Below are 144,179 nucleotides of genomic sequence, written 5' to 3' on the forward strand. Positions count from 1 at the left end.
TGAGAGTCAGGAATCACAGTGGGTCAGTTTAGGATGAAGTCTTCCAGAAAACAGCCCAAATGGAGAAGGGCAGAGGTTTGGCTCAGGGGAATAAGGAATAACTCTCAACACACACTGCATCTGCTCATTCAGCAGATCCCTACTGTGTGCCAGGCACTGTGCTAGGTACTGGGGATACTGTGGTGAACAAAACCTGACTTGGTTCCTGCCCTCAGGAATCTATATATTAATATAGTGCAGGAGGATGACCCCAACCAAGAAATCATGATTAGTGCTCTATAGGAGGATAGGATGCTGTGAAACTGTTAACAGGGGTGTTTGACCCATACAAGGATGTCAAGCAGGCCCTCCATGAGGAAGAAGTTGGAGCTGAGGTTTGTAGTGTTAGCCAACCAGGGAGAGGTGGGACAAGCAAGTGCAAGCGCCCAGTGGCAGGGAGGATACAGTGAGCCCAGAGTGAGGGGCTGATGTGGGCTGAGGCTCGGGAGGTGACAGGGCCCCCTTGTGCAGGGCTGAGCACAAAGACAAGGTGCTCTGCCTTGGAGGAGATTCGAATCCATACAACCCGGCACTGTGTGATCCCAGCTACAGTGGACGAAGTGGCCAATGGAGGTGGCTGTAGAAATCCAGTTCAGGGTTGAATTCAAGCCTGGAGGTCCAGGGAGTTCTAATTAAGGTCTGGGTGTTTTAAGTGGGCTTTAGAGGAAAAACAGGACTTTGCCTGGTTGTATGAATGTGTGTTCATGGTGGAGGTCTTGGGAGATAGGATGTGTCAGGCGAAAGGCACAGTGAACACAAAGAGGAAAAGGGTAGGTCATTTGAGAAAGAGCAAGAAGCTGACTGGGGGCGGAATAAAGTGTGCAGGGATCTCTGGAAGCCCTGTCAGCCCTCCCTTCCTGGAGGAGTGATTTGTGTGTGCACACAGCTCATCTTCCCGCAGGGCATGACTTGGCCAGGGCTCTGGACAGCAGCTTCTAGATCCAGCTCTTACCTGCCTTGCCAAGAATGGACTAGGTGGTCAGGGAGGCCCGTGGGTGGAGGTGGGAGTGGGTGGGGGAGAGGCAAAGGGGCGGAGCAAACGGGAAGCCTCAGATGTTGCCTTTGTGAGATGCATCAGCAATAATTACAATCCACTGGGGCTTATTATGTGCCAGGCATTGTGCTTTTACCTCATTAGGATATCTCCCAGGGACGAACGCATCCTTGCCCCATTTCACGGATGGGGAGCTGGGGCCCAGAAAGGTTGAGCTGCTCGCCCCCAAGTCTCAGCACGCAGAGGACCACGTTGGGGGGGGGGCTCGGTCCTGTCGGGCAGATTGTGACCCTGCTCCCTGTCCCCCGCAGCCTGGCCACCATGGACAAGATCCTGGAGGCCGTGGTGACATCATCATACCCGGCGAGCGTGAAGCAAGGGCTCGTGCGGCGCGTGCTGGAGGCGGCGCGGCAGCCGCTGGAGCGCGAGCAGTGCCTGGCGCTGCTGGCGCTGGGTACGCGCCTCTACGTGAGCGGCGCCGACGAGCTGCCCCGCCGCGTGGGCTGCCAGCTGCTGCACGTGGCCGGCCGCCACCACCCGGAGGTCTTCGCCGAGTTTTTCAGCGCGCGCCGCGTGCTGCGCCTCCTCCAGGGAGGCGCCGGGCCGCCGAGCGCCCGCGCGCTGGCCTGCGTGCAGCTCTGCCTGCAACTGCTGCCCGAGGGGCCCGGAGCCGACGAGGTGTTTGCGCTGCTGCGGCGCGAGGTGCTGCGCACGGTGTGCGAGCGCCCGGGCCCCGCGGTCTGCGCTCAGGTGGCGCGGCTGCTGGCACGGCACCCGCGCTGCGTCCCCGACGGCCCTCACCGCCTGCTCTTCTGCCAGCAGCTTGTGCGCTGCCTCGGCCGCTTTCGCTGCCCGGCCGAGGGGGAGGAGGGCGCTGTGGAGTTCCTGGAGCAGGCCCAGCAGGTGAGCGGGCTCCTGGCGCAGCTGTGGCGCGCGCAGCCTGCCGCCATCATGCCCTGCCTCAAGGAGCTGTTCGCCGTTATCTCCTGCACAGGTGCGTGTGCCCTGGGGCCGCAGTGGGGCCCGTGCGTGCAGTCTTCTGCGTGGCGCGCCCCCTTGGTGGTGTGGTGTATGCACAGGGGTGTGTGGGGGGATGTGCCTTTACTTAGCAGGCCCCTCCTGAGCTCCTGCGGGTGGAGGTGGGGGCTCCGATCCTGTGGTCGGCTCCTCTGGCCAGGAGGAGTCGGGGGAGGGGGGTGAGTGAGTCAACAGGAAGCGGGGGATGGTCATCATGCTCTGTGGGTCAGGTGAGTTTCCAAGTGATGATTTTTGAGGCTGGCCTTGAGAGCTGGGCAGCGCCAGGCAGCAGGGGTAGGGTGCTCAGGGCAGGCAGAGCGATAGATCCAGAGACGTGATGGAGGCTGTACCTGTCAACTGTGAACTGTAAATCTTGGCTGTTGACAGCTGTGGAAATTGGACTGTAGGTTAAATGACTAAAATAAAATTTGTACCTTCCCTGATTATAGGGTTGTTCATGGGAAAGGAAGGGAATGCACCTGGCAGGAGGAGGAACCAAGGCTGGGTGTGTAAGGACCTAGGTCTTTCATACAATTGGGCAACACATTTTGATGACTAATTTTTTTTTTAATGTCTATTCGGTTCACCGGGAATGTCCTCCCTCCCCTCAAGTCACATTGCCCTCCTTCCTGTTCTTTCCAGCGCCACTGTTACTATCTAAGGGCCTGGCCTATATAGGCATAGTTAGGGGTTAGTACTTTTTTCTTTGCTCAGCTCAGGGCCAAAGCAGTGCCAGTGAAGGTCTGTTGAGTGAATGAGCTAAGATGAGATAGAGGCCAGGATGCTGTAGGAGGTGAGGAGGAGGCCCCAGTGTGCTCTTTGCAGAGGGCCCCTAGTTCCTTGGCAGCATGAAAGATATGGGGTGCTAGGGGAGGGGTGGGGCCCATCTGTCCTCCAAGCTCAGCCCCTGCCCCTGTTCCAGAGGAGGAGCCACCGTCTAGTGCCCTCGCCAGTGTGGTCCAGCACCTCCCACTGGAGCTCATGGATGGTGTCGTCCGGAACCTCAGCAATGATGACAGTGTGACGGACTCCCAGATGCTGACTGCCATCAGCAGGTGGGCTGAGAGACGAGTGGTGGTCAGGTCTCTCTCTGTGTCCCAGAAGCCCCTTCCACTGGGTGGGATTGCTGGGCTAGATTTAGTGTCAGAGGGCCCAGGCCCTCATGCTTGTTCAGTCCATCCATCGTTTGAGCCCTTCCTGTGCCAGGCCCAGGGCTGCAGGTGGGAGACACAGAGAGCTTTGCTCTAGTGATGCTCTCGGGCTGGATACCAACTCTGTGACCCTAGACTAGTCAGCGGACTCTCTGAGCTTCAGTTGTCCCATCTGTAATAGCAGAGGTAGTGTAAGAAGTTGTTAGGCCCCCATGGGGTCCATGATAGGAGATGAAAGCACTTTATGAAGTGCTTTCTGAGTTTGGCAAGTATGGTAAACAGAGTTTGGGTACTTTTCCGCTCACAGAGCTCTTGCACATCCCCCACCTCATGTGAACATCATCATACCTGTGATCTAGCCACACCTGCCTGGCCGGTGATCTCAGAATATGACATCTACCCTCCTGCCTGCAGGCCTTTGGCTCTGCAGACTCCATCCGCCTGGCATCCCGCCTCCCCCTACCATTCTTTCCATTCCTGTGTGCAGATCCACTGTCTCCTCCATTGGGCCTTCCCGGATTCCTTGTCTTTAGTAGGTGAGAGAGTGGGCTCTAGAAATGAACTGCCTGAGTTCAAGTCTTGGCTCTCCCACTTCTTGCCTGTGTGATTCTGGGCAAGTTACTCAACCCCTCTCTGCCTCAGCATCCTCATGTGTAATTTGTAGTATAATTGGACCCATCTTACAGGGTTGTTGTGAGGGTTGAATTAGGTAAAATGAGATGTTACATTGTGCCTAGAATAGTGCCATGGTAGCTGTTACTACCATATTTACTACTTCTTTGCTTTTCTTTGTAGTAGGAGCTTCCGAGTATAAAAATAATGATATTAGTGCTTTTTTTTTTCCCGAGTACCTACTGTGTGGCAGCTTCATGCTCCATGCATGCAGGTGTTATTTTGTGCAGAGGTCACATGGGTTAATACATGTAAGGCAGAGCAGTGCCTGTTGCAGAATGAATGAATGTCATCGGTTAGCCATTATCTCTTAATCCATACAACAGCCCTGTAAGGTAGGTATCGTCTCTATTTGACAGAGGAAGAAACTGAGGCTAAAGAGAGTAAGTGACTTGCTCCAGGTCACAAGCGAAGGTTTGCGGGAGCCACAGCTTCTGGCCTGGGGGCAGTACTTCTCCTGCCATTGGGTTGCACAGTCCAGGCAGAGGCAGCTGAAAGCCCTGCTCTGCCACTGCAGCGCAGTGTGTGTGGGGTGAGGTTTGGGACATTGAGAGGGCCTGGCTTCCCTCCTGCCGGGCTGGGAGCCCCAGTCTCTGCCGGATGCCTGTGCTTGGCTCGTTTGTAGTCCCCAGGGTGTCCTGTTCATCCTCCAGACCCCAGGGCCGCTCTGTGTAGGTGTGAGTCAGTGTTTGGGGGTCTCAGGTCAGTATGGCTGGTCCCTGGGCTGCCCGCTCCCAGGGGTTTGGGACTCCCCGGTCCTTGCATCACTGTCACTCCCCTCACCAGGATGATCGACTGGGTGTCCTGGCCCCTGGGGAAGAATATTGACAAGTGGATCATTGCACTGCTGAAGGGTCTGGCCGCTGTTAAGAAGTTCAGCATCTTGATCGAGGTTTCACTCGCCAAAATTGAGAAGGTTGGTGGGCCCCTGTCCTAGCCCTGGCCTCTGGCCTTTCCCGTTGGTCACTTGCCAGGGGCAGTGCAGGTCTGGGAGGCAGAGCACTGAGGCTCCCACCCATGCTCACTGTGACCTGGGACAATTCACTGCTTCCCCTGGGCCTCAGGTTTCCCCCGTTCACTCCTCTGACTCTTCATTCAAGTGTGTGCGTCTATCACTTTTGGTCCATCCATCCATCCGATATCTGACCGTCTTGCTGTGCATTTCACCGGCTGTCCATCCACCCGAGTCTGTGAGCACCTCTGGGTTCTTGCTCCCTCATGGATCTGCTGCTTCGACTGTGGAGTCTCTGGCCCCCTTTCAGGCCTGTGGCTACACTTGGCCCTGGGTGGCCCAGGTCTGTGAGACTCCTGACCAGGGTTTTTTTTTTCCAGGTTTTCTCCAAGCTTCTGTATCCCATTGTCCGGGGCGCTGCCTTGTCCGTCCTCAAGTACATGCTCCTGACCTTCCAGCACTCCCATGAGGCCTTCCACCTGGTAAGGGCCCCTGCATGTTGCCCCGAGGATGGGTGGGTGGCCCTGCATCCCCCACTGGTCTGGCTAGAGGCCAGACGTGTTGTCTCTGTTGGGGCTTAAGGGGTTGGGGCTTGAAGGCTAAGACCTCCAATACCTGGATGTTAGCACTGGAAGAGACTTGAGATCCAATTTTACAGATAGAAAACTGAGGCCAAAGAGTGCATGTGACACTCCCCCTGGGCCCTGAGTAGAGTGCCAGGCCTAGAATGAACGGCAGCGGTGTTTCTTGGGTGCAAGCTCTGTGGCAGACGTAGTGCTAAAGACATTACCCATGTTCATTCATTTTACTCCCAGAGTAGCCCCAAGACAGAGGTTTCTGTCATTTTCTCCATTTTTCAACTGAAGAATCTGCAGATTAGGGAGATTAGATTGCATGTTGCAGGCACACTGCTGGTGAGTGGTACAGGGAAGATTCCAGCTGAGTTGGTCTCACTGAGTTGGTCTGACCCAATATAGGTTAGGAGTCCATCAGGAGTCCCGTCTAAACTCTGCTGTCCATCAGCACCCAGGAGGCCTGGCCTCAGCTCCGGGCCCTCTCTGCTGCTTTCTGGGCCCTCCCTTGGGAAGAGCAGCCCGCAGCCCTGCAGAAGGGGCCCGGGATTCTTGTGGCCCTTGATCAGTGCTGAAACATGCTTCCTGACTTGCGCAGTGGGAAGAGCAGCGAACCAAGGATTGGGGTTGCATGGGGTTGAGTCTCAGCTCTGCCATTGATCAGATGTGGTGGCCTTGGGCCAGACACTTAGCTCTCAGCGTGGGTTGGGGGTAAACCCTTAGGCTGGTGGAACAGGGTTAGATGAGGTCACATTTGTCATAGCCTGTTAGATACAAGGGACTTGAGATATATATATATATATATTTGTTTTTTTTTTTTCTCCCCATCCTTCTCCTGGGCTCTCCTGCTTCCAGTTTCTGTAGCCTGACTCTTCCATCCCTGGTACATTATGGTGTGGCTTCCCTATAGGTTTGAAAGTTAACACTCTGTAGAACAGAGGAAAAAAAATGGGCTTTGGGTTCATACAGACCTGGCTCAGACAGCAACTTCTGCCATAACCCTTGGTGAAGTCCTTGGCAAATTACATAACCTGTCTCATTTAGTTTCTTCATCTATAAAATGGGGAGAGTAATCGCCACATGTCACTGTGAGGAGGAAGTGCCTCAGACGATAAACGTTTGCTGCCACTCATCTCTGGCAGGGCTGCCACCAGCTGACCACACTGTGGCCCCAGCATCGCTCCTGGGTGACAGAGTAACCCAGGTCACTCTGGCCTTCGGGCTCTTCAGGGAGATCCATTGGCTGATACTCAATAGCTGGGCCTCAGGCCTGCCCTTAGCTGTGAGCAGGGATCTATTTGTCCCATTAAACAGATGAAGAGAGTGAGGCAGAGTATCCAAGGTCGTGTGTTGTAAAGAGTCAGCTGCCTGCAGAGCGTAGAGCCCCATGCAGGTAAGGGGAACAGTGGTCAGGTGGGTACACCTCCCTGCTTTCAAGAATCTCTGGGTGCTTCCAGCATTGACTACTGCCCCACAACTCAGGCAGGGAAACTGGTGCTGACTAACCCTCCTCTGCTCTCACAGCTCCTCCCTCACATCCCCCCAATGGTGGCATCTCTGGTCAAGGAGGACTCCAACTCGGGGACCAGCTGCCTGGAGCAGCTGGCGGAGCTGGTCCACTGCATGGTGTTCCGGTTTCCCGGCTTCCCGGATCTGTATGAACCCGTCATGGAGGCCATCAAGGTGAGCGATGGTCCGCACTGTTCCCGTACCCCACTCGGGCAGAGGTGCCAGTTTGGGCTTTGCTCAAGACCACGCTGCAGATTGGTGGCAGCCGTCCATGCTTTAGCCCTTGACTGTCTCCCATCGTCTCCCCCGGCCCATCCTGTGCTTCAGGCACCCTGAGCCACCTGCCATTCCCCTAGATGGATCTTTCTGTCTTGATTGTTCTGAGCCTTTGTACGTGCCAATCACTCTAACTTAAACTCCTCTCTTGTTCTGCCTGGATAGCTCCTGCTCCTCCTCCTAAGCCTTCTTGAAGGCTCTGCCTAAGGGATACCTCCCTCAGGAAGCCTTCCCTGATGACTCTGAATGACCCCCCACCCCAGCCCTGCCCCTTGGCTGGATCATGGCCTCTTTGAGCTTCCACAGCCCTAGTCCATCCCTCTGCCACACATCGTCACTGTCTGTGTGTCGGTCTGCTCTTAGACTGAGCGCTCCAGGAGCAGACTTATGCCCCACTCTGTGCCAGGCCCAGGCTGGGAACTGGGGATGCAGGCATGAGGCAGATCAAATCTCCCTTTGAGAAGCTCACAGCCCAGTGGGTGACTGCCGTGTTTACTCATAAATCTGATCTAAGCAGGTTATGAAGTGCATGTGAGAATCAGCCCAAGAGCAGTGAGGAGGCAGAGGAGGGACAGATCTCCTCCAGTCAGAGGAGGAGGCTGCAAGGAAGAAAAGGGCTTCTGAACCCAGCTTCATCTGAACAGCTAGGAGAATAACCAGTGTTGATAGCTAGAGTCACACTTGCCAGTGTCTTCCAATACATTCTGTCTTCTCTTGCTCACTAGAAACCTATGAGGCAGGTACTGATGTTGTTGCAGTTTCATAGACGAGGAAAATGAGACTCTGAGAGATGTGGTATTTTATTCACAGTCATGGAAATAGTGAGAGATACAGCCAGGGCCCAGGGTTGCCGAGCCCTTTCCCACTGCGTGATGCAGAGGACAGGTTCAAATGTGGGTGACGGATGTCCAGGTACGTGATGATCCTTTGAGGACGTCTGATCTGACTTCCATTTCTGTAACATAGCAGAAAAGTAACCTGAGAAATGTCCCATTGCAAAACACCCAGAAATGCTTGTTAAAATATAACAAACATCTTTTTAAGTATATAGCTGAGCTTGCAAGAGAGTAAGTAAGGATCCACAGGGGCCAAAAAGGAAGAGAAAATCAAATTCCAGAGTGGTGAATGAGAAGTGATACTCTTTAGCCATGAGGTGGGGAGGCAAGTTGGGTGAGATGGCCAACCTCAGCCCCCACAGGGCATGAGCTGGTGGGGACAGGAGCTGAGGTTAGGGCCTGCCCCCAGGAGGGAGTTAATATCAAGGGCCCTCTGTAATTCGGGACCCAAGAAAGGCTTTACTATTAGCGAATGGTGTTCTAGGAAAAATACACATGGTCCCAAATAGACATCAAGGAAAGTTCTCTGGCTTGGATTGGGAAAAAAGACATTTGTCATCACTGGACTGCTCTCATGTGGTTTTAGGGGTTCAGGTTCTTATCTTTTTTTGCAGTTATGGGACCCCTTAAGCTCAGGTACTAACACTGAAAGTGGTCATAAACTTGTAATACCCAAGGGCTGCCTAATAAAAGCAGACAAGAAACCGCTTTCAAGCCACAAAGATAAAATTCTACTAAAGATGAGTTTATAATCCCCAGATTACAAAACACACAAGGGAACAATCCACCATGAATGAGAGTAGGTAAACACAACCTGTCATTTACTTGGATTTTCTCAGTTCTTCCAATTGAGCATGAGAAAGAGTTTTTTGTTTGTTTGTTTTTAAACAGTCAGAACTAACCAACAGTAGAAGCAGCTCCCTTATTAGATCATGAGCTCCTTGGCACTGGAGGTGGTTGAGCAGAGGAGACAGGACTCAAACTTGTTGAAAATGACTGTTCCTGTGAGCTTCTGATGGGCAGGGACCGTGTCGTTTTGATCTGTGTGTCTAATAAGTGAGTGAATGAACAGGACTGTGGTGTGACATATGGTATCATGGAGGTGTGAACAAAGAGGGAGCACGGCCCTGAACTGGGCACCAGGGGAAACTGACATGGAGGGAGATCAGGTTTTGCACACTGGAGGCTATGGCCTGATCCAGAGGGGCAAGGTGAGTCTGCAAATACATATGCAACTGGCTGTAGGAAGTTGAGCTCTTTAAGACAGGTGTAGATAGTGTGAGGGCCCCCACTTGAGAAGATTATGGAAAGTCTTCTGGAGAGGGTATATAGGAGTTAGACCTTGAGGGACAGGAACTGGGAGGAGGAGGCCAGGGGATAAGGTGTGGGAGCAAGAACGTGCATGTCCAGTTTGGTGGTCATGTGTGGTGGAAGAGAGGCGAGACGAGAAGATGGGCAGAAAATGAGGCTGAGTGACTGCTTGGTCCAGCAGATCTGGGCTTCTCAACGTCTCCTCCGAAGTACTTGACCCCAGAAGAGGGGAGTTACCCCAAGCAGCCTGACACAAGCTCAGTTTCTGTAAAATCTCAAGTCATATCAAAGATTCAAGTATATACTTCATAATTAGAAACATCTGTTTTAATAGAAACATATTTTTCTTCCTTGGATTTTAGCTAATATAGATCTAGGAAGATGTGTGATACTTGTTGTATGGCTTTGACTACCTTTTGGTATAAGCCAGGTTGAGAGGCAAGTCTGCAAAGTATTAATAGGATTTATTGTTTATAAAATTCTCCCACATTTTATTCATCCTTTGAATTGCTGTTTTTTAGTTGCTAAGTCATGTCAGACTCTCTGCAACCCCATTGACTGTGGCCTGCCAGTCTCCTCTGTCTGTGGGATTTTGCAGGCAAGGATACTGGCGTGGGTTGCTGTTTCCTCCTCCAGGGAGTCTTCCCGACCTCTGTATACAGGCACCTTTATAAATTCTGGAAAGTTCTCTCACTTAGGCAGTTGTGTTAAGTTATGGCAGTTTCTCTGGGGGCTGTGGTCCTTGCTGAGGGAGCTATGTTTTATGTAGATTTCTAGTAACAGGAGGAGCTTGAAAGTTATTTGAAAGTTTTTGTTTTATTCTCTTTATTCTCCTATGAGTACAAAGTTACTTTCTTTGGGGAAAATGACATTTGATTTTTTTTCTAGTGTGGATATTTTTGCATTTTGTGGTATTGGGGGAGCAGGGAGTGTTGGTTCTGTCTTTTTGTCCCTATTTGTTTATGTTTTGTGTGGGGTGGGGTTGGATTGGGGATAGTAGGAAGAAAAAAGAAGGGACTACAAAGTTACTGAGCCCTTAGCTTCTTTTCTTTGGGTTTTTCTGGTGGCTCAGCTGGTAAAGAATCTGCCTGCCAGTGCAGCAGATGTAAGAGTGGGTTCGATCCCTGGGTCAGGAAGATCCCCTGGAGGAGGAAATGGCAGCCCACTCCAGTATTCTTGCCTGGAAAATTCCATGAACAGAGGAGCCTGGCTGGCTACAGTCCATGTGGTCGTAAAGAGTTGGACATGACTAAGCACACATGCCTAGCTTCTTACCTCAGATACCTCCTGTATTTTTACTATCTGTGGGAGGTGACTGACTAATCTGATAAATTATCTGATAAATGATCATGGGAAATGAGTGAGAAAAATGTATTAAACCACTGCTTGAGCCCTACCTTTTGCATTGATGAGGGCTTTCAGTGCTAAGCTGGTTTGAAGCTCAGGAACCTTAGACAAATCTAGGATCTGTGGTAAGATCTGGAAATAAGAACGGGGCTAGAGGAACTGTCGTGAATACCACTTAAATCTAGTGAATAATATTGCATTATTATGCTAGGGCGTTTTTCTTTAGACTGTGTCATCCTTAGAGCCAGCGCTTTGGTTATACTCTCTTCAGTGCAGCTGTCCAGTGTGAAAAAGGGTAATGAATGGTCAAGTGTGCTAACCCTGCGCCTGTGACCAAGGACTTATACCTCAGACCCCCAGGATCCTCCCACCACCCTGAATGTGGGATCAGGTTCCCAGGGCTGTGTGTGTGTGTGCGTGTGCGTGTGCGTGCGTGTGTGCGTATGTGTGTGTGTTGGTGACTCATTTGAAAAAGCTGACTGTGCGAACTTGAACGTGAAGACGGTGTAAATAGGAGCAGGCCCCATGAAAGTATAGCGTGCTGAACTGACATACAGTAGGAGTGTCCTCATTTGACAGATGAGCAAACTGAGGTCCAGGGAGGTTAACTGGCTGAGTCAGGCTGGCTTACTGACCACAGCCAGAGAGCTGTGAGCACAGGTGTCAGGACCAGGGTTGAGAGCTCAGCACGGCTGGATTGGGCCAAGGGGCCGGTGCTGTCATTGCTTAAAGTGTGCCTCATCCTGGGCTCATCTTAACATGTAATAAAGTCTTCATTTATTGCCTCTTCAGAAAATCCTTTCTCTATCTGGGTCTTGGTTTTTTTCATCTACGTAGTGAAGATTTTACCCCTTTCTAAAGGCAGTTGTGGCATGAAAGATCATCTCGAAGGCCCACATGTCAAGATGAAAACCTAGAATATGTTTGAAAGCAGGGGACTGTTCACATACATCTCTGTGACATTTTTTGGGTGGTGTGCTTGACCCATGAGTGATGGGCTATACTCCAGGGTTTCCTGGAGGAGGTGGTATTCTTAGAGCTAACCCTGGTGCTCAGCGTCCCTCTGGCTTGTTCCTCACTCAGGACCTCCATGTTCCCAGTGAGGACCGAATCAAGCAGCTGCTGGGGCAGGATGCCTGGACCTCGCAGAAGAGTGAGTTGGCCGGCTTTTATCCCCGGCTCATGGCCAAGTCAGACACGGGCAAGATTGGTTTAATCAACCTGGGCAACACGTGCTACGTGAACAGCATCCTTCAGGCCTTGTTCATGGCTTCCGAGTAGGTGCTGCTTTTATCTTTCTTGTCTGCCTCTGCCTCTGTTTGCTGGGCTTCCTGGTGTGTGGGGGTAGGGCTGGGGGTTGGAGATGGGGGGCTCCTGCTGTGTATCATGGGCACAGTTCCCTGAGGTCTGTGGGTATGTGAAGGGCAGGTGAGAGCTCCCAGAGGGCTGCAGGCCATTGTCTAGGCAATAGGTCAAGACTTCATGGGAACTTGAGGTGGGGATTTGGGGGCCAGGCTGCAGCGGGAAGTGGGTTTGCTGTGTTGGTCGACATCACTCTCTTTTCTCCTAGAGTCTGAGAGGGTGGACAGTGTCTTCCACAGTAGAACTTCCACTTTCCTTGGCATTGCTGCTGCTGCTAAGTCACTTCAGTCGTGTCCGACTCTGTGTGACCCCAGAGACAGCAGCCCACCAGGCTCCCCCATCCCTGGGATTCTCCAGGCAAGAGCACTGGAGTGGGTTGCCATTGCCTTCTCCAATGCATGAAAGTGAAAAGTGAAAGTGAAGTCACTCAGTCGTGTCTGACTCCTAGCGACCTCATGGACTGCACCCCACCAGGCTCCTCCGTCCATGGGATTTTCCAGGCAAGAGTACTGTAGTGAAACAAAATTGTTGTTGTCAGTGGGTACCTATTCAACTGATGACTTGCTTAAAGATCAGTCAAGGTTTCAGCCACAGAAGCAGACATACTTTCCTCCCTATTTTCCTTTTTTAATTTATTTGTGGCTGTGCTGGGTCTTAGTTGCTTCTCGCCGGCTTCCCCTAGTTGGAATGAGCGGGAGCCACTCTGGTTGTGGTGCGCAGGCTTCTTGCTGCGCAGGTTTCTCTTGCTGCGGAGCACAGGCTCCAGGTGCTCGGGTTCAGTAGTTGTGGCACGTGGGCTTGGTTGTCCCGAGGCGTGTGGGTCTGAGTACCCAGACCAGAGATCGAACCCGTGTCCCCTGCCTTGGCAGGCAGATTCCCAGCCACTGGACCACGAGGGGAGGCACCTCAATTTTCCTTTTCTGTGTGTGTGTGTGTTTAAAAATGCACATAACAAAATTTACCGTGTTAACCGTTTTTAAGTATACAGTTCAGTGGTGTCAGATTGTGTTCACAATTGTTGTGCAGCCGTCACTACCATCCATCCCTTTAACTCTTTTCCTGTTGTAAATCTGAAGCTCTATGCCTATTAAGTAATAACTGCCCATATTCCCATTCTCCCTTCCCCTCTGGTAACCACCATTATACTTTCTGCCTCTGTGATTGTTGTCTCTGCGTTAAGTACCTCATATACAGTATTTGTCTTTTTGCCGTATTTCACTTAGTAAATATCTTTGAGATTCATCCATATAGAGCCAGCGCTTTGGTTATACTCTGCGTATCGCAGAATTTCTTTCCTTTTTAAAGGCTGGGCAATATTCCATTATGTGTATAAACCACATTTTGGTAATCTGTTCATTGGCAAAATGATGTGTTTTGCCTGTTATGAACATGGGAGCACAAGTATCTCTTAGAGACCCTGCTTATGATTCTTTCAGATACATACCCAGAAGTGGAATTACTGGATCATTTGGTAATTTTGTTTTTTAGACTTTTTGAGGAACCTCTGTCTTGTTCTTCACAGTGACAGCACCAGTTTACATTCCTACAAACAGTACATAAAGGTATAGATTTCTCTATATCTTTCCAACATTTCTGGTTTTTTTTGTTATTTGTTTTTTTAATAAGTCATCCGATATCAATAACCTCAGATATGCAGATGACACCACCCTTATGGCAGAAAGTGAAGAGGAACTCAAAAGCCTCTTGATGAAAGTGAAAGAGGAGAGCGAAAAAGTTGGCTTAAAGCTCAACATTCAGAAAATGAAGATCATGGCATCCGGTCCCATCACTTAATGGGAAATAGATGGGGAAACAGTGGAAACAGTGTCAGACTTTATTTTTTGGGGCTCCAAAATCACTGCAGATGATGACTGCAGCCATGAAATTAAAAGACGCTTACTCCTTGGAAGAAAAGTGATGACCAACCTAGATAGTATATTCAAAAGCAGAGACATTACTTTGCTGACTAAGGTCTGTCTAGTCAAGGCTATGGTTTTTCCAGTGGTCATGTATGGATGTGAGAGTTGGACTGTGAAGAAGGCTGAGCGCCGAAGATTTGATGCTTTTGAACTGTGGTATTGGAGAAGACTCTTGAGGGTCCTTTGGACTGCAAGGAGATCCAACCAGTCCATTTTGAAGGAGATCAGCCCTGGGATTTCTTTTGAAGGAATGATGCTAAAGTTGAAGCTCCAGTACTTTGGCCACCTCACGCGAAGAGTTGACTCATCTGAAAAGACTCTGATGCTGGGAGGGATTGGGGGCAGGAGGAGAAGGGGATGACTGAGGATGAGCTGGCTGGATGGCATCACAGACTCGATGGATGTGAGTCTGAGTGAACTCCTGGAGTTGGTGATGGACAGGGAGGCCTGGTGTGCTGTGATTCATGGGGTCGCAAAGAGTCGGACACGACTGAGCGACTGAACTAACTAACTAACTAATAGGTGTAAGGGTTTCCCTGGTAAAGGACCCACCTACCAATGCAGGAAATGCGAGTTTGATCCCTGGAGAAGGAAATGGCAACTCACTCCAGTATTCCTGCTTGGGAAATCCCATGGACAGAGGATCCTGACAGGCTATAGTCCATTGGGTCACAAAAGAGTCAGACATGACTTATTGATTAAACAACAACAGTAACAAATGGGTGTGAGGTGGCATGTCATTATGGTTTTTAATTTGCCATTTCTGTAATGATTAGTGATGTAGAGCATCTTTTTATGTGCTTATTGGCCATTTGTGTCTATTCTTTGGCAAAAAGTCAGTTTAAATCCATTGCCTATTTTTGAATCAGGTTGTTTTTGTTGAGGTTTAGGAGGTTTTTTTTTGTATGTTCTGAATATTAATCCCTTATCACATACATGATTGGCAAATATTTTTTTTTCCCAGAGCCTTCTAGGATTGTCTTTTTAGTCTGTGGATAATCCTTTTTTAAAAAAATATGTACTGCAATATAGTTGATTTACAATGTTCTGTTAGTTTCTGCTATATAGCAAAATGAATCAGTTATACATAGACATATATCCACTCTTCTTTAAATTCTATATAGGCCACTGCAGAATATTGAGTAGCGTTCCCAGTTCTATACAGTAGGTCCTTTTTAGTTATCTATTTTGTATATAGTAGTGTACCTATGTCAATCCCCATATCCCACTTTATCCCTCCTCCTCTCCTTTTCCCTCTGGTAACTGAAAACCATGACCAGTGTTGTTGTTGTTGTTTTTTTTACATCTGTGACTATTTCTACTTTGTAAATAAGTTCATTTGTACCATTTTTAAAGATTCTCTGTGGAGTGGATAGTCTTTTTTTGTTGTTGTTGTTGAAAGAGGTTGCTTTTTAAAAAAATTACTTTTATTGAGATATAATTGACATATAATGACATTAATTTCAAGTGTATTGTGTAGTGATGCAGTATACCATTAGTTGACCCTTGAACAATGTAGGTTTGAATTGCATGGGGCCACTTACATGTGGATTTTTTTCTCATGTTGGGAAAAGTTTTGGAGATTTTGTGACAATTTGAGAAAAAATTGAAGGCAAACCTTGTAGCCTAGAAGGTATGTCATGAATATATGAAATATCTGTTGATATATAAATAACATAAAAAGAATGTGTTAACTGCTATGTTATCCTTTAGGCTTCTAGTTGACAGTAGGCTATTAGCAGTTATGTTTTTGGGGAGTCAAAAGTTATGCATGGATTTTTGACAGCATGGGGGTTGGCATCCCTAATCTCTGCATTGTTCAAGGGTCAACCATATGTCTGTATTATGAAATGATCACCATAATAAGTCTACTTAACATCCATAACCACACATAGTTACAAATTTTTTTGTTCTGATAAGAAATTTAAGGATTTATTCTCTTAGCAACTTTCATATACATTACAGTTTTACTAACTATAGAAACTATGCTGTACCTTACATTCTCAGGACTTTTATTTATTTTGCAACTGAAACTTTGTTATCTCTTGACCACCTTCATCTATTTCACCCACACCCAATCCTCATCTCTGGCAACCATCGATCTGTATTCTATATCTATGAAATTGTCTTTTTAGATTCCACATATAATTGAGATCATACAGTTTGTTTTTGTCTGACTTATTTTACTCAGTGTAATGTCCTCAAGGTGTATCTAATTGTCATAAATGATAAGATTCCCTCATTTCTTGTGCCTGAATAATATTCCATTGCATGTATGTATACCACGTTTTCTTTATCTGTTCATGTGTCAATGGACACTGAAGGCTGTTTCCATGTCTTGGCTGTCGTGAATAGTGCTGCTTTGAGCATAGGGGTGCGTGTGTCTTTTTGGATTATAGTTTTGTCAGGTGTGTGCCCGGCTGTGAGATTGCTGGATCATACGGTAATTCTGTTTTTAGTTTTCTGAGAAGCCTTCAAGCTGTTTTCCTTCGTGGCTGCGCCAACTTACATTCCCACCAACAGTGTAGAAAGGTTTCCACTCCCTCCTCCAGCATTTGTTATTTGTAGACTTTTTAATGACTTTTCTGACTGGTGTGAGGTGATACCTCATTGTAGTTTTGACTTGCATTTCTCTGATAGTAATGTTGGGCATCTTCTCATGTGCCTGCTGGCCATCTGTATGTCTTCCTTGGAGAAATGTCTATTAAGGTCTTCTGCCGATTTTTCAATTGAGTTGTTTGTTTTTTTTGTTGAATCGTATGACCTATTTGTATAGTTTGGAGATTAAGCCTTCTTTCTTGTTTTTTAATATAAGCATTTTTAGTTATAAATTTCCTCCTTTAGGAGCACCACTTTTGCTGTGTCACATAAGCTTTGGTATGTTGTATTTTTGTCTTTGTTCATATCTAAGTGTTGGGATTGGGGGCAGGAGGAGAAGGGGACGACAGAGGATGAGATGGCTGGATGGCATCACTGACTCGCACATGAGTTTAAGTGAACTCCGGGAGTTGGGGATGGACAGGGAGGACTGGTGTGCTGCGATTCATGGGTTTGCAGAGTTGGACACGACTGAGCAACTGAACTGAAGTATTTTCTAACTGCCCCTTGTGATCTTTGATCCATTGGTTGTTTACAAGTGTGTTGTTTAGTTTCAACGATTTTGTGAGTTTTCCAGTTTTCTCTCTTACTGAATTCTAAGTTTATCTTGTGGTAGTCAGAGAAGATACTTTGTATGAGATCTATCTTTTAAATCTATTGAGACTTAATTTGTAGCCAAATTTATAGTCTTTTCTGGACAAAGGTCCCTGTGCACTTGAGAAAAATGTGTATGCTGTTGTTGCTGGGTGGAATGTTTTTTTAATATGTGTTAAGTTTCCCAGTTTCTCTGTTTATCTTCTGTCTGGTTGTTCTGTTTGTTATTGTGAGAGGGGTTGTGAGGTCCCCAACTATTAATGTAGAATTGTCTATTTCTCTTTTCAATTTTGTTAACTTTTGCATTATCTATTTTGATGGCCTGTAATTAGGTGTGTACATGTTTGTAATTGTTATGTCTTCTTGCTGTATTGAACCTTTTATTAATATATAATGTCCCTTTTTGTCTCTTACTAGTTTTCTTGACTTAAAGTCTGTTTTGTCTTACATTAGTACAGCCACTTCTGTTCTCTTTTGGTTATTATTTGTGTGGCATTTCTTTTTCCATCCTTTCACTTTCAACTTCTTTGTGTCTTTCTATCTCAAATGAGTCTTTTATAGACAGTATTATAATTGGATGTATTTTTATCCGTTCTGCCACTGCCAATCTCTTCGGGTGAGAGAGTTTAATACATTTGCTTTTATTAAAATCTTTTATAGAGTTTTTTAAATTTATTTTTTGATCCGAGGATAATTGCTTTACAGTGTTGTGTTTTTGCTGTACAGCAGTGTGAAGCAGCTGTATGTATACATATACCGCCTCTCTCTTGAGCCTGCCTCCCACATCCCTCCCTTCTAGGCCATCACAGAGCGCAGAGCTGAGCTCCCTGTGCCGCACAGCAGCTTTCCGCTGTGTTACACGTGGTGGTGTGTATGTCTCAATTCTGCTCCTTTGATGCGTCCCATCCTCTCCTTCCCCCACTGTGTCCACACGCTCATTCTCTACGTCTGTGTCTCTTTTCTTGTCCTGCAGATAGGTTTATCAGTACCATTTTTCTAGAAGGGAACTGACTTCTGCCATTGGGCTCTTTATTTTCTATATGCCCTCTAGCTTTTTTATTGCATTCCTGTTTTCTTTTGTGTTCAGTTGATTTTTTTTTCTTTTTTTTTGGTTCAGTCCCCAGGTTGGGAAGATCCCCTGGGGAAGGGAATGGCAATCCACTCCAGTATTCTTATCTGGAGAATCCATGGACAGAGGTGCCTGGTGGGCTACAGTCCATGGGGTTGCAAGGAGTTGGACACAACTGAGCGACTAACAGTACTACTACTGCTACTACCTTTAATAACATACAAAAACTCTGCTCCTTCACAGCTCTATCCCATCTCACCTTGGTTGTTGATGTCACAGAATTACATCTGTATAATTGTGTGCCCTAAAACATAAGCAAGTAATTCTTTTAGATGCATTAGTCCCCTGAATTAGTGTGGAAGAATTTTGAGTTTCAAACCAAAGTTATAGTAATACTAGCTATTGCATCAATAATTGTCTTTTTTCTTTACATATAATCACACATGTATTTACCTTTGTTGAGATCTGTATTTTTCTATGTGACTTTAAAAAATTTATTTATTTTTAGTTGATCGGTGATTGCTTTGCAATATTGGTTTGATTTCAGTTATACATCAACATGAATTAACCACAGGCATACATATGTCCCCCCCACCTTGAGTCTCCCTCCCACCTCCCTCCCATTCCTACCCCTCTAGGTTATTATAGAGCCCCAGTTTGAGTGTCCTGAGTCATACGGCAAATTCCCTTTGGCTGTCTGGTTGCATATGTTAGTGTATATGCTTTCATGCTGCTCTCTCCATTCATCTCAGCCTCTCCCTCCTTTCCCTCATCCTTGTCCATAAATCTGTTCTCTATGTCTGCGTTTTCACTGCTGCTCTGCGAATAAGTTCATCAGTACCATCTTTCTAGATTCTCTCTATATATGTTAATATATGATATTTGTTTTTTCTCTTTCTGACGTACTTCACTCTGTATAATAGGCTCTAGGTCCATCTACCTCTTTAGAATTAACTCAGATGTGTTCCGTTTTATGGCTAGTAGCATTCCATTGTATATATGTACCACAGCTTCTTTATCCATTCCTCTGTCGATGGACATCTAGATTGCTTCCATGTCCTAGCTATTGTCAATAGTGCTGCAGTGAACATCGGAGAATGTGTGTTTTTCGGTTTTGGTTTCTTCAGGGTATATATCTAGAAGTGGTATTGCTGTATCCTATGGTGGTTTTATTCCTAGTTTTTTAAGGACCGTTTTTACTGTCTTCCATAGTGGCTATATCAATTTACATTCCCACCAGCAGGGCAAGAGGGCTCCTTTTTCTTCATACCTTCTCCAACAGTTATTGTTTGTAGATTTCTTGATAATGGCCATTCTGACTGGTGTATCTCATTGTAGTTTTGATTTGCATTTCTTTAATAATGAGTGATGTTGAGCATCTCTTTATCTGTTAATTAGACATCCATATGTCTTTGGAGAAATGTCTGTTTAAGTCTTTTGCCCACTTTTTGATTGGGTTGTTTGTTTTTGTGGTATTGAATTGTATGAGCTCCTTGTATATTTTGGAAATTAATCCTTTGTCAGTTGTTTCATTTGCTATTATTTTCTCCCATTCGGAGGGTTGGCTTTCACTTATTTATAGTTGCATTTGCTGTGCAAAAATGTTTAAGTTTAATTAGGTCCCACTTATTTTTGTTTTTATTTCCATTATTCTAGGAGGTGGGTCATAAAAGACCTTGCTATGATTTATGTCATACAGTGTTCTGCCTGTGCTTTCTTCTAAGGATTTTATAGATTCTGGTCTTACATTTAGGTCTTTAATCCATATCTTTAGTCCAGGTTTATCTTTCTTTGATGTTAGAAGTGTTCTAATTTCATTCTTTTGCACGTAGTTGTCCAGTTCTCCCAGCGCCACTTATCGAAGAGCTCTTTTTCCCATTGTATATTCTTGCCTCCTTTATTAAAGATAAGGTGCCCATAAGTGCATGGATTTATCACTGGGCTTTCTATTTTGTTCCATTGGTGTACACTTCTGTTTTTGTACCAATACTTACTGTCTTGATGACTGTAGCTTTGCAGTATAGTCTAAAATCAGGTAAGTTGATTCCTCCAGCTCCATTCTTTTTCCTCAAGATTGCTTTGGCTCTTTGGGGTCTTTTGTGTCTCCATATGAATTGTGAAATTGTTTGTTCTAGCTCTGTGGAAAATGCCATTGGTAATTTGACAGGGAGTGCATTGCATCTGTATATTGCTTTTGGTAGTATAGTCATTTTCACAATATTGATTCTTCCCATCCAGAAACATGGAATATATCCCTCCATCTGTTTATGTTGTCTTTGATTTCTTTCATCAGTGTCTTAAAGTTTTCTGCAGACAGATCTTTTGTCTCCTTAGGTAGGTTTATTCCTAGGTATTTTTTTGTTGTTGTTGTTGCAATGGTAAATTGGATTGATTCCTTAATTTCTCTTTCTGACTTTTCATTGTTAGTATATGGGAATGCAAGTGATTTCTGTGTATTGATTTTATATCCTGCGACTTTACCTTAAATTCACTGATTAGTTCTAGTAGTTTTCTGATAGTATCTTTATGGTTTTCTATGTACAGTATCATGTCATCTGCAAACAGTGAGAGTTTTGCTCCTTCCTCTCCAATCTGGATTCCTTTTATTTCTTTCTCTTCTCTGATTGTTGTAGCTAGGACTTCCAAAACTATGTTTCATAATAGTGGTGAGAGTGGGGACCCTTGTCTTGTTTCTGATCTTAGAGGGAATGCTTTCAGTTTTTCACCTTTGAGAATGTTTGTTGTGGGTTTGTTGTATATGGCCTTTATTATGTTAAGGTAGGTTCCTTCTATGCCCATTTTTTGAAGAGTTTTTTTTTTATCATAAATAGGTGCTGAATTTTATTGAAAGCGTTTTCTTTATCTATTGGGATAATCATATGGTTTTATCTTTCAGTTTGTTAATATGGTGTATCAGATTGATTGATTTGTATATATTGAAGAATCCTTGCATCCCAACTTGATCATGGTGTATGAGCTTTTTAATGTGTTGTTGAATTGTTTGCTAGAATTATTATTGCAGTTTTTGCATCTATGTTTATTAGTGATATTGGCCTGTACTTTTCTTTTTTTGTGATATCTTTGTCTGGTTTTGGTATCAGGGTGATTGTGGCCTCATAGAATGAGTTTGGAAGTGTTCCTTCCTCTGCAATTTTTTGGAAGAGTTTCAGAAGGATAATAGACATTAACTCTTCTCTAAATGTTTCATAGAATTCACCTGTGAAGCCATCCAGTGCTAGGGTTTTGTTTTTTGGGAGATTTTTGATCACAGTTTCAATTTCAGTGTTTGTAATTGGTTTGTTCATAATCTCTGTTTCTTCCTGGTTCAGTCTTAGAAGGTTGAACTTTTCAAAGAATCTGTCCATTTCCTTTAGGTTGTCCATTTTATTAGCATATACCTGCTCATAATAGTCTCTTGTGATCTTTTGTATTTCTGCATTGTTGTAACCTCTCCTTTTTCATTCCTAATTTTGTTGATTTGATTTTTCTCCTTTTTTTTTTTCTTGATGAGTCTGGCTAATGGTTTGTCAATTTTGTTTATCTTCTCAAAGAACCAGCTTTTAGTTTTATTAGTCTTTGCTATTGTTTCCTTCATTTCTTTCTCAGTGATTTCTGCTCTGGTCTTCATGATTCATTTCCTTCTAACTTTGCAGGTTTTTTGTTCTTCCTTTTCCAGCTGCTTTAGGTGTAGAGCTATGTTGTCCATTCAGTGTTTTTCTTATTTCTTGAAGCAGGATTGTATTGCTGTAAGCTTCCTTCTTTGAAGAACTGCTTTTGCCACATCCTGTAGGTTTTGTGTTGTTGAGTTTTCATTGTCATTTGTTTCCAGGAATCTTTTGATTTCCCTTCTTATTTCTTCAGTAACCTCTTTGTTACTTAGAAATGTGTTATTTACTCTCTGTGTGTTTGTGTGTTTTGCAGTCTTTTCCCCCTGTAATTGATATCTAGTCTCATAGTGTTGTGGTCAGAGAAGATGCTTGATACAATTTTAACTTTCTTAATTTTACTAAGGCTTGATTTGTGACCCAAGATTTTCTATGTGACTTTGAGGTTCTGACTAGCGTGTTTTCTTTTCACCTTGTTTAAGACTCCTTTGAGCCTTTCTGAATGACAGGTCTAGTGGTCATGAATTCCTTCAGCTTTTGTTTATCTGGAAATGTCTTGATTCTCCCTCACTTTTGAAGAAGAATTTTGCCAGATGTAGGATTTTTGGTTGACAGTTTTTTTTCTTTGAGCGTTTAGAATATATCTGTCCACCTTCTTATGGCCTCCAAAGTTTCTGATCTGAAAATCTACTGATAATCTTATTAAGGATCCCTTGTATGTGATGATTTGCTTTGCAGTTGCTGCCTTCAAGATTTTGCTGTTTGTCTTTTGAAAGTTTGATTATAATCAGTCTCAGTGTGGGTCTCTTTGAATTCTTCTAATGGATTCTGTTGAACTTCTTGGACGTTTACATTTTTGTCTTTCATCAGATTTGAGGAGTTTCCAATCATTATTTGTTTCAGATGTTCTTTCTGCCCTCTTTTCACTCTCTCTCCTCCTCATGGGCCTCCCACAGTGTACTGGTCCTTCTGATGGTGTCCTGTGGACCTCTTAGGTTCTGTTCACTCTTCTTCAGTCTTTTTTCTTTCTGTTCCTCAGCCTTGATAAATTCCATTGTCCTGTCTTGAAGGTCACTGAGTTGTTGTTCTGCCTGTTCAAACCTGAAAATTTACCTCTGTTAAGTTTTAAAGTTCATTTATTGTACTTTTTTGCTCTAGAATTTCTTTGTTGTTTTTTCTTTGTTTCTGTTTTAGTTTTTCTCTTTATTGATATTTCTATTTTGCCCACAAATCATTTTCTTGACTTTCTCTATTCTTCTTTTAGTTCTTTTATCACCTTGAAGACCGTTGCTTTAAAGTCTTTGTCTCATACATCCGCTGTTAAGTCTTTTTCAGGGACAGATTTTGTTGAATTTTTTTTTTCCCCTCTGAATGGGCTGTACTTTTCTGTTTCTTGGTATGGCTTGTGATTGTGGAGCTTTGGACGTTTGTTTAATAATATGGGAACTCTGGAAATCAGATTCTCCCTCTTCCCCTGGGTTTTGTTTTCTTTTGTCTGTTTAATTTTTGGTTGCACTGGGTCTTCATTGCAGCATGTGGGCTCAGTAGTTGTGCTGTGTCGGCTTAGCTGCCCCGTAGCATGTGGGATCTTACCTCCCCAACCAGGGGTTGAACTTGAGTTCCCTGCACTAGAAGACAGATTCTTAACCAAGGGACCACCAGGGAAGTCCCTGCTTTTGTTTTTTATTGTTATAGTCTGTCTCTGTGCTCCAGGTCAGCCTGAAGTATAAATTTAATGTCTCCTTATGTCTTTTCTGAGGCTTTCAGATGGGCATGTGCAGTCACTTTCTAGTTTTCCCCATATGTGTAGTTGTTTTTTAATGCCCTAGTCACTAATGTTTAGCTCGTCAAAAGGAAAAAATGAAGTGGTGAAGTAGGAAAGTGGGAGTGGGGAGAGTGCTGGCCTTCTAAGTCTCCTGGAAGTCATAATTTAGCTTGAGGTGGAAGGATTTGTAACAGTGGTGGAACCTGTGACAGTGACGGCTGCCCGTGTTTCTGTTGGCATCTGTGTGATCAGGAGCATCAGTTGGAGCAGGAGTCCTCCATCCTGGGGGATGGAGTCCCTTTTACCCACCGCAGCTCCTGCAAGATGTGTGAAAAACGCTCCAGGGACATGTGCGCAGCCGTGCCGCTTCTATGCAGAGAACTGACAATGACTCCAGCTTAGCCTGGAAGCGTTTGCCGGGAAGTTGCAAGCCTTTAACACACTTCAGAGTTCCCAAAATAGTTACATTAGACAGATTCTGCCAGTACAGTTATTGTCGAGGTGGCGAGACAGTTTCCTAATACATCCTACTCTGCTATCTTCCCAGAATCCTTTCTTCTTTAGAGTAGGTTTGGTGCCTCAGATGGTAAAGAATCTGCACGCAATGCAGGAGACCCAGGTGTGATCCCTGGATCAGGAAGATGCCCTGGAAAATGGTATGGCTACCCACTCCAGTATTCTTGCCTGGAGAATTCTGTGGACAGAGGAGCCTGGCAGGCTACAGTCCATGGGGTTGCAAAGAGTCGGACATGACTTAGTAGCTAACTCTTCACTTAGGTTTACAGAAAATTGAGAGGAAGATTGATTTTCCATGCCCTCTGTTCTCACAGTTGCATTGCTTCCTGTTATTAACATCACTAACTGGAGTGGTACTTTTTCTTTTCCTGCTGAGGAGAAACCTACACAAAGACAAATTATAATCACCCAGAGTCCATAATTAACATTATGTTCACTTTGTAGTGTACATTCAGTAGGTTTTGGAAAATGTATAGTGACATCTATCATTATGGTATCATATAGCATGTTTTAAAAATTTATATTGGAGTATAGTTGATTTACAGTGTTGTGTTAGTTTCAGGTGTACATCAAAGTGATTTAGTTACACATATACATGTATCCATTCTTGTTAAGATTGTTTTTCATATAGGTTATTATAGAATATTGCTGAGTTCCTTGTGCTATACAAGAGGACCTTGGTGGTTATCTGTTTTAGGTATAGTGGTAGTATATACTAGTCTCCAACTCCTAATTTATCCCCCCACCTTTCCCCTTTGGTAAACATAAATTTGTTTTTTATGTCTGTGAGTCTGTTTCTGTTGTATAAATAAATTCGTTCATGTCATCTTTTTTTTAGATTTGACATAGAAGTGCTGTCAAATGTCTCTATCTGATGAACTTTACTAAGTATGATAACCTCTAGGTTTATCCATATTGCTGAAAATGGCATTAGTCCATCATTTTTTATGGACATTGTGTATATTTACCATTCTTTATCCATTCATCTGTTTATGGATGTTTAGATTGCTTCCATGGCTTGGTTTTTTTAAAAAAATTAATTTATTTTAATTGGAGGGTAATTACTTTATAGTATTATAGTGGTTTTTGCCATCCATTGACATGAATCAGCCATGGGTGTACATGTGTCCCCCATCCTGAACCCCCCTCCCACATCCCTCCCCACCCCATCCCTCAGGGTCATCCCAGTGCACCAGCTTTCAGTGCCCTGATTCATGCATCGAACATGGACTGGTCATCTATTTCACATATGCTAATACACATGTTTCGGTGCTATTCTCTCAGATCATCCCACCCTCGCCTCTCCCACAGAGTCCAAAAGTCTGTTCTTTATATCTGTGTCTCTTTTGCTGTCTTGCATAGAGGGTCATTGTTACCATCTTTCTAAATTCCATATGTATGCGTTAATATACTGTCTTGGTGTTTTTATTTCTGACTTACTTCATTCTGTATAGTAGGCTCCAGTTTCATCCACCTAAAAAATTAGGGTTAGGGTGGATTATGTTACGCTTCAGTTTCATCACCTTCACTCAAATGCGTTCTTTTTAATCTCAATTCAGTTCAGTTGCTCAGTTGTGTCCAACTCTTTGTGACCCCATGGGCTGCAGCATGCCAGGCTTCCCTGTCCATCACCAACTCCTGGAGTTTACTCAAACTCATGTCCATTGAGTCGGTGATGCCATCCAACCATCTCATCCTCTGTTGTCGCCTTCTCCTCCTGCCTTCAATCTTTGCCAGCATCAGGGTCTTTTCCAATGAGTTGGTTCTTTGTATCAGGTGGCCAAAGTATTGGCATTTCAGCTTCAGCATCAGTCCTGCCAATGAATATTCAAGACTGATTTCCCTTAGGATGGACTGGTTGCATCTTCTTGCAGTCCAAGGGACTCTCAGGAGTCTTCTCCAATACCACAGTTCAAAAACATCAATTCTTCTACACTCAGCTTTGTTTATAGTCCAACTCTCACATCCATACATGACTACTGGAAAAACCATAGCTTTGACTAGACGGACCACTCCTCCTGTGTGGTGACTGCTTATTCCTAGGTATTTTATTGTTTTTGATGCAATGACAAATGGAATTGCTTCTTGATTTCTCTTTCTGATCTTTCATTGTTAATGTGTAGAAATGCAACCAATTTCTGTGCATTAATTTTGTAACCTGAAACTTTACCAAGTTCCTTGTTGAGTTCTAGTAGTTTTCTGGTACATCTAAGATATTAAGAGGTGGCAAGAATACACAGAAGAACTGTACAAAAAAGAGCTTCACGACTCAGATAATCATGATGGTGTTACCACTCACCTAGAGCCAGACATCCTGAAATGTGAAGTCAAGTGGGCCTAAGAAAGCATCACTAGGAACAAAGCTAGTGGAGGTGATGGAATTCCAGTTGAGCTATTTCAGATCCTGAAAGTGATGCTGTGAAAGTGCTGCACTCAATATGCCAGCAAATTTGGAAAACTCAGCAGTGGCCACAGGACTGGAAAAGGTCAGTTTTCATTCCAGTCCCCAAGAAAGGCAATGCCAAAGAATGTTCAAACTACCACACAATTGCACTCATCTCACACGCTAGTAAAGTACTGCTCAAAATTCTCCAAGCCAGGCTTCAGCAATACGTGAACTGTGGACTTCCAGATGTTCAAGCTGGTTTTAAAACAGGCATAGGAACCAGAGATCAAATTGCCAACATCCGCTGGATCATGGAAAAAGCAAGAGAGTTCCAGAAAAACATCTATTTCTGCTTTATTAACTATGCTAAAGGCTTTGACTCTGTGGATCACAATAAACTGTGGAAAATTCTGAAAGAGATGGGACTACCAGACCACCTGACCTGCCTCTTGAGAAACCTGTATGTAGGTCAGGAAGCAATAGTTAGAACTGGCCATGGAACAACAGACTGGTTCCAAATAGGAAAAGGAGTACATCAAGGCTGTATATTGTTACTCTGCTTATTTAACTTATATGCAGAGTACATCATGAGAAACACTGGCTGGAAGAAGCACAAGCTGGAATCAAGATTGCCGGGAGAAATCTCAATCACCTCAGATATGCAGATGACACTACCCTTATGGCAGAAAGTGAAGAGGAGCTAAAAAGCCTCTTGATGAAAGTGAAAGAGGAGTGTGAAAAAGTTGGCTTAAAGCTCAACATTCAGAAAACGAAGATCATGGCATCCGGTCCCATCACTTCATGGGAAATAGATGGAGAAACAGTGGAAACAGTGTCAGTGAGAGTTGGACTGTGAAGAAAGCTGAGCACCAAAGAACTGATGCTTTTGAACTGTGGTGTTGGAGAAGACTCTTGAGAGTCCCTTGGACTGCAAGGAGATCCAACCAGTCCATTCTGAAGGAGATCAGTCCTGGGTGTTCATTGGAAGGACTGATGCCTAAGCTGAAACTCCAATACTTTGGCCACCTCATGCGAAGAGTTGACTCGTTGGAAAAGACCTTGATGCTAGGAGGGATTGGGGGCAGGTGCAGAAGGGGACAACAGAGGATGAGATGGCTGGACGGCATCACCGACTCGATGGACATGAGTTTGAGTGAACTCTGGGAGTTGGTGATGGACAGGGAGGCCTGGCGTGCTGCGATTCACAGGGTTGCAGAGTCGGACACGACTGAGCGACTGAACTGAACTGATGTATGGTGTTTAACGTCTTTTGCAATTGGATTCAGCTTTTTACCATGGAGTATGATGCTAGCTGTGGGTTTGTCATATATTGACTTTATTATGTTGGAGTATGTACCCTCAATGCTCACTTTCTGGAGAGCTTTTTTTAATCATAAATTGGTGCTGAATTTTGGCAAAAGCCATTTCTTCATCTATTGAGAAGATCATATGGTTTTTATTCTTCAGTTTATTGATATCATGTATCACATTGATAGGTTTGTGGATGTTAAAAAAAAATCCTTGCATCCCTGGGATGAATTCCAGTTGATTAAGGTGTATGATCTTTTTAACATATTGTTGGATATGGATTGCTAGTGTATTGCTAAGAATTTTTGCATCTATATTCCTCAGCGATCTTGGCTTGTAATTTTCTTTTTTTGTGATATCTTTTTCTGGTTTTGTTATCAGGGTGATGGTGGCCTTGTAAAATGAGTTGCAAAGTTTTCCTTCCTCTGCAACTTTTTGGAACAGTTTCAGAAGAATAGGTGTGAACTCTTCTCTAAATGTTTGATAAAATTCGCCTGTGAAGCCATCAGGTCCTAGATTTTTCTTTGTTGGGAGGTTTTTAATCATAGTTTCAATTTCAGTGCTTGTGATTGGTCTGTTTATATTTTCTATTTCTCCATGGTTCAGTCTAGGGAGACTGTGCCTTTCTGAGAATTTGTCTATTTCTTCCAGGTTGTCCATTTTATGGGTATACAATTGTTCATAGTAGTCTCTTATGTTTCTTGATACTTCTGTGGAGTCAGTTATAACTTTTCTTTTTTCGTTTCTAATTTGACTGATTGGAGTCCTCTCCCTTTTTTTCTTGATGAGTCTGGCTAAAGGTTTATCAATTTTGTTTATCTTTTCAAAGAACCAGCTTTTAGTGTCATTGATCTTTGCAATTTATTTCTTTGTGTCTGTTTTATTTATTTCTGCTTTGATCTTCATGATTTCTTTCCTTCTACCAACTTTAGGTTTTGTTTGTTCTTCTTTCTCTGGTTGTTTTAGGTGTGAGGTTAGGTTGTTCATCTGAGACTTTTCTTGATTCTTTAGGTAAGATTGTATTGTTATCCACCTCCATCTTAGAACTGCTTTTGCTGCGTCCTGTAAGGTTTGGACCATTGTACTTTCATTTTCATTTATCTCTAGGTGTATTTTAAATTTCTCCCTTGATTTCTTCAGTGATCCAATGGTTGTTTAGTAGCTTGTTGTTTAATCACCCTATGTTTGTGTTTCTTAGAGTTTTTTTTCCCTGTAGTTTATTTCTAATCTCATAGCACTGTAATCTGAAAATACCCTTTATATGATTTTGATTTTCTTAAATTTACCAGGGCTAGTCTGATGGCCCGGTATGTAGTCAATCCTGGAGAATGTTCTGCGTGCACTTGAGAAAAATGTGTGCTCTGCTGCTTTTGCATGGAATGCTCTAAAAATATTAAGTCCAACTCGTCTAAAGTGTCATTGAAGGCCTGCATTTCCTTATTGATTTTTTGTGTGGATGATCTGTCCTTTGATGAAAGTGGGGTATTAAAGTCTGCCATGATTATTGTGTTACTGTCAATCTCTCCCTTTATGTTTGTTAGTATTTGCTTTACATGTTGAGGTGCTTCTATGTTGGGTGCATATATATTTATAATTGTTAAATCTTCTTTTTGGATTGAACCCTTGATCATTATGTAGTGTCTCTGTCTCTTATAACACTCTTTCATTTAAAGTCTATTTTGTCTGATACGAATATTGCTACTCCACCTTTCTTATGATTTCCATTTGCATGAAATACCTTTTCCCATCCCCTTACTTTCAGGGTATAAGTGATGGTAGGTATGAAGTGGGTCTCTTGTTGTTGTTCAATCACTCAGTCATGTCCAACTCTTTGCGACCGCATGGACTATAGCACGCCAGGTTTCCCTGTTCTTAACCATTTCCCGGAGTCCTCTCAATCTCATGTCCATTGACTCAGTGATGCCATCCAACCATCTCATTTTCTGTTGCCCCCTTCTCCTCTTGCCCTCAATCTTTTCCAGCATCAGCGTCTTTTCCAGTGAGTTGGCTTTTAGCATCAGATGGCCAAAGTATTGGAGCTTCAGCTTCAGCATCAGTCCTTCCAGTGAATATTCAGGTTTGATTTCTTTTAGGATTGACTGGTTTGATCTCCTTGCTATCCAAGGGACTCTCCAACACCACAGTTCGAAGGCATCAATTCTTCAGTGCTCAGCCTTTTTTATTGTCCAGCTCTCACATCCATATGGAACTACTGGAAAAACCATAGCTTTGACTAGACGGACTTTTGTTGGCAAAGTAATGTCTCTGCTTTTTAATATGCTGTCTAGGTTTGCCATAGCTTTTGTTTCAAGCAGCAAGTGTCTTTTAATTTCATGGCAGCAGTCGCCATCTGCAGTGATTTTGGAGCCCACAAAAATAAAGTCTGACACTGTTTCCATTGTTTCTCCATCTATTTGCCATGAAGTGATGCGCCCAGATGCCATGACCATCGTTTTTTGAATGTTGAGTTTTAAGCCAACCTTTTCACCTTTATCAAGAGGTTCTTTAGTTTCTCTTCGCTTTCTGCCATAAGGGTGGTGTCAGCTGCATATCTGAGGTTATTTATTGATATTACTTCCTGTAAAATTGATTCCAGCTTGTGCTTCATTCAGCCCGGCATTTGGATGATGTACTCTGTATATAAGTTAAATAAGCAGGGTGACAATATACAGCCTTGACATACTCCTTTCCCCATTTTGAACTAGTCCATTGTTCCATGTCCAGTTCTAACTGTTGCTTCTTGACCTGCATACAGGTTTTGCATGAGGCAGGTAAGGTGGTCTGCTATTACCATCTCTCTAAGAATTTTCCACAGTTTGTTGTGATGTACACAGTCAAAGGCTTTAGCATAGTCAGTGAAGCAGAAGTAGATGTTTTTTGGAATTCTCTTGCTTTTTCTGTGATCCAGCAGAGGTTGATGTTGGCAGTTTGATCTCTGGTTCCTGTGCCTTTTTAAAATCCAGCTTGTATATCTAGAAGTTCTCGGTTCACATACTGTTGAAGCTTAGCTTGAAGGATTGTGAGTATTACTTTGCTAGCATGTGAAATTAGTGCAAATGTGAAGTAGTTTGAACATTCTTTGGCATTGCCCTTTTTTGAGATTGGAATGAAAGCTGACCTTTTCCAGTCATGTGGCTGCTGCTGGGGGCAGTTTAGTCGATAAGTTGTGTCCAACTCTTGCAACCCCATGGACTGTAGCCTGCCAGGCTCCTCTGTCCATGGGATTCTCCAAGCAAGAATACTGGAGTGGGTTGCCATTTTCTTCTCCAGGGGATCTTCCTGACCCAGGCATTGAACCCGGGTCTCCTGCACTGCAGGCAGAGTCTTTACCAACTGAGCTATGAGGGAAGCCCGACCAAATTTGCTGGTATATCTAGTGCAGCATTTTCACAGCATCATTTTCAAAGCATCATCTTTTAGGATTTGAAATAGCTCAACTAAAATTCCATCACCTCCACTAGCTTTGTTCATAGTGATGCTTCCTAAGGTCCACTTGACTTCACATTCCAGGATGTCTGGCTCTAGGTGAGTGATCACATCATTGTGGTTATCCAGGTCATCATGATCTTTTTTGTACAGTTCTGTGTATTTTTGCCACCTCTTCTTAATCTCTTCTGCTTCTGTTAGGTCCATACCGTTTCTGTCCTTTACTGTGCCCATCTTTGCATGAGATGTTGCCTTGATATCTCTAACTTTCTTGAAGAGATCTCTAGTCTTTCCTGTTCCATTGCTTTCCTCTCTTTCTTTGCATTGTTCTCTAAAAGGGCTTTCTTATCTCTCCTTACTATTCTCTAGAACTCTGCATTCAGATGGGTATGTCTTTCCTTTTCTCATTTCCTTTAGCTTCCCTTCTTTTCTCAGCTATTTGTAAGGCCTCCTCAGACAGCCATTTTGCCTTTCTTTTTCTTGGGGATCGTTTCTTGTGTAGAAAGCATATATTGGTCTTGTTTTTGTATCCACCCAGCCAGTCTATGTCTTTTGGTTGATACATTTAATCCATTTACCTTTAAGGTAATTACTGGTATATATGATCCTATTACCATTTTGTTCATTGTTTTAGGTTTATTTTTTATAGATCTTTACCTTCTGTTGTGTTTTTTTTCTAGAGAAGTTCCTTTACCATTTTTGCAAAACTGGTTTAGTGGTGCTGAATTCTCTTAATTTTTGCTTGTCTGGAAAGCTTTTGGTTTCTCCTTCAAATCTGAATGAGAGTCTTGCTGGGTATTCTTGGTTTTAGGTTCTTCCCTTTCATCATTTTGAATGTTTTGTGCCATTCCCTTCTGGCTTGCAGAATTTCCGTTGAGAAATCAGCTGATAACCTTATGAGTTTTCCCTTATGTGTTATTTGTCTTTTTTCCTTTGTTGTTTTTAATAGTTTATCTTTGTCTTTAATTTTTGTCAGTTTGATTACATGTCTTGGTGTGTTCCTCATGGGGTTGATCCTGCCTGGAACTCTGTTTGTTCTTCCTGGATATGGTTGACTATTTCCTTTTCCATGTTTGGGAAGTTTTCAGCTATTATCTCTTCAAATATTTTCTTGGTTCCTTTGTCTCCCTCTTCTCCTTCTGTGACACCTACAATGTGAATATTGGTGCATTTAATGTTGTCCCAGAGGTCTTTTAGTTCAGTTCAGTAGCTCAGTTGGGTCCAACTCTTTGCGACCCCATGAATCGCAGCATGCCAGGCCTCCCTGTCCATCACCATCTCCCAGAGTTCACTCAAACTCACGTCCATCGAGTCGGTGATGCCATCCAGCCATCTCATCCTCTGTCGTCCCCTTTTCTTCCTGCCCCCAATCCCTCCCAGCATCAGAGTGTTTTCCAATGAGTCAACTCTTCGCATGAGGTGGCCAAAGTACTGGAGTTTCAGCTTTAACATCATTCCTTCCAAAGAACACCCAGGGCTGATCTTTAGAATGGACTGGTTGGATCTCCTTGCAGTCCAGTGGACTCTCAAGAGTCTTCTCCAACACCACAGTTCAAAAGCATCAGTTCTTTGGCGCTCAGCTTTCTTCAGGTGATGTTAAAGATCTGTTCGGCTGTCTTCATTTCTTTTCACTCTTTTTTCTGTATTCTGCTTTGCAGCATTGATTTCCACTCTTCTCCCAGGTCACTTATCCATTCTTCTGCCTTAGTTATTCTGCTATTGACTCCTTCCAGTGTATTACTTATCTCTGTTTGTTCTTTACTTTTTCTAGGTCCTTTGTAAACATTTCTTACATTTTCTCAATCTTTGCCTTCATTCTTTCCCTAAGATCCTGAATCATCTTCACTATCATTATTCTGAATTCTTTTTCTGGGAGGTTGCCTATCTCTACTTCATTTAGTTGTTTTCCTAGGGATTTGTCTTGTTTCTTCATCTGGGAAATAATCCTATTTCTTTTCATTTGAGGTAGCTTTCTGTGACTGTGGTTTTAGGTCTGGAGGCTGATGGGATTGCAGTTCTTATTTCTTCTGTCTGCCCTCTGGTGGATGAGGATAAGAGGCTTGTGCAAGCTTCCTGATAGGATGGACTGGCTGTGAAGAAAACTGGGATTTGCTCTGGTGGGCAAGGCAGTGCTCAGTAAAACTTGAATCCAATTGTCTGCTGATGGGTGGGGTTGTGCTCCCTTCCTATTAGTTCTTTGGCCTGAGGCGACCCAGTCCTGAAGTCTATATACTTCTATAGTAGGGCTCAGGAAAACAAGGTCTGTCACTGTTTCCATTGTTTCCTTACTTGTTTGCCATGAAGTGATGGAACTGGATGCCATGATCTTAGTTTTCTGAATGTTGAGTTTTAAGCCAACTTTTTCACTGTCCTCTTTTACCTTCATCAAGAGGCTCTTTAGTTCCTCTTCACTTTCTGCCATAAGGACAGTGTCATCTGCGTATCTGAGGTTATTGATGTTTCTCCTGGCAGTCTTGATTTCAGTTTGTGCTTCATCCAGCCTGGCATTTTACATGAGGTACTCTGCATAGAAGTTCAATAAGCAGGTGACAGCTCTGGGAGATGGTGAAGGACATGGAAGCCTGGCTTGCTGCAGTCTTTGGAGTCACAAAGAGTTGGACACGACTGAGTGACTGAACAACAACAAAAGTAGGGCTATTGATGACCTCCAAGAGGACTTATGTGGAGATACATCTCCTAGGACTGCTGCTGCCGGTGCCCCCATCCCCATGACAGACCACCATTGACCCACAGCTCTACAGGAGACCCTCAAATACTCACAGGCAGGCTCAGTCTCCTGTGGGGTCACTGCTCCTTCCCCTGGGTCCTGTTGAGCACAAGATTGTTTTTTGTGCCCTCCACGACTCTCTGTTTTCCCCAGTCCTATGGAAGCTCTGTAATCAAATCCTGCTGGCCTTCCAGGTCAGATTCCCTGTGGATTCCCAGTCCCTTGGCTGGATCTTCAGGCTTGGAAACCTAATTTGAGGCCTAGAACCTTCACAATAGTGCGAGAACTTCTTTGGTATTATTGTTCTCCGGTTTGTGAGTTGCTGGCAGGTATAGAGTTTGATTTTATTGTAATTGTGCCCCTCCGACTGTCTTGTCGTGGCTTCTCCTTGGTTCTTGGGTGTAGGGTATCTTTTTTTAGTGGGTTCCAGTGTCTTCCTGTCAATGGTGGTTTAAAAGGTAGTTGCAGTTTTGTGCTCTGGTAGGAGAAGATGAGCACACGTCCTTGTATCTGCCATCTTGTACCAATCCTTTCAATGTAGTTTGGATTTGCATTTCTCTAATAATTAGCGATGTTGAACATCTTTTCATGTGCCTCTTGGCCACCTGTATGTCTTTTTTGGAGAAATGTCTGTCTGGGCCTTCTGCCCATTTTTTGATTGGGTGGTTTGCTTTGATGATATTAAGCCTTATGAGCTCTTTGTAAACTTTGTAGAACAATCCCTTGTCAGTCACATCATTTGCAAATATTTTCTCCCAATCTGTGGTGTGTCTTTTCATTTTATTTATAGTTTCTTTTGCTGTGCAAAACCCTTTTAGTTTAAGTAGGTCCAATTTGTTTACACATTCTTTTTTATATTCTTTTCCATTATCACAGGATATTGAATAGTTCCCTGTGCTATACAGTAGGACCTTATTTATCCATTACATATGTGACAGTTTCCATCTGCTGAACTCAAACTGTCAATCCACTCCTCTTCCACCACTGTCCCCCTTGGCAGTCACCAGTCTATTCTCTACGTCTGTGATTCCTTCTGTTTCATGTATAAGTTCGTTTGTGTTATATTTTAGATTCCACTTAAAAGTGGTTTCTTATGATACTTGTTTTTATCTTTCTGACTTATTTCACTTAGTATGATCATCTCTAGTTACATCCCTGTTGCTGCAGATGGCATCATTTCGTTCTTTTTATGGCTGATTAGTGTATTCCATTGTATATATGTACCACATTTTCTTATTCCATTCATTTGTTGATGGACATTTATGTTATTTCCATGTCCTGGCTATTGTGAATGGTGTTGCTATCCACTTAGGAGTACATATATCTTTTTGAATTATAGTTTTGTCTGTATTGCCCAGGATTGCAATTGCTGGATCATATGAGTGAGTGAGTGAGTGAAGTCGCTCAGTCGTGTCCGACTCTTTGTGACTCCGTGGACTGTAGCCCACCAGGCTCCTCCGTCCATGGGATTCTCCAGGCAAGAATACTGGAGTGGGTTGCCATTTCCTTCTCCAGGGGATCTTCCCGACCCAGGGATCGAACCCAGGTCTCCCACATTGCAGGCAGATGCTTTAACCTCTCACATATAGTAATTCTGTTTTAACTTTTCTGAGGAACCTCCATACTGTTTTCCACGGTGGCTGCAGCAACCTACATTCCCACCAACAGGGTAGGAGGATTCCCTTTTCTCCACACTCGCCGGCATTTGTTATATGAAGGCTTTTAAAAGAAAATAGATTATTTATTTATTTTTGGCTGTGCTGGGTATTCATTGCTATGCATGGGCTTTCTCCAGTTACATCAAGTGGGGGCTTTCCACTGTGGTGTCTTCTTTTGTGGCAGAGCACTGGCTCTGGGGTGCTAGGTTTCAGCAGTTTCAGCACTTGGGTCCGGAGCTGTGGTTGTGGCATGTGGCCTCTAGCGTGTGTGGGCTTCAGTAGTTGTGGTGCATGGGCTTAGTTGCTCTGTGGTATGTGGAATGTTCCCAGAGCAGGATTTGAACCCGTGTCCTTTGCATCAGCAGGCAAATTCTTAACCGCTGGACCATCACGGAAGTCCCTGTAGATTTTGTTAATGATGGCCATTCTGACTGGCATGTGGTGGTACGTCATTTGATTTGTGTTTCTCTAATCATGGGGTCGCAAAGAGACGGACACAACTGAGCGACTGAACTGAACTGAAGAATTAGTGATACTGAGCATCTGTTTTACCGAAAGTTTTCACTTTCGTCTCAGATTCAAAGAATTTGTTAACAAAATGAGCTATTTGTTTTATACAAATAATACAAATATTTATTAGAGAATTATCTAGCTTACTTTCAATATACTAACGTTAAAAGAAAAGAGAAATGGAAACAGCAGAGGATACATCACCAAATTGGATTTTGACCAACATCCAGACTCAAACAGTGCTGAGAAGTCCTGTGTCACAGCACATATGGAGTCCCGATTGGGGAAATGTCCCAAGTAGCGTGTCCACTCCATGGGTGAGGCTTAAAAAATTGCAGTTTGTGGTTCATGCTTGAAATCCTTGGATGCAAACTGATGTCATCGTCAATCTGCATAAAAGTAGAAGAGCTGTCAAGGTGACTAGAAGAAAGGCCAGCCAGGAGAAACAGGACCAGACGTTGGACCATGGTGTTAGTGTTTCTATGAAGAATTTGGGCTCATAAAAGATAAGTAGCATTACCTGAAAACATCTGACTATCTGAAGGCCTGTTTTGTCCCTTTTTCCCGGAGCACAGAGTGAGCGCCTGCTTTCTGATATCCACCCTGAATTCCTTTCAGGGAATGTTGAAGGTCAGCAGTGTAGTGGCCCTGATTTAATCTTCGCAGAGGCAGTCTGCTAGTGCCAGTTTCCAGTCAGCAGGGCCCCTTCGTAGCCACAGAAACGACTATGCTTTGGGGGCATTTCATGGCCATTGTGTCCCGTGGTGCTAGAAAGGCTCGTTCCCAGGTCTGGAGAGGATTTCATTGATGGGCCACTCGGTGTGCTGTCACTGGACTAGGCCCCATGAATACCAAAAAGTCTCCAGGCCATACCTATCTTATTAGCCTCTCAAACCAGGAAAATATTCTCTCTTGTTGCTTCTTCCCATTTCTGAAGTTACATTATTAAAACCATTGATTTCATAGGGAACTAAATCTATCCTTTTAATCAGTAGCTCAGTCATATACTTGGTAATATGAGAGACAACAGTTTTCTGGAACAAGTGACATAGGACATAATATCAGTTCAGTTCAGTTCAGTCGCTCAGTCGTGTCTGACTCTGCGACCCCATGAATCGCAGCACTCCAGGCCTCCCTGTCCATCACCATCTCCCGGAGTTCACTCAGATTCACGTCCATCGAGTCAGAGATGCCATCCAGCCAGCTCATCCTCTGTCGTCCCCTTCTCCTCCAGCCCCCAATCCCTCCCAGCATCAAAGTCTTTTCCAGTGAGTCAACTCTTTGCATGAGATGGCCAAAGTATTGGAGTTTCAGCTTTAGCATCAGTCCTTCCAAAGAAATCCCAGGGCTGATCTCCCTCAGAGTGGACTGGTTGGATCTCCTTGCAGTCCAAGGGACTCTCAAGAGTCTTCTCCAACACCACAGTTCAAAAGCATCAATTCTTCGGCGCTCAGCGTTCTTCACAGTCCAACTCTCACATCCATACATGACCACAGGAAAAACCATAGCCTTGACTAGATGGACCTTAGTTGGCAAAGTAATGTCTCTGCTTTTGAATATGCTATCTAGGTTGGTCATCACTTTTCTTCCAAGGAGTAAGCATCTTTTTATTTCATGGCTGCAGTCACCATCTGCAGTGATTTTGGAGCCCCACAAAATAAAGTCTGACACTGTTTCCACTGTTTCCCATCTATTTCCCATGAAATGATGGGACCGGATGCCATGATCTTCGTTTTCTGAATGTTGAGCTTTAAGCCAACTTTTCACTCTCCTCTTTCACTTTCATCAAGAGGCTTTTGAGTTCCTCTTCACTTTCTGCCATAAGAGTGGTGTCATCTGCATATCTGAGGTGATTGATATTTCTCCCAGCAATCTTGATTCCAGCTTGTGTTTCTTCCAGTCCAGCGTAGTGTTAATCTCCTGGTTGTAGATCATGGAGCATCTGATCTTTATCCAAAGATTGACTACTGATATAAGAAACAAACTTAAAGTGTCCTTTTAACAACTTAATTAAATTTTAAACAATATGACAACAAAGAACTATATCTTAGAAATGAGTAACAAAACTGGAATTTAATGTTCATTGAAACATAAACATTTTTCATTATTAAGGGTATTAACCCTGTAGCCAGGGAAGGCTTTATCCCATCAAATAAAAGTAAGTTTGTCAGGGAGTAGAGAATAGCTAAGTAGATGTTTTGTTTTTCCCATAGCCCCTGACTGTTTGATTTACAGCTATTGCTTACCCATTTTAAACTCCCCAATTTAGTTGCACTCATCTTACAAGCTAGTAAAGTAATGCTCAAAATTCTCCAAGCCAGGCTTCAACAGTACATGAACCATGAACTTCCAGACGTTCAAGCTGGATTTAGAAAAGGCAGAGGAACCAGAGATCAAATTGTCAACATCCACTGAATCATTGAAAAAGCAAGAGAGTTCCAGAAAAACATTGACTTCTGCTTTATTGACTACAGAAAAGCCTTTGACTGTGTTAATTCAGTTTAGTCGCTCAATTGTGTCCAACTCTTTGCGACTCCGTGAACCGCAGCACTATGTGGATCACAACGAACTGTGGAAAATTCTTAAAGAGATGGGAATACCAGATCACCTGACCTGCTTCCTGAGAAATCTGTATGCAGATCAAGAAGCAACAGTTAGAACTGGACATGGAACAATAGACTGATTCCAGATCGGGGAAGGAAAACGTCAAGGCTGTATATTGTCACCCTGCTTGTTTACCTCATATGCAGAGTACATCATGAGAAACATCATGGGGAAATAATGGAAACAGTGACAAACTTTATTTTGGGGGGCTCAAAAATCACTGCAGATGGTGACTGCAGCCATGAAATTAAAAGACACTTGCTCCTTGGAAGAAAAGCTATGACCAACCTAGACAACATATTAAAAAGCAGAGACATTACTTTGCCAACAAAGGCCTGTCTAGTCAAGGCTGTGTTTTTTCCAGTAGTCATGTATAGATGTGAGAGTTGGACCATAAAGAAAGCTGAGCGCTGAAGAATTGATGCTTTTGAACTGTGGTGCTGGAGAAGACTCTTGAGAGTCCCTTGGACTGCAAGGAGATCCAACCAGTCCATCCTAAAGGAAATCAGTCCTGAATATTCATTGGAAGGACTGATGTTGACTGAAACTCCAATACTTGTGGCCACCTGATGTGAAGAACTGACTCATTGGATGAGATAGTTGGATAGCATCACTGACTCAATGGACATGAGTTTAAGGAAGCTCTGGGAGTTGGTGATCGACAGGGAAGTCTGGTGTGCTGTAGTCCAATGGGTCGCAAAGAGGCAGATACGACTGAGCGAGTGAACTGAACTGAATTTAGGAGTAGACTATTGCCGTGTTTTAAGGACATGAGAATAGCAATAGTCTGAGAGTGCTGGGAAAGCTTGAAGGCAGGAGAAGGGGATGACAGAGGATGAGATGGTTGGATGACATCAGTGACTCAATGGACATGAATAGGAGCAAACTCCAGGAGATAGTGAAAGACAGGGAAGCCTGGTGTGCTGCAGTCCATGAGGTGGCAAAGAGTTGGACATGACTGAGCGACTGAACAATAGCAAAGCAGAATGAGCTTTATCTTCAGTGGTTTATCAGAGTACCATAATCTTCAGAGATCACTGTGAAATAATACTTATTTATGTTACCAAAGGGATAAGATATTTAAAAAAATAAGATTTTAAAAACAAATATAAATAACTTAAAGGCAAAGGAATTCACAATCTGTTATCAAAGCTGCATTCTAAGAAAACTTTGTTTTCTTAACAAATTTCAGTCTGGTACCATGTTACTGTTAATAACAAAATGTGTTTATCTGGTTTATTTTAGAAAGTCTTTTCTATAAATCTTGAAGAAGTAGCAGTATTTTTGCAAAGGCATCAGAATGAAACCATAGAAGGCATGTATAAAATCTGATTATGTTACAGTTGACAAAGCAACCTGGTCATTGCTGTGACACATACACTGTTATATGAAAAGTAGATTTTAATTGACAGCATTTTATCAGAACATATCAGATGTTTATGAATTCCACATAATTTTAGGATATCTATATTAGTAAATCAGCCATACAGTATAACCTGAGATTTATCACTCCTCCAACAGTACTTCTCATGTAATTTAACATGTCAAATGAACCCAGGTAGTTTAATATCTCTCTTTGGGATGTCTCAGGGGCCCTCTAAAGCACCCCAAAGTCAGCTAGAGATCAGAAGAACTTCATTATATGCAGAGTACATCATGAGAAACACTGGGCTGGATGAAGCACAAGTTGGAATCAAGATGGCCAAGAGAAATATCAATAACCTCAGATATGCAGATGACACCACCCTTATGGCAGAAAGTGAGGAAGAGCTAAAAAGCCTCTTGATGAAAGTGAAAGAGGAGAGTGAAAAAGTTGGCTTAAAGCTCAATATTCAGAAAACTAAGATCATGGCATCTGGTCCCATCATTTCATGTCAAATAGATGGAGAAACAATGGAAACAGTGTCAGACTTTATTTTGTGGGGCTCCAAAATCACTGCAGATGGTGACTGCAGCCATGAAATAAAAAGACGCTTACTCCTTGGAAGAAAAGTTATGACCAACCTAGATAGCATATTCAAAAGCAGAGACATTACTTTGCCAACAAAGGCCTGTCTAGTCAAGGCTCTGGTTTTTCCAGTATTCATGTATGGATGTGAGAGTTGGACCATAAAGAAAGCTGAGCACTGAAGAATTGATGCTTTTGAACTGTGGTGTTGGAGAAGACTCTTGAGAGTCCCTTGGACTGCAGGGAGATCCAACCAGTCCATCCTAAAGGAAATCAGTCCTGAATGTTCACTGGAAGGACTGAGGCTGAAGCTGAAACTCCAGTAGTTTGGCCAGCTGATGCAAAGAGCTGATTCATTTGAAAAAACCCTGATGCTGGGAGGGATTAGGGGCAGGAGAATAAGGGGATGACAGAGGATAAGATGGTTGGATGGCATCACCGACTCAATGGACATGGGTTTGGGTAGACTCTGGGAGTTGGTGATGGACAGGGAGGCCTGGCGTGCTGCAGTCCATGGGGTCGCAAAGAGTCGGACATGACTGAGCCACTGAACTGAACTGAGAATTTTAGGAAGTTTTGCCAAAACTACGAAAAGGGTTTATAACACTCAGTTAGATAGGATCATATAGGTCACTGTGAAACAGTTATTTACTTGGCCAACGTAACAAAAGATTTTGAAGGTAAACATAGATCACTTTAGAGGTAAAGAAATTTAAAATCCATTATCAAAGGCAGTTTGATGTCTCAAAATTTGTGCTATGCACAAAACTCTTTTCTTGGGGTCCATCTTCCATAAACCTCTGTTTAAAAAAAGAAAAATCACTTTGTTCATTTAGAAACAGATATCTGTAAGTCAGACCTTTTTATTTAATAAAATGTAATTTCATTTTTCATACTTTTCTTTTTAACTAAAAACGCACATCCTACTATCCTTAAGCAACCCTGAACTGTCCTTTATATTAGAATACTGTAAATTGGTGAATGTAAATACCAGTGCTAATTTCTAAAAACATTTGCTTTCTTATAGAGAAAATCTGAGAGTGGCACCAAACATTAACAGTCCAGAATCTCTTTAGTTTTTCTGTAAGAGGAAGTTAGTGTGATTAATATTTAAAAATCTTATTTTATTTGGAAATGACCTAGCTATTCAGTAAACTTTCATCACTTAGTTTAGCACAACTCTAGAAATTCAAGTTACTCCAACCTGGAGAAACTATTTTAGACAGACATTCCTAAAGCATAATAAAGCATTCATACATTAATAGAATTTATCTAAAAGCTCTTATCTCATTTACATTTTTCTTTGTTTAAAAGTTTCTTCACTTGAGTTACTTTCCTTAAGGACAAATTTAGCTTACATTAAACCTAGGCACAATAAAAGTATTACACAGTGTTGATGACTCAAGACATGTCTTAATTAGATTAGCAAATAAACATTAATGATAAGTCACTTCAGTTGTGTCTGACTCTTTGTGACCCCGTGGACTGTAGCCCAACAGGTTCCTCAGTTCATGGGATTCTTCAGGCAAGAATACTAGAGTGGATTTCCATTTCCTCTGCTAGGGTATCTTCCTGACCAAGGAATAAAACCCATGTTTCTTATGTCTCCTGCATTGGCAGGCTTTATCACTACAGCCACCTGGGAAGCCATGAAATATTTACTATTTCCCAGTTCATGGGAACCTGAAATTCATTTAGGTTGATTTCTCTTGTAACTGTTTGATTTGTAAACAGTTACTTTGCTTTAAGTCAATTGAATTAGAGTTCATATGCAGATTAACTTCAGCAATATTATCCAAAACAAAGACACACTGAGACATACATAAATCCAGGCAGAGCTCTCATAGTTTTCCACTTGAGATTTAAAATGTCTCTTTGACCCCTCCCCCCAACCCTTTCTTTCTTGGCTTGAAGTTCTAATTTACCCAAGGCTGAGGTCTCAGGCAAAGTGGGCTGTGTATTTCAAAGACATACAAGGGTTAACTTCAGGCTTTTCCGTGTGCGAGTGCTTAGTCACTCAGTTGTGTCTGAGTGGCGGGCTTTAGCCTGCCAGGCTCCTCTGTCCATGGGATTCTCCAGGCAAGAATACTGGAGTGGGTTGCCATTCCTTTCTTCAGGGGATCTCCTGACCCAGGATCGAACTCTGGTCTCCTGAATGGCAGGCAGATTCTTTACTTTCTGACCCACCAAGCTATTCCCTAGGCAGTGCTTTTTAACAGGCCAGCTGTTTTTTAACTGCATATGCAAAAAGAACCAGTTTTGCCGTTTCAAAGAGAAAAAAAAATTTATTTTAACCAGTTTTCTCCAGAGTCTAAAGAATATCGTGGCCATCCTGTGTAAAAAAAAAAAAAAAAAAAGGTCATCTTTCTATAGTCACAGTTTTACAGCTGAAGTATAGACCAAATAGTGCTAAAATTGACTGTGATAACAGGGGGAGATGGGCTGATAAAAATCTTGGATTGCCCCCCTGGGGCGGTGGGGTCTTTGTTTGATCAGAAGAATCTGCAGGGGCAAAGAAACTTGCTAAAGTGGGGGAAGCTAGGCTCCTCATTCCCCTGATAGGGGAAGTTAGAAGGGAATTAGCTGATGGAGAGGGAGGCAGGGAGTTGGGGAGGTACAAGTCTGCAACTGGAAAAAGAAAGGAGAGAGGGCAGTGGGGGACACTGTTAGAGCTGTGGGCAGGTGCAAGGGAGAGCCTACTTAAAATGTGAAGATTTAATGCCAATTCTTTTTAATGCCAGTATAATTTTGGCATTGTACCATGGGCAATTGCCCTCACAAATCTCATAATTCCTTTCCCAGTTGTAACTTCTTAGACAATTTTAAGTTAGCTTCATGTATCTTGCAGTAGGCAGAGAAAAGGATCCAGTGTCTCACCCAGAGTGTCACATTCTTATCCTTTTTCAGTCTGTGCGAGCCGCAAACATTCAGTAACTGCTAAGGGTTTGGACCACTTTTTAAGATTCCAGTTCTCACATAATCCAGTGAATATGTACCGTTCATTAGCTAATGAGCAATAAGGTGAATCTTGCCATCTGGGAATAAAAACTTCATCAACCTTAATCTCTTTCTTCTTGAAGAGAGGCATTTTGTTTCACAAATCCTACTCCGCGCCAACTAGTGTCTTGTTTTCACTTTCCTCTCAGGTTCAAAGGATTTGTTAACAAAATAAGCCACTCCTTATATACAAATAAATAATACAGATATTTATTAGGGAATTATTTAGCTTGGTTTCAATATACTAACATTAAAAGAAAAGAGAAATGGAAACAGCAGAGGCTACATCACCAAATAGGTAGGTTTTGGGGGGAAAGGTCCCAGCTAGTGCATCTGCTCCATGGGTGAGACTTTAAAAATTGCAGTTGTGGGTTCCTGCTTTTAATCCCTGGATGCAAACTGATACCATCAATAAGTGAGCAAATTGCAGCTCTGGTTTCATGTTAATGCTGTTTTTTTTGTCCTAAAACGTGGAATCTTGTTAAGCCTGGCGCTTGGTTGACCAGCACCCCTCCAGGGGCTCAACAATTTCAGAATTTGTCTCCAGTCTTATCTATGGTGCCTCAAGTCTTGCATTCACAGCAGGCAGTCAGGGCACTCAAAGTCAGGGCAATGTCCAGGCAGGTGAAAAGCTAGGTCAGAGGCCTGCTCTGCTTTGTCTCTGAAGCCTAAACAAGACTATTGATTTAATTTCCCTAACAGCATTTTTCCATGCCACTGGCCATCTGTTTGTCTACTTTGGAGAAATGTTTGTTTTGGTCTTCTGCCTGTTTTTCTGTTGGGTTGTTTTTTTGGTTGTTGTTGAGTTGTATGAGCTATTTGTATATATTTTGGATATTAAGCCCTTGTTGGTCACATTGTATGCAAATATTTTCTTCCATTTTGTAGGTTATTATTTTCACTTTGTTTATTGTTTCCTTTGCTGTGCAAAAACTTTTAAGTTTGATTAGGTCTCATTTGATTTTGTTTTTGTTTCTATGGCCTTGGGAGTCTGTCCTAAGGAAACATTGGTACGTTTTGTATTCAGTTCCGTTCAGTTCAGTCGCTCAGTCGTGTCCGACTCTTTGCGACCCCATGAATCGCAGCTAGACAATGTTTTATGATCTTTGTTTTGAAGTCTGTTTTGTCTGATGAGAGTATTGACACCCCTGCTTTCTTTTCATTTCTATTTGCATGAAATATATTTTCCCATCACCTCGCTTTCAATCTTTGTGTGTCCTTTGCTCTAAAGTGGGTCACTTATAGGCAGCATATTGAAGGCTCTTGTTTTTTCATCCAGCCTTCCATTCTGTGTCTTTTGATTGGAGTATATTTAGTCCATTGACATTCAAGATAATTATTTATAGATCTGTATTATTATTATTATTATTTTTGCCATTTAAACCTTGTTTTCCTGTTCATTTATTTACTTGGCTGTGCTGGGTCTTTGTTGCGGCAGGCTCTGTCTTTTAGTTGCGGCATGTAAACTGTTAGCTGTGGATGTGTGATTGAGCTCCCTGATCAGGGATCGAGCCCTGGCCCTCTGCACTGGGAGCCTGGAGTCTCAGCCACTGGACCACCAGGGAAGTCTCCCTGTTGATTTATATTTCTTCTTTGTCCCTTTCTTTTTCCTGTTGTGGTTTGATGATTTTCTTTTGTATTATAGTCCCCTTCTTTGTGTGTGTGTGTGTGTGTGAATTTATTGTATGTTTTTGTGGTTACCCTGGTTTTCAAGCACGTTAACCCCTTCCTATATCTACTTGCCACAGACTGGTAGTCATACTCCCCCAGGTGTAGTCACACTGGATTCCAGCCCCAGTCCTCTCCCCACTTCTGATACCTGAAGCCTGAGTTCCAGCACCCCGCCCCTGCCAGCCCCAGTGGACTTGCATGTCAGGCTGAGGAGTGCCTGGTGGTACTGACTGTCTGTGCAGTTCTTCCTCTGCTCCGGCTGCCACGAACAGCCCGCTGCGCTCTCCTCTGAGGCCACGAGGCTCCCCTTCCACCCTGGCTGATCTCCTTGCCAGTGAGGAGGCTTCCCAGGTTGCAGAAGTCTTTCCTCCTTTATAGCTCCCACCCACTGGTAAACATCTCATCCCAACCCAATTCCTGTCTTGCTTGCTTGCTTTTTTTCCCTACCCAGTTACATGGAGGTTTTTTTTTTTTTTTTTTTTTTTGCCTTTTTAGCCAGCCTGAGGCCTTCTGTCAGTGTTCAGTATTCTGTGAGAATGATTTCGCATACAGGTGTATTTGTGGCAGAGGGTGAGCTTCATGTCCTACTGCTCCAACATCTTGATCTCTCCCTGTGGCCAGTACTTCTAATCCTGTAGTGTTGTTGTCAGAAAAGATGCTGGATATGATTCCAAGTTTTCTTAAATTTACCAAGGCTTGCCTTGTGGCCCAGCATGTGGTCAATCCTGGAGAAGTTCCACCTGCACTTAAAAAGGAATTTGTATTTTGCTTTTGGATAGAATGCTCTATGAATATCAATTAAGTCCATTTTGTCTAATATGTCATGCAGGGCCATTATTTCTCTCTTAATTTTCTGTTTGGATGATCTGCCCTTTGATGAAAGTGTGTGGGGAGGGTTAGAGTCCCCTACTATTCTTGTACTACAGTTGGTTTCTCCTTTTATGGCTGTTAGCATTTGCCTTATATATTGAGGTGCTCCTATGTTGGGCACACACATTTATAGTTGTTAAATCTTGGATTGATCCTTTGATCATTATGCAGTGTCCTTCTTTGTCTCTTATAACAGTCTTTATTTTGAAGTCTATTTTGTCTGATGAGCTACTCCAGCTTTCTTTTGATTTTTATTTGCATGGAATGCCTTTTTCCGTCTCCTCATTTTCAGTCATATGTGTCCCTAGATCTGAAGTGAGTTTCTTGTAGACAAGGTATATATGGGACTCATTTTGTATCCATTCAGCCAGTCTGTGTCTTTTGGCTGGAGCATTTAATCCATTTATATTTAAGGTAATTATCAATATGAATGTTCTTATCGCCATTTTGTTGTTTTAACTTCGTTTTTGTAGGTCTTTTCCCTTCCCATCTTCTTTGCTTTCTTCTCTTGTGATTTGTTGACTATCTTTAGTGTAGAGTTTGGATTCCTTTTTCTTTTTTTATGTGTGTATGTAGTGTAGACTTTTGGTTTGCAGTTACTATGAGGTTTTGGTATAACAGTCTCTACAAGATTGTTTTTTAAGTTGCTAGTCTGTTAATTTCCCATGCATTTCCAATATGCTGCATTTCTGCTCTGCTCTTCTTAACGTTTGCTGGTCATGATATCATATTTGTGAGTAGATGATTTCTTACCTCTTTGTATGTTTGCCTTTACCAGTGAACTGTCCCATTCATAATTTTCTTATTTCTAGTTGTAGCCTTTTCTACTTAGAGAAATTCCTTTAACATTTGTTGTAAAGCTGGTTTGATGGTGCTAGATTCTCCTAGTTTTTGCTTGTCTATAAAACTTTTGATTTCTCTGTCAAATCTGAATGAGAGCCTTGCTGGGTAGAGTATTCTTGGTTGCAGTTTTCTCCCTTTTATTACTTTAACTATACCATACCACTCCCTTCTGGCCTGCAGAGTTTCTGCTGAAAAATCAGCTGATAAAGTTATGGGGATTCCATTTTATGTTATTTGTTGCTTTCCCCTTGTTGGTTTTAATATTTTCTGTCTTTAACTTTTGTCAGTTTGATTAATATATGTCTCAGTCTGTTCCTCCTTGGGTTTATCCTGTATGGGACTTTCTCCTTTCCCATATTAGGGAAGTTTTCAGCTATTATCTCTTAAAATATTTTCTCGGGCCTTTTCTCTCTCCCCGTTCTGGGATCCTATAATGAAAATGTTGGTGTGTTTAATGTTGTCCCAGAGGTTCATTTAGTGTATTTTCACTGCCTTAAAAATCCTCTGCTCTATCTGTTCATCCCCTTCCAACTCCTGGCAACCTTCTTACTGTTTTCATAGTTTTGCCTTTTTCAGAATCATACAATTGGAATCATATAGTATGTAGTCTTTTCAGATTGAGTTTTTTAACTTAGTAATATGCATTTAAAGTTCCTCCATTTCTTTTCATGGCTTGAGAGCTCATTTCTTTTTAGCACTGGAAACTGTCCAGTGTCAGGATGTACCACAGTTCCATTTATCCATTAACCTGTTGAAGGATATAGGGTATTTTGTTGCTTCACAGTTGGCAGTTATAAATGAAGCTTGCATCAACATACTTGTGCAAGTTTTTGTGTGGACATAAGGTTTCACCTTCTTAGGGTAGATACCGAAGAGTATGATTGCTGCATAGGATGGTGAGAGTGTATCTGGTTGTGTAAGAAACTGGAAAACTTTCTTCCAGAGTAGCTATACTATTTTACATTTCCACCAGCAATAAATGAGAATTCCTGTTGTTCCCCGTCCTTGCTAGCATTTGGTGTTGTCAGTGTTCAGGATTTTGGCCTTTCTTTTTTTAAAAAAATTAGTGCTTACTGGAATATAGTTGCTTGCTAATGTGTTAGTTTCTACTGTACAGCAGGGTGAATCAACTCTATGTGTATATATACCCCCTCTCTTTTGGATTTCCTTCTCATGTAGGTCACCACAGAGCACTGAGTAGAGTTCCCTGAGCTATACAATAGGATCTAATTAGTTATCTTTTTATACATAGTGTCTATAGTGTATGGATTTTGGCCTTTCTAATAGGTTGTTGTTGTTGTTCAGTGGCTCAGCCGTGTCTGACTCTTTGTGACCCCATTTACTGCAGCATACCAGCTTGCCCTCTCCTTCACCATCTCCCGGAGTTTCCTCAAACTCATGTCCATTGAGTCAGTGATGCCATCCAATCATCTCATCCTCTGTTGTCCCCTTCTCCTCCTGCCTTCAGTCTTTCCCAGCATCAGGATCTTTTCTAATGAGTCAGCTCTTTGCATCAGGTGGCCAAAATATTGGAGCTTCAGCATTAGTCCTTCCAACGAATATTCAGGGTTGATTTCCTTTAGGATTGATGTGATTTCCTTGCTGTCCAAGGGACTCTCAAGAGTTCTCCAACACCACAGTTAGAAAACATCAATTCTTCGGTGCTGAGCCTTCTTGGTGGTCCAACTCTCACATCTGTACATGACTGGGTGGAAAACCATAATTTGATTATATAGACCTTTGTCGGCGAAGTAATTTCGCTGCTTTTTAATATGCTGTCTAGGTTTGTCATAGCTTTTCTTCCAAGGAGCAAGTGTCTCTTAATTTCAAGGATGCAATCACTGTCTGTGGTGATTTTGGAGCCCAAGAAAATAAAGTCTGTCAGAGTTTCCATTGTTTCCCCAGCTATTTGTCATGAAGTAATGGGACTGGATGCCATGATCTTAAGGTTTTTTTGAATGCTGAGTTTTAAGCCAGCTTTTTCACTCTCTTCTTTCACCTTCATCAAGAAGCTCTTTAGTTACTCTTTGCTTTCTGCCATAGGGATGGTGTCATCTGCATATCTGGGGTTATGGATACTTTTCTTGGCAATCTTCGTTCCAGCTTGAGCTTCATCCAGCCCAGCATTTCACATGATGTAACTCTGAATAGAAGTTAAATAAGCAGGGTGACAATAAACAGCCTTGATGTACTTCTTTCCCAATTTTTAACCAGTCCATTGTTCCATGTCCAGTTCTAACAGTTGCTTCTTGACCAGCATGCACACAGGTTTCTCAGGCAGGTAAGGTGGTCTGTTATTTCCATCTCTTTAAGAATTTTCCACAGTTTGTTGTGGTCCACACAGTCAAAGCCTTCATTGGCTAGGCTTTATTGTAGTCAATGAATCAGAGGTAGATGTTTTTCTGGAATTCCCTTGCTTTCTGTACAATCCAGTGAATGTTGGCAATTTGATCTATGGTTCCTCTGCCTTTTCTAAATCCACCTTGTACATCTGGAAGTTCTTGGTTCACATATTGAAGCTAAGCTTGGAGGATTTTGAGCATGACCTTCCTAGCATGTGAAGTGAGTGCAATTGTATGGTAGTTTAAACAGTATTTGGCATTGCTTTTCTTTGAGATTGGAATGAAAACTGACCTTTTCCAGTCTTGCGGCCACTGCTGGTTTTCCAAATTTGCTGACATACTGAGTGCAGCACTTTCACAGCATCATCTTTTAGGATTTGAAATAGCTCAGCTGGAATTACATCACCTCCACTATCTTTGTTTGTAGTGATGATTCCTAAGGCCCACTTAACTTCACATTCCAGGATGTCTGGCTCTAGGTGAGTGATCACACTATTGTGGTTATCCAGGTCATCAGGATCTTTTTTGTACAGTTCTCCTGTGTATTCTTGCCCCCTCTTCCTAATATCTTCTGCTTCTGTTAGGTCCATACTATTTCTGTCCTTCATTGTACCCATCTTTGCATGAACTGTTCCCTTGGTATGTCTACTTTTCTTGAAGAGATCTCTAGTCTTTCCCATTCTATTGTTTTCTTTTATTTCTTTACACTGTTCATTTCAGAAGGCTTTCTTATCTCTCCTTGCTATTCTTTGGAACTCTGCATCCAGATGGGTATATCTTCCCTTTTCTCCCTTGCCTTTTGTGTCTCCTCTTTTCTCAGCTATTTGTAAGGCCTCCTCAAACAACCATTTTGCCTTTTTGCATGTCTTTTTCTTGGGGATGGTTTTGATCACCACCTCCTGTACAATGCTAAACCTCTGTCCATAGTTCTTCAGGCTCTCTGTCTATCAGATCTAACCCCTTGACTCTTATTTGTCACTTACACTGTATAATCATAAGGGATTTGATTTAGGTCATACTTGTACGGCTTAGTGGTTTTCCCTACTTACTTCAATTTAAGTCTGAATTTTGCAATAACAAGTTCATGATCTGAGCCACAGTCAGCTCCCAGTCCTGTTTTTTGCTGACCGTATAGAGCTTCTCCATCTTCAGCTGCAAAACATACAATCTAATCTGATTTTGGTATTGACCCTCTGGTGATGTCCATGTGTAAAGTCATCTCTTGTGTTGTTGGAAAAGGGTGTTTTCTATGACAGGTGTGTTCCCTTGGCAAAACTCTTGTTATTTAGCCTTTGCCCTGCTTCATTCTGCACTCCCAGGCCAAACTTTCCTGTTACTCCAGGTGTTCCTTGACTTCCTACTTTTGCATTCCCATCCCCTATGATGAAAAGGACGTCTTTTTTGGTGTTAGTTCTAGATGGCCTTGCAGGTCTTCTTAGAACCATTTGACTTCAGCTTCTTTGGCATTAGTGGTTGGGGCATAGACTTGGATTACTGTGATACTGAATGGTTTGCCTTGGAAATGAACTGAGATCATTCTGTCATCTTTGAGATTGCATCCAGGTACTGCATTTCAGACTGTTTTGTTGACTATGAGGGCTACTCCATTTCTTCTAAGTGATTCTTGCCCACAGTAGTAGATACAATGGTCATCTGAATTAAATTTGCCCATTCCCATCCATTTTAGTTCACTTATTTCTAAAATATCAATCTTCACTCTTGCTGTCTCCTGTTTGACCACTTCCAATTTACCTTGATTTATGGACCTAACATTCCAGGTTCCTATGCAGTATTGTTCTCAACAGCATGACTTTACTTTTACCATCAGACACATCCACAGCTGGGCATTGTTTCTGCTCTGGCCAGCCTCTTCATTCCTTCTGGAGTTATTTCTCCTCTCTTCTCCAGTAGCATATTGGACACCTGCCAACCTGGGGGGTTCATCTTTCAGTGTCATATATTTTTGCCTTTTCATACTTCTCATGGAGTTCTCAAAGCAAGAACGCTGGAGTGATTTGCCAATCCCTTCTCCAGTGGACCACGTTTTGTCAGAACTCTCCACCACGACCTGTCCATCTTGCCTTACATGGCAAGGCTCAGAGTTTTGTTGGGTTAGACAAAGCTGTGATCCACATGATAAGTTTGGTTAGTTTTCTGTGATTGTGGTTTTTATACTGTCTGCCCTCTGATGGATGAGGATGAGGGGCTTATGGAAGCTTCTGGATGGGAGGGACCGGCTATGGGGAAAACTGGGTCTTGCTCTGGTGGGAAAGCCATGATCAGTAAATCTTTAATCCAGTTTTCTGTTGATGGGTGGGGCTGTGTTTCCTCCTTGAAGTTTGGCCTGAGCCCAAGCTATGGTAGGTGTAATGGCAACCTCCTCCAAAACGATTTATGCCAGCAAAGCTCCTCCCAGGACTGCTGCTGTCAGTACCCCTGACCTACCCTTCTGCCAGAGACTCTCAGAACCTCACAGACAGGTCTGGCTGGCTGTTGTGGGGTCACTGCTCCTTTCTCCTGGGTCCTGGTGGGACAAGGTTTTGTTTGTGCCTTTGAAGAGTCTGTTTCCCCAGTCCTCTGGAAGTTCTGTAATCAAATCCAGCTGACCTTCAAAGCCACCTTCCCTGGGAAATCTCAGTCCCTTTGTTGGATTCCCTGCCTCCTGGTGGGTCAGATGGTAAAACATCTGCCTGCAATTCAGGAGACCCGGGGAATCCCTGGGTCGGGTAGATCCCCAGGAGAAGGAAATGGCAACCCACTCTGGTATTCTTGCCTGGACAGTTCCATGGACAGAGGAGCCTGGTGGGCTATGGTCTATGGGTTTGCAAAGAGTTGGACACAGCTGAGAAACTGACACTTGCCAGATCCCCAGGTTGGAAAGTCTTGCTCCAGGAGATGTGGTTGTCAGGAAGGGCTTCTTCTCGTCTCCCATAGGATCAATGTGTCAAGAGCCCCAGCCTACTCCCACAGCGCCCTCTTTTTTTCCAGCATATTCTTCACATTGACCTTGCTCATTCGAGGAAAGAGGAACAACTTGGGGGTGGTCCTAGGGGAAGGGACTCTGGTTGGAGTGGGGACCTGCTACTCTGGATGGTCTGAACACCATCACCCAGGGATGCAGGGCGGAGGGTGTGAGCGGCTGGTGGTGATATTGGCATGGACTTTGGAGCGTGTCTGAGAGTTCAAATATTAGAACCTTAGGACATTCAGATCTTGGAGTCAGGGGCTGTTAGAACTGGAGTTGTTCACCTGCCCCCCTGCCCGGCTTCTGGCCCAGAGTTGAGCTACAAGTGTCTGTCCTGCCTGTGGCCTGGAGGCCTTGGGTTGCCACAATGTGGGTGAGTTAGAGGCTCTTTGGGTGCCCTGGCTTAACTCTGGGTGCTCTGTTTTGAAGTTTCAGACACTGTGTGCTCCGTTTGACCGAAAACAACTCACAGCCCTTGATGACGAAGCTGCAGTGGCTCTTCGCCTTCCTGGAGCACAGCCAGGTGAGTCCAGGGGGAGCAGGGTGTGGGAGGCGGGGGATGCTGGAGAGGAGGCCTGGTCTGATGCCTCGCCTTCATTGGAGCCTGCCTGCACCTGCCTCCGGGCCCCTGCTGGCTGTAAGCTGTTGGGCCCCCGTCCAGGCAGGCGTGGGTTCACGGGCAGACCCATGGGGCTGGCTCAGTGCCCTGACTGGGCAGGAGAGGGCTTGCCGGCGGAGCCCCCCGGTGTAGTGCTGCCCACATCGCTCCCGTCGGTGGTCCAGTCCGCCGTATGAGGTGTTGCTCTGTTGGCTGGCTGTCCTTTTGGAGCACTCACACTGCCAGGCACCCTGAGGGCTGTATGTTTTATTCACTGCTTCTGCCCTCATGGAGCCTAAGGGCCTTGACCAGGCATCACACCAGGCCCTCTGCAGGGGCAGGGGCATGGAGGTGCGTCAGCCACAGTCATGCTTTCACAGGGCGCAGTCTGGGGGGGAAGATGGACCTGTAGTTCTTAAGCCGAGAATGAGGCGTGTGTGGTTTCCACACAGGGTAGGGAGAGGTTGATCATGAGGGGGATGGTAGCCCTTGGAGGACTGCATGGGACAGGGTCCCTGCATCTGGGACTTGAACTTTTAGCTAAGCTTCTGATAGGGGAAAGGGTGTTTCAGGCAGAGGAAAGGGCAACAAACAAGGGAAGAACAGACTCCTGGAGGACTGTTTCTCTACGTGGATGCCGTGCTCTTAGGCGGCATGGACTTGGTAGGATGGAAAAAGTCAGGGACGGACAGCTGGGAATGAATGGGGAGGCTGGGAATTTGGGGCAGTGACTCCCCAGAGCGCCCCTCAGGCACGGCACGCTGTGGAGCTGGTTGGTGAGTGGCCCCCCAGCTCCTGACTCGTCTGTCTTCTGCTTTGGTTGCAGCGTCCTGCCATTTCTCCAGAGAACTTCCTGTCTGCATCCTGGACACCCTGGTTCAGCCCCGGCACCCAGCAGGACTGCTCGGAGTACCTGAAGTACCTGCTGGATCGGTAGGGGAGGCTGGGGCTCCGCGTCTGGAGAGGGTGCTGGGGGAAGCCCCGTGGCCCTGGGCGGCGCTGTCTCTTTCTGGAAACTGGGGTGTGGCCCGGCGCTTGTGGAAGGCTTGGAGAAGATGGGGACAGGAGCTGCGGGTGGGGGGACGTTCTGGAGGTGCTGACGTGAAGCATGACCGGGGAGGGTAAGTGTGTGTATGTACACTGTGCTGTGCTTGCCTGAGTGTGCACGTGTGTGTTTTCTCATCAGCACTCTGGGGGCACGCACACAGCTTTTTGTGGCAGGTTTGTGAGCTTTATGAAGGTTAAGTATGTAGTGTGCGTGCTTGTCCTGAGTACACGTGCTTGGATGCCACCTAGTACACATGCAAGTGTGTTCCCTGTGCCGCCTGCTGCACGTGTGTAAACGTGTGTGACCCGTGCGTGTGGACGAAAGCCTTGCCTCCCCGCACCAGGCTGCACGAAGAGGAGAAGACCGGGACGAGGATCTGCCAGAAGCTCAAGCAGTCGAGCTCGCCCTCGCCGCCCGAGGAGCCCCCCGTCCCGAGCGCCACCTCCGTGGAGAGGATGTTCGGGGGCAAGATCGTGACCCGGATATGCTGCCTCCGCTGCCTGAACGTCTCCTCCAGGGAGGAGGCCTTCACGGACCTCTCGCTCGCCTTCCCGCCGCCCGAGCGCTGCCGCCGCCACCACCACCATCACCACCACCGCCGCCGCCGCCTGGGCTCAGTGCTGCTCCCCGCGGAGGACGCCGGCGCCCCGGAGCCAGGCAGCGCCGGGCCTCCTCGGCAGAGGAAGCACTGCATCACCGGGGGCGTCCCCCCCACCATCCTGGACATGGAAGGCCTGGGCCCCCACGGCCTCGGGGGGCAGAGCGGGCAGGAGGAGAAGGCGGAGAGGGGGCAGAGCACAGAGGAGGCGGCGGCGGCGGGAGAGGAGGAGGGGGAGGCAGAGAAGGTGGAGGAGAAGGAGAAGGTGGAGGAGAAGGCGGAGGAGAAGGCGGAGGAGAAGGCGGAGGCGGAGGAGAAGGTGAAGGAGAAGGCGGAGGAGGAGGTGGAGGAGAAGGTGAAGGAGGAGCGAGAGAAGAAGGTGGAGGAGGAGAAGGTGGAGGAGAAGGTGGAGGAGAAGGTGGAGGAGGAAAAGGAGAAGGAGATGGAGGAGGAGAGGGCAGAGGAGAAGGCGGAGGCAGAGGAGAAGGTGGAGGAGAAGGTGGAGGAGGAGAAGGAGAAGGAGATGGAGGAGGAGAGGGCGGCCCAGGACGACGAGGAGGAGGAGGTGAAGAAGGTAAAGGAGGAGGAGAAGGAGGCCCAGGAGGAGAAGGAGAAGGAGGCCCAGGAGGAGGAGGAGAAGGAGGCCCAGGAGGAGGAGGAGAAGGAGGCGGCGGCCGCCGATGGGGAGGAGGCGGCTGCCGGCCCGGGCCCAGGGACCCTCCAGAGTGCTGCGGCCGCCTCCGGGGACGGCTCCCGCTCGGTCCTGGACCTGGTCAACTACTTCCTGTCGCCTGAGAGGCTGACGTCGGAGAACCGCTACCACTGCGAGTCGTGCGCATCCCTGCAGGACGCCGAGAAGGTGGTGGAGCTGAGCCAGGGCCCGCGCTACCTCATCCTGACGCTGCTGCGCTTCTCCTTCGACCTGCGCACCATGCGGCGCCGCAAGATCCTGGATGACGTGTCCGTGCCCCTGCTGCTGCGCCTGCCGCTGGCCGGGGGCCGGGGCCAGGCCTATGACCTGTGCAGCGTGGTGGTGCACTCGGGACTGTCCTCCGAGAGCGGCCACTACTACTGCTACGCCCGCGAGGGCGCCGCCCGCCCCGCCCTGGCCCCGGGAGCCGCCGAGCGGCCGGAGCCCGACAACCAGTGGTACCTGTTCAACGACACCCGGGTGTCCTTCTCCTCCTTCGAGTCTGTCAGCAACGTCACCTCCTTCTTCCCCAAGGACACGGCCTACGTGCTCTTCTACCGGCAGCGACCCGAGGAGGGGTCCGAGGCCGAGCCTGGCTCCCCCCGCACCCGGGCAGAGCCCACCCTCCACAAGGACTTGATGGAAGCCATTTCTAAAGACAACATTCTTTTCCTGCAGGTGAGCAGACCCCCACGGGCTTCCAGCAGCCCACTGGCTCCGATTAAGTGGCTGCTCCTTTCTCAGAGTCTTTTCCTTTTTCCTTTGATCCACTCACCTCACTCAGTGCTGGGGGAAAAAAAAATCAGTGGGCCAGACAGACCTCCTGATTTAGAGGGACACACATTCAGTTCAGTTCAGTCTCTGTGTCTGACTCTTTGTGACCCCATGAACCCACAGCACGCCAGGCCTCCCTGTCCATCACCAACTCCCGGAGTTCACTCAAACTCATGTCCATCGAGTCGGTGATGCCATCCAGTCATCTCATTCTATGTCGTCCCCTTCTCCTCCTGCCTTCCATCTTTCCAGGAATCAGGGTCTTTTCAACACACATTAGGAACAACTGTTTCTTTATTAAGCTGTTGTGTGCTGGAGGGGCTCTGTGAGTGAGCAGTGGATACGAGCGGGTGGGGGAGGCCTTTGGGAGGGTTGCCCTCTCACTGTGCCAACTCCACTCCTAAGAGTCTAGGGTGGCATCAAAGTACTTAGCAACTGGAACAGCCAGGGCTCCGAGCAGCATGAGGCATGCTGCCGTGAACAGCTGGGGTGGTCACACCTGGACCCTGGCCAGCGGCACCTGGGTGGGGGACACTGGGTCTGCGGCCAGTGGTGAGGGGTCTCCAGGGCTGGCCCCAGTGCGGCAGGAGGGAGAGCTTTCTCCTCGGCAGAGTCTGTCCCTCTTGCTTCGAGAGGAAGGAAGCCTGCAGAGAGGTCCTGGTGGGGTAGGAGTTGACCTTTAAAGTCTCTGGACTGTCTCCTCCAGGTGCCACCTGAGGCCCCTGTCCGCTGTTCAGTCTAGTCAATAGAAGTGAGGTGCTGGGAGAAGTTCAGTCTAGTCAGTGGAAGTGAGTTCCTTTTCTCCAGGGTGCTGGGAGCTTATACTGGGAGGGGAGGAGGAATGGTTTCGAAACCTAGATACAGGATGGCTGTGGGTCCAGCCCTCCCATCCTCCGGCTGAGCAGGAGTATCCCTGGGGGGAAGCTGAGGTGCTCCCTCCCCAGGGGTGAAGCTCCGAAGGGCTGGGTGGCCGCAGCGGCGGGTAGGGACGGGGGGCGGGGGGGTGATGGTGGGTGGTGAAGGGAGCACTGTGGCTTCAGAGCCTACGTTTGAAACCTCCTGCTCCATCCCCATCTGTGTTTCCAGGAGCAGGAGAAGGAGGCGCGGAGCAGGGCGGCCTACATCTCCGCACTCCCTGCGTCCCCGCACTGGCGGAGGGGCTTTGACGACGACAAAGATGAGGACAAAGGCCCTCCCGGGGGCTGCAGCCCTGCAGGTGGCAGCGGTGGTGACTTCCACAGACTGGTCTTCTAATGGGAACCCTCGATCCAGCCCCCCGGCCTGCTCGCGCTTGTGGGGTGCCACAGCCGACCTCGGGGTGGGGGGCCCAGGTCCCGGGCAGAGACGCTCGGCCAGGTGGGGTCTGGGGGAGGCTGTGGAGGCAACCCCTTCCAAGGGCGAGAGCGATGGAGCAGGGGCTGCCAGCCTCAGCCTGGCAGGCACAGAGACTCAGAGGCGGAGGTGGGACCCGGGTCCCTTAAACTGCCCTCAGGCCCCGACGCTGGGATCAGCCCCCTTAAGACTTGCACCCGAGTTGTGGTCAGCTTGGATTAGCTGAGATGGACACTCTCTGGGCCTCAGCCCCTGCCCCGTATTTGCCATCAAGCAGCAGTTCCCTTCCAGCTCCTTTCAGACAATCCTGTGTCTCTATAGTACAGACCTGAGGAGGGTCCCAGCCCCAGCACAAACAAGGGGCTGCGTGTCGCCCCTCCGGCCGCATCGTGCTTCTCCGAGGGGACTGAGGCGATGTGCGTGGGTGCTGACGCTGTCCTCTTGCGAGGAGCGTAGGTGGGAAGCAGGCTGGCGTGGGATCAGAGCGGCCCCCCCAGCCCCGCCGACACCGAGCTGCAATGCAGAGGGGATGGACGGCCCCTTAGCCCCATCTCCTGCCTCAGTGCCTGAGATTTCCCCCCCTTCTGGGTACGAGAGAGAGTCCTTATTTTACTGCAAGTATGTGTGTGTCTCACGACGTCTATCCTGAGGGACGCTGGCTGGCTCAGCGCCTCAGCTGTTGGTCACGGTCCCCGGAGCTGGTGGGGGCGGTCTGGTGAGGAGCAGATACTGCCTGCGTTGTGTCCTGACACTGCTGTACCCTTTCTAAACGGAGAGGAGAGAACCAGGGTCTCAAACAGGAATAAAAAGAGGTTCTCTGAAGCCTTCAAAGCTGTCGTTCCCCCTGCTCTAGCCATGGCTTCTCGTGGTCTCTGGGCAGGAAGGCAGGGACACCCCCTTGCCCTGCTGACCTGCATGCTGCACCGGGGAGGTGAGTGTGCCCTGCACGGAAGTGCTGTGTAAATGTGAGGCCTGGTGGGATGTACCTGGAATGGGGGGTGGGGTTTGACTCTGGAGAGACGGGTGCACAGGCTGGGGCCGCCCGGACAGGACACTGTAGACGGATTCATCGATCAGCTCCGGGCTGCCTGGAGCTCGCGGCTGCTCCCACACTCCTTTCTTACCCCTGATAACCTGGGTGGGTGGGCTCAGGCCAGGAGCAAAGCAGCCTGCAGCCCTCAGGGCCCGCCCATCTGGGAACCTGGCACAGCGACTGCCTGGCCGGGGGCTTCCTGGGCTACAGTGGAAGAGCTGAGCTTTGGCCCCAAAGCCCACGGAGCCCTGAGATTCAGGGACCAGTGCAGGTGGGCTGACAGGTCTGTCAAGAGACCGAATGGTCATGCTTAGAACTCACCTCTGTGGTCCAGCGCGCCTTTGAAGAAAGATGAGCGGGCAGAGGTTGCTATTACTTCCATTTCACACACCAGGAATACAGATTCCAAGGTGAGGAGGATTCGCACTTGTTCTTACAGCCAGGAAAGGTCCCCAGTCGTCTCCTGTTGAGTGGAAGGTGGAGTGGCTGGGGATGGGGGCGGACTGTCTGGCCGAGGACCGGTGTCCTGTGAAGCCCGCTGCCCACCCCCCGGACGAGGCAGATGCCACAGTCTCTCTGCTTGCTTCTCACGGACTTTATTGTCATCTAGCTCCGCCACTCCAGTAACAAGGGCCCTGCAAGCTCCAGGCCTGTATCATGTGTCCCCACTGCAAAAACAGGACGCCTGTGAACGCATTCCCATCCCACCCCAGACCTACTCACAGGATAAATACATGTTACAATTTTTTTTAAAGAAAACAATAAATTAATAACTTAAGTGATTAGGCACCAACAGCAATTTGAAAAATTAAATGTCAATTTTAAATGGTAACAGGGCCAGAAACCTAAGAGCGGGGTTCTTCTAGCCCATTTTCTCTTCTTGATAAAGCAATGATTCCGTGAAAATGATTCTACATTTCAAGACACGTGTAGCCAACAAACACGTAAGAACACACACCACCAAATACACGCCAGCCCCACAGCAGGCGGCCCACTGGCCCCCCGAAGAGCTCTGAGTTTCGTAAGGCGGCAGCTTGAGCGCTCCTGTGCGCAGCCTCTGACCCTCGCTGTGCGCAGAAGGACGGACGGATGGAGAGGGGAAGGACACACCGACTTCCCTCCTGCCCTGCGCCCTCCTTCCAGTTTCTGGAGCTCCATCAGAGGGCCGTGGGCAGGGCAGGGTGGGGTGGGGTGGCCACAGCTGGGGGCCTTAGCCCCAGGGCAGGCTGAGAACCGTTGTGCTTCTGTCCTAGGGATGGGATGCAGTTGAACAGTTTCGAATGTAAAAGTTACTGCAATCAGGTCTAGAGAGGGCACTGGGTTAACTGGCCCTCGAGACAGGTCACAGAGCAGGTAGCAGCCACAGAAGAGGCCTCAGGGCCCAGCTGACCCCACCGAGGTGGGGAAGAGACACAGCTCCCTGCAGGCATTCCTTCCTGCCTTTGACCCCGCAGAGCGGGGGAGCTGGACCGGGAGGGGACAGCTGCTGCTCCTGGGAGCCCCAGGCAGGAGGGGGCTCTGCTGGCCGATGCAGGGCTTCCTGGGGTCTCTGTCCGCGCCAGGCCACCGCACTCAGAGGCGAACTCTGAGCCACTGACGGGAACGTCAGACACCTGGTACCTGGGGCTTTTGAGCCCCACGTCTCTGCCTTCAGCAGTCTCTGCTCCCACCTCCACCCTGAGGGTTTGGGAGTTGGAGGAACCAAGAGCTGGAGGGAGGCCTCCCTGGAGGTTAGATTTGAACACCTCCATCTCTCGGGACTCCAATCAGTCTCACTCACCTTATGGCAGATTCGGAAAGCACTGACATCATTAGGGCACCTGATGATCAATAGGGAGTGATACTGGGAACTGACGCATCCCTACCTGGGCCCACCTGTAGCCTCTGGGGTGGGGGTGGGGGTACCATTCAAAGCCCTGCCGTATGAGACTGTCTGCAGAGAGCCCTAAAGGGACACAGGGCTGGGCAGTGACCTACCAAACCCTGCCCAGGGTAGGCCACTGCCACCATCACTTCAGCTGTGCGAACACCAAGGCCTTGCTGCTGCTGAGGGTCTGGCCTGGGCCCATACTCCCAAGTCTCTTGTTTCCAAAGCACAAGTCTCTCCATCTTCCTCCACTGGTGCCCAGACCCACCCTCCTTCCTCTAAAAATCTGACCCTTCCTCCCCTCCGGCCAAGTCAGGCACCCGCTTTTCCTAGAAACCGCATTCCCTGATCTGCACTCCTTCCCACTCCTGCCCACACACCAGCCTCCCGGAGAAGCAGCCTTGACTTCTCCGCACATCCCCAGCTTTGAGTCTCTCACGGCCATCACCAACGTGTCCTTGTCTTTTTCTTCTCATCGAGCGTGACCTTCTCAAACACAAAGTCTGATTAACTCCTGTGTCCTCAGTGTGCAGTCCAGACCTGGCCACAGCAGCCGCTGCCGTCACTTAACTGAGTTGATGTGACTAGTAGTAGGAGTTCTCACCTGTTGAGACCATCTCTCCCAGGACGGAGTACAGTCAGGCCTCAGGCTGCCGAGGGCGTGACTGTGTGTGTACACACGCTCACAGGAGCAGAAAGGTGAGCAGTAGCCACCTCCCTTAGGCAGGGTCAGAACTCATTTCTTTTGGAGGAAAAAGGCCTGTTCTCCCCAGGGTAGGATGAAACATCTGGTCTGCCCAGTTGCCTCTGAAACTTTTAAAAAACTTGGCCAAGAACTATAACATGAGTCTCCCTCCCCAGACTTGGGAGAAGCCTGGGGTGATGCCCCCCTTCTGTCCTGGCAGAGGGCGACACCGACCTGGGGGCCTTTCCAGCCTTGCCGTCTCCTGTCCCTGTAGCCAGGCCTGAGCCCTACAGGGCACCTGGGACTCCACAGAGCAATGGGGGGTGACCTGAGCTGACCGTGCACCAGGCCAGGCCCCAACCTTTCCTGGGCCCTGCACAAACCTCAGTCGGAGGGCACAAGCCACCGGCCACCCTGCCACATCCTCGGGGCTCTGTTCCGCCCGCCGTCCGTCAGTCCTGGCAGCTGCCCTCGCCTGACACCAGGCCAGTTGCTCCCCGACAGCGACGTCACCGCTCCCTCTCTGCTCAGCCTGCGTCTCCGCGGCACTGCCGGGGGCTCTCTCCAGCAGGTGCGCTGGGTGGACCTCCCAGAGCCCCTACAGCCCCCACCCCAACTCTCAGCCGCCCCCGCCGCGCCCCCAGTCTTACAGAAGCTCATTTGCTGCGCCGTCTCCATGCCAGTCCCAGGCACCCCCAGGTGCCTGCGCCCAGGCTGTCCCAGGGTGGCCCCTCGGTACTCCCACCCCCGCACACCCACCCTGCACCCCGCGTCACCCCCCGCAGCTCCACCGGCCCTCCTCGCCATGCCGGCGCCCCCGCCCCCACCCCGTCGCCCAGCACGGTGCAAGCCTTGTCCAGAGCAGGGCCTCCGGGCGGGCGGGGTCCGGGGGTACGGCGCTCTGTCCCGGACGGCAGAGCCGGCCTGATGCTTCACGGCCCCAGGGGCCCAGCCCCACAGCGTCTGTCTCCCCATCTCCTGGGCTCTGAGCCCCGCTCCGTGTTCTCGGTGGCCGGCCGTCCCCAGCCTCTCCCTCCTTCCACATCGCCCACTCCTGAGAGTGGGGGGCTGCCCCGAAACCCCTGCGGGGCTCCACTGCCCTTCCGTGTCTCGGGCTCCAACTCCTCTGTCCCTCAAGACGGCCTCTGACCTTCCTCCGCGGCTCCTCCGCCTTTAGGTGGCCTCGCCCCGCCTCTGCCAAGGAAGACAGGGACGAAGAGGTCCGTGTCCACACTGGCCTGCTGATCCTTGGGTGCCTGGTCAGCAGGACGATGTGGCCTCTTCTGGGACCGAGGCGGGGAGCCCAGTAGCTGGAGGCCGGACGGTGAGGTGCGGAATCGGCTCAGAGCCGTGGCCCCGCCCCCACACGTCCGGTAGATATTTGGGTCTGAAGGGCAGGCAGACGCTTAAGGATGCTTTTTGGCAAGAGCTCTAAGGTAGGATGGCCATTGCTGATAAAAATCAAAGGTGGACCTGGAGAGGGCAGAGGAAGTGCCTCGATCAGGCCCTCGCCTCCCAGGGGGAAGGGGTCAGGGTCCCTGATGCCAAGTGCTTTGAAGGCCAGAGTGGCAGAGGAGAGAGGAGGTGGGCAGGAGGGCGTGGTGGAGAGGCGAAGGGTGAGCAGCCGGGAGGCCGGCTCTGCAGACTGGCCTCCGGGCCCCTCCCTGGCGCGGGCGTCACAGCTTGGCGCCCTTGGAGGGCTCTGAGGACTGCCGCACGTCTGTCCACTCCTGCATGGTGCTCTGCAGGGCCTGGGTCTTCTCCTTGTCCACCTGAACGTAGTCCACCTTCTCGTCGGAAGTGACCGATGACGTGGATGGCTGGGGGACAGGCCAGGGAGGTTGAAGGGGCCGTGAGTTACTGTGACACAGGGAGCAACAGGCGGCTCTTCCCGAGTGGTGTCAGGGGCGAGGAGACGGGCTTCTACCTGCCTCTCCAACCTGTTTTTCCCCCCTCAAAGTGGCATGTAGAGCCTGACCTCCACCCTGCACCAGCCCTCCTCCTCCTCCTCGATGCCACAGCCTCTGCCAACCCTCTTGCTGTTGCAGTTCTGAGGGAACCCAGGCCCTTCCCTGGGTCCAGGCCTCCACCCACTCCCCGTGGCCCCTTGTCCAGAAGGAATTGGCCGGGCGCCACCAAGTGCCAGCTGCAGGGCTCTGTGGGGGCACGTGGTGAGCACGCACAGCCGCCCTGGGTGGGGGGGACCGTGTCAGAGCTTCTGTCTGGACCGGGCAGCTAAGTGTGCCTCCGGGGGTGGAGGGCGGTGTGCTTTTCCCAGGCTGCACCCGGACAGCGCATTCTCAAAGAGCTCAGGACCGGGACACGTGATCCCCACATCTCAGCTCTGTCACGGGTTCACATGTGACCCTGAGCGGACTGTGACTGTGTGTGCCTGCATCTGTCCAATCGCACGGTGAGGGGAGGGACAGGTGGATGGAGGAGGGTCTGTGGGCTCAGGGTGCCTGAGTGCTGAGGCTGAGGGCACATGGGCCCCGTGAGACTCAGATCTCAGCCCAGCCTGGCCGGACAAGGCCCCTGGCCTCCGGGACCCCTCCACCCAGGGCCCCAGGAGCTCGGCAGAACCACCCCCCCAACACTCCCACCCTAGGCACCTTGCGGTGGGGGCTCGGGGAGCTCGGCTGGAAGTCCAGGGCCAGATAATCCACACTGCCAGTGCTCTTCTTAGGCGCTGGGCTGTTGGTGCCGCTGGGAACGGGAGATGCAGACACGGGGTTTTGCTATCACAAAGGAGGGGAAAAACTGTTAGTAACTTCAGAAGTAGACTAACCCACCACCGGGGGAAAAACACACCTCTGGGAGTGACAGCAGCTAGCTCAGTCAAGGCCTGCTCTGTGCCGGGGACAGCCCGTGTTCCTGTTTAGACCCTCACAGCAATCCTGTAGGCATTATTACTTCTCTTATTATTTTTACAATGAATATAAAACTGGTTCAGAGAAGTTAAAGCAACTTGCCCATGGCTGCACAGCTGGTGGGCAGGGAGACGTTCCAGCCTGGGCTGCCCTCGCTGTGCCGCGCCGCCTCCTGCCCGGGCTGTCAGGCCGGGCCTCACCCTCCCTGCCTCCCAGACCGGCCCTTGCTCGCTGCCCTCAGAAGGGAGCCGTGCTCCCTGCCCTCAGAAGGGAGCCGTGCTCCCTGTGTGCCGGACCAGCCCTGCTTCTCTGGGGCTCCCACCACGGCCTGGAGCGGGGCAGTCACCCCGCAGCAGCCTGGCCCCCAGCCTGTCCCGGCTCCTCAGGGGTCACTAGAGAGGGCCCTCGTCAGCAGGCGGCGCGAAGCCCTGGTCCCCCAGCAGCTCTCGGATGACCCGCTGCAGGGCCAGTCTCCCCAGGCACCGAGGCCAGCTTGTCTGGCTCTCTCCTGAGGACGCCTTCTCACGAGAAAGGTGACAGTCCTGTGCTGTGCTTTGGTTCCTTCACTTGACGGGTGGGTTCACGCTCTCACTGTGTGTCTCTCACATGTCCGTGTCTATGTCTCTCACATATCCATGTGTCTATGTGTCTGTGTCTCTCACATATCCATGTGTCTGTCTCTCACATGTCCATGTGTCTGTCTGTGTCTCTCACATATCTATGTGTCTGTATCTCTCACATGTCCGTGTCTGTCTCTCTCACGTCTATGTGTCTGTCTCTCACGTCTGTGTCTCTCACATGTCCATGTCTATGTGTCTCTCACATATCCATGTGTCTCTCACATGTCTATGTGTCTGTCTCTTACAAGTCCATGTGTCGATGTGTCTCTCACATATTTGTGTGTCTCTCACATATCCATGTGTGTCTCTCACATGTCTGTCTGTGTCTCTCACATGTCCATGTGTCTGTGTCTCTCACATGTCTGTCTCACGTCTGTGTGTCTCTCACATGTCCATGTGTCTGTGTGTCTCTCACATGTCTGTGTCTCTCACATCTGTGTGTCTGTGTCTCTCACATATCCATGTGTCTCTCACATATCCATGTGTCTCTCACATGTCCATGTGTCTGTGTCTGTGTCTCTCACGTCTGTGTCTGTGTCTCTCACATATCCATGTGTCTCTCACATGTCCGTGTGTCTGTATCTCTCACGTCTGTGTCTCTCACGTCTATGTGTCTCTCACGTCTATGTGTCTCTCACATCTCGTGTCTCTCACATGTCTGTGTCTATGTGTCTCTCACATATCCATGTGTCTGTCTCTCATATGTCCATGTGTCTCTCACATGTCTGTGTCTATGTGTCTCTCACATGTCTGTGTGTCTCTCACGTCTGTGTGTCTCTCACGTCTATGTGTGTGTCTCTCACATCTATGTGTGTGTCTCTCACATGTCTATGTGTTTGTCTCTTACAAGTCCATGTGTTGATGAGTCTCTCACATATTTGTGTCTATGTGTCTCACATCTCTGTGTCTCTCACGTCTGTGTCTATGTGTCTCTCACATATCCATGTGTCTGTCTCTCACATGTCCATGTGTCTGTCTCTCACATGTCTGTGTCTATGTGTCTCTCACATGTCCATGTGTCTATGTCTCTCACATGTGTCTGTGTCTCTCACATATCCATGTGTCTCTCACATGTCCGTGTGTCTGTGTCTCTCACGTCTGTCTATGTGTCTCTCACATGTCTATGTCTCTCACATCTCTTGTGTCTCTCACATATCCATGTGTCTGTCTCTCATATGTCCATGTGTCTCTCACATGTCCATGTGTCTGTGTCTCTCACATGTCCATGTGTCTATGTGTCTGTGTGTCTCTCACATGTCCATGTGTCTGTGTGTCTCTCACATGTCCATGTGTCTATGTGTCTCTCACATGTCTGTGCAGCTGCACCCTGGGGAATCCCTGTGGCCCACTCTGTGAGGCTCCCCCAACACGTGCGCTTTCCTGCCACGGGGCAGACACTCATTGGACGCTCATACTCCCATGCCTCCTCCCGGTCATGGGGACAATGGGATGAGGAAATGAGGAGACCTTTTGCTTCTGAAAAGTTTTAACAGGATGGAACAAGGGGGTTAACTTGGGAAGCTGCCCCAGTTTTTCCCGGCAGGCGCCCCTGATGACGATTCTGAAACACCATCTAACCGCCTGGCCTGTGGACCCTCGTGTGGCCCCCAGGGGACGAGTGCAGGCTTCCAGAGATAGCATTTGGGGTCCTTCGTGGTCTGACTTCTAGTCCAGCCTCCCCGCTGGCCGCCCCCACCTTCAGCCAGAGTTAATGACCGTGACTCTCCATGTCCCCATCCACACGGCCACCTCTGCCCAAGGGCCCGTTTGCGCACCCTGCTGTGATCGCCCATCCTGTGGGTGCGCCCCCATAACACCGCCTCTCCAGGGCACTGACTACACTGCCTGGGTCACAGTCGTGAGAGAGGCAGGCCTCCTCTCCTCCCTGAAGGCAGGGACTGTGTCTTCCTTGCCTCTGATGGCGACTCCACAGTAACTGACACGTATGTGCTCCAGACAGATGAGTAGCAGCGCAGTGCCCTGGGGCCGGGGTGAGTCAGCGCGCTGGGAAGTGAGGAAGCGCTGGGTGGGCTCCAGGGGTCCCCAGAGGACTCACCATAGGGACGTAGTTCTCTTCACTGTCTCCAGAGTCGGTGCTGGTGATGCTCTGTGTGGAGATGGGGCGGCAGTACTGGGCGGAGCTGGGGCTGAAGGAGTGGCTGGTGGGGGGAAGACAGGGAGTAAACCCTGGGTACGGCTGGCCTCCTGCCAGGCCCTGGACCCTACACCTCCGGACAGACCTCTGGCCTCCATTATCAGACTAAGATCTGACATGGAGAGGGGACTGTCTTCCCTTCGTCACAGAAGAGGCAGCCAAGCCCTGAGCTACCAGCAGCATCAGGAATGTGGTGGTTCCACTCACCAACCCACTGCCCCGTTCCAAGCTCTCGCGTCCACAGACACTCACATGGCCCTGGACCAAGACCTGGTGACAGGGGACTTGAAGGGGAGCTCGTCGATGACGGTGTTGTTTCTCAGGTCAAGTGGTGTTGGCTTTGCTGCAGCAGGGACAGAAGGTCGACGCATTAGCCAATGATGATAAGGCCACACATACAGACCCTTACACGTAGCACACAAGTGCGTATAAAATCCTTCCTACTCATCCCAGTTATACATGGGGAGGCCCAGGCTATGTGAGGTTACATGATCTCTGCTCGTGAAGTCATGTCTTCAGATACCAAATTCTCTATTCCTCACACTGTTCTGACAGCAGCCATACTTTCAGATCTAAAATGGGCACATGGGCTGGGACAACATTTGTGACTGAGAATGAAAACAAGAGATGATATCTGAAACATCATGGAGAAGGCCACTGTGAGCCCCCCGCCACATCTGGGCCAGGACCGTGGAGCCTTCTACGGAAGAAGGTGAATGTCACAAGGCCCTGAAGGCTCTGATTCAAATGCTGAGCTCTGCATTCTCTGCTGACCAGACCCAAGGGGGCTTCTATCTGCCCACTGACTCTGCTTCCCCCCTTGAGTCCCTGCCCCTAATGCAGGCCTGCAGAATGAGGTCGAGGCAGACCTAGAACCTGAACTGCAGTTCTTCTTCCTGGTCTAAATGCACCAGTCAATGTCTTAGATGCTTTACTTCTGAACAAACCCGGGAAGTAGGCATGACCATCCCCACTTCACAGATATGAAAACCAGAGGCTCAGGGAAGTCACATGATTTCCTTAGTCACACACCTAGGAAGCACATCTACCTGGTTGGAGAGCTCAGTCCTTCCTTTTATAGCAGAGTGTATCTTTTAATGGAATACTCTGTCAGTTCTACCTTTTCCAGCCCTAGAGCTAATAAAAATCTCTTATCCTTGAGTTGCACTTCATACACTATGAAGCATATTAAGATATATTATCTATGCCCTTCAGTGTCTCTAATAGGCATGTTTTTAAAAAAATAATTTATGTATTTTAATTGGAGGCTAATTACTTTACAATACTGTAGTGGTTTTTGCCATACATTGACATGAATCAGCCATGGGTATACATGTGTCCCCCCTGTTCCGCACCCTCTTCCCACCTCCCTCCCCACCCCATCCCTCAGGGTCATCCCACTGCACTGGCTTTGAGTGCCCTTTCTCGTGCATCAAACTTGCACTGGTCATCCATTTTACATGGTAATATACATGTTTCAATGCTATTCTCTCAAATCATCCTGCCCTAGTCTTCTCGCACAGAGTCCCAAAGTCTGTTCTTTATATCTGTGTCTCTTTTGCTGTCTTGCATATAGGGTCATCATTACCATCTTTCTAAATTCCATATATATGTGTTAATATACCGTATTGGTGTTTTTCTTTCTGACTTATTTCACCCTGTAAAATAGATTCCAGTTTCATCCACCTCATTGGAACTGACTCAGATGTTTTATACTTCCCACTTCACAGATGAGAAGCGAGGCACAGGGACAGAGAAGGATTCGTTTACAATCACATGTTAGCAGGTGGAAGGGCTGCAACCTGAATCCATCCTTTAGATCCCTGCACTTTTGCATTCTGGTAGCCAGTCCCTATTGGGATGAATTTGGAGAGAGAGTGTGTAATGTGTGTGCGCGCACACGTGTGTGTGTATTTGGGGTGGTTTAGGCTCCAGAGGCTGTTACTTCCTTGCAAGGCAAGTTTAGGATCCACGGGATCCCTAAATGAACGCACAGTCCCTGAAGAGTGTCCAGAGCTGGGCTGGGGAAACCGTGGACTTACCCTTCCTGTCAGGTTTGAGGTTGCGGTTGACAGGGGGTGGCTGGATCTCACTCCCTCTGCTGGAGCCTCGGTGCAGAGAGAGGGCTGAGGAGGGGTAGCCGAGCGGGTCAAAGTGGTGTGGCCCCGGGCTCATGGGGATGTAGACACTCTGGGAGTTATCACCAGCTCGCTCCAAAGCCAGCAGGGTGGAGGAGCCTGGGTTCATGGGCACGTAGTTGTCCTCGGAATTGGTGCTGTCTGATCGACCCACGACTGCTTTCGCTGGCTAGGAGTAGAGAGAAATACTGCTGTAACCAGGGAGAGGAAGCAAGAGGGGGCAAGAGAAGATGGAGCTGGGCGCACTGTGAAGCTCTAAGGCAGACGCTGGGAAGACCAGGTAAGAGAGCAGGGGGTAGACAGGAAGAGATGAAGCCTGTGGGCCTCCTCTAGCCTCCACAGTCCCTTGGAGCTTGCTTATAATTTGTGATAAACCTTGTATAAGACATCCACAAGGCTTTCTGGCTGCCTGACCACATCAGAGGACAGCACAGGCCCTGGGTCACAGGTTTGGTTCAGGACCCGTCCCCTCCTCAGGTCCACCCTCATCACTGCAGGTCAGCGGCTCAGGCCCCGGGCAGGGCAAGGAGCCTCTGGGGGGCCTCGGCGCTGGCAGGCGAGGCCTGGGTGGGCATGCTTCCCCAGGGCAGCTTTCAGTGTGGCTGCCAGGCTGCAGTGTGGCCACCCCCCTGGCCACAGCCTTCCTCTACCTCCTGCCCTGTCTGCTGGACGCGTATACGCCTAAGCTGCTTTTGTGTACGATCTTCCCAGGGAGGCTGAAGACAGGCCCTTATCGGCGTAGCTGGGCCCGACACCCAGCAGGGCTGTCATCGACCCCCTCCTGAAGGCGGCCTGGGACGCCACTCTGACACCATCCTTCTATTGCTGAGCCCGACTCTGAGCGCCACCCCTGCCTGGAGTCTCATCCCCCAGTGGGACCTCACGGTTAGGGTGCTGCCGGACAGCCACATCCCAGCACCTGCGTTCCCTGCATTCTAGACCCTCCCTGCTCACCCTCGGTGATGAGCCTTCTTGTCTGGGGCACCTAAGTACACACATGTCTTCCAGACCAGGATACGTGCATCTTTCCAAACACTCAATCCAGGGGTTCTGAAGGAGGAAGCAAGGCAGGCTCCTAGGAGGTAGACGCCCAGGTTGTGGTTTCAGTTCGGTGGGCCTGAGCTTTGATCCACCTGAGCTGCCGTAAGGACCCCCTGATTAAACCCCACTCACCAGGAAAGCGCTGACTGCATCGCTCATGGACTCGGCAGACCGGCCGGCACTGTCTCCACCACGCTGCGGGTAGTCGTAGGACTCACAGGAGGAAGCTACGGCAGAGGAAGGAAGACCCCTGAGAACTCAAGAGTTGGTCCCTGGGCTGACACTTTCCCACACCCTCCCCAGTGTTGCTCTGGATCGTAACTGCTACTCCAGGAGATACTGCTCTCAATTCCTAAGACAAGGTACTGCTTCTACCACATCACCCCTCAACTCACAAATTCCTCCGTTGCTAAGTATTGTCCAACTCTTTGTGACTCTATGGACTGTAGCCCACCAGGCTCCTCTGTCCATGGAATTTCCCAGGCAAGAATAGTGGAGTGGGTTGCCATTTCCTTCCCCAGGGGATCCTCCCGACCCAGGGATCGAACACATGTCTCCTGCACTGGCAAGGAAGCCCAGCTACAGGGTTATTAGCAAGACACAAAATGAAAGAGATTAATATTATTCTACTTTTTCATCAAACGGAGGAGGTTACATGCAGAGTTGGAATACTCTCAGTGGGAAATAAGCGACAGTAGAATTTAAATACTTCAAATAGATGTTCAGACTTTAACCAGAGATGCAAATGTGGCTTAGAAAATATTTTGTAGATTTAATTTTAATAGCCTGTTGGTCCACAAAGGTTTGGCTCCAGTTTGGACTAGTCTTCTAAATTTATTTTTGAAATCTTTCATTTGATTTATAAATGAGTAAAAGACTATGATCCAGACCTCTAAACCCCTAATACATTGTAATGTGGTTAACCAAGAATGTTCTGTTTCCTTAGTGAAACAGTAACTTCTCTCAGGCAGGATCTACTAAACTCTTGCCACTGTGGTGTTCACTAATAGCCTCCAGAGTTGGGGGCCCAACTAGGAAAGGTCTGGGGTGAGAAGATGCCTAAACCTGTGAGCATCCCTGACCTAGGTGGGCCTTAAGCCCCTGTGGCCTGGATGACTGAGAACTCGTACACTGCTGAGTCCCCTGTGCCCCCTCCCTTCCTCCCACCCGCTCTGGGTGCAGCCAGGGCTCACACTGACCTCGGTGAAGCCGGCTGTTGTCCATGGCTGGGAGGGTGTTACGCCTGGGGATGGTGGCGGCGGCAGAGACCGATCTGCGGCCTTCCCCAGCGGGAGGTCTCTGCTGGGGGCTGCCCCACCGAGGTGTGTCTGCCTGACTTGGCTTGGGGGGCCGGGGCGGGGGAGCTATGGCCGAGTCCCCAGGCGTGGCCACTGCCATGGCGTTGTGGTTCTTGTCCAGCGTGAACGTCCTAGGGATCTGGTAGGCCGAGAGCGGGGTGGCCGGAACGTCCACGTTGTCCACCAGGAGGTCCCCAAACTCCCGGCACAGGGTGCTGCTGGGCATCTTGAAGGTATACACGTCCTCGTTATCTGTTTCGGAGCCGGTGAGGCTGCCCTTGGTGTGGCCGTGGGCAGCCAGGCTCCGGGGGAGGTCGTAGGCACTGTCTCTGAACTCTGCGTTGTGTCGGCTTGGCTTCGGGAGGCTGTAGAAGCCGTGGACTTGACCGCCAACCCCGTTGACACAGTGCCCGTTGCCCTGGGCAAGTTTCTGCACGGCTGTGTCACTCCTCATGAGGAACGAGGCCCTGGTGCCCTGAGAGAAGCTGGCACTCCTAAGAGACAGAAAGAGGGGGACGCAGGGGTTAGAGGAGGCTGGCAGGAGTGTCCACATCCTGCTGCAGTGACGTGGTGGGGAACAAACACAAGCTGAGGAGGCTGGAGGCCTGAGGCTTATCTGGACACAGTATATCTTCTCTCGGAGTTTCAGTAAATGCATCTGCAAGAATGGGGATTAAAATAATAACTTTGCAGCTTGTTTAGAAATTGGACTCTGGTGCATCTAGAAAGTATGTGTTCAGTGTTAGCCTTTGTCCCGTCCCCTACCCCCACATGGCTGTGATGAGCAGAGGTTGGTCTTACCTCCTCAATCAGACATCAACAAACTACTTGCATCAGCCACGTGTTCACCGCTTTAAGTGGCACGGAATATACGCATATGTATACAAAGGCTGTGAGACAGTGGAAAGAACCCTTAAGCTGGTATCAGAAAACAGCAAACAAGTCATTTTACCCGAGTCTCAGTCTCCCCACTGTAGAACAAGTCAGCTGACATGTTCTAAGTTAAATAGAAGTATTCAAATGTAAGCTATAGATTTATTTTCCATCGTGTTCACTGAGAGGCATTCAGAGGGGAAAATCTCTCTCCAGAAGACTAAAATACTATAGGAAAAATGTTTTCCAGTTTAGGAACTATACTCAGGAGAGGAAAGGTCTTGATTATTACTTTTTAAAATTCAGGTTTTGGGAAAACAAGGCAAGATTAAAAATGAAATGATTTGGGGGTGAAGGGTTTGTGAGTTCCATCCCCACTACTAATACACGCCGTGGGCTTCCCCAAGGAGGGACCTGGGGGGTCTTACACACTGAAGGCTTCTACAAGGTAGGACCTGGGGGGTCTTATACACTGAAGGCTTCTACAAGGTGGACCTGGGGGGTCTTATACACTGTGGGCTTCCCCAAGGCAGAACCTGTGGGGTTTTACACACTGTAGGCTTCCCCAAGGTGGGACCCGGCGGGGTGTGTGTGTCTTACAGGCTGTGGGCATCCCCAAGGCAGGACTTGGGGGCCCTCCAGGGTCCTTTCAGGTCCATCTGGTTCTGAAAAGCCACGACCCCTTGGCTGTACTAGCATGGCTTCCACACTGCGTTCTGTTCCGTGTAGGTCCCTCCAGAAATGAGAAGGTGAAGTTCTGAGCAAGCAGAGATTCACGTCTGCTTTTCTCTCTCATAGGATGATTCTTCATAGGATTCCATTTGGGGAAAATAAAGGAATCAGAATTCTAGAATAATCCTGTACAGTGGTGATTCCCAGCTTTTGGGAGGCTATATGCCTCTTTAAGGATCTGATAAAAATCTCTTCTGGCACTTCTCACCAGAATAAGGCAGATCTCACACACATACAGATTTGCAGGCTAACAGAGGGATGGGCAGCCCTTAACTCACTGAGGCCAATCCATGGAGCCCCCGCGTTATACAAGCTCTCTCAGCTCATGGGGAGCTTGTTATTTTTGGATGTGGCCACCAGATGGTGATAGATATTAAGGCCCATCAGCTTAGAAAGCAGAAGGGAAACAGGTGTCTAGGCCAGGCTCTCTTTGTTAGTTAACCTGCATCCGTGACGGCCGGGACTGACATTGCCACACCGTTCACAACCCTCGTCCCTGGGCCTCCGTACTCTCTCCCTTTCTGTTCCATTTCACACACGTAAGCAAGCCAGCATCCCTGGCCTAGAGCACTGAACATCCAGCCTTCAGATCCTGGAGGGCCTGGGTCTGAGACCGGGGAGCCAATGGTAGACATCAGGGGCTCACATCTGTCTTTGATGCCTTTCACTGTGTCTTTTGGAGCTTCCAATTCTGGTGGATGCTCCCATCTGGATCTGTCCATTGAAAAAAACCTTTCCTGACATCTCACTTTCCATCTGGGCCAGGCCCAATGGATACAGAGAAGCCTCCTGCCCTGGGGGAGGGGGCACCGCGGTAGAGGAGGTGACAAGCCTGCAAGCCTTAGTCAGGCCTGTGAATATGCGGCTGTTGACACATTTAGAGCAACCGTCCCCGGTGGTGGTGGTGGTGGTGGTGCAGTGTCAGGGAGGCTTCTTCAGCGATGTCACCCTGGACTGACTGCCAACTGGCCAGGCAAAAGCAAGAGAAGGGAAAAGGTGTTCCCGTAGAGGCAGAGCAGTAGAACGCCATCTGGCAAGTTCAAGAACCACAAGCTGTTCAGGCTAGAGCAGGAGCCTTAGGAGGTGGGGTTGAGGGACGACAGCGGAGGGCCAGTCCTGGGCTGAGGAGAACAGGAGTCCTTGAGAGTCTAGGGTGGTGAGGGGTGTGGAGAGCATCTCAGGGAGCCTGCAGTGGCCTTCAACACACTCAGCCATGAGCTCATCATCTCTCTTCTGACTCTCCGGTTTGGGGAAAGGCACCAAGCCACTCAGGCCAAAGCCTGGGAAGAACCTTTCTCACTTCTCACTCCATAAGCACATCAGGTCCTATCGACTCCACCCCAGTTCAGGTCCTCCTGATTGTCTTCTGCGTTTAACAAAAGGGTTGGTAGCTAACTAGCCTCCATAATCATCTGCCCGGCTCTCTGGGCCTCTTTTCATCCCTCTCACGCTTCCTTTCCTAACTTCCCAGCTTAACAATTCTCAGTGCTGTCTCAGTGTCTTTAGGGTGATGGCATATCCCAGCTCCACCTTACCCGCCCAACCTCTTCTCCCCAGCTGCCCTCCTCAGGCTGGGATCTACGCAGTTGGCTCTCCAGGGTTCCGAGAAGACCCCAGGCAGCCAGGCCTCTGCGCCGTGTTCGTGTCTCTGGAAGGCCCCCTCTCCCATCTGGCAGCTCAAACTCAGCTCCAGCAGCACCTCTTTTGAAGCTGGTTCTCGCATTCCTCACCTCCCAGCACAATTACTTGCTCCCTCTCACAGCAGGTAGCGACTGCTACCTGTGTTACACACCAGTTGCTTATTTCCTCCACCAGGCTGATTTCCTTGAGGAAAGAAACAGTGTTTTATTCATTTCCCTCTCATCAGCACCCAGATTAGTGCATGTCACATAGTGAATGGTGAATATGTGTTTGCTGAATGAACAAGCAAATAAACTTATAAACAGACACACAGGTAAAGAAAAGCCTTGGTGCTGCCAACCACTTTCCCCGAGCTTGGCATGAACCCTTAGGAGCAGCAGATGGAAACTCTTTTCTCTTCAGAACATGGGAACCCCTGTCCCAGCCTCCTGCTGCCCTGGTGTCCCCTCTCTGGTTACAGAACTGCTCACTCATCCCTGAGCTCCTGGCCTGGGCTTGCATTATCTACCTTTTTCTGGAACGTTTCCTTGATGCATCACAATCTGACAAAGTGCCAAAGAAGGCTTCCTGCTCCTTCCTGCTTCAGTCCCTCAGACTTTCCTCGTGGCTTCACTCACTCTTCCCACTTTGCTCCCACAGCACACTTTGTGTTCCCTGCACACACTCACCTCACCCGTGTCTTGTGTGACAGTTATTTGGGTCTTGGTCCTTCTGCTTCTGTCTGGCCCTGTGTTTCCAGAAGGCAGGGTACCACATCCCATCATCCCCAGGCACAGCCTCTGGCATGTGGTAGATGACACCCATGCCTGCTGAGGGGGCTGGTCATCACTCCAAGAATCGGGTCAGAGGAGCTGAACGAGGGAAACAAACTTGCCCAAAGATATGCACTCGGATGCAGTGCAGGTATTACCCTCATGCATCAGAAGAGAAAAACAGTAAATGGCAGAGATGGTGCAAGAAGATACTCGATCATAGGTGTATAGGGGAGCTCCCTGGGGACAGAGGGACGTCTGCCAGAAAATATTCCCCTGCGCCAGAAGCTTCCCTTTCCATTGCTGGCCCCTGCTGCTCTAGAGGTTGCTGGTGGGTGGGGCTATCCTGCCACCTCGGTCTGAAAGCAACTCCAAATTTCTCCCTCGGCTTTTAGAAATGCTTTCCCAGGTTTTCCCAGCCACTTTATTTTGCACTTTTTTTTTTTACACATTTTCACACATTATGGAACATACAATTTCACTCTTTTCCACTCTGTGAGATACCAAGTGCATTAACGATGAAAGACCCGGTTTGATTTTCTTTTACAACTTCTTGTTCAGTTGGTAAGTTGGTCAAGTCATGTCTAACTCTTTGCGACCCTATGGACTACAGCATGCCAGGCTTCTCTGTCCGCCACTATCTCTTGGAGTTTGCTCAAGTTCATGTCCACTGAGTCGGTGATGACTGTGTTCCCATTTAAGGAAATCTTGTAAACACTTGTAAGTAAATTAGCCACCATTTTAGGGTTCTGTCCCTGTCACTGGCAATCTTGAAAGGTCATTTGGACCATCATTCTGCATCTGACTCATTCCAAATGGATTCTTCCAGTGAGGGAAGAAAGCTCAGAAAATTCTGTCTCACAATCTCTAAGAGGTGAGGTGGTCTTTGTATCTCAAACTTTTCTGGCTGCAATATTGAGCTTGCCTTCTCTCTGCAGTTACAGAAAAAAGCTGTATATGTGAAACTAACAAAGTAAAAGCTGTATATTCTGCCTTTGGTTAATCACAGCCACTAACGATTAATCACCAGTTAAATTCTCCATCGACATTTCTGATTTTGCTTTTTACCCACCATCTTTCTGTAGAAGAGTGCTACAGGGTCAGTGATGCTTCCATTTTGGAATTTCATCCCTTGAAATGTTGCTTCCCTCAACTCTTACCAGAATTATGGCTTTCCAGGATGTGTGACTTACTACATCACATCACTTGTTACAGGTTTAACAGCCTTAAGATAGAGATTGGTTAATACTCACTAGAATCTAGAATGAGGTCCTAAGTGTGTGTGTGTGTGTGTGTGTGTGTGTGTGTTAAATCAGTTCAGTTGTGTCCAACTCTTTGTGACCCTATGAACTGCAGTCCGCCAGGCTCCTCTGTCCATGGGATTCTCCAGGCAAGAATGCTGGAGTGGGATGCCATGCCCTCCTTCAGCGGATCTTCCCAACCCAGGGGTCGAACCCAGGTCTCCCGCATTGCAGGCGGATTCTTTGTTGTCTGAGCTACCAGGGAAGCCCCAAGTTCCCAAATACTAGAGGATAAAAATAAATCTAGTGAAACTAAATTGTTTCTAAAAACAAAAATGATTCTGCTTGCTTTGACAGCATCAGTTCAAAACTCCTTCCATTGGCAACAGTTACTATTTTGAATTATTACTTATTTTAGCTCAGTGGAAGAGCTGGATTTTTAGAACTTAAGTCATTTTAACCAGAATACATATTATCCAGTACTTAAAGAAACATTAGTGGCTAGTAGTGTAGTAAGAGTAATAAAAAATTCATGGTTTTATCTCTAGGATGCTTAATTTCTTGTAGCTGTTTATCAGGATCCCTCATAAATATAAAAGGGACAGAGAGAAGGCTGGTATTATTAGCCTCAGTAAATATGATTTCAGTACAGTAATCAATCAGGCATATTTACGTCTGTGCTAGGCAGAGATGAATGAGCTGATTCTCTCTCAAAGTCGCTACTCAAAAGTAATCCTGTGAGATTACTTTGAAGATCAAAAGAGTTAACTACTGGTAAAGTGCTTTGTAAACTGTTTGTTTCCAAAGTACCTAGTATGTAATGGAGCAGTGCATGACTAAAGCCCATCCACGAACTCGCCAACACCTGGCACTGCTCCTTTTTTTTTTTTTTTTTACTGTAGTCATTCCAGTGGAGATTAAGCAAAACCTCACTGAGGTTTTAATTTGCATTTCTCTGATGGTTCAGCATGTTTTCATGTGCTTATTATTGGCCATTCCTGTATCTTTTTTGTGAAGTGTCTCTTCAAATCTTTTGCCCACGCAAAAAACTTTGCTTGCTTCTTATTGAGTTGTAATAGTTCTTTATGTATGCTAGAAATTAGTTCTCTGTCAGATACATGCTTCGAGCATTTTCTAGGATTTGTCGACTTGCTTTTTGTTGTTGTTTCACTTTTTTGTCTGCACCGCACAGCACGCAGGATCTTAGTTCCCTGACCAGGGATCATACCCTGTCCATTGTAATGCAAGGCAGATTCTTAACCATGGACCACCAGGAAAGTTCACCATTTTATTCTCCTAATGGGATCTTTTAAAGAGCAAAAGTTTTAATTTTGATAAAGACTATCAGTTTTTTCTGATTCCTGATTTTTAAATCCCATATAAAAATCTTTTCTTACCTCAAGATCACAGAGATATTTTCTTCTGTAAGTTTCAAAGTATTAAACTTTACATTCAGGTCTCTGATACTTTTTAGCTTTTGAGTAGTGTGATAGAAAGTAAAGGTTTTTAAAAATTCCTATATAGGTATCTATTTGTTGAAAAAACTTTCATTTCCCTATTGGCACCTTAGTAAAAAAAAATATATATATATATATATATGCACACACACAAACACACACATATATTCATTCTAACCCCTCCAGATTCACTAATCTGTTCCAGTGATTTATATGTTTACCCTTTCATTAATACAACTATCATGATTAACCTTAGTTTGACAGAAGGTCTTAAAATCAGGTAGTATAAGTCCTCTAACTTTGTGCTGTTTTTGTTTTTTTTTTAATCACTTTGGTTATTCACACTTTCACATACATTTGAGAACTAGTTTATCAATTTCTGTGAGAAAGCTTGCTGGGATTTTTATTTGGATTGCACTGAATCCACAGGTTAATTTGGGAAGAATTACCATTTTAATAATATTAACTCTTCCAATTCATAACTATAGTATATTATTTCCTCCATATTTAGGTCTTTAATTTCCCTCAGCAATGTTAGTGGTTTCAGTGAAGAGGTCTTACCTGTCTTTTGTTAAATTTATTCCTAAGCAGTCCACTTCTTTGGGCATCATTATATAGATTTTTTAAGTTCTTTTTTTTTGTTGTTGCTAGTAAGTAAAAGTTATTTTTGTATAGTGATCTTTTCTCCTGTGAATTTGCTAAATTAACTTATTAATTCTAGTTCTTATTTTCTATATTCTTTAGGATTTTTAATATAAACAACCATGTTACCGGCAAACAGAAACTGTTACATTTTCCTTTCTGGTATTTGTGCCTTTTATATATTTTTTGTTCCCTTACTGAACTCACTAGGATCTCTAGTACAACTGTGAATAGAAGTAGCGAGAGCAGGTATTGTCTTCTTGTATCCAGTATTAGGGGAATATATTTAGTATTTTTCCATGTAGGCTGTTCTTAGAAGTCTTAGTTTGAGATAATTCTCATCTATTTACAGTTTGCTAAGAAATATTTTTTATAAAGATGTATTATGTTTTGTCAAATCTTTCTTAGCATCTACTGAGGCATATATATGCAATGAAATATTTACTTAGCCTTAAAAAGGAAGAAAATCCTGACACTTGCTACTATATAGATGAATTTTGAGGGCTTTATGCTAAGTGAAATAATTCAGTCACAAAAAACACTGTAATTCCACTGAGAGAAGCCTAATTCATACAGATAAAAAGTAGAATGGAGGTTGTTAGGGACTGAGGGAAGGTGAAATGAGGCGTTAAGGGTACAGAGTTTAAATTTTGAGAGATGAAAAGAGTTCCAAAGATTGATTGCAGGAGTGTGAAAGTACTTAACACTACTGAACTGTACACTTAAAAATGGTTAAGATAGGACGTTTCCTATTATGCATATTTTAACACAATTTTTTGTTAAAGGAGAAAATCAGAGGAAGAAAGATACAATTACATCCAGGAGAATAAGAATAAAAAGAACAGTTGATCTCTCATCAAAAACAACGAAAGTCAAGAAGACCATAGCATGGCATCCTTTAGAATGCTGAAATAAAGCCATTTTTATACTCAGCAAAAATCTCTCTCAAAAATAAAGGTGATACTGTATGGCACAGGGAACTATATTCAATATTTTGTGATAAACCATAAGAGAAATATGAAAAAGTATGTGTATCATATTTGTGTATAACTGAACCACTGCTGTACAGCAGAAATAACTCAACACTGTAAATCAATTGTATACTTCAATAAAATAAATCAAATAAAAGGTGAAATAAAGGTATTTTCAGATAAGTGAAAGCTGGGAAAATTGGTCACCAGGGGACTCACATGGCCATAAATGGTAAAAGGAAGCTCTTCACGGGAGTTTCCCAGCAGTCCAGTGTAAGGACTCGGCACTTTCACTGCCATGGGCCTAGGTTCAATCCCTGGTCAGGGACGATCCCCACAGACCATGCAGCATGGCCAAAATGAAATAAAATAAAGTTAAAAAAAAAAAAGGAACTTCAGGTTGAAGAGAAATAAAACCATGTAAAAACCCCACTAGATAATGTTTAATATTTGTTTTCAACATACATATTTTAAAGAGTTTAGAAGGGAAGAAAAACAATACTTTATAATTTTGAAGATATTTACTTTTTCTGCTTGTCTTTCTTCATTCCTGCTCATAGTTTTCTTCTGGTAATACCTTGCTTCAGCCTTATTATTTCTTTAAATTAAATCTCCTAGAAATTCTCTTACTTCTTTTTCATCTAAGAATGTCTTACTTTGTTTTCATTCCTGAAGGAATACTTTTGCAGAATTGAGACCTCTGGATTGATAAGAGTTTCTTTCCCTTTTCAATAATTTCAAGTGTGTTTTCTTTTCTCATATGGAATATTGTTATAATATGGGCTTTTAAATCTGTGTGTAGAAGCTCCAACATTTGTAATAATGAGGTTGGTCTCTGTGCTCGCCCTTGAGAATTAGTTATAGTTTGCTCATTTTCTGTATGCCCAGAAATTTTGGATTATATTCTGAATGCTGTGTAGACTGTGTTCTTTTATCATCCTCTGGAAAATACTGATGTGTTTGTTTTTGCAGGCAATCAACAAGGTTAGGTTTAGCCTCTTAAGTTCTGTTTCTCCTTTTGTGTGTGGTAGTAAAAAATCTCAGTTTAGTTCACAAAGCTCTTGTTACACTGGTTTGAGTCTATCTCACACACGGGTTCCCTGGTGCGTCAGACAGTGGAGAGCCTGCCTGCAGTTTTGGAGACCTGGGTTCGATGCCTTGGGTTGGGAAAGATCTCCTGGAGAAGGAAATGGCAATTCACTCCAGTATTCCTGCCTGGAGAATTCCACAGGGCCTACAATCCATGGGGTCGCAAAGAGTCGGACACGACTGAGCACCGCTCGCACCACTCCACGCCCACCTCCCCATCAAGATGAGCCTGAGACTTGAGTGGTTTTATATCCAGAATCAGGAAATCCCTTCTCTAGCTCTCTCCACTCTGGCTTACTCCATTCTTCCCCAGCCCCTGAAGGGCTCCTTTTCTGGAGATTTCTGTTAGAGTTTCAGCAGCCTGCCCCACTGCGCTGCTTTGGGAGGGGGCCCATACTCAGGACAAATCCACCAGAGACAGAAAATTCACTCTGTGTAGTTGCATCTTCAGAGTTTGCTCTGCTACATAAGCTGCTTCCTTTCATTTACAGAGTCTTTGGGTAATTATATTTTGCCTGGAGTTTTTAGTTGTAATTAGTGGGAGGGAAAATCTATGGTGGCTTCTGCCACCATAGAGAAACTGAAACTTATACGTTCTTTTTCAAAGTTTCTTTTTCCTAAATTTCACCATCTCTTTACTCATTATCCATTTTCCCTCCCTGCCACAGATTAAAGCAATCAACACAACTATTTTAAAGTCTTTGTATGCTAACTCCAAAAACCGAGCTTATTTTGTTTCTATGACCTGAGTTCTCCTGACTACAGGTCAACTTTACAGTGTCTTCAAGTGTCCAGCAATTTCTCACTATCTACTGAACACTTGGGATGATATGTTATGGGAATTTCATTCAAAAGAAAAGTCATATAAATTGAATCTTGTTCAGTGTGGGTCCCTTTTTAAAAACAAATTTGTCCTGCTTTTTGATTGCTCTTCAGTGCCTTTAGTTTTTTAAAATGTTTTGTCTGGAGTTTGTAATTGTTACAGTATGTTTGCTATCATGCACACTACTCTACTACCACCAGAAACTATATATCCCTCTAAAGATAGGGCCGTCTAGTCAAGGCTATGGTCTTTCCAGTGGTCATGTATGGATGTCAGAGTTGGACTGTGAAGAAAGCTGAGCACCGAAGAATTGATGCTTTTGAACTGTGGTGTTGGAGAAGACTCTTGAGAGTCCCTTGGACTGCAGGGAGATCCAACCAGTCCATTCTGAACGAGATCAGCCCTGGGTGTTCTTTAGAAGGAATGATGCTAAAGCTGAAACTCCAGTACTTTGGCCACCTCATGAGAAGAGTTGACTCATTGGAAAAGACTCTGATGCTGGGAGGGATTGGGGGCTGGAGGAGAAGGGGATGACTGAGGATGAGATGGGTGGATGGCATCACTGACTTGATGGATGTGAGTCTGAGTGAACTCCGGGAGTTGGTGATGGACAGGGAGCCCTGGCGTGCTGCGATTCATGGGGTCGCAGAGTTGGACACGACTGAGCAACTAAACTGAAATGACTGAAAGAAAGCTTCCTTCCCACCCTCCATTCCTGCTTGGAATCCTACAAACACTGTTTGAGTTTACTATTTTTAAAACTCTCCCTGAGATCCTACTCATCAACCTCTTGCTCCCTCACCCACACAAAACAAAGACACAGAGAAAAGCATGACTTGGTCAAGGCCCCACAATCAAGTTGCTTCCCCAGATGTAGATAAGCTCTGTCTCATTCATTAATATCCACAGGCTATGGAGATAACATATTTCCATAACACAGATTTGTTCAAATATTTATCATGCAACGATATGTGCTCTGAGTCCTGTCCCAAAGGATAGTAACGTATTAATATAAAAATGGAAGGGTGATTTGCAGTCTGCGCTAGCATCATTTACAGTTTTGCAGAAAACCAGGATCTCAGGACCCACCGCAGTCCCACTGAATCAGAAGCAGCATTTCAACAAGATGCCTGGATATTTCATGTGCACGTTTCTGTTTGAGAGACACTAATATAAAGTGCTCTGTCTTTCACTGAAACTATGAGCTATGAGTGTACAGCCTCTCATTCTTTACTCCCCTGTGATCCTATGTGTAGCTGAAGGGGTGGAGGCCGGGGAGAACATCTGGCAATATGTCCTGAGGACCTCCTACCTCATGGGTACCTCAGAAATGTTTTGCCATTTTATGTTCATTAATTATGCTCATGAGTTAATTATTCTCACTCTGCAGAGAAGGAAACTGAAGGTCAAGAAGGCTAAATAAATGGCCCCGAAGGTCACAAAGAAGTGGCCAGACCTGAATCTGAAACCATAACTGACTGAACTGCAGAGCCTATAAAACACTTTGCATTCTACCTGGTCTGTGGTTCAGAAGAATTAGGTACTAGCTAGTTCAGGGATCCTGGTTGATTCATTCTACCTGTGTAGAACTCAGGCCCTCATGTGTACACTGATGGAGGTCACCTGAACTAGCGAAAGTTCACAAATGAATCATGCTGCTTGAGGAAAATGAGTTTTTTGAGGCAGATTTCAAACTGAGTATTGGCAGTGTGTGAAAATGACTCAGAAAACCAGAATCACAGAACAGCACAGTGTAGAGAAAAGAGTACATGACCAGGAAGGAGAAGCCTGGGTTCTCGTCGGACCTCTGTCATTCAGAAGTCGAGAGTCTCGGTTTCCTCACCCGTGAAACGGGGAGAAATGATCGATCCTAGTGACCTCAGTGTATTTGACTGGTTTAAGTCTGATCATGCATGAAAATATCCTGTAATGTGATTTATCAATAAACCAGCTCTCTCACTGCCTTAATTCTCCTAACACAAATTAGTTATTTCTAAATTAATTAATACAGGAACATGATTTGCAATCTGCTGGCCATGGTAGAATTGGGAACCAGTTCCGGCAAAGTCCATAAGCCCTGTGCTTTTGTTTATCCTAATGATGAGATAAAAGGTAATAAAAGTATGCACAGGCTCTATGCCTGAGAGAGTTTTCGCTGTCAGAAAAACGAAAACTTACTCTAGAGCGGGGAGTTCTTGCTACAACTTTCTGTGATGATGAAAATGTTTTGTATTTGCATGACCCTGTATGGTGGCCAGTGGCCACGTGTGGCCACTGAGCATGTGAAATATGGCTGGTGCAACTGAATAAGTTAATTTTCACTGCAATTTAATTGAAATAATTTTCTTTTACATTTATGCTGTTACAGACATCTTTGGCATCTATTTTCTTTCATCATTACCACAGTCACAACTGTTATTTATTTCACTGTGTCAGGTCTTAGCAGCATCATGTGGGACTTCTGTTGTGGCTCACGGACTCTCTAGTTGTGGCACGCAGACTTAGTTGCTCCACGGCTGCTGGGCTCTTAGTTCCCCGACCAGGGATCAAACGTGTCCCCTGCTCTGGCAGGCAGATTGTTATTCACTGGACCACCAGGGAAGTTCCCGAGTTTTATTTAATTTTAATTGACTCAAATTTAGATAGCCGCCACATGGAACACCACAGTGGTAGCAAAAGTGAGATACGGATTTATTCAACAATGTTAAGGTTTTATAGCTATACTGTTAGGGTCAACAAATGCACTGACTTTGTCTTTGATTCTGAAACTCTAGCTTCTTAATGCCTTTTTTCCAAATTAAACAAAATTTGTAAAGCAAGATTTTTGATAATAAAAGGATTCTTTGGAATCCACGTATCGTTATATAGCAACGTAGATGATACCCATAAAATGTGAAGGTTACCTAAACTAGAGCAGTGGTGTTTTTGTTTTATAATTATGTATCTGGTGACCTGGAAAGATGCAATGATAGTTTACTCCCGCGTCTTCAAAATTAAAAAGCCGAGGCCGGAAAGGACTGGGCCCGCGAGCGGCGCTCGGGCAGCCTACCGTGTGCTCTCCGCCCTCCGGCTGATGCACTGGTGCAGGTACAGGTACTCCTGGGGCGCGCTGGCCGACAGGGCGGGCTGCACGTGGTTGGACAGCGCGGGCTCGAAGGTGAACAGGGTCGGCTGGCTGGAGTGCGACGGGGCCGAGGCTTTCCGTTCTCGGAGAAGGTGCTGGCTGGAGCTGCTGAGCTCCGCCGGAGAGGAGCGCGGCGCGTGCGGGGCCGAGGAGATGTTCCGCAGGGAGTCTGTGAAGAGAGCCAGGGCTGTGTGAGGGGAAGCGGAAGGGAAGGCGGCCCTCTCCCGGACCGCGGGGCGCAGCGCCCTCAGCACCTGCCCGCCCGCTGCCCTCCCTACTGCCCCCTGCCGGCTCAGGCCCCCGGGGTCGCCCAGAGGCCACTATCGCCGGTCACCCCCTGCCCGCTCCGGGAGGCGAGGCCAGCCTCGGGCAAGGGAACGCCACTGCCTCCCCTCTCTCTGCGGGCTCCTGGGGCATCGCCTGCCTCTCAGCTACGCTGGCTTTACTAAATGAAGCTCGGCTTCCCGAAGACTTACGCGCCGAGGGGCCTGGGCCGTGTGGCCGCACTACCTGATAAAAGTGCGCGGAACGGAGCCGCCCGACCCTCCAGACCGTCCGGGCCCCTCCGGCCTGCCCTTCCCCGTCCTCCCGGGACGATGCTGCCCGGCTCCCGTACTCGCCACTCTCTGTCTGTTTTTTTTTTTTTTCTTCTTCTTCTTCTTCTTAACTCTTATCTTTAACTCTCCCTGTTGTGTTAGAAAGGAAGCGAGGTATTAAAGACAGATAATAGCTTAGAGAGCTACACCCCAAGCCAAGGGCATTATTCATCTGGCTGGCTCTCTAGGCTTAGGCCAAATGCCTGAGCACGACATACAAGGCCTTTCACAGTCTGGCCTATTTCCTGCTTTCCTCCTCCCATACCCCAGGCATATGGAAGCTTCATCAGTCCGTGGGCACACCAGCCCCGTTTATGATTCTTTGTTTTGGTTTGTGCTGTTTCTTCCGCCTGGATTTTATTTCTTTAGCATTCATAGGCAGGCTTTTAAGACCCTACACAGACATCATATTCTCCCTGAAACCTTCCTGGACTCGGTCATTGTTCTGGGTGCGAACAGCACGTGGCCCATGCTTCATTACAGCCACTGTCACCCTGCTTCCTTGCCTGGCCCATGGTGTCTAAGAGCAGTGACTGCTGATGTTACCTCTTCAGTGCCAACATTTACCTAATAAAGCCCAGGTACACAGAACAAGTTCTGAGTGTCTCTGCAGAATATGCAAAAAAAAAAAAAAAAAAGCATTCGGCATACAGTAATTCCACCAGCAAAACTTTTTGTTCAAAAGAAAGGTTAAAGATGTCATTTCTGGCAGTGTGATGGCCAGTGGGGCTGATGTTTTAGTGGTGATGACGGGGGCTTTCCAGGGCTAGTGAACACTTCAGAGGGGACTTAGTTCTCTTTCTACCCCGTTATCTGACCTGTTTTAGCACCCTTCTCACGGCCCTCGGCGGGATCACCAGCTCTACAGCATTAGTGACTCTCCAGCCTTTTCTGATGCTGGACAGGTCAACTACTGCCAGCGTATAGCAGGAAACGCCATGGGCCTCTGGGGAAAAACTGTTCCATCGACAGCTCTGTCGACCTCCAAAGTGAATGCCCGTTACAGGTCTTGTGAACTGGATGTCTGTTAACAGAATCCATTAGATGTGCGGAGATGAGCTCTCTGATGGCAGAGGAGAGGGTTGACACCCGGGAGAGGGGAAGGCCCAGTGCCAGGGGAGACCCAGGGGAGGTGCCAGGGCAGCCTCTCGGGGGCATCCCACGCTGTCCGTGGTCTCTGGACCCCCCTCCCCCGACCAGCCCATCCAGGGGGCTTTCCTCAGCGCTCTGCCCACACCCTCCTGTGACCTCACTCTCCCTCCAGAGACTCTCTGGGGCATCCCGTCCGCCCTCACAGCTTCAGCTATGTGACAACAGTTCACAGATCTTAATCTCTGGCTTGGTTCTGTCTCCTGAGCTCTCTGTCCTATAACTGCTCCCCGTCCCTTCCTCCCCGCCAGTCCCCCAATCTGCCGGGCACCTCCATTCAGCTGTCCCACAAGCAGGTCAAGCTCAACCATCTCAATGGAACTCCTCCTGGATTCTGTATCTCAGTGAAGCACATCAACACTGCCACCCGGTCAGTTCTCCGAGACAGAAATCCAGGCATTATCTATCACCCTTCCCTGTTTCTCAATGACCACCTCATGTCATTATGCCTCTGCCCTGCTTAAAATGCATCAACAGATCCCTGCAATCCTCAGGATGACTTACAAAGATCTCTCTTTTTAAAACCACTTCCTGTTTATTTCTTCAACTATGCTTCTCACTTGAACTTTCTTGTGTTTCAAACAGAATTTCAGGAGAATACCAACCTCTTCTGCATCACTCCATACATTAGGCTATGAACTCAGTGACGGCAGATACTGTCCCTTTTGTAACAATTTTATTCCTAGAATGAAGCCCCGTCTATGACACAGCTCCACAATCATGTATTGACTGAATGTCTGAAGTACATAGCATAATAAGTCAAACCCCCTCAATACCATCCATGACTCCTCAGAATAAAGACCAGGTTCCTCAAACTGACAAGAATAGCCATTTTGTGACAAACAACTTATCCTGCCTTGTCACCCAATTCCTTTTTCATGTCCCCTGTGTTGAATGCTTGTGGGTCAAGCGTTCAAAGGAAGACGGACCCAGCCTCAGTGCCTCCAGCTCAGGCTGGGGATTCAAAGGCGACCCAGTCTGTTTAGTCACAGAGGAGGAGAAATCATTTCACCCCAGTCTGTTTCCTTATTTACAAATCTCCAGAGTGTGGTTGTAAGGATGAAATGCAGAAAGGGTCAGAGAAATGCTGCAAGTTGTGGTACTCAAAACGTGTTCCGTCGCCTCTGTTATCCCTGGTGCCTAGAACAGTCCCAGAACATAGTGGGTATTCATTACATATGTGTTGAATGAATAAAATAATTTTCTCTGGCACAAAAATCCATACATGCTTGTTTCTTGTGGTCAAAATCAAAGAGGTTTTCGAGGTCTGGTAATAAGATGGAGTAGGGGTTAGGATGAGTTGGGCCCAGAGACACTTGGAATTTCACTCTTCTGACGTAAAGCCACGTCTATGAAACCAGTTAGCTCCATAATGGTCTACAGCGCCAGGAAAGTTCTTCCAAAGCTGTTTTGGCATGAAACCTTGCCAAAAATCCTACCTCAGCTTGCAACTTTAAAAGACTTCTATCTGAACTCATGTGATTATTCCTTCATGTCTTTATAGGTTGAACAGTGTCCCCTCCAAAACTCATGGAACCTCAGAATGCGACCTTATTTGAAAATAGGGTCTTTGCAGATATAATGAATTAAAATGAAGTTACATGGGATTAGTGTGGGCCTTACTCCAGTGACTGGAGTCCTTATAAGAAAACAGAGACAGAGCCACACAGGGAGAACAACGGGATGTTCCCACACGATGGGATGACAGAGGTAGAGGCTGGATAAAAAAAATGTGGGCTATTCATACCAGGGAATATTATTCAGTCATATACATGAATGAAATACTAATAACATGCCACAATATGGACGAATCCCCAAACACTGTGCTAAGTGAAAGAGACTAGCGACAACAGACCACAGATCACGTGACTTTGTTTATGTAAAATGTCTAGAGCAGGAAAATTCAGTCAGCAAGCAAACTAGTGGTTGCCTGGGAAGGAGGTGGGCTGGTAAGCAGGAATGGATAGTAACTGCTAATGAGAATGGTGTTTCTTTTTGAGGCTGATGAAAATTTTCTAAAATGAGACTGTGGTGATGGTTGCACAACCCTGGGAAATACTAAAACCACTGAACTGTACATTGAAATGGGTGACTTTTATGGTATGAGAAATTGTTGCTTAGAAGCTAAGCCGTGTTCGACTCTTTTGTGACCCATGGACTATAGCCCACCAGGCTCCTCTGTCCATGGAATTTCCTAGGCAAGGAAACTGGTAGGGTAGCCATCCCCTTCTCCAGGGGATCTTCCTGACTCAGGGATCGAACCTTCATCTCTTGCACTGGCAGGCAGATTCTTTACCACCGAGCCACTAAAAAGCCCAATATGGGAAATATATCTCAGTAAATTTCTAAACACACACACAGTCGACAGCTCCTCAAAAAGTTAAACACAGAATCACCACATGACCCAGCAATTCCACTTGTAGGTATATCCTAGGAGTAAAGGAAACATACGTCCACAGAAAAACCCGTAAACAAATTTTCACAGCAGCTTTACTCATTATAGCCAAAGTGGAGACAACCCAAATGCCTATAAGCTGATGGATATACATAGAGAATGTGGCATATCATATAACGGAATATTATTCAGCAGTAGAAAGAATAAAGTACAAATACATGTTACAAAATGTATAAACTTTGAAAGCATTGTGCTAAGTGAAAGGAAGCTAGATTCCACTTATATGAAATGTTAGAATTGGTAAATATTCAGAGACAGAAAATAGATTAGTAGTTGCTTAAGGCTGGGGGGATGATGGGAATAGGATGTGACTTCTAATGGGGACAAAATTTCTTTTGGGGGTCATAAAAATGTTCCTAAATTAGATTGTGAGGATGGTTGCACAATCCTGTGAATATACTAAAAACACTGACGTGTATACTTTGAGTGATATATAGTATGTGAATTAAACACACACACAGGCAGAAGCCCTTTGCAAAGTGTGCAGTGTAAAATATATGCAAGAGATTAACAGTCATCCAGTTAAACTTATGTGACCTTTAGTTTTTACTTCCTCTCTGAAAACTGAACACTCAGTAAATACCAAGCCCTTGCTAAACTCCCTTGAGAAAAAGACATTCCCTGCTTCCTACCTTCAGTTCCCTATACCTCCCTCCAACCCCACTGTAGAGGGTTCACCCCATAATCCTAGCAAGGCAGTGGGCAGCTCAGGTAAACAAAAAGCTAGCACTTATGGTTTGGGGTGAAAAGCCTCAAGCGGGTTGGAATGCCACCTCACAGTGTGTGGGCCTCATGCATGGGACAGGAGTCAGGAGACCAGGGACCCGGTTCCAACTCTGCCTTTATGAGATCATGGGCAGGTCTCTGAGCTCTGGCTGCTTACCTGTGAGGTTGGGGGGATAAACCTGGGGCTGCCTACCTATCTCACTGGGCTGCTGTAAAGGGAAAATGACATAAGCTTGTGAAAACAAGTCTAAGCACTCATATAAAATGTTCGTTTAAAATTTGTTTTTATTGCCCTGGGTACCTCCTGAGCAAAGGAAAGAATGCTAAAAATAAAGGAAAACATTAGACAATATGTGGCTGGGCTGTTTTTGGTGTGTGCCTATCAGGCGGTTGTAATGATGTGTCTTGGGTCATTAGGAAGGTCAGTTACACAGCAAGAAGAAAATGGGCATTTCCAGACTTCTGGCCTGAGCTTCGATCTCCAAGTCTAGACGAAAGATAATGTCAGAAAACGCCTGAGTCAATTTGTTTTCTTTTCAACAGGGTTTTATTTTTTCCTCGTCTTCCTGGCTTCTTTTTAGGGCCCTACAAAATCACTCCCCTTCCTTTCCACAATCACTCATGGGAAGCCTGCCCAGCATAAAAACACTCCTCCCACCTTCTTGCAAAATTCTAGAACAGGAAAGCTCTGAAGGATTTCAGCAGAGGAGCCCAGCCCAGCCCAGCCCAGCCATCCACTGGCTAGTGATAACAGGAGCAGGAAAGGGGCGGTTGGCGAGAGTTTCTGGAAAAGATGACTGGCCAAGTAATGACTGCTTCCCTTATCTCAATGCCCTTTTAATCTTTATCCCCCCTCCCAAACCCTCACCCCAAGCCTTGGTGGGTCTCAGAACCCATAAAATGGCAGACCAAAGCTTATGCTGGAGCCCAGGCTGGACTCAAACCTGGCTCTGGCCTTGGACAGGTTACATAAATCTCTCAGAACCTCATTTGTTCAACAGGGAGAACACACAGTTTGCAGGGCTGCTGCAAGGATTGGAGATCATTTATACAAAGTATTTAGCAGAGCACCCCACTATTCTTACTGCTCCTATTCCTAGAGGACACATGGAACTGACTGAGACCTTGACATTGGCCAAGGTATGGAATCGCTTTCCAAGTCACAATTATACCTTGTATAGATGTTATACATGAAAGTAATAAGAACAAAAACGTCTATATTGACTATAATAATTTCAGCTGCCATTTAGCAAGCACCTGCCATACATCTCTAGTTCACCCTGTGAAGCAGATATTATTTCCTCCATTGTTTTTTGTTTTGTTTTATGGGGGGGATGGAGAAATTGAAGCGCAGAGACATTAATAATGAGTTCTGAGTCACAGACCTAGAAAGCGGCAGAGTCTAGATCTAAATGAGATCGCTTTGTCTTCAAAATCAATTCTTTTCAACCATGGAGAGAGAATTCCTACACAATCCTTATGTGGTGAATGGTGTTCGCTTTACGGGAGGCAGAGTCAAACAACAGAATGAGGGTCGAGGCCCAGCTCTGTCGTCAGCTGGCGGACTGACCTTCGGAACGCCATTTCACCTTTCTGAGCCCTGTTTTCTCTATTTATAAAAGCAAGGACTTGGATTAGATGAGGATTCACATCAAAGTAATCTTTGGGAAACTTAAGAGAGCTGCTCCATGTAAGATCTAATGAGTTATATTTACACAGAGATTTAGATTCAGAACCAGTGGCTTGGTTTTTAATAATCTCTGGTTTTTAATTCTGGGGCAGGGGCAGAAGCATTAGGGTTGACTGAAAAATCAAGGGCAAAGCAAGCTCTGAAAGCCAAATGAAAGAGCAAATTCTTCCCCAAATCTTTCTTGGTATCATCAAACTTCCAAATTGGAAACCATCCACATTCTTCCTGGCCCTCCTTATCATCTGTTCATGGCCAATTCAAAAGGAACGGGTGAGCAACAGAAAGAGGCTAAAGTGGGTCAGAAACGTGGGAGTCCACATTCTCAGACGGCTTTGCCGCAGGGCCTTGGACAAAATTTTTAATTTCTCTGCACCTCATCTCCCACGCTGTCAAATGCCAAAGAGAACGGAACACTTTACAGGGTCCTTTGAAGGATTTAGTGACATAAAATATGAGTAAATAGTAACTATTAAATACTAAGTAAATGGTTGTTGGTTGATACGTGTTACATTATATCAATTGTTCCTAGAAGTAGAAAAGTGGTAAGATTCTGAGCATTCTTACTGGGGAGAAGATGAGTGAGGAAAGAATTTTGCAAACAAAGGTGTAGGATTTTATAGGATGAGTGATCCCTGGAGAAAGCTACATGAAAAGCAAGAATCAGGTGGTGAGTTCTAAAAACAAAAACAAAAAGCCTTGGAGTTCTCCAGTGGTCTAGTGGCTAAGACTCTGCTCCCAATGCAGGGGGCCTGGGTTCAATCTCTAGTCAGGAAACTAGATCCCAAGAGCCACAAATAACAGGCTGCATGCCACAACTGAGGGTTTGTGTGGCACAAGGAAAGATCCTGTATGCTGCAATCAAGACCTGGTGCAGCCAAATAAATAAGTAAATATATATATATATAAAAGGAAATAAAAACAAATAAAAACATCCTGTTGACAGGATGGCTGATGGCAAAATTGGATCAATAGATCCAGGTCATTTTAACTCACAATCACAAGCCTGAACTTATTTAGGAAGGAATAATCCTCAAAATCCTCTTGTAGACAACATTAAGAGAAGTTATTCTTACATTTACGGTCAAACACAATAAATCCCATAACATGGCAACTGGAAGGGATCCTGGTGTCCAGTCATTCATTTATCATCACTGCCCTCCTCTCTCACCCTCATATCTCTCATTTACAATTAGAGAAGCCATAGTCCAGAAAGGTGAGGCTACTTGTCCAAGGATATAGAAGGGGTCAGATGTAAACTCTGAAATTAAAACTTAGCTCCTGTAGCCCAGGGGTCCTTCTGCAGTACCAGTAAAAAGATGTATCCATGTGAACAACGATATATTCTCTATAATGGGGGGAGGGGGGCAGGGCAGAATCAAGTCAGGAGATCTGATGACCAAGACACTAGATAGCGGGATTACTGTTTCGTCATGAGTTTATATTACTCATATTTGCATGGAAAGTAAACATTTGCTGGATCAAACTACTGAAGACTAGTGTAAATAATTCCCCAAGTTCAAAAATATACGGCTCCTAATGTTTATAGAGACTATAAAGCGGAGGAAGAGAAAAGAGGATGCAGAGACAGGCAGAAACAGGGGACCCTGTGAGACCTTTCAGGGGCCAGACTTCCCCATCGCTCCCCCCTCCACCACTTCTGAGGAAGGATCTGAGAAAGAACACCATCCCAGAGATCCAAGAGCCAAGTCCGAGTGCCCTGACCTTGATGGATATGATCTCTCGGTCTCCCTTCGCAGAAATCGACCCTGTGCAGGGCCCGGGGCGAAGGCACTGAGTGGCTACAGCTCACGGGCATGTCAGCCCGTCTCTGGCCACACATCCTTGCGTAAGGGGCATCTCATGTCAGAGACGGGAACCTAAGGCCCACAGCAAACGGCATGCTTTCTGGAAGGTCTCTGGTGAGAGCCAATCGTGCCTTCCTCTAAATCTTCGGCAGTGTTTCATTCTGCATTTCATGCTGGGAATTCACAATCTCTTGTCCAAAACTAGGCTGAGAGCTGTTAGAACTCAGGACCTAGACTGTTTTCTCCGACAGTGTTCAGCACAAAGCTGTGTGCCTACTCAACGTCCAGATCAGAACAAAGGGCTCAATAAACACATCACGGCAGCAAGTTTTGTCAGAAACTATCCTTTTTGGGTCAGAAGAAGGAATGAAGAGCTCCCGAATCCACAGGTCAGCTGCTGTTCGCGGTGAAGGAACTGTGATCACTTAGCGAGGCTGTCTGAGCTGTGCTTGCTTCTGGGTTGGGACTATATTTAGGCATGCATGCACTGTCCTGTCCACATCAGACAGATCAGGTTACGAGCTGCTTTCTCATCTTACCTGCCACGTGGACAGCACATCTCAGTTGTGACAGACCTTACTTGGTTGACTACTGACTGTGTTCCCCCCTCATCCCCAAATCTCTCATTTACAACTGGAGACACTGTGGTTCCTCCACAGAGTCAATCCATAAATGGAATGAAACACTCTGCTGTTTACTTAGGGTCATGAGGACTGATTGTGGGAACTCTGCTAAGAGCTGCAGGCCTGTCAGAAAAAGTGGCCCTGGTCCTTGCTCTAGGAGTTTATACCACAGTTGGGAAGAACAAATTTATGCTCAGGGCAGCACTTCTCCCTTCCCCCAAGGAACTTTGGGAACCCATTAGTATTCCCATGAGAATCAATCCAACTAGTGGGCGCCATAAGCTCACACGTCAATGATGCATTTGACCTTTGTGACCTTTCCATTGAAATACTGAAACCGTATCGCTGTATTTTTAAACTAGCCAACTCCACAAGAGGCAAGTTTCCCCTTTCTCTGACAGTGGCTCTCACTAAGAGACAACTGGCTACCAGCATGAACCATGAGTGTCAGACTTTAATAATGGGAGTTTATCAAGAATCATTAGCAGTGGCAACAATCACAAGAACAATTCCTGGAACTGCTCAAGTCTGGATGGGGAGGCTGGGATTCTAAGAGCTCCAGCTTGCCGAGGGAATTCTCAGATCCACAGCATTACTTGACCCAGAACTGTGCCTTCAGGAGAGGCAGCGTGGTTCGGGGAAAGGAACGTGGGTTCTGAAACTGGAATCTCAGCTGTGGAACCTAGGAACGGCATCTGAATCTGTGTCCTAACGGGTAGAATTGGTACTGACAGCTCCCTGTAGGTTTGGCCCAGGGACTCCAGAGGTGCCCCAGTCCCTGTGGGTCAGTGCTCCACAAAGGAGACCTCTCCCTCCACACTCCATTAGGGGGTCACCTGCTGTATAAACTGCGTGTGCAGACCTTCAGGGTTTGGTTATAGAGGCAGGACTGGTCCTCTGGCCTTCCCGTGGTGGCAGAGGGCAGCAGGCAGAGAGCCTGGCAGGACCCAACTTCCCGCTGGCAGCTCTTTCTCAGCCACGGCCTCCAGTCCTGGGGTCATAACAATTTCCTAGCTTCGCCGCTTGAGCTTCCCTACTCATATTCCACTCTTGTGTCTTGATGCCTCAGCAATCCTCATTTTTCCCCCACTGGGATCCAAAAGGGAGAGTTATTTTTTTCTAACATCCCCAGGAGGGCCCACATACTACGACCATATGTACATGGATCTGAGCAGGCTTGCCAAGGCATATTATTATCACGCTAGAACAGGAGTTGGCAAACTAAGGACCATAAGTCAAATCTGGTCCACTGCCTGACTTTATAAATAAAAGTTTTACCCCTATTCATGTACATATTGTTTATGGCTGCTTATATGCAAAGTGGAGTCCTTGTGACAAAGAACGTACAGGTGGTAAAGCCTACAATATTGACTATCTGGCCCTTCAGAGAAAGTCTGCCAGCCCCTAGACTAGTAATTCTCGGTCTGGTTTGTACAATCATGTCCTCTCTCAAAAATCTTAGTATCTAATTTAAGTTTGTCACTAAGGATACAGAAGTGGGTTGAAACCTAGACCAGTGAATCCTAAACTTATGCTTTGGAATAATCAAGAGAAAGAACCACAAGAAAAGCCAGTTTGGAGAGCTCATGAATATAATTATAAGAAATCATATTCATTTTCATTTTAGCACACCTTGGGGCACAAACAACAAGCTAGCTGCCGGTCAGCATACAGAATCAGAAGGTACAGGAGAATAACAGGAGTGATTTATGCTGCCAGACTTGGGAAAGAACACCAGTTGTTTTTTTTTCCTGATCCTTAACCATTTCTTCTTCCATATCACAGCTGCACAGATGTCATTTTCTGCATAGGGATCTTGTGTGTTTCTGGGGGTGCTGGGGAGGAGGGTTAGAGTTGCTTTACAATGTTGTGTCAGCTTCTGCTGCACACAGAAGCACATCAGCTATACATGAGTGTGTAGACATGCATATATATATATCTCCCCTCTGTGGGTCTCCCCGCCCCCACCCCTGTAGGTCAGCACAGAGCACTGAGCTGAGCTCTCCGTGCTACACAGTAGCTTTCCACTAGCTACCTATCTTGCACATGGTAGTTCCAGTCACTCTTTATCACATTACTTTGTCTCCTTTTCATCAAAGCACTTATTACTACGATTTCACCTCATGTGAGGCATCGCTGGTGCTTCAATATGGTGGCCATAAAAACACGCCTCTCAGACCTCCCGATGTGGGCAGCACACTCTCTAACAGCCCCAGCTGTTGGCCCTCTGCATCCCGTATCTCCCCCTGTGCTTCTCATCCACTGACAAAGAGTGGCCGGATGACCAACACCAGCCTGTTCCCAGGAGGAAATGGGACTCCTTCCACGGGAAACCTCGGCTTGAGACTTTCCAGTGACCAGCCCGAAGCTGTCTTAGACCTGCACTGTGCTCTAATCCTCCCTCCTTCCTTCTCTCCATCACTGGGGTCGGACCTGCAGCCCAGTGAGGGCCTCCTTCCTTTCTCAGTGTCATTCCCAGCATCCTTCACAGGCATCTCCCCCAGTAAGTCTCTTGCACATCTAAATGCATCTTGACAGCGGCTTCTTGGAGAACCTGAACCAACATACCCAGTGTCTAAAAGAGTTTGATGAACATCTGGTTGGCCCAGGTTCATTCTGCAAGTAAACCACAGACCCAGAATCACAGGCCAGTCCTCCATGCCAAAACCTTTTCTACCAAGAACAATCATCTGAGAATTATGTCCTTGGTACCTTTGTCCAGAGGGCCACTGCTCTGAGGAATCTGATGAGAAAATGTGTCCACCGATGACCAATCCCCATAGCTGGCCTCTGAGCTCTCTTTACAGTTATGTGGACTCTAGTGGGCATGAGGGAATATGTCTTAGATTCAGAAAAAGCTGAAAATATGGTTTAGAACAAGAAGAGCTGGCTTACGCTGAAAATAAAAGCAGTAAGAGCTCTGTGTGATACTCTCTTAAAGGAATGTAAGGGAAGACGCTACAAAGGCAAAGCCAGAGAAGGTCATCACAAAGGAGCAGAGACAGCAGTGGGTCTCCCCGGGTCATCATACGCGCGCTGAGGGCCCCACCCAGGCGCTGTGACAGCATGAAGCAAGGAACAGTATCTGGAATTTCAGGGTACGGTTTAATTATCAGGAACATGCATTCTGGAGCCAGGTTGTCTATGCCTGAATCCCAAGTTCTTTAATTAGTAGTTGTAAGAACCAGGGAAAGCTGAGCCTCTCTGTGCCTCAGTTTCTTCATCTGCAAAGTGAGACTAAGACAGTAAGGTCCCTACATATGAACCTTCAACCTCGAACTTTCAAAGGTGTGACTATGCATTCGTCTGTCCAATCCCGTAAGTTAGTTCCCCTGGCTGGTGTGCGCCGTGAGCGAGTGCGTCCTCTACGAGTGGGGGTGCTTTTGTGTGCTTTACTGTACAGAGCACAGCAGCAGAGCAGCTTCATTTCCAGCTAGGTCTGCAAGAGGATGACTCCACTGAACTGCTTGCTATGCAACCCGAGGAGCTTACTGATGAAGACCTGACGGAACTGGAGGCCCAGAGAAAGGATGAAGACAGACAAGAAGAATTAGTGAAGGGATTCACAATGCAGGAAATGGCAGGGGGTTTTCTTTGTCTGAGGAGGCACAGTCAGTTTTTGAGGCGCAAGACCCGAATATAGACCGGGCTGCGGCAGCTGTTCAGGACGCAACCCAGAACTACCGTGTCGTCTATGCTGAGAAAAAAAGAGCTACTACCCAGGCATCACTGTATCATTTTTTTCAAGAGGGTTGACAGGGTTGACTCCAGCAAGGAACCAGAACCTGAGCCATCAACATCAGGCGTGAGTGATGCAGCCTGTCCCCGTCTCCTACTGCGGACGATCCTTCAGCTCTACCATCTCCCGCCTCCTCTAGTCAGTAACTCTTCTTGCCCGTTCACTTGATGCCAGCCCCTGTATGTCAGCTGCTGTACTGTAGCACTGTGCTTTTCAAGGTACTGGACTGTAAGATTAAAAATGTTTTATTTTTGTGTTTTTCTGGTATGTATTATTTGTGTGAAAACTATTATAGACTTATTAGACTATTATAGATTTATTATATAGACATAGTACAGCGCTATGTAGCCAATTGTGTTAGCTGGGTACCTAGGCTAACTTTGTTGGACTTATGCACAAACTGGACTTCTTAATGTGCTCTCAGAATAGAACTCATTTGTATGGAGGAGACTTCACTGTAATAGATGTCTACCTCATAAGATTATGAGTTAAGACCTGTGAAATGCTTTGAACACTGCCTCCTACAAGGTAAGCTCTATGTAAAGATCTCTCTTTGATAGTAGTTGTACATTTAAAGAGACACCTTTGTTTTTGAGCATCTCAGTAACTTAAGTATAATGCATTTCAAATTAAGAAAGTCAGCAAAGTTTGTATGGTAAACATATAAATCACACACAGTAAAAGTGTTTCTGAACTTAGGCAAAACAGAGATAGTGTTATTTAGAATGTTTTGTTTTTGGGGAGATAAGACTCTTGAGAGTCCTTTGGAGATCAAACCAGTCAATCCTAAAGGAAATCAACCCTGAATATTCATTGGAAGGACTGATGCTGAAGTTGAAGCTCCAATACTTTGCCCACCTGATGCGAAGAGCTGACTCACTGGAAAAGACCCTGATGCTGGGAAAGATTGAGAGCAGGAGGAGAAGGGGGCAGCAGAGGATGAGATGGTTGGATGGCACCATCAACTTGATGGACATGAATTTCAGCAAACTTTGGGAGACAGTGAAGGACAGGGGAGTCTGGTGTGCTGCAGTCCACGGGGTTGCAAAGAGTTGGACATGCCTGAGCGACTGAACAACAACAATGACAAAGAATAACATGCTATACACACTCAAAGGGCTGCTTTGAAGATCACAGAGAAGGCTGCAACAATTTATTAGCTATATACCCCACAGATATTTAATGTGTACTTATCATGTACCAATGGCGTCCCAGATGGCACCAGTGGTAAAGAATCTGCCTGCCAATGCAGGAGACACAGGAGACGCAGGTTTGATCTCTGGGTCAGGAAGATCCCCTGGAGAAGGAAATGGCAACCCACTCCAGTATGCTTGCCTGGAGAATCCCATGGACGGAGGAGCCTGGCGGGCTATAAGCCATGGCATCTCAAAGAGTTGCAGACGACTGAGCACGGGCACAATACAGTGCTGTCAGGCACCAAACGCCACGCTGTATGGTTAAGCGGATTCTTATATAATCTTAAAGAGTGCTCAGAGATGGGAATACCAGACCACCTGATCTGCCTCCTGAGAAATCTGCATGCAGGTCAAGAAGCAACAGTTAGAACTGGACATGGAACAATGGATTGCTTCCAAATTGGGAAAGGAGTACGTCAAGGCTGCATATTGTCACCCTACTTATTTAACTTATATGCAGAGTACATCATGCGAAACATTGGGCTTGATGAAGCACAACCTGGAATCAAGACCACCGGGAGAAATATCAGAAGCCTCAGATATGCAGATGATACCACCCTTACGGCAGAAAGCGAAGAGGAACTAAAGAGTCTATTGATGAAAGTGAAAGAGGAGAGTGACAAAGCTGGCTTAAAGCTCAACATTCAAAAAACAAAGATCATGGCATCCGGTCCCATCACTATGTGGCAAATAGATGGGGAAACAATGGAAACAGTGACAGATTTTATTTTCTTGGGCTCCAAAATCACTGCAGGTGGTGACTGCAGCCATGAAATTAAAAGATGCTTGCTCCTTGGAAGAAAAGCTATGACCAACCTAGACAGCATATAAAAAGCAGAGACATTACTTTGTTGACAAAGGTCCGTCTAGTCAAAGCTATGGTTTTTCCAGTAGTCATGTATGGATGTGAGAGTTGGACCATAAAGAAAGCTGAGCGCTGAAGAATTGATGCTTTTGAACTGTGGTGCTGTATAAGACCTGTGAGAATCCCTTGGACTGCAAGGAGATCAAACCAGTCAATCCTAAAGGAAATCAAACTTGAATATTCATTGGAAGGACTGATGCTAAAGCTGAAACTCCAGTACTTTGGCTACTTGATGTGAAGAACTGACTCACTGGAAAAGACCCTGATGCTGGGAAGATTGAAGGCAGGAGGAGAAAGGGATGACAGAGGATGAGAGGGCTGGATAGCATCACTGACTTGATGGACATGAGTTTGAGTAAGCTCTGGAAGTTGGTGATGGACAGGGAAGCTTGGCATGTTGCAATCCATGGGGACCTGACTGAGCAGATGACTGTATGATCTTTATAACAGTCTTGTGAAGAATGACTTGTTTCTATTGTACTGATGTAGAAATTGAGGCTCAAAAAAGTAAACTGACTTGCCCAAGACCATGTTAAGACTGAACTCATCAGTGCTGTGGATTCATGTACTTATGATTCCAAGACCTGTGCTCTTTGCTCTTTCCTAAATTGACCTTCTGAACTGGTGTGTGTGTATGTATGTATATACACACAGATATGCATATATACATATATACTCATCACACAAGTGAGAGGTGAAGCCTGGGTTTCATTTCTAACCTTGCCAGTTAGCTGTATGATCTTGAGCAAATCAGCTCCCCTTTCCCGACCTCCAGACACTGTCATCTGAGGAGTGTGGAACTAAACACCCTCTAAGGGCCCTTCAAGAGCTCATATTCTAGAATTTTCTCAGTCTATGAAATCTACTCCCTTCTCTGTCCTGGCTGAGTGTTTTGGCTATTATGTTTCACAAGTTATGAAGAATCTGTCCACTGATCTCACCCACAAAAGGAGTGAGGAGGTGGGAAATAAACACAAACAATAAATAAGTGATGATAGGTTTATAAAATAAAGCTCAGGTCATTGGCATGTCCTATCTTTTCAGATTAGCTAGAACATCATCCATTTCGAATTTTTCGCTTTTTTTGCTGTCCTTTTTCATTGTATACCACTGTTTTATACAGAATTTTAGACTCTATGTACTGTTAATAAGGTTAGCATTTCTTGATGCTTCTTTTTGGCCGCCCCCCCACCCCCAACAGGGAATTTCTCAAAACAACAATGTTTGGAAGTAAACTGTAATTTTCAAACTGTCATTTTATATAATTATAACTATTTAGAAAGTTATAAGCAAACGCTATAACCAAATCATTCATTTGAATCATCACTGGCCAGCTACTATGCGTCTCTACTGATGTGGTGACAGAAAGATAGGAGGGTCTCTCAGTCTCCCCTCATTCCCAGACTCTGTGCTCTAGCCTTGGTGAATTAGTTTCAGTTCCCTAAGCTCCTGGGAGCTTGAATATGCAGCCCACAGAGACAGCAAGAGAAAGCTGAACTTTGAGGTGGTAGATGTGTTAATTACCCTGATTGGTAATCATTTTACAGTATTTGCATATATCAAATAGTCATGATGTACACTTTAAATATATACAGCTTTGTTAATTATAATTCAATAAAGAGATGGAAAAATAAATATCTGGTTATTTATTTCTATTTATGTGGGGAAAAAAAGAGAGAAACCTGAAGTAACTGAGAAAATCCTGTATTGATGGGTTTTAACCTAAGTTGATTAAAACTTCAATTTCTATCACTAGCCAGATAGGGGCTTGATATTGAAATTAAAGTCAGAAGTCTGAAAAAAACTTTTTCTTTTCACACTTGAGGTTAACCTCAATTAAAAAAAAAAAAATCTGTTAGTCATATTCTGGCATATAGCCAAGGCAGAGTTCAGTTAAAGTCTTGGTGAAGACTGAGGGCCCCAGAGTACCCCAGACTGTGGTACTACACACAGGAGGCAGGCAGTCACTAAGAAGGGCTCCAGGGGCAGTATGGCAGAAAGAACATGAGCTGGAGGACTTGATGAAGCTCGTGAGGTCACCGAGAGCGAGATCACGGCTTAAGCTCTTCTCTGGCACGTGACCCTAGAATGTGACCCAAAAACAGGTACTCAGCGTGCTGAGTGAGTGAACGTAGAACAGAAACTGGGTATCACCCAGCCACGTGGGCAGTAGAGGCCAAGAGGAGGAGGAAGCATGTTTAGGGAAAGCAGAAGCGGATTTTCTTCAGAAATTCAGGCAGACCACTGGCCACCTGGAAGTCAGCCACTGGGTAGACGGGCTCCAGCCACTGGCTTACTGGTTCGGGTGAGAGAGGGGCTAAATAAAAGCAGGAGAGGGTACAGGCCTAGGTGGAATTCGAGATGACAGTCAGGTTAACAGGAAATGACTTAAGAATAGGAAAAGCAGACAAAATCCCAGGGCCGACCTTAGTTTGCATGCAAAATGAAGGTCAGAACTGAGCAAAAAGGATGAAGAATCCCAAAGCCCTGACTCCAGGCTGGGCTGCAGGGTGGGCCTCAATGGGAAGGCAGAGTCCGAAGGCCTCTGGCCGTGAGTACAGAAGCAGAGGCTGGGAGCTGGGTGATCCTGACACCACGTAACCTGTAGATCACCGCTCCCCAGACTTTTCCATCTTATGGAGGAGTGAAAACACTGCCTGTTTGTTTGTTTGTGCACGTTAAAAAACTGACACACAGGGTTCACAACTTTTTATTGTGAATATGGAAAAACCATTGTTTCCTGCAACTATCATTTCACACACACACACACACACAAGGACACTTTAACAAACACGCACAGCCATCAGAAGAGAATCTCTGAATAAAGGGAAGTTGTGAAATCTGACTACATTTAGTCTTATGAAAACTGACTACATTCTCAGTATGTTGTTTGTTTTTGTTGTGGACTGAGGACACTTTTCACAGCTCAGCACTGGTCTGTGGGACCTTGTTTGGCAATGTCTGCTGCAGACCAGTATTTCTGCACTGTGTTCCAGACTTCCCAGGCCAAGGGCGAGAAGGAGGGGCAGGCCATCTGGGTCCAACGCCAGCTTACAGTGCTTGACTCCACCTCCCCTGCGACATTTAGAACAGCTCCTTCTTGCCTGTTTCACATACTGTATCCATGTAAGATTTAGTTAACAAGCATTGCAAAAAAAAGAAAAAAAAGTTTGAAAATCACTGATACCCAAGCTCCTAGTTTACTGTTGAAGAAACCAAGAGCTACACACTGAATTCAATAACAAAGTTGAAATTAAAAACCAGGACTTTGACTCCCAATTCAGATCTCAGAGAAAGATGACCGTATCTACTGATTTTGCAGAGTTCAAAATCCTGGGCAGAACTCTACATAGCTGGATGTTTTAACCATAACCAAGAGCTTCAAAGGTCCAAGGTGACCTTACCACTAAATTCGAAGTCCTAATTCTACCTTTAGCCAAAAATTAGAGTTATGCTGGGCTTTGGAGTCTGATCTGGGACCAATTCCACAATAATTTATTACCCTCTTTTACTAGAGATAATTAGAAATATTCAAAGAACAGGAAAGGGGGGAGCATCCCATGGGATGTCTGGAAGTTATCCAAAGCTTCTGGTGCTGAGGAGCTGGGGTGAGGCGCTCTCATTTCTAACTGTCTGTGGGTTTGGCAGGTAACATTAGACTTAATCTAAGCTGGCTGGCTGGGGTGCTGAGGAGGAGTTTCTGGTACACAAGGGAAAGCAGGAAGGAGGATCAAGGCTTAGAACGAAGGGAAGAGGGTCAGGTTTCCTCTGTCTCCCTTTCCTCCTCCCAGAGGGTCTGGACTTTGCTGCAAGTCAGGGCTGAAGCCTGTTCCAGGGCAATGCAAAAGTGTCTGTGTGGATTTTATGGAGTTCATGTCCCAGCTCAGAGCCTACTCTCAGGGTGACCAGACCCAGCTGTGGACAAAAAAACAACAAACAAACAAAAAATCGAGGAAGGTCTGATATTTCAGGGTTATTTAGCATAACATTTTCTTTTTCAAAATAAGGCTTGAGGACTTCAGATCTGGCTGGAAACTGGTCTGGATGTTTATTTTCCTCATTGTCTCTGGAAAAAAAGGGTGGGTGATTCAGACATCTGCCTCCGCCTCTGGGCTGGGGCCTGGGTCAGTCTTCACTCTGATCTTCGCTCCTCAAGGGACCTGTGTCAGTCTGGGAGGGAAGCTGCCTACCACCTCCCACATTTGCTCTAAGCTTCCCAAAAAGGTCCCCCAGAGGAGTGAGAGATCTGAACTCAGTTTAAAAAGGCAAAATACAAAAGGTAGGGGAGGGAACAAGGGAGGAAAAGGTCCTCCCAGAAATGAGAAGAGAGACAGGGTGAGGTCTCCAAGAAAGGACCTCCTTCTTCCCTCCCCAGCCTTGTCTACTCCCAGCTTTTCCCTCTAACCCCTGCTTCTCCCTTGGCACCACTCCCTGTGTGAGGGGGAAGGACCAAGGTCACCAGAAGGCATCTGAGTGGACTGCCTGACTCCATCACACCCCTCCCTGCTGTTGAGAATTCCAGCTGGAATAAGGGGACCTGACCTTTCACGCACTAATCATTCTCCCTGGAGAGGAAGGAGCTGCTTGAAGACCCTGATAATATTCCTCCACTGGAGGTTGAAGACTTTCCCAAAAGCATATTGATGGGTATCATTTCATCTCAGAGGGAACCAGGACTTAAAATAATTCTGCTGTAGAGTTACTGGGAAAACTCATGGATTACTAGAAGTTTATGGCCCCTGCACAAGGATAACATGCAAATTCGTGAAACGTTTCCATATTTTATGGGGATTCCCTAGTGGCTCACACAGTGAAGAATCTGCCTGCAATACAGGAGACGTGGGTTCGACCCCTGGGTTGGGAAGATCCCCTGGAGAAGGAAATGGCAACCCACTCCAGTATTCTTGCCTGGAGAATTCCATGGACAAAGGAGGCCGCCAGGCTACAGTCTGTGGGGTCACAAAGAGTTGGACACAACTGAGTGATTAACACTTTCGCTTTTCAAATATTTATGAAATACTTAAAGGGGAGCAGGTTCACCCAAAATTTTAGTAGGGACAGAAGATAAAAGAACAGTTGGCTGGAAGGTCTTCTTTCCATAGAGTTAGTCACGCAACTGTCGTGAAATTCCTGCCAGGGAGTTTAAGAAGGGAAAAAGCTACAATAAGAGACAGGATATGGAGGAGGCCCTGGCCTTATTTCAAAATCTTCAAGAGTTGCAAAAGGGGCTCTGGCGATCTAAACTCCCTGAGCTTTAGTTCACAGTAGTTTGTTGGCTACTGTGAGATGGATCATGTTGTCTTGCTAATTTAGCCCTTTGAGATTAACATTAGTGCATAGATAGCACTTTGCATATGTATAGCGCTCAGTGATATATCAACTTCTTGCTTCTCTCTCTTGCTGGCTATTTTGTGATTTGCAAACAGCCACAATAAACAGGTCTGCGAGGCCAATATCACTGATGAACACAGATGCAAAAATCCTCAACAAAATACTAGCCATCTGTATCCACCAATACATCATCAAGATCATACACCATGATCAACTGAGATTCATCTCAGGTATGCAAGGATTTTTCAACATACGTAAATCAATCATTGAGATATACCACATTAAGAAATTCAAGAATAAAAATCATATGTTCATCTCAACAGATGCAGAAAAAGCTTCTGACAAAATTAAGCACCCATTTATGATAAAAACTCTCCAGAAAGTGGACATAAAGGGTACATAATAAAGGCCATATATGACAAACCTATAGCTAACATAATACTCAATGGTGAAAAGCTGAGAGCATTCCCTCTAAGATCATGAACAAGACAAGGACGCCCACTCTTACCACTTCTATTCAGCATAGTTTTGGAAGACCTAGCTATAGCAATCAGAGAAGAACAAGAAGTAAAGGGAATCCAAACTAGAAAAGAAGTTAAACTGCCACTGTTTGCAGATGACATAATATTATACACAGAAGATCCGAAAGATGTACTATAAAACTACTAGAACCCATCAATGAACTTGGTGAAGCTGCAGGTTACAAAATTAATATACAGAAATCGATTGCATTTCTATACACTAACAACAAAAAATCTGAAAGAGAAGTTCAAGAAACAAACCCATTTACCATCACATCAAAAAAAAAAAAAAACAAAAACAAAAACCTACTTAAGGAGGCAAAAGACCTGTATTCCGAAAACTAAAAGATGCTAATGAAAGAAACTGAAGAAGACATAAACAGATGGAAAGATATACCATGTTCACAGATTAGAAGAATCACTATTGCCCAAATGACAATACTACCCAAGGCAATGTATAGATTCAGCGAAATCCCTATCAAATTACCAATGGCATTTTTCACAGAACTATAACAAAAAAATCTCAAAATCTGTACGGGGACACAAAGGACTTCAGATAGCCAAAGCATTCTCATAAAAGAAAACTGAGCTGGACAAATCAGGCTCCCTGACTTCAGAGTATACTACAAAGCTACAGTCATCTAAACAGTATGGTACCAGCAAAAAGTATAAATCAATGGAATGGGACAGAAAACCTAGAAATAAGCTCATGCACCTATGGTACAGTAATTTATGACAAAGGATGCAAGACTACTCAATGCTGGAAAGACAGTCTCTTCAACATTTGGTGCTGGAAAAACTGGATAGCCACATGTGAAAAAATGAAATTAGATCATTCTTTAACTCCATACACAAAAATAAGCTCAAAATGGATTAAAGACCCAAATGTGAAACCCAACCCTATAAAATACCTAGAGGAAAACACAGGCAGAACATTCTCTGACATAAATCACAATAACATCTTTTTCAATCCATCTCCCAGAAAAATGGAAATAAACAAAACTAAACAAATGGGACTACTTAAACTCAAAAGCTTCTGCACAGCAAAGAAAACAATAAACGAAAAGACAATCCAAAGACTGGGAGAAAATATTTGCAAATGATGTGACCGATAAGGGATTAGTCTCCAAAATTTACAAACAGGTTATGACCCTTAACAGTATCAAAACAAACAACCCACTCTAAAAAATGGGCAGAAGATGTGAATAGACATTTCTCCAAAGAGGACATACTAATGGGCACAAGAAAAAGATGTTAAACTTCGCTAGTAATTCGAGAAATGTAATCAAAACTACAATGAAATGACACCTCGTATCTGTCAGAATGGCTATCCTCAAAACACTCCACAAACAAAAAATGCCAGAGAGGGCATGGAGAATAGGGAATCCTCTTACACTGTGGATGGGAATGTAAATTGGTACAGCAACTATAGAGAACAGTATAGATGTTCTTTAAAAAACTAAAAATTGAGCTGCCATAGGACCCTGCGATCTCACTCCTGAGCATCTATCTGGAGAAAACCATGATCTGAGAGATCACACGCACCCCGGTGTTCACTACTACACGGTTTACAACAGCCAAGACGCAGGAGCAACCCACACGTCCACCAACAGAGCAATGGACAAAGCAGCTGTGGCGCGCATATACTGAGCACTGTCACTCAGCCATTGAAAAGAATGGAATAATGCTATCTGCTGAAACAAGGATGGACCTAGAGGTTGTCATACTGAGTGCAGTCAGTCAGACAGAGAAGGAAAAGTATCATATATTCCTTACTGTGGAGTCTACAAATGATACAAAATAACTTACAAAACAGAAAGGGACTCAGAAAACCAACTTATGGTTGATGGGGAGGAGAAGGGAGAGTTAGGGACTTTGGGAAGATCAGGTACAGACTGCTATATTTAAAATGGATAATCAATGGGGACCTACTGTATAGTACGTGGAACGCCACTTAATGTTATGTACCAGTCTGGATGGGAGTGGGGTTTGGAGGAGAATGGATACATGTATATACAAGGCTGAGTCCCTTTGTGTTCACTTGAAACTATCACAGCATTGTTAATTGGCCATTCCTCAATACAAAACAAAAAGTTTAAAGTTTGATTTTAAAAAACAGGTCTGTGAAAAGGGATTCAGATCAATGAAAAGGAATCAGCGCACACAGTCCTGGGATGGAGTTAAAGCTCTTAAGATTCTAGACCCGGCAACACTGCTCCTTTGGGAATGTCAGTGCCTTTAAACCTGAGCTTCCTTACTTGTGCAACAGGGATCGTGCTAGCATCCCTGCCTCTCTTGTGTCTTTATGCTCAAAGGAGACTGTGTGTAAGTGTTTCTGTAGGCTGTACAGTTCTCTAAAAACAACAGGGACTTAAACCATATTCTGTTCATCTTGACCTTCCGATATAAAAATCGTCACATTCACCAAAAGCCCTGCATGGAAAGCAGAGAAATACGCGGCTGCCACTCACACTGCACAGCTATGCACTTCCCAGCTTCCCCCCAACCCCTTGGTGACGAACAGTCGTCTCCACAGTACAGATGGTAGCACCTCCAAGAGATGCTTATTCAACGTCTAGAGCACATGGGTAGCGGCAGCCAGTGTGCCTTTCAGAGCGCGCGTGAGAGTGAGGGGCTGGGCAGGAGTTAGAGGAAGGTGGGGACCACCGGGGACAAGAAGCTCTTGGCTCAGAGCATTTAAAGGGGTGCAGGCTTCCAAGCAGTCAATGACTCCTGAGCCCATGAATAATTCATCCAAGCTCTGCACTGGTAGCTGGTTCTTTTTGTGTGTGGGACATCTGGTCAGGGACAGCTGCCCATGACGGAACCACAAACGTGAGGTCTCGGCTCCGCCTGCTCGTAAACACAGTTCAGAGCGGCTTTCTGCTCCGTGCTCGGGGGACTGAAGGCTGTTTTGATTCTCAGAGAAGGCAGGGTTCTCACTGTTGCTTGTGCATGCGTGTACACACACACGCACGCACGCACACATACACCCCCTCCTCAAACAAACAAAAAGCCAGCTCCACGTATATGACCTGAAATCCTGATATTCATTCTTGGAATTGTTTTTCCTTCCTGAGCGTCGTTCTTGGTTTCCTATCAGGAGGCTGTTTTCCCCACCCTTGGTTTGATATTCAGACTCTGCGTCACTCTTGGTTTGGTCTTGATACTAGGCAGGTTTTACTCTAAGCATTTTTGGCTGAAATATGTGAGGAATTGGAGAGTCGTAGCAGAAAGAAGCTGGGGGCGGCAAGAAGGATTAAAAAAAGACTCCATCTGCCACAGAACTCCTTCCAGCTTAAAGTGAAAAACACAAGTTTTTTTTTTTTTTTTAATGACAGGTCCCATCACAACTTTTTTTTTTTTAAAGAAGCAAGGAATATGTACTTGAGGGAGGCTCTGTATGGGAAGGAATTTCTACAGGACCAACAGCAAGGAGGGTATGGACTGCACGGGTCTTGGGGACACCTCTGCATAGAACACAATGTGAATCCTCCATTGGGAAATATGAAACATGACGGGCTGCCAGTGGTCTAAGGTCTGTGCTGATAAGCTCATAGAGAAACAGAACTGGTGGGTGAAAAGATTTTCTCTATTTGAAGAAAGGAAACTCAGACCTCAATCAAGTGACTTCTTCACATCATCCCAGAGTTGGGATGTGGGCTCAGGGACCCCCTCACCCACCCACCACAGATTCACCAATAGAGACTGATGGCTGGATTAAAGCTCTACAAGTTACTAAATTCTTGGAATATTCCAGCCCAAGGATTTCAGCAATATGGACTGGTAAGGCGGGAAATGTGAGCCAGCTGCAGGACCCTGGTGGAAGGGGTCAAGGAGTGCTTTCAACCTAATATGTGGTATCCACAGGGGCGAAAACAACAGGGCTTGGTCTGGCTGATGTTCACATTCCAGGAGGTCCAGGGCAAAGAGACGGCGTGTGAGAATGCAGAGTCAGACTTGGGTTAGACTAGAATCCCGGCTCCATCATTTTCTAGCTGTGACTGTGAGTCAAGATCATTGCTACCTCAAAGGATTACTGTGCATTTCTAGTAAGAATGTATTTTACATACCCTATTTTACAAAGGGTAGATGCGCAATACACAGCTCCTATTATTTCCGTTTGTGGTCACTGAGGGTTACCTATGAGTACAGGATGCGTCCCACATGAGGCAGGTGCGTAAGCCCCAGCAACAGGAGAGGTGCCGTGTTTAGGAGGAAGCTTAGGCAGATGAGGGTGCAGAGTCCGTCTGACGCCGGCCAATGCATGGTTATGACAGACAAGAGCTTTAGTCCTGGAGTGTTAGGCATGGAAAAAGAAATAGCACTCAGGTTTTTTTTTTTATTTCAAAGAAATGGAAACACAGTTGATTAAATGAAATAAAGCACTTTAGCAAAAGTAGGTAGTCGAATGTTAACTTCCTTCCTGCTTTTCCTCATATCCTGATTCTAAAAGAAACACTGACTTAGATGATTAATCTTCCACTCCTTACCTGAGGGTTTTACAGATAAGATATACTTTTAGGAAAAGCTTCTAAGTTAAAACAAAACCTATTATTTGGCTGAATCCTGTTACATACCAGATTCTACCCGAGGAAGAAAAGCTCATTTGGTTTCATCAGAAAGATCTCACAAAGAATCCTAAACCTCTATCATGGACAACTAATATTCTTGCTCTGATAATTAACACACTAGATATCTATTAAATAACCCCTTATAAAAGAAGTTAAAAGTTAAAGGGAATATACTGTCTAACAGACAAAGCTGTTGAAAAATACTGACTTGATTACTTGTCGCCTCCTTAATATTCTCCCTCTTTTCCTTCCCTCACTGAGCTGGTGGTGTGTGGGCTGGTGCCTCCATCTGTGGCGAAGCTTCTGTTATGGAACTTCCCTGGGACTGTCTGGTTATGTCTGCTCCCTCCACTAGACTCTGAGGTCCGAGTGCTGGAACCCTGCTGTTCACCTTTATGGTCTGTAGCCTCCGTGGTTATGACGGGGACTGTCGCGGAATAAGTCTTCCATAAAGATCTGCTGAGTGAACGAACAATGTATGAACGGACAAATGAATATTCCTACCAAAAGAAAGTAGGCCCAGATGATGCAGTTCCACATATTTGAATCTGAGTCGTACTTAAATTCTATACAGTAAAAGTAGGGATTCAGACAGTAAGTGTTTTTAAAATATGTGATTTAAAAACAAGATATTTGTACCAGGAATAAATTTTGCTACATTTTAAGGATAAATTTTTTTTTGTAGGGACACTTCTAATCCCACAAGAGAATAGCTCAAAGTAACTTGCTTTCTGGTTCCTCCCCAACCCCATTATACATATTTCCTAAAATCTGATGTATTCCTTGGACTTACTTCTCACATTTATGAAAGCTCTGAGACTAGAGGGTCTCTGGATTTTTTCTCCTGCTTTTTAAAAACCTCTTCCCTATTTTCTTCCTTTCTCTCTCTCTCTCCTTTTTTTTTTTTTGGCATAAGCATTTTATTCCTCCATCAAAAGTAAAATGAAAAACAAAATCCATAAAAGCTGTAATAACAAAGATGTGGTCAGGCGGAACCAAAAATTCCACCCAGGAAGCAAACATTATACCAAAGAATTTAAGAGTAAAATGGGGCTTCATAATCCTTCCTCAAGGAAGATCACAGAATTCCTGCATGCTAAGTCGCCTCAGTTGTGTCCGACTCTGTGCGGCCCCATGGACAGCAGCCCACCAGGCTCCCCTGTCCACAGGACTCTCCAGGCAAGAATACTGGAGTGGGCTGCCATTTCCTTCTCCAGATACTTGATTAAATCCAATTAAATATACGTACAACCTATATATTGAAAAATAGAAAATGTTGTCCAACGAAGTTAATGAAGATCTAAAAGAACAGATTTACCATTTTATGTACTGGAAGCTTCAGTATCTTCTCTAATTTGCCCTATGGGTTCAACACAATCCCTAACAAAATAAAACAGAATTTCTAGTAGAAATTGGTGAAAAAATTCCAACACTCTTATGGAAATACAAAGAACCTATAAAATAATCTTTTAAAAACAGAACTATAAAAATTACAAGAATTGTTTTAGGGAAGGACATCTAGTCCAGGCACAATCAGCTACATAATTTGCAGAGCCCAGTGCAAAGTGACAAAGGCCCCTCGCTCAAAAATTAAGAACTGCAACACAAATAAATGTAAAGACAACTTGTGCTCATGCATTTTAAGAATCTGCACTGTTAAAATGTCTATACCACCCCAAACCATTTACAGATTCAGTGCAATCCTCATCAGGATTCCAATGGCACTTTTTACAAACAGAGAAAAAACAATCCTAAAATTCATATGGAACCACAAATCATCCCAGATAGCCAAAGAAATGTGGAGAAAGAACAAAATTGGAGGGGTCACACTTCTGGATGTCAACGTATATTATAAAGCTATGGTAATCAAAACAGCATGGTACTGGCATATTAATAAAAAAACAGACACACAGACAAGTGGAACAGAATAAAAAATCCTAGTATATGATCAATATTTCATAAAGGAGCCAAGAATACTCAAAGGAGAAAATTCTCTTCAGTAAATGGTATTGGGAAAAGCAGATATTTACATGCAAAAAAAAAAATTAAATTAAAAACCAATCTCACACTATGCACAAAAATTAACTTGAAATGCATTAGACTTAAATGTAAGATCTGAAACTATAAACATCCTAATAGAAAACACAGAGGAAAAGTTCTTTGACATTGGTCTTGGCAACAATTTTTTTTTTTGTATGTGACACCAAAAGCACGAGTAGAAAAGGCAAAAATAAACAAGAAGGACTACATTAAACTACAAAGCTCTGCACAGTGAAGTGAAGTGGAGTGGAGTGGAGTGGCCCAGTCGTGTCCGACTCTTTGTAACCCTGTGGACTGTAGCCTACTGGGCTCCTCTGTCCACAGGATTTTCCAGGCAGGAATCCTGGAGTGGGTTGCCATTTCCTTCTCCAGGGGAACTTCCCAACCCAGGGCTTGAACCCAGGTCTCCCGCATTGTAGGCAGATGCTTTGCCAAAACGAAAACACAGCCTCAGGAACGGGAGAGAAATACTTGCAAACCTCATATCTGAAAGGTGTTAATAACCAAAATACACAAAGAACTCATATCATTTGATAGCAAAATCTCAAATAATCTGATTAAAAAATGGGCAGAGGACCTGAATAGACCTTTTTCCAAAGACGATATCTGAATAGTCAACAGGTACAGAAATGCAAATAAAGTCAAAACCACAATGAGATACCATCTCACACCTGTTAAATGGCTAGTGTCAAAAAGATTGTGGTAAGTGTGACCAGAGATATGGGAAAAGGGAACCCTTGTGGGCTGGAGGTGGCAATATAAATTGGTACAGCCACTATGCAAAACAGTATGGAGGTTTTACTCAGAAAATTAAAAGTGGAACCAAATAACCCGATAATTCCACTTCTGGATATATCACTGAAGCAACTGAAATGACTGTTTGCAAGAGTTAGCGGCCCCCTCATGTTCATTTCAGCATCATTCACTGTAGGAGTGACATGAAAACAACCAAAGGTCCACTGAGGAATGAATGGATAATGAAAATGTGACCATATATATGTATCACATTATATATACACACACACACAATTTTTTAAATTGGTGTATATCTGTTTTTATAATGTTGTGTTACTTTCTGCTATACAGTGAATCAACTATCCATAATACACAAATTCACTCTCTTCTAGACTCCAAACCCATATAGATCACTGTAGAGTCCTGAACTGAGTTTCCTGTGCTATACCGCAGGTTCTTATTATCTTTTATATACAATAGTGGGCAGGTGTCAATCTCAGTCTCCAAATTTATCACCCTTCTTTCCTCCATGGTAACCGTATGCTGGTTTTCTGTATCTGTGAATCCATTTCCGTTTTGTAAACAGGTTCATTTGTACCATTTTACATTCCTACCAGCAACAAATGAGGTGGGATGCATGAGCAAAGCATGTTTGTTCACATCCTTGCCAACACTGGTCACTGTCCATATTTTGATTACAGTCATCCTAGTGGGTGTGAAGTGTTATCTCATTGTGGTTTTGTTTCACATCTCCCTAATGAGTAAGGATGTCCAACACCTTTGCATCTTCTCATGGGCTTACTGGTTATTTGTATATCTTCTCTGGAATAATGTCTATTCAGATCCTTTACCTATTTTTAAATGAGGTTATTTTTTTTGTTGTTATTTTTTTTGTTGAACTATTACTGCAGTGTAATAGTTCTTTTTATATTCTAGATACTAGACCCTTATCAGATATGATTTGGAAATAATTCCTCCCATTCTATAGGAGTTTCTTAAAACTATTTTGCAGCCCTAAGTCAGACCTACTGAATCAGTACCCATAAATTTAAAAGATGAAAGTTTTTAGGGTGATTCGGATGACCCACCAGGTTTGTGAACAAATAATCCAGACCAGAGCTTCTCAAATTTCAACGTGCCTACAAATCACGTAAGTATCTTAATACAATTCAGAGGGAGATAGACAATTTCCTTAGGATACCATGGTAATAACGGTTACAAACGTGATTCACTGATCAATGCTAAAATTAGTGGGCAAAATTTTAAGCAGAAATGGGGTATTTGCAGATCATTAAAGTACTTCCTGCAAAATATTTATTAACTGTGAAAGCATAGGTAGCAGCTTTACAGGGGAAGAAGGTGTCAGATGCCATCTTAACCAAGCGATGAAGGCAACACGACCAGTAATAGGGTATATTGATACCATGTGTCTCCTGATACAACGTGCAGAGAAAAGCACACTACCTCTGTGGTAGTCTCCCCCAAACCTCAATCTAATCATGAAAAAACATCATACACATTCAAACTGAGGGAGGTTCTACAAAATATCTAGCCAGTATGCCTTAAAAGTGTCAAGGTCAAAGAAAAACAAGAGACTGAGAAACTGGCATCCCAGATTGGAGGCCCTAGAGGCAGAACCACCAAATCTAATATGCTATCCTGGACTGAATCCTGAACAGAATAAAGACACTGGTGAAAAACAAGTGAAATCCCAATACACTGCAACTGACTGTCTTGTACCAATCAACATTTTGACAAGTATACTCTGGTTAAGAAAGATGTTAAGGTTAGGGAAAGCTGGATGAAAGGTACATGGGAATTTGCTGTAGAATTTCTGCACCTCTTCTGTAAGTTCAACATTATTTCAGAATAAGAAACTTAAAAAAAATATGCAGATTCTGATCCCCTAAGTCTGAGTAGAAGTCTTCTGTCTTCGTAACAAGTTCCCAGGAGAGGTTGATGCTGCTCATCCATAAACTCCACTCTGATAGTAAGAGTCTAAATCAGTGGTTCTCAAACTTAACCATGCATCAGATTACCTGGTGGGCTGGTTAAAACACCTCCAGAGTTTCTGATTCATTAAGTCTGGGGTGGGGCTTAAGAATCTTCATTTCTAATGTGTTCCCAGAGGAGGCTGATGTTGCTGATGAGCTAGAAACAGTTTTCATGTTTTTAAAGGGTTCTAAGAAGTTTACAAAACAGGTATAGGAATCAGAGATTGTATGTGGCCTTCAATTATTTACAGAAAATGGATGCTGAGCCCCAGACCCTTGCCACTTGGTGTGAAGCCTTTAAAAGACTGATGCCTAGGTCCCACCCCTGACATTCTTAGCTAACTGATTTGATGTGGATCCCTAGCATCAACATTTAAAAAATGTTCCTTTTTAATTCTGATATGTAACCAGGTTTAGGAAACTACTAACTTAGGCTTTCCATCTGCCACACACACAAAAAGAACCCTACTCCTCAATCATCCTAGAGTTGTGGATGAGTCCAAACAAACGGCAAAGAGCATTTCTGCAGCTGAAGCCTCACTTAAAAATGGTGAGCTACTCTTTCTGTGAAGGCTAACAAAATCTGAACACAAGTCAGAATTTCCCCCTTCTCATGTGTCCGTTCCCAGGGAAATATAAAGAACAGTGGATTGTACATCAACAGTACTCACAAAGAATCCCACACCTCCCCTTGCCAGAAAAGCGGCAAGTATAACTGTGCACGTTGTTCTGAAACAGGAGTGGATAGAGGATGGATCAAAGAAGAGAGCAAGGTGCAAGCTGCCCGTGTGTGGGTGACAGGTTAACCAGGCACAGAGAGCTGGAGAGCTGAGGGGAGAAAGGGCAGGCCCGAGACACAGGGTGGCGCGGAGGTACCTGAAGAAATACCATCAAGCACCTCGAGCTTCATCATAACCCCAACATGCCTGCTTTCCACCTGAGCAGACTCAGGGCTAGGAGGACCTCTACCCTGTGGCCAAGCCCTTCAGACTCTTCCCCTCTGCCTACTTCTCCCCCACCTCAGAGGACAGCCTTTAGCTAAAGCCTGCCCTGCTGTTCAAGGAGTCTGAAGGCCGTCCCCTTGGCCCCAGGGGCCCAGCCACTGCCAGGAGGCACCTGGTTCCTGCTGAGAAGCGTCTCGTACCTGTGCTCTCTTCTGCCTGGTTGAAGCCGCAGATCTGGCAGATGCTCTGGACCCACTTATTCATGTCCTCCTCCGTCTCGGCCACCAGGTAGAAGGTGCGCTCACTGGTCTTGATGTCGAACACGAAACTGTCCTGCAGCTCCTTCTTGTTGAAGGTCAGGCCTGCATCCACCTGCTCGCAGAAGTTCAGGTTGATGATGCGCAGGGGTTTCTTGGAGTGATCATTCTTGTAGTATTCCAGGACGTCGGGGTCACCACTCATCCGGCCGCTCCGCAGGATAAACCAGCGTTTCTTCCAGGCCTGAACGGGAAGGAGTGAGAGGAGGGGGAAAGTCATGAGTCAATTCAAAGCTTTTCACAGGTCCTCAGATATCACCAGGCTAAGGGTGGGGACTGGTGCACCTGCCAGCCGAGCGTGGCCTCTGTCTCCTTTTTGTGCTTTCCCAGATTTTAAAAAACTGCGGATGACTTTAGTATACACATTAGTGCAGCATTTCATTACTGAAACGGGGTCTTATCACTATGAAATGAGATACGTCATTTCAAGAAGTCAGATGAGGACTAACACACTTTACACAATTATTCCATTAAGCTAGAATACAGCCTCAAACTCACAGGACTTTTAGTCAGGGTGGAACTTGCAAAGCCATAACATCTCAGTTTACGGATGGGGTCCCCCACTAAGACAGACTGAGTTGAAGCCACAACGTCACATACAGCAAGTGGAGAAAAAAGTTTCCAAGCTTTCAGTACCTGGTGCTTTTTACCCAATCATGATGCCTTGGAGGAACCACACAGAAACCCTTCTAAAACCTCCCTGAAGCACAAAACTTCAGAATTTCCCCCATCTCAGTCACTATATATAGTGGATAATACTATATCCCTAGTATTTATAATACAGCCCTGTACATAATAAGCACTCAATATATATTACTGAATGAATAAACTCCTTATGTCATGCCATATTATAGAATTTAATACTCAGTTACACATTTCCTTATGTTGTTTGTCTACATTCCCTGTCTTCAATGAGACTGAGTCATCTGTGAGCAGACATCACACAAAGTGGTAAAAAGATATCACAAATAAACAGAGCCTCGGGTGGAGTCTGTGCTTCACCACCGACTAGCTGTGTGATTTTCACATAAAGTTATTTACCTCTTTGGAGCTTGCTTTATCTATAGAATAGGATACCATCACCAACTGTCCTACCTACCTTATAGGGTTTATACTGCACACAAAGCACTATAATGCAACCCTGCTGCTAAGTCACTTCAGTCGTGTCCAACTCTGTGCGACCCCATAGGTGGCAGCTCACCAGGCTCCGCTGTCCCCGGGATTCTCCAGGCAAGAACATTGAAGTAGGTTGCCTTTTTCTTCTCCCATGCATGAAAGTGAAAAGTGAAAGTGAAGCCACTCAAGTCATGTCTGACCCTCAGCGACCCCATGGACTGCAGCCTTCCAGCTCCTCTGTCCTAAAGCGCCACTGATGCCAAGGATCTGACTGTCATCGCGGTTCTTTAGGCCTCACTGGGACTTCACTCCATGAATCCTGGCACCTTGCACTCTCACCTTCTGTCTCCATCCTCACTTCCTTCCACCTGCCTTGTTCCTATGATCCATCATTATAATCCTCTTGCTTCTCTTCCTCTCTTTATCTGGGAAACCATAACCTTTGACTAAGTCTAACGCTTAACCTACTCCGCCTGTTTCCACTCAGCTGTTCAGAGCTGGAGAAAATCACACAACCACGCTGGCTCCTCTCACTTTAAGCTCTAGTGAGCCCTCCTGCTGCAACAGTCTACTACACTTGTCTGCTCCCTGATTTTCTGTTGCTCTTGGCAGTCATCTGAACCTTGCCCTCTTTAAAGCTGTAGCACCTCCACTCTTTGGTATGAGACTATATAGGCAAGCAGAAGAGAATCTATACATGTTCCATCCCCGTATTTACCAGTCTGCCTGCATTATAGCAAAGCAGTTTATTACTGTGCACCATGAATGGTTCACCCAGTCTAAGGCCCACTTTCTTCCACCAGAGCATCACCCCCCTCACTACATGGGGACAGCACATGGCAATCACTGCATCTTCCCTCCCTCCTAGGATCATTCCCATCAGGACACCAACTTGTCCCATCTCAGAAAAAAAAAAAAGAAAGAAAAGTTTGACTTGATCCCACATTCCCTTCCAACTATGGCCCAGTTTTCTGCTCCTCTTTACAGAAAAACCTCAGAGATTTCTACAGTGTTAATTATTGTTTCCTCTCCTCCCATTCTTTTCTTGGAAGCAATACAAGAAGGCTGCCCCCAACCCCCATCTCCTTCAACAGAGGTCTTAAAGACTTCAACACAAAGCAACGTTTGGATTTTACTTGATCTCTCAGCAACATCTGAGAACAGTTTACTATTCCATTCTCTTTGAAGCATTTTCCTCATTTGGCTTCAGTGCTCACTCTCAATTTTCCTACCTCCCAGCTTCTCTTTTTCAGCTTCCAGTTCTGGTTGCTCCTTGTCTCCCTGACTTCTAAAGGCTAGAATGCCCCCATGCTCAGTTCTTAGACTCTCCTCTTTCTATATCCACTTCTTAGGTTATTTTACTTCATTTCACAGCTTTAAAAGTCATCTAACTGCTGTAATTCACAAATTTATAGCTCCAGCCCAAACCCATCTATAGAACTCTAGAGTCTCATACCTGCTCCTCACTAATAGGCATCTCAAATCTTTCTTTAAAAACACATTTTATTTGTCTGGCTGCATCAGGTCTTAGCTGGGGCATGAGGAAGCTTTGCTGTGTCACATGGCATCTTTCATCAAGATACATGGATTCTCTAGTCTTACGCGAGGGCTCAGGGGCAACACGGCTCAGGCTTGGCTGCTCCACGGCACATGGGATCGTAGCTACTCAACCAGGGCTCGAACCCGCGCCCCCTGCTTTGCGAGGCAGATTCTTAACCACTGAGCCATCCGGGAAGCCCTGGCATCACAAACTTCCTTTAAACCGAGCTCTTCCCATCCTCCGAGTCTGTTCTTCCCGCAATGTTTCCCATCTCAGTTACAAGCAGCTCCAACCTTCCAGCTGCTCAGGCCAAAAATCTGGATGTCAGTCATCAACTCCCAAACCCAACAGCAAATCCTGTTGGTCCAAACAGTTTCAAAACACATTTACAACCTGGTCACTCCTCCACACCTCCACTGTTACGCACTTGGTCAAGTTCACCGTTTAGCCGCCTTCCTGCTTCTATGCTTTCATCTGGCAATCTGTTCCCAACGTGGAAGCTGGTGTCAATCAGAGCATAGCACTTCTCTGCATTAAGTGTCCTCTGGCTTTCCACTTCACTCAGAGCAGAAGCTGAAGTCCCCACAGTGGCCAGTGAGCCCTGGGCGACACCCCCTCACCCACAACTCTCACCTCAGCCCTGCCCCTCTCTGCCGCGCCCATTCTGCTTGAGCCACGCTGGCCACACACTCCTGCCTCAGGGTCTCTGCTCTGGCTGTTCCCTCTGCCTGGAACACTCCTTCGCCAGATATTCCCATTGCTTATGTACTCCATCAAGTCACTATTTAAATGTCACATTACTGGACAGACTGTTTTTCTGGCTGCCCAATTGTCACACTCTCTCCCCCTTACTCTGCTATGCTGATCTCACCAGCACGCACACCACCTATAACACCGTATGGCTGCTGATTCTACCCAGCTCCTAGAATGGAAACTTCATGAGGGCAGGTATTGGTTCTTTTTATCCCATGCTATATTCTCCGTGTTTACAGTTGAGCCTGGCACATAGGTGGTTATCAATAAATAGGTACTGGATTAATTACTGAATCATTTTCTCCCATCCAAGTATTAAGCAGGCCCTTGCTTAATACTTGGATGGGAGAAAATGATTCAGTAATTAATCCAGTACCTATTTACTGATAACTGGTATTGGAGAAGACTCTTGAGGGTCCCTTGGACTGCAAGGAGATCCAACCAGTCCATCCTAAAGGAGATCAGTCCTGGGTGTTCTTTGGAAGGACTGACTCTGAGGCTGAAACTCCAATACTTTGGCCACCTCATGTGAAGAGTTGACTTATTGGAAAAGACTCTGATGTTGGGAGGGATTGGGGGCAGGAGGAGAAGGGGATGACAGAGGATGAGATAGCTGGATGGCATCACTGACTCGATGGACAAGAGTTTGGGTGACCTCCAGGAGTTGGTGATGGACAGGGAGGCCTGGCGTGCTGCAGTTCATGGGGTTGCAGAGAGTCGGACACGACTGAGCAACTGAACTGAACTGAAACCTGCTTAGCTTTCGTGATCAGATGAGATCAGGAACATTTAGGGTGGTATGGCCGTAGACTGAATCATCTTCTTACATGAACTCCTGACAGAATCTAGAAGGTTAGGGGGATATAACTGGTGCCTAATAAGCTTTCAGTGGAAGTGAAGATTAAGGTATAGGACAGAGCTGAGGAAAATAGATGTAAGCTGCCTAAAATCTTGCCCAGGCCACTGTGTACAAAACTCCGTGTGCACTTGTGTGTGTGCAAGCCTCAGGTGCAAGTATATAATGTAAGTGTGTGGATAGCATGGTGAAGTTTTTTAAAGGTATTAAAGTGTGTGTTTCAGTTGATGTATCCTCCTGTAGGGCCTGGCTCTGTAGAAAGAACTGTCTCCAAATCACTGGGGTGCAGGTGCAAACGTAAACACACACACAGACACTGTCATAAACAAGAAAAAGGTGTTTGCTACAGATAACATCAGAGCCTGTCAGGTTCTGCTTGCAAGAAGTGGTGGAGGCTGATAAACGGCTGCATACAAAATGCAGATGAATTTATGACAGAGCAGGCAAAGCCATCTAGTCTGGTCCCAAATTCACATCCCTCTTCTGCCACAACACCCTCTGCTCCAACTTTCATGTATATATACGTATATTTTGGAAACCACATAATTCAGAAGCAAATATAAGCAACTCCAAAGAATCTAGCTCAAAAGACAGCTTCTCCAGTGCCTCAGCTGCAATGGACCTCTACTTCCCCTGAACCTTCATGACACTTTTTATGAACTTCTCATGGCATGTCACTTTGTGACAGGTATTTTATATTACAGGTATTTTAGTATTTATTTCTTCCCAAGTAGACAATGAATAAAATCTCCTGCTCCTCTCTGAATCTCCATGGTAGGTGTTTGCTAAACATTACTACCTTGAACTGCTCTTATCTCTTTGGCCTCATTTATGTCTATGTTTCCTCCCTGCCATCCATCTATCCATCCATCTACGCAACAAATATGTACTTAGTGCTCAATATGCTTCAGGGCCCTCCCAGGTGGCGCGGTGGTAAAGAATCCGCCTGCCAATGCAGGAGACACAAGAATGTGGGTTTGATCCCTGGGTCAGAATGATCCCCTGGAGTAGGAAATGGCAACCCACTCTAGTATTCTTGCCTGAAAAATTCCATGAACAGAGGAGACTTTACTAACTTCTCAAAGGAGGACAAAGGCATACAGATTGCTGCATTTAGAGGGTATTATGTAAATGAAATAAAGCCAACAGAGAAGGACAAAACACCACATGGTATCACTTGCACGTGGAATCTAGAAAGTAAACTAGTGACTATAACAAAAAGGAGACAGATTCACAGATACAGAGAACAAACTGGTGGTCACCAGTGGGAGAGGAAAGAGGGTAAGACAGCAGTAGGGGATTAAGAGGTACAAACTATTACGTATAAAATAAACAAGCTACAAGGATATGTTGTACAACACAATGGCGTATAGCCAATATTTTATAGCTGTAAGTGGAACAGAACCTTTAAAAATCGTGAATCATTATGCTGTACACCTGTAAATTCTATAATATTGAACATTAACGAGATTTCAATTTTTAAAAAGGCATACAGATTGAAAAGGAAGGAAAACAACTGTCCCTATTTGGATGGCATGATTGTCCACATAAAATAATCCCAAGGAATACAGGGAAAAAAACTCCTAGGACAAGTAAGCAAGTCTGGCAAGGTCACAAAATACAGGCGAACCTCACTGTGTTGAGCACTGCTTTATTATGGTTTGTGGGTGCTGCATATTATACGAATTGAAGGTCTGTGGCAACTCTGTGTCAAACAAACCTGTTGGTGCCACTTTGCAAACAGCATCTGCTCAATCTGTGCGTCTGCCTCAGATTTTGGTAATTCTTGCAGTCATCGTGGTCTGTGATCAGTGATCTGACGAAGCTCAGGTGAGGGCATTTTTAAGCCATATTTAAAAAAAATAACTTGTATATGCACCAGGAAGCCAAAAACTTCAGATGACTGCAATATTTGCTTTATTGTGATGGTCTGGAATCTAATTTGTAATATCTTCAAGGTATGCATGACAAGATGAACATACAAAAATTGATTTGCTCTTGTATTCTATCAAATAAACACATGGGCGTAGAAAATGAGAACACAATGCCATTTATTATCATAATCATTTAAAAAACACAAAAGAGGCATGAATCTAACAAAACATGTTCAATACATGTAGCTGAAAACTACACAATGTTGATAAAAGAAAGCTTAAAAACCAAAATGGGGAGGCACACCATGTTCACAGATTGAAAGACACAACGCAGTACATCTCCCCAAACTGATGTTCAGATTTAACACAACTTTAATCAAAATCCCAGCATGAGTTTTTATGGATGTAGGTAGAAGTATTCTAAAATATACAGAGAAAGTACAACAGTTAAAACAACTTTGAAATAGTAGATAAAAGGGGAGAAACAAGTCCACTAGATTTCAAGATTTCAGTAATTACAGAGTACAGCTACAGAAATCAAGACCATGTCTTACTGGCAGACCACAACCACACCGACACACACACACACAGAACAATGGGATAGAATAGGAAACCCAGAGAAAAGTGAAAGCCGCTCAGTTGTGTCTGACTGTTTGCAACCCCATGGACTAGACGGTTCATGGAATTCTCCAGGCCAGAATACTGGAGTGGGTGGCCTTTTCCTTCGCCAGGGGATCTTCCCAACCCAGGGACTGAATCCAGGTCTCCCTCATTACAGGCAGAGTCTTTACCAGCTGAGCCACCAGGGAAGCCGACACAAGTATGTTTAACTGATTTCTGACAAAGGTGAAAAAGCAATTCACTGGAGGATAGCCTTTTCAATAAATGATGCTGAAGCAACCGGGCATCCGTAGCGGGGGAAAAAAGTGAATCTCAATCTAAGTCTCACACCTTATACAAACATGAACTCAAAATGAATCATGAACTCAAATATAAAGTTATAAAACATTTAGAAAAAAATTGGAGGAAATCATTGGATCTAGTGCTAAGCAAAGAGTTCTTAGATTTTTTAGAGCAGACACCAAAAGCATAGTCCATAAAAGGAGAAGTCTATAAATTAAGATTTCATTGAAATTCAAAACTTTTGCTCTGCAAAAGAAGAGGCTAAAAAGTAAGCTATAGAGTGGGAGAAAATATTTGCCAACCACATATTTGACAAAGCAGAGTATGGGGAACACATAAAAATTCTCAACACCCAACAGTTTAAAAAGGGAAATAGTCCAAGCAGGACATAGGCAGAACATGAAGAGACATTTCACTGACGAGCATATACAGATGGCAAATAGGCACATGAGAAGTTCAACGTCATTAGCAATTCAGGAAACACAAAACCACAAAAAGATATTATCACAAATGTAACAATGGTTAAAATTTTAAAAACTTGTAGCAACACAAACTGCTAGCAATAAGGCAGAGAAAATGGGTCACTCAAGCATTGCTGGTAGAATCTAAAAGGAGATAGCCACTCTGGAAAATAAGTTTGGCAGTTTCTTTTTTAAATTTTTATTGGCGCATAGTTGCTTTGCAATGTTGCGCTAGTTTCAGGTAAACAGGAAAGTGAAGCAATTATAGATATAGATATATCCACTCTAAAAAAGAATGGTCATTACAGGGTATTGGGTAGTTGCCTGTGCTACAGAGCAGGTGCTCATTAGTTATCTGTTTCCTATAGAGTGGTGTGTATATGCTAATCCAATCTCTCTGCTTATCCTCCCCTCCATTCCCTGGTAACCACTGTCTGCTTTCTCCATCAGTGCCCCTACTTCTATTCTGTAAATAAGTTTACTTCCACCCTTTTTTTAGATTCCACATATAAGTGATATCATGAGACATTTGTCTTTCTGTGTCTTACTTCACTCAGTGTGACAATCTCTGGCTCCATTCATGTTGCTGCAAATGGCATTACTCTTTTATGGCTTAGTCATATTCCACTGTCTGCATTAACAGGCATCACATCCTCTTTATTCATTCATCAGCCGGTGGCCCTCTAGGTTGTTCCCGTGTCCTGGCCATTATCAGTTCAGTCGCTCAGTCGTGTCCGACTCTTTGCGACCCCATGAATCGCAGCACGCCAGGCCTCCCTGTCCATCACCAACTCCCGGAGTTCACTCAGACTCACGTCCATCGAGTCGCTGATGCCATCCAGCCATCTCATCCTCTGTCGTCCCCTATTCCTGCCCCCAATCCCTGCCCCCATTCCCTCCCAGCATCAGAGTCTTATAAACAGTGCTAAAATGAACACTGGCATGCGTGTATCATTCTGAAACATGGTTTTCCCTGGCTATATACCCAGTAGTCAGACCGCTGGGTCACACAGTAGTTCTATGTTTAGGTTTTTAAGGAACTGTAACACTGTTTTCCATAGTGGTTGCACCAACTTACACTCCCACCAATAGTGTAGGAGGGCTCCCTTTCCTCCACACTTTCTCCAGCATTTACTATTTGTAGATTTTTTTTTGATGATGGCTATTCTTACTGGTGTGAGGTGATACCTCATTGTATTAACAGCTTTGACTTGCATTTTTCTAGTAATTAGTGATGTTGAACACCTTTTCATGTGCTTTTTGGTCATCTGTATGTCTTCTGTGGAGAGATGCTGGCAATTTCTTAAAAAAAAAAAAAAAGCATGCAACTGCTATATGACCCAGCAATTGTATATCTGGGCATTTATCCCAGAGAAATGAAGATCCATATTTATATAAAAACTTTCACATGAATGCTCATGTAAGTTTTATTATAATAACTCAAAACTGGAACAATCTAGACTTCCTTCAGTGGGTAAGTGGTGAATAAGCTGTGGTACTTCCCTACCACAGAATACTACTCAGCAATAAAAAAGAACAAAACATTGACACGTGCAAAATCCTGAATGAACTTCCAAAGAACTATGCTGGATTTTGTTAGAACCAGTCCCAGAAGGTTACATAATGTGTCATTCCACTTATAGAGCATTCTTGAAATGAGAGAATTTAGGAATGGATAGCAGATTAGTGGGGCTTCCCTGCTGGTTCAGTTAAAGAATCCACCTACAATGTAGGAGATGCTGGTTTGATTCCTGGGTTGGGAAGATCCTCTGGAGAAGGGATAGGTTACCCACTCCAGTATTCTTGGGCTTCCCTGGTGCCTCAGATGGTAAAGAATCAGCCTGCAATGCAGGAGACCTGGGTTCAATCCCTGGATTGGGAAGATCCCCTGGAGAAGGGCATGGCAACCCACTCTAGTATTCTTGCCTGGAGAATCCCCATGAACACAGGGCCTGGCAGACTACAGTCCATGGGGTCGCAAAGAGTTGGACACAACTAAGCAACTAAGCATAGCACAGCAGAAGAGTGATTATCAGTGGTTAAGGAGAGGGCTGGAATGGGATGGAAGTGGGTGAGGCTACCATCATGTATAAATAGCTGGTGGGAACTGCTGTACAGTGCAGGGAACTCAGCTCAGTGCTCTGTGATGACTTAGGTGGGGGGGAATGGCGGTGGGTAAGAGCGAGGTTCCAGAGGGAGGGGATCTATGTATACATATCGCTGATTTGCTTTGTTGTACAGCAGAAACTAACAAAATATTATAAAGCAATTATACTCCAATAATATTTTTTTAAAGGAAAAAAGAATTGGCTGTGGCTTCCCTGGTGGTTCAGAGGTAAAGAATCCATCTGCAATGCAGGAAGCGCAGGAGCCACGGGTTCCTCTGTCGTCCCCTTCTCCTCCTGCCCCCAATCCCTCCCAGCATCAGAGTCTTTTCCAATGAGTCAACTCTTCGCATGAGGTGGCCAAAGTATTGGAGTTTCAGCTTTAGTATCATTCCTTCCAAAGAAATCCCAGGGCTGATCTTCTTCAGAATGGACCGGTTGGATCTCCTTGCAGTCCAAGGGACTTTCAAGAGTCTTCTCCAACACCACAGTTCAAAAGCATAAATTCTTCAGTGCTCAGCCTTCTTCACAATCCAACTCTCACATCCATACATGACCACTGGAAAAACCATAGCCTTGACTAGATGGACCTTTGTTGGCAAAGTAATGTCTCTGCTTTTCAGTATGCTAACTTGCTTCAGTTGTGTCCAACTCTTTGCGGCCCCGTAGACTATAGCCCACCAGGCTCCTCTGTCCTTGGGATTCTCCAGGCAAGAATACTGGAGTGGGTTGCCATTTCCTCCTCCAGGGGATCTTCCCCACCCAGGGAAGGAGGAAAAGGGGATGACAGAGGATGAGATGGCTGGATGGCATCACGGACTCAATGGACATGAGTCTGAGCGAACTGCGGGAGTTGGTGATGGACAGGGAGGCCTGGCATGCTGCGATTCGTGGGGTCGCAAAGAGTCGGACACGACTGAGCGACTGAACTGAACTGAACTAAGTTAACGCGTGGCTATAGGAGGGCAGTATGAAAGATTCTTTTGGTGATGGAAATGTTCTGGATCTTGACTGCAACAATACCAACATCTTTGTTGTCATACTGTAGTACAGTTTTGGAAAATGTTACCACTGGGTGGAAAGTGGCACAGGTTACTTGGGCTATTATTTTTACAACTATATGTGAATCTAAAATCACCTCATAATTGAGAGTTTAACTTTAAAAACTTATCCACAAGAGAATTGGAATGTTCATAGAAGAAAAGTAAAGATCATGGGGAGAAAGGTTGTTCATACTTGGCGAATGATTATAACCAGACCTAGTTGTCCTCCATCTTTCCCACTCAAGGACAGAGATGGGCTCTTCAGGAATCACATGAAAATATGATTAAACTTTAGAGCATTCAGGGTACTGAGCAGGAGTGAACTAAGAGTCACCAGCATTTCTAAACTTACTGAACCTCCTGCCAGATCTAGAAAATCTTTGCTGCAATGGCACACATAATTCTCTGCCTTGGGGAAACATATTAAATAATGTACCAGCCAGCTTCTCCTATTTTCCTGTGTAGTAGCCAGGTTCCAAGACAGTCCTAATGAATCTCGTTTCCCAGTGCAGCCTTATGTGGTCCTCTTTCCCGTTGAATGCGGATGAATAATAGGATACTGCTTAAATGAAAGTGTGTGACTTCCAAGGGTAAGGCGTGAAAGACACTGTAGCTTCTTTCTTGCTCTCCTTTGGATCAGCTGCCATGTTGTAAGGACACTCAAGCAGTACAAAGGAGGAATGCACATGGTGAGGAACTAAGGCCTCCTGCCAGCTGTGAAAAAGAGTTATTCTTAGAAGCATATCTGTCAGTCCTAGTTAAGATCACAGCAACTAGAGGACCTTTTTGACTGCAATTTCATGAGAGACTCTGAGCCAAGTGCACCAAACTAAACTGCTCCTAAATTGCTGATTCACAAAATCACATTAAATAATAAATATTTATTTCTCCTTTAAGCCAGTAAGCTTTAGGGTAATTTGTTATCCTGCAATGAATAATGCATCTTACTTTAGGCTTCCCACGTGGCTCAGTGTTAAAGAATCTGCCGCCAATGAAGGAGTCGCAGGAGATGCGGGATTGATCCCTGTGTTGGGAAGGTCCCCTGGAGGAGGAAGTGGCACCCGACTCCAGTATTCCTGCCTGGAGAATCCCATGGACAGAGGAGCCTGGTGGGCACAGGTCATGGGGTCGCAAAGAGTTGGACATGACTGAGCATGTATCATGAGAACAAGCACATTTTAATTTTCACTATGAGGGCCGTTTGGGTGTGACCAAAGGTATCCACTAGGAGGAAAGCCTCGTCTATTTAGAAAACTAAAAGTAGAGCCTAAAAGATGGATTAATAGGCTAAAGGAACAGAAGAATCTAGAAAGAGACCCATACATACATCACCTCCAGATTTAAGAAAAAGATGATACTGCAGTGCTGTGGAGAAAAACAAAACAAAGCCAAACCTGTCTTTTCAATAAGTGGAATAGGTCAATTGGATAACGATGGGAAAAGATTCTTTATCCTTATGTCATGCCATATGTGAAAATTAATCTCAGATCACTGTAAACCCAAATGTGAAAGATGAAATAACAAAGCATTTAGAGGAAAACAAAGGAAAATATCTTCATGACTTTGGGGTAGGCAATGATTTCTTGAATACTCAAAATGTACTAAGACAAGAGAAAAAGCGAGCAATTATACAACATTCAACTTAATTTCTGATCATCAAAAGATACTGCCAAGAGAGTGGGAGGAGATATTTGCAATACATATGTCTCATATTCAGAACACATCTAAAAAAGTGTACAAATTAGCAGGCATAAGACCACTCAACAGAAAAACGAGCAGACACTATGCAAGTTTGAACAGACACTATACAAAAGAAGATATTCAAGTGGCAATAGACATAAAAGGATCTCAACTTCTTTACTCATTGGAAAATGTAAATCAATAACACTAACAAAACCACCAGAATGTATATAATGAAAAAGACTGACAGTAGAAGTATGGTGAAGACTGTGGAGAAACTCTCACGCCCTGTTAGCAGGAATGTGAGTTGGTATAACCACTTTGGAAAACTACAGCAGTGTTTACTCTAGCTGAACACACACCCCAGGGCCTTGGATCTACTCCCAGATGCCTACCTCAAATAACTGTGTACACATATTCATTCAGAAAAATAAAAGTATGTTCACTGCAACATCATTCATAATAGCCCAGATCGTGCCTGCCTTTCTGCATTCCTTATTTCAAGCGCTTGCTATCTATAGTCTGAACTATTTTCATAGCTTCCTAACCAGTTATTCTAATTTAATGCCTATAAATGACTCCAGTTTAATCTTCCAATCAGAGAAAGAATCCAATCACATCATTTCCACTTCTCTATCCAAAAATCTAATGACTCCCTATCACTTGCATAGCAATGGCTAAGTCTCATGGCTTAGTTTTTTTTTTTTTTTTAAAGCTAAAATTTGAAAAAGATTTTCAATGTGGTAAAACATAACATAAATTTTACCATTTAAATGTATAGTTCTGTGGCATTAAGTATATATACACTGTTATAGCGTCATTGATATTATCCATCTCCAGAACTTTTTCATCTTCCCAACAGAAATTCTCTACCCATGAAACATTAACTTCCCATTCCGCCCTACACCCAATCCCTGAAAACCACTATCAGACTTTTGATATCTTTGAATCTAATTACTCATACATGTGGAATGACATAATATTTGTCCTTTTGTGACTGGCTTCTTTCAACTTAGCCAATTTGACTTACTTCACTTTATGGCTAATTCCTGGCATAACCCAGTCAGGCAGAAGAAACACTATTAATTCAGATTAACAAAAACTCAACCAAGGGGCACAAGTGCAGAGAAATAAGGAGAGCAATGAGAATGAGACAGTGAGGTAAGGAGAGAAGATGATCGATGATTCAGACTGTGATAAGCAAAGCAAAGCTTGCGATTAGGGTGAAAGACTCTTGCTCTACAATCTTGGACAAACTTAACATCTCCCAAGCCTTAATAACCAAATATATAAAAGGGAAAATAACAAAACTAATAATATTGACTTGAGAATTAACTATGGTTATTAGGTGTGAAGGCAGCCAGGACCAAACTGCATGACACACGCCAAGAACACAGTTATTGAATTGAAAGCAGCCCAAGGACATTCTGAGGTCATGTAACTGGCCAAAGAGTTAACACCACGAACGATTCCCAGATTTCCAACTTATTTTTTCACCAGTAAGAGGCGTTATTTTGTCCTTTGTCTGGCCCCATACCACACAACAGCAACTCCTCTGAATTTCAGTTATTAAGTATCAGGATTCTTCCAGTCTGTTGGATTCAAAATCATCTACTTCCAATTCAACTCTTCTTGCTACCTAACTGTTCTTGACAAGTCAATAGTTATATTCACTAAAACAAGCAGAAATTCTCCTAAATGCTTCGAGGGATAAAGAAAGGAGGCAAGACCCAAACGTTCCTTTCAAGTAACTTTCAATGTTTGCAACAATGCAGGGAGGTAAGACATGATCACATATCCCTAAAACAAAAAGCAGATTTTTATAAGCAACATAAAAGGAAATACAATACAAACTGGACCACTGAAGCAGAGAACCAAACCTTTAGGAATGGGCAGGAGAGGGAGTGGGAGAGAGAGAAAGAGAAATGAACATGGATGAATATGAACTGAAGAAGGCAGGGTTTGATATATGGTTTTGGGAAGGAAGGAAAAAAGGTCAGTTCTTATAGAGCACACAGTATGACCAAGACCTGGGTATGGGAAAATATAAGACAGGTTCAGAGAACATGGAATAGTCTTCTTTAAATGTGGAAAAGAAGGTGGAAAGGAAGAGTTTGGTGGTCCTGGAAAAGTCAACACCATCCTACAGATTTTTTTAAATTTAGTTTTTAACTGATGCACCCTACGAATTTTTAATCTTTCCTTTATTGACAAGGGGGAGTCACTGGAGCGAACAGATCAGCAGAGAAATGATTACTACTGCTGTCCCCTTAACTGGCAGAATGAGGAAGACCGACAAGAGAAAGGAAAAACAAGAGGCAGGAAAACTAAGACGTTGTTGCAACAGCCTGCAATAGTGAGAGACGATGGTAAGGGGGACAAGAACACAGAAGACAACGCAAGTCACTTTACTCAACAACAGTGCTCAAAGAAGCACACGGCATCAGGGTCCACCCTTGAGAAAGAACCTTCCATTTGCATCTATGATTTAGAGAACACCACCACCATCTCTGTTGAAACAGAAGTGACTGTTTTCCTTTTGTGCCCAAATTCAGTAAAACAAACAAAACAAAACTGTTTCACAACCACCCAGACCACAGATGTGCACCGTGGGTACACATGGCCCAGAGGTTGCATCATTCTGGCTTTAAGTGGAGAATTCATATCCCACACGAAGCTGTCTCTGCTCTTCAGATTAGATCCCAAGGTCTCCAACCATGTAGAATGCAGCCATTACTTCTTCCTATTGAACTTGGCACCTAGAATACTTAGAGGGATCCCAATTTAGCTTCACACTGGCCAGGTCGCACGGAGCACTGTGCTCAGTTTCGGTGGTGTAAAGGGTCTGGAAATACAATGGTACCAGGATTTAGCGAGGTTCTGACTGGAGTCATGGTTGTTATCTTTTGAGATACAAGGAGTTGGTGCACAGCAGAATGATTTGATGTGTTCTGGGTGATCCCACATACTAAAGCTCAACTAGGGTCAGCAGGGGCATGCTACAGAAAAGTAGATTTTTTTTTTTTACTCACTGTAAATAAGAACTTTCTAAAAGAGTGGTCCCAAGCAGGTCCTTTGGAAACTGAGGAACTACTCAGCATCAGAGATACTAAAGAGGATTTAGCCTAGAGCAAGGTTAGCAAACTTTCTCTGTAAAGAGCAGAGAGTAAGTATTTTAAGCCTCACAGATCAGACATTCTCTCACAACCACTCAGATCTATAGGGGCATGGAAGAAGTCATAGACAATTTGTAAGCAAACAAGAGTGGCTGTGTTCCAATAAAACAATTTACAAAAAGAGGTGGTGGGCAAGATTCACTCGCTGTCCCCTGACCCAGACTAGAGGGAGGGAAGGAGATTCCAGCAGTAGATCAGTAAACAGAAAGGACTAAGGTCTCTTCCCACCTGGAGAGCCTTATGCATTTTTAACTGAGAAAATCTGACATGGTAACATCTCATTTAATCAGATTATTCAGATTCTTGGAACAGAGGGATATGTTCTTCCCCAAAACCAAGTATTAAGTAGAACTCCCTTAGTTTCAGCCTTGACAGTTGAAAATATTTCTGAAACTCTAGAATCTTCTGCTTTGCCTTAAGTATTCTACCCAAGATAACAGAACTTTGATGACTAAGGACTTCTCAGAGCCTCAAACCATCTTTCCAGATACCAAATCTCACATGCCTTGTGGCTAAAGTTGTAGAAGGGTCAGGGGATTTCTTGGAAGAGGGTTTTGTGTAACTCCTGGAAATGGGCGTGTCCTTTCAACTTCCCTCTTTCTGATGAGGGTAAAGCCAAAAACTGCCAACAAACCAGGAGAACCCTCCCTGTTAAGTAATTAATTAGAATCTAACTGAGGTTACTGGTTGATGTCAATAAAATGAACTTACTAGTCAGGGACATTAAAAAAATAATACATCTTCAAAAAGTTCTTTGCTTTAAACACATTAAAAAAAAAAAAACCACCTATAACACACGCACACAGTCATCACTCACACTCACCTCTTCCCTGGTGAAACTCCCAAGTGGTGATATGATTTGAGTTCCAGCTCAAACGTCACAAAGAGAGAAGAATTTGATCTGCCCTGTGAGTACATGATACACAACTATATCCCAACACGCAGCAGATCACACTTATGCCCCATAACAGTTACGAGCAAACAGTTAGAGTCCAGCGGGTCCCGTAACAGTCACACATTTCTAGAGGAACATTTCCTGAGAAAGAAGCTTCGTGCTACCCTTCCTCTAGGTATCCTTCAGCTCCTTTGGACCATGGTGACTTTTTTACACTCGGGAGGGGAAAAAAGGCACTGGCTGAGCTCCTGCTACGTTCCATGTGCTTTCTACTCATTATCACATTTAATCCTCAAGCCTGTGCCACGAGGCAAATCCTTTTTCACAGGTGAGGAAAAAGAAGTTCACAGAATTTAAACAGTTGGCAGAGATAACAGCCCCAATCTCCTGGTTCAGTGGGTCAAGACTTAGGTCCAGGAAGAGAAGGAGAAGCTCATGCAGACGAAGTGCTGACTACATCTTGAGAAACACTGGCCACAGAGTTTATGAAAGGTCAAGTTCACGGTCAGTAGGTGATGGCTATAGAGAGACCAGAAAGAATCTAGCTCTCAGCTCTTAGTCCAAAGTTATTTCCAGTCCTCAAATCCAAATGCCTGAGGATCACAGTTATATGCTCCCGACTCGGACGGAGGAGCCTGGTGGGCTGCAGTCCATGGGGTCGCAAAGAGTCAGACACGACTGAGCAACTGCATTTTCACTTTTCACTTTCACGCACTGGAGAAGGAAATGGCAACCCACTCCAGTGTTCTTGGCTGGAGAATCCCTGGGACGGTGGAGCCTGGTGGGCTGCCGTCTATGGGGTCGCACAGAGTCGGACACGACTGAAGCGACTTAGCAGCAGCAGCAGCGTTCATCTGAGTAATGATGTTTCTGACTCTAACGAACCTTCTTTGCTTCTTTGGCACAGAATGAACTTTACCTTACTGTAAGATGGGTCCATTCCGAGGTCAGGGGCTTTTTTATCTCTAAAATTTAGCACAGTGCTTGATAGATGTTATATACTATATAACTCTCCAATGAAAGATACACCAAAAGAAAAAAAAAAAAAAAGGGAAGAATGTCTATTTGCCTCCTCTTTTGGTGAAAACAAACAAAACCTCTCAGTTCTGTGGTATGCTCTGGGATTCTAACCTGGAGAAGGAAATGGCAACCTACTCCAGTATTCTTGCCTGGAGAACCCCGTGGACAGAGGAGCCAGTAGGATCTGAGAGTAAGATTCAGCTCGAGGGCTTTTGTTCGTGTTATTCAGGGTGGGCGTTCTCTCTCACTGGGGAAAAGGCTGGGAGGACAGGAGCCCGAAGCTGCAGTGACCACCCTTTGGAGTCTAAGAACAACCGAGACACAGAGAGCAGAGTGAAATGCACCTGCGTTAAATGTGAGTCCTAAATCAAGATGATCTGGAAGCCAGGTTTCCCTTCTTGGCTTAGGTGTCTCCACAAACTCTTTGTTCACTTCAGGCAATTCAGGGCACTAGCTAATCAACACAGGTTTTAAGTATGTGAACTATTCTGGGACCCAGAACTAGTTTGTTATCAAAATGACAACTCAGGGGTCCTTTCCACATGCTCTTGTAAAATTCATTATTCAATCTATTTTTTACTTCCTTCGCTTTCAATTTCTTTTCCACTAGTATTTACTCCCCTTTTCCTTCCAGTCATTCAATCAGCACTTATTAGATGTGGACAAATGTTAGTACTTCCTAGCGCCAGCTAGCTCCTTTGAGATCCCATGGCCTGTGGGAAGGACAGGCAGGTGCAGTACACAGGGCACTCAGTGGCCGAGGTCAGGGCTCCAACGGAGGGATGACAGAGCGCTCTCTGCGTGGAGGGGTCATGGCATGTTGCAGAGCGCAGATGCCATCTGGATTGGGTTTCAAAGGATGAGAGGAGTTTTGCTAACTCTCTCCAGAAAAAATACTGGAGGAGGAACTTTCCAGGAAAAGAGAATAATACAAGTACAGTTAACTCTCATTATTCACCAAAGTTATGGTCTATAAACTCACCACAAACACTGAATTACAAATACCAAATCATTTCATTTCTCCTCGAGGAAATTCAACGGTCAGGTTCCTGCAAGCCTCTGGCCACATCATCTTTACATAATCTTGTTTTATGCTTGTTTCTGTATAAAGGCGCCTTATTTAACATATACCGCTCATTTATTAATATTGAACTTGTGACTAACAGGACTGCAGTTCAAGTCTGATGAGGATCTAATACGTGTTTTCTCCATAAGGCACATGATGATCTTCTTGTGCTTAGGCCTCTAGAGAATAATTCAGCACTCTGTTTGGGAGGCATTTTATTTTGGTTTAATTAATCAATTTTTTTTTTTTTTGCTAAGGAGCTCACATTTCTTTTTTAACATTTAAGTATAGTGGCTTCACAATGTTTTGTTAGCTTCTGCTGAAAAGCTAAGTGAATCAGTCACACACATATATATATTCCCTTTTCCTTGGATTTCCCTCCCATTTAGGTCACCACCGAGCACTGAGTAGAGTTCTCTTGCTATATGGTAGGTTCTCATTAGTTATCTACTTTATTCATAGTAGTGTGCATGCATGTAGTGTGCGTATATACTGTATACATAGTGAGTATGTGTGTGTATAAGCCACTCCCAGTCTTGATGATTTTAAATAGTAAAATCATCAAACAAAACAGTGAATAAAAATGGCAGGAAGAGGAAAAGGCATTAAAGTTATGTCTTTGAAGCTAAGGAATGAAGGACAAAAAACAGCATGGAAAGGTGACCACTGAAAGGAAGGCTAGAAGAGCGATTTGTGGCTGCTTTAAGTAGGGTTTCACATGCTGGGTTTTACATATTTCCTGTAGGCCAATCATTTTCAAAATAAAATTTGATATAAAATTAAAAATTTGAGGGGCCTCTCCAGCGGTCCAGTGGCTGGGACTCCGCCTTCCAGTGCAGGGGGTGCAGGTTTGATCCCTGGTTGGGGAACTAAGACCCCACATGCCTCCCAGCCAAAAAACCAAAACACAAAACAGAATACTGTAACAAATTCAAAAAAGACGTTAAAAATGGTCCATATTAAAAAAAAACAAACCTTTAAAAAAATTGAGAATTCCCCCACAGAACAATAACATACATTTTGTGTGCATACTCAGTCATTTCCAGCTCTTTGCAACCCTATGGACTATAGCTTGCTAGGCTCCTCTGTCCATAGAATTTTCCAGGGAAGATTGGAGTGGGTTGCCATTTCCTGCTCCAGGGGATCTTCCCGACCCAGTGACCGAACCCATGTCTCTTGCGTCTCCTGCACTGGCAGGTGGATTCTTTACCACTGAGCCACAGAGGAACCCCAATATAAGTTTTAGTATTTATTAATAAACAAAAGCCACTAGGAATTCATTAACTCAATTATTTTACTAGCCACAGTATCTACATATTTTTTAAAAATACAAACATGCAAAACATTTATTCATTGCATAAGTAATGCATGGTGCCAGAGAACATGTGTGTTTTCAAGGACCCAGTCCATCGTGCTGGAATCACTGTCGTGCACCTAACGGAGCAGCCCAGGCAGAGGGAACAACATGTGCAAAAGCCCCGAGGAGAAAGGAACGCTGGCTCATGGGAGGACCTGACCGCAGGGCACGGAGCAGAGAGACAGCCGTGGAGACCATCAGGAGGACGGTGCAGGGGCAGGGTGTGATGAAGCCCTGGAGGCCACTTTATGAAGCGCAGCTATTATCCTAAATAGAACAAGACTGGAACTTTTCCTGGTGGTCTGGCCAAGACTGTGCTCCCAATGCAGGGGGCCTGGGTTTGATCCCTGGTTAGGGAACTAGATCCCACGTGCTGCGGCTAGGAGTTCACATGCTGCACCTAAAGATCCATGTGCCACAACTAAGACCCCAGCTAAGACCCAGTGCAGTCAAATAAATAAATATATAAATTAAGAAAAAAAGCCGATTTAAAAACAATACAGCAAGATCCCTCAATAGGGGTATATTAAGGAAACTGAATCATTAGAACTGAAGAAGCAAGAACAATGTGGTATGCTCTGACTTTTATCAAAAACCCTGTATGTTTATGGATTCATATATGTGCATACCACCACATATACATGTGTGTACATATGGTTCACATATATAGTATACACCTACACACTCAGTGTCTTACAAATGCTCAGAAAAGCATTCCAAACTGTTACCAATCGGTTCTTGGGGAGGAGAATGGGTATTCAAGAGACTAAGGGAACTTTCACACCCTAATCCATATACTTCTGTATTTTTAAACAAACAGACATGAGACCACTGGATGGACTTTCATTTTTTTCGTATTTTACATTTCTTAAAGATCATTCTGGCTTGTAGCAAGTGAAGGGCAGGGTGGAAAGAGCATGAGTAGGGAGCTCAGACAACTGGCGTCTGGATCAGGACCGTGAAAAAGGATATATACTTTCAGGATTTATTTCAGAGGCTGAAATGGCTGACTCTGGTGATGGGCTGAATATGGGGGATATGGGAGAAGGAAGAACAAGGGAAGTCTCTAAGACTTTCAGCTTGAGCAAGCAGGTTTTATGTTATGACTTATGGGGGAGAAGGGAGCCACAGCCACAATTCTCTATCCTCAGTGCATTCTACACATCCTATTCCTACCGTATGCTATACAAAGGAGTAAAATGAATTAGACACGTGTGAGAGGGAGAGGGTCACAATCTGGGAAACCAAAGAGCCTTGTATCAGTGATTACATTGACTGAATTCTATGAGATTGATTCCCCAAAGACCAGGTCAGTCTTTTTGCAGAGGACTCAGGGAATCCATTAGTGAAATTACCTCTCCCATTGAGAAAACAGCAAATGAATCATTGCCAACCCTTTGCGTTTTGGAGGAACAAAGGTCATTTCATCGAAGGGTTTCCCTTTCATGTCCTTCAATGTTCTGATCTGAGTTGTATTCAATGCTTTGAATTAAGCGAAAGTTGCCAGGGAAAACGAGGGCACAGATGGGGAAAGGGTAGACAAATAAGGCCCACAAATACAGTTAAACTGTTTCCTTTCCTCTAGGACAAATGCTTCTCTCAGGCATCTCCCCTACTCCAAGTAAGAGAGAGAAGACAGCCTCACAGGTTTCTGCTTCCCTAAAGACCTGGTTTCGTGCTTTCTTAAGCAACAGTGGTATTTAAAACTCTCCTGTGTGTCAGGATCACTGAGACACCTGTTCATAGGTAGACACTCCCAGGTCCTAGTCTCAACAGAGATTCAGACTCAGTAGGTCTAGAGTGCGGTCCAGGGACACAAACTCCACACGACTCTATTCAACACTGCCCAAGGACCCCTGTTTGAGAAGCACTGCACTGCACTGTTCAAGACAGCCGATTAAATGTCGTCATAATTTGATGAGCTGTGCTGCAGAAAGAAGCGGGTCATGCAGCTCTGGGTTATACTTTGAACTCTGTAGTCAGTTAGCTGGGCATGGAGGGAACACTTCTATGCTGTGAGTCATGGTTTCCCCATTAATAAAGCACACGTGTTGACTTTCTGGATCTCAACTTACCTCCAGTCTCTTGACATTTTAAGACCCCAGGAAAAGAGAAAGGGTTGGAAATGTCAAGTAGGGCTTCCTACTTGTACCAGAGTGACTCTCCCCAAGGTACTCGGACTGTGGATATACAAGAATAAGAGCATAAGATCCAGTGCTTTCTGGAACTGGCTGGTTATAAGCAAATATGGAAAAGCTACTCTTAAGGTACAAGATGAACCAGGCGTGGGGCCCTTCCGGAGCCTGGCTTCTGTTTCCTAATCGCAGCACTCAATATAAAAGCAGGGAAGTAATTCAAAGGATGGAAGGAGAGACTGAACCCAATTTCAAAGATTAACCCAGGTGTTCAAATAAACGCCCTGTCTACCCCCTGGGAGCCCTCATTTACATCAATCCAGCTGCCTGAACTATGTATATCTGAAAAAACACTCCCACACAGAGACTCCCCAAGGCTTCCATGTGATTTATTGGAAAGGCTTTTGTTTAATTTATAAGTCAGTATACACCATTAGAAGAATGACCTCTGGAGCTAACGTTTCTTTTTGTTTCCCCCCTTGTTTTAAATCGATATTACAGAGGCATATAATTTATATGCAATAAAATTCACCGATTTTAAGAGTTCAGGCCAATGGGCGGTGATGAATGTAAACACCATATAACTACCATCACAATCAAGACAGAACAATTCCATCATCCCAAGGATCTGTCTTCTCTAGCGTATCACAGTAATGGGACTATACAGTCAATATTCTTTTGTGCCTATCTTCTTATGCACAACATAAAGTTTTATGACTCATCTAGACTGTTGCGTGAATCAGCTTTTAATTGCTGATTTTAACTGCTGATAGTATAACATCTTAAGGAGTTACCATATTTGTTTATCCATTCACCTGTTAACGGACAGTTACATTCCAGTTTGGGGCCACTGTGAATAAAGCAGCCGGGAATAATCACGTGTAAGTCTTTTCGTGAAAATGTCAATTCTCTTAGGTGAATACCTATAAGTGGAATGGCTGGGTCACATGGTAAGTACACACTTAATTTTATAAGAAAATGCCAAACTGTCTTACAAAGTGCTTGTCCATTATCAGTTTATACTAGCGATTTGTGAGCATTCTAGTTTTCCACAACACTTGGCCATCAGAACCAATCTAGTGGGTAGGCAGTGGTGTCTCGTTGTGGTTTTAATTCGCATTTCCCTGATGACTAATGATGCTGAGCATTTTCCATGTGCTTATTGGTTGTTTATCTTCTTTTGTGATGTCTGTTCAAATCTTTTGCCCATTTTTAAATTCACTTTTTGTTTATTATCGAGTTTTAAGAGTTCTTTATATATATTTTGGTTATGGTCCTTTGTCAGATATATATATTGAGAATATTTTCTCCCAGTTTATGACTTGAGTTTTATTTTTTATTTTTAAATAGTGTCTTTTAAAGAGTGAATGTCTTTAATTTTGTTCAATTTATCATTTTTTAAGTAGCTGAGGCTTTTTTGTGTCTTCTATTTCTTACCTAAGAAAGTCCTATCTCAAGGTCAGAAAGATTTTCTGCTTCGTTTTCTTGTAGAAGTTTTATAATTTTAGTTTTTATGTTTAGGTCTATGATCCATTTTGGGTCAGAGTGAGGTCCATGTCTTTCCACATGAATATATAGCTGTTCGAGCAGTGTTTGCTGAGAAGAAATATCCTTTCTTTATCAAGTTGCCTGAAGTATAAATGACATAAAATTTAAAATCTTTAAATTATACTTGATATACGTGAAAGTGAAAGTCACTCAGTCGTGTCTGACTCTCTGAGACTCTGTGAACTGTAGCCTGTCAGGCTCCTTTGTCCATGAGGATTCTCTGGGTCAGAATACTGCATGGGTAGCCCTTCCCTTCTCCAGAAGGGATCAAACCCAGGTTCCATCGAACCCAACCCAGGGATCGAACCCAGGCCTCCAGCATTGCGGGTGGATTCTTTACCATCTGAGCCACCAGGGAAGCCCTTGATATACACGGGGATCTGATAAATATATACATCATATCTCTTAATTTGCAAAAATTTCCTAGAAGTTGTCTACAACAACTTATCTTTACTTTAAGATGTGAGACTGTTATCAGATGGGAGAGATGGAGTTGAATGAATCCTGAATGTTGTACAGAGCATTTCACAGGGAAGGGGCAGAGACACAGTGGGGCTCTGGTGCCCTGAAGCTTTATTACTTTACAAGCTACTGTTGGCCACTTAGCTGATTCAGAGCTGTCTCTAGGTGTGGAAGTGTGTACTGACCACTTCAGAAAATAGAAGAACCAGGATCTTTCCATCTTAAGAGGTAGAAACCACTTATTCCATTTATTTCCAGGTATCCTCTCTTCCCGCATCTGTGTGAACAATGCAGCTGAATAAATATCAGAATCGAAAATTCAGCTCTCAGATAATTTTCCATCTCGAGGCAACCCGACTCTGTAATATAGGATCCTCTGGGGCCATAGACTCTCCCAGAGTCTCAATCTCTTCCATGACTTCAGGACAAAAGTTTGCAGGTTCCTCAAGCATGTCTCAGGCTCAACCCTGGTTCCTTTCTAAATAAAGCTCTGTGATTGAAACCAACCATTTCTGACCTTAACCCTTTTCTGAGAAAATAACGTTCCACTGTAGCAGTTAAAAATACAGAAGCAAGTCCAGCATTTTAATATCTAGACTGAATATTTCTATATTAAAAACCTTGCACCTATTCACCATGCCTAACCTCTACAGAAATTTGGTACTTTATTTTTGTTAGAACCTTCAACTTTTACTGTATCCTACACTGAAATGAGCTTTCCATAAACCTGGATATAACATGAGTCATTAATCTTAATAAATCAATCCCAACCAAATAAAAACCTACACACTTTCTAAAACATCAACACAGAGTGAAATTAGACAGGAAAATTTCTCTGAAAGGATTATAAGGAAGCAGTCTTTGTTTATAATAGCTCCAAGTTTCATCACGAACATTATTACTTCAGATGCAGAAGTATTTTGTAAGCTTCTTGAAGGTAGAGAAAAGATGCATGGTACAGTGGAAACTAGACAGGATTTAGAATCTGAAGATGTAGGTTCAAATTCCTGGCATCACTTACTAGTCATGTGACCCCAGTGAGTCACCTAACTTCTCCGAGCCTTAGTTTCCTCACCTATAAAACAGAACGAAAGCCACCTTCTTAACATAGTTATGGAGAGAAAAAAATAAGGCAAGGTTTATGCTTTTAAATGCTATGTACAAATATAAACCTTATCGTCTAATTGTTTGGAACATGTGCTTATTATCCCTGTATTTGGCCATAATTCAGTGCAAGAGACTATAGTAGGTAAAAAAAGGATCTCCTGATGTCTATGTAGGAGACATAAGCAGCCAGTGAAATCACACACTCTTAAGAAAAGTTAGGTACGACACCCCTATATAAACTCCTAACTTTGAAATGTTAACTTTCCAACTCGGTCACTAAGGATGCTTAGTGAACACCACCAACTCTCACATGCACCTGTAGTCCTGGAAAAACTACCCTTTTCCATACACGAAGCTGCAGCTATAACACATGGCACAAGGCTCGAGACAAGTGGTGGTTGAAGGCTACATGTCCTAAGCCACGGGCCTTCTCAGCTAACTGACTTGTCACTATTAATATCTGGGCTTCTATTAATACTCTCCCTTTCCCTGTGAGCTAATTTAAATCTGTTCTGTAAAGCTATTCTTAAACTGCACGTTCTGGAGCCTGGGCCTGGTTCCCAGCTACAGATCATAACTCTCCATTTTGGCTCTTCTACTTGCAGAAACATTAATAATAGGAATTTTGCCCCAGCTGATTCTCAGAGGAGAGGTGGCACTCTGTTGGAATTTGGGGAGGGACAAGTCTTTGTTATGCAGGACTGTCCCATGCCCCTCACACACACACACACACACTTCTACATCCCAAAGGGCATGGTACTGCCACTGGCTGAAACTCACTATAACCTGACATCTACCTGTCTCTGCCACCTTGATCCCTGTTGACTTTAGTCTCTTCTCAAGGTAGAATGAGGACTGGGGACGTTCCCCTCTACATCTTGAGAAAAGGTTCTTAGCTTCTCCAGAGCTCCCGTCTTTGTGGAGAGACAGATTAAGGCTCTGATACAAGATCTCCTGAGGATTGAGTTGCTGAGACCAACTGAAGGTCACTGTTGCTCTGCTGAGACAGTTTTAACCAACACAGGTTTTTATTCTCTTCAAGTCACATGAGGGTTGAGGGGAGGGGAGGCTCAGTTAATGGGGTGCATGCTAAGTCACTTCAGTCGTGTCTAACTCTTTGCGACCCCATGGACTGTAGCCCGCCAGGCTCCTCTGTCCATGAGGATTCTCCAAGCAAGAATACTGGAGTGGGTTGCCATACCTTCCTCCAATGGGTCTTCCTGACCCAGGGATCAAACCCACATCTCTTATGTCTCCTGCATTGGCAGGTGGGTTCTTTACCATCTAGCACCACCTGGGAAGCTCCCAGGAAATGGGGAGTGACTGCTAATGAGTCAGTGAGTACGGGACTCAGGGAGGGGGGTAACCAGACAGAGAATGGTGGGTCCTGAGAGAGGTCCCTACCATAGCTCAGTCACAGAAATCAGCTTTGTGCCGTGCTGCCAATGACTAAGAAGACTGACTTCCCTCCCAACTCCAGGCTTGGAAACACTTCTTTTTCCATGTCTACAAGGCAGAGGGTTATGCATCAACAAGATGCTCTCAACCCAGTGAAGGCCACAATCAAATGAATGTCCCAGGTGTCTAATGTAAGCTCTGAGCTAGGCTGTCCCATGGAGGAGGAAGAAAAGGAGGAGGAGGAGACTGGAAAGGATAGATCATCTCCCTATAGTTCTTCAGTAAAATACAGAAAGGCCAGCCTCTGCGGCTGAGGGGACAGGGAGGGAGTTGAGGTGTTGGGAAGATGCTGCACTCTGGGGTAAACTGCAGTCGATGAGGGAACCAAGTCAGAAATGAGTTCAGGCAAGTGTGGCTGCCGATGCGGCTTTGAACACCTCAGAAGGGAGGATGGATTTCTCAGGAGTGAAAAAGATGCGCTCTCTAGGAGTCAAAGAAAATGATAACAAGTCGAGCACTAGGCCGCCTCCTCCTACCAAACGCGAAGGGTGCTCTGATGAGAAGTCCAAGGATCGCTCTAAAGAAAAAGGGGCCTCCAAAGAGTCAAGCGAGAAGGACGGTGGTGGGGATAAAACTCTCGCGGCACAGCGCTGCCAGTGGTAGCAGCAGCATCAGCTCTCCTCCAGCTCCTCTTCGGTACTGAGCCGCCCAGGAAGTCCCAGCACACCCCCCAGCGCCAGCGCCATCAGCTCTGTGGCACCCCGAGTCGCACTCCTTCCCGGTGTAGACAGGACAGAAGGAGGCATTCCCCTTCCAAATCGAAACCACCCAAGGGAGAAGGAAAGGACAGGAAAAGGGAGCCGCTCCCCTAAATCCACTAAGGCACACACTGGGAGGCTGACCAGGAATGTGCCCAGGGATCATGTCGAGACGATCCTCTCCAGCTTCAGGAAAATAAACATGACTGACACGCTTCCAGAAAGGATGCACCCTCATCTGTCTAAAGGCTATGCCTGTGCGCAGTTTGAGAATCCAGATGAAGCCCAGAAGGCACGAAAGCACAGAGACGGAGGACAAATGTGTGGCCGGGAGGATCACTGTCACCACTGGGCTGGGCCCCTGGCCTCGGCCACCTGCCAGGTGATTCAGCCTGCCAGAAAAATGCTGCCACTGCCTCCCAGGTGGCACAGGTCACCTGAGGGTGCAGGAGGTCATGGTCCCCTCGGGCACTCAGGTCCCAGTGTGTGGTGATCCTACCCCCCACCTCGCTGCCAAGACACAAGCCCCTCCAGCTCCGACTCCGCCCCGACAAGCAGGGCTGCTGAAGCTCTGCCCCTGTGACTCGCATCTCACTCGACTCACTTTTGTCACTTTTCCAGCCAACGGAGGATCGGTAGGAAAGAAATCCCTCACTTGGGCAGGCTTCAAAGGTGCGGGCAGTGACCGACACGTTTCCCCTGGCGGTGGACTTCCGGCTGCAGCAGGGCTGTTGGTTTGGGGTCCGGCCTATTAAGACACCCCCCAGTTTTCTGGCTGGCCAGCTCCCACGCTTCTGGTGCCCGAGACTCAGCTTAGTGGCAAAGCCAGCAAGGATGAGCAGAGGGCTGCAGGTCGTGGTTCGGCCCCAGCCTGGGAGCGGGCTTTCCATCCCACAGATGACCCGGGGCCAATCTGGCGGCCCGGTCAGGCCCTAGCCTGCGGGTCTGCAGGGTCCCTCAGGGAAGAGTGTGCTTTTACGCAGCTGCCCTTCCAGTTAGCCTGGCCCTGCTCGAGTCCTCTCCTGACCTCTAGGGTCACATACCCACTGTTATCTGCCCCAAAATTACATGTGTCTTTTCACATGTACTCATGCGCGCGGCATGCATGCACACATACCCCATGGCTCCCTTTCTCTCTCTGAAAATGGTGAGCGAGTTGAGAGCCAGCTCTGC

At 45.3% G+C, this 144,179-nt stretch overlaps 2 protein-coding genes and 1 pseudogene across 2 annotated transcripts; 2 read left to right on the forward strand and 1 right to left on the reverse strand.

Annotated features, from left to right (window-relative positions):
* The first annotated feature begins 1,354 nt into the window (after positions 1–1,354).
* On the forward strand, positions 1,355–57,323 carry USP35 (ubiquitin specific peptidase 35). The gene is made up of 11 exons (XM_068976763.1): positions 1,355–2,027; positions 2,973–3,105; positions 4,660–4,789; positions 5,206–5,307; positions 6,922–7,080; positions 11,760–11,953; positions 52,790–52,883; positions 53,785–53,891; positions 54,350–54,998; positions 55,260–55,973; positions 57,156–57,323. Exons 1-11 carry the CDS (start codon positions 1,355–1,357, stop codon positions 57,321–57,323), a joined length of 3,123 nt encoding a protein of 1,040 aa, XP_068832864.1.
* A 4,546-nt stretch (positions 57,324–61,869) lies between these two features.
* On the reverse strand, positions 61,870–115,898 carry GAB2 (GRB2 associated binding protein 2). The gene is made up of 9 exons (XM_068977080.1): positions 115,637–115,898; positions 84,379–84,622; positions 71,010–71,602; positions 69,943–70,037; positions 68,674–68,938; positions 66,884–66,974; positions 66,533–66,635; positions 63,599–63,724; positions 61,870–62,806 (listed from the first exon to the last, which is right to left on the reverse strand). Exons 1-9 carry the CDS (start codon positions 115,896–115,898, stop codon positions 62,663–62,665), a joined length of 1,923 nt encoding a protein of 640 aa, XP_068833181.1. The 3' UTR covers positions 61,870–62,662.
* Positions 115,899–142,698: 26,800 nt separating this feature from the next.
* LOC138083523 (RNA-binding protein with serine-rich domain 1-like) lies at positions 142,699–143,499 on the forward strand (annotated as a pseudogene).
* Positions 143,500–144,179: the final 680 nt, after the last annotated feature.

The sequence above is a fragment of the Capricornis sumatraensis genome, chromosome 8, assembly GCF_032405125.1.
Source record: "Capricornis sumatraensis isolate serow.1 chromosome 8, serow.2, whole genome shotgun sequence".
NCBI classification, from domain to species: Eukaryota; Metazoa; Chordata; class Mammalia; order Artiodactyla; family Bovidae; genus Capricornis; species Capricornis sumatraensis.

Excerpts from the sequence above, each read along its gene's own strand:
- USP35 (XM_068976763.1), top strand. The coding sequence starts at position 1,355 with ATGGACAAGATCCTGGAGGCCGTGGTGACATCATCATACCCGGCGAGC. Across the intron at positions 53,892-54,349 it reads CTGAAGTACCTGCTGGATCG|GCTGCACGAAGAGGAGAAGA; the intron begins GTAGGGGAGGCT and ends TCCCCGCACCAG. Across the intron at positions 55,974-57,155 it reads ACAACATTCTTTTCCTGCAG|GAGCAGGAGAAGGAGGCGCG; the intron begins GTGAGCAGACCC and ends CTGTGTTTCCAG.
- GAB2 (XM_068977080.1), bottom strand. The coding sequence starts at position 115,898 with ATGAGTGGTGACCCCGACGTCCTGGAATACTACAAGAATGATCACTCC. Across the intron at positions 84,623-115,636 it reads CCAGGCAGAAGAGAGCACAG|ACTCCCTGCGGAACATCTCC; the intron begins GTACGAGACGCT and ends CTCTCTTCACAG. Across the intron at positions 70,038-71,009 it reads CAACAGCCGGCTTCACCGAG|CTTCCTCCTGTGAGTCCTAC; the intron begins GTCAGTGTGAGC and ends CCTCTGCCGTAG.